The sequence below is a fragment of the Schistosoma haematobium genome, chromosome 6 (genome assembly GCF_000699445.3).
Source record: "Schistosoma haematobium chromosome 6, whole genome shotgun sequence".
NCBI classification, from domain to species: domain Eukaryota; kingdom Metazoa; phylum Platyhelminthes; class Trematoda; order Strigeidida; family Schistosomatidae; genus Schistosoma; species Schistosoma haematobium.
In genome coordinates this window covers 22,933,627-23,077,805 of record NC_067201.1, presented here as the reverse complement: position 1 = coordinate 23,077,805, position 144,179 = coordinate 22,933,627, and the positions used below count along the sequence as shown (strand labels likewise).

The 144,179-nt window shown below is 36.8% G+C and overlaps 7 protein-coding genes across 17 annotated transcripts in view; 3 read left to right on the top strand and 4 right to left on the bottom strand.

The window, feature by feature from the left end:
* USP51 (Ubiquitin carboxyl-terminal hydrolase 51) overlaps positions 1–29,502 on the top strand; it is a gene marked incomplete at its 3' end in the record, with an annotated part of 30,520 nt that extends 1,018 nt beyond the window's left edge. The window contains exons 2-11 of the mRNA XM_012942039.2: positions 732–903; positions 1,575–1,688; positions 4,638–4,736; positions 8,266–8,438; positions 11,207–11,381; positions 11,887–12,137; positions 16,245–16,502; positions 19,380–19,489; positions 21,863–22,046; positions 29,431–29,502. Coding sequence (XP_012797493.1) covers positions 732–903; positions 1,575–1,688; positions 4,638–4,736; positions 8,266–8,438; positions 11,207–11,381; positions 11,887–12,137; positions 16,245–16,502; positions 19,380–19,489; positions 21,863–22,046; positions 29,431–29,502 — 1,608 coding nt within the window. The remainder of the gene's footprint in view (positions 1–731; positions 904–1,574; positions 1,689–4,637; positions 4,737–8,265; positions 8,439–11,206; positions 11,382–11,886; positions 12,138–16,244; positions 16,503–19,379; positions 19,490–21,862; positions 22,047–29,430) is intronic.
* A 10,680-nt stretch (positions 29,503–40,182) lies between these two features.
* MS3_00008823 (uncharacterized protein) lies at positions 40,183–48,829 on the top strand. 2 transcript variants are annotated; one of them, XM_051217165.1, is made up of 7 exons: positions 40,183–40,266; positions 41,223–41,309; positions 41,351–41,415; positions 41,456–41,515; positions 43,672–43,762; positions 46,368–46,415; positions 48,496–48,829. In XM_051217165.1, the coding sequence occupies exons 2-7, from the start codon at positions 41,229–41,231 to the stop codon at positions 48,703–48,705; spliced, it is 555 nt and encodes a 184-aa protein (XP_051065815.1). In that variant the 5' UTR covers positions 40,183–40,266; positions 41,223–41,228; the 3' UTR covers positions 48,706–48,829. The 2 variants fall into 2 exon arrangements, with proteins under 2 accessions (XP_051065815.1, XP_051065814.1); XM_051217164.1 differs by lacking the exon at positions 46,368–46,415.
* A 1,687-nt stretch (positions 48,830–50,516) lies between these two features.
* ARS2_1 (Serrate RNA effector molecule) lies at positions 50,517–66,816 on the bottom strand. Of its 2 annotated transcripts, XM_051217162.1 has the most exons (11): positions 66,528–66,816; positions 65,939–66,412; positions 64,595–64,865; positions 63,901–64,201; positions 61,572–61,861; positions 59,903–60,416; positions 58,236–58,537; positions 55,816–55,964; positions 54,051–54,405; positions 52,515–52,789; positions 50,517–50,819 (listed from the first exon to the last, which is right to left on the bottom strand). In XM_051217162.1, exons 2-11 carry the CDS (start codon positions 66,403–66,405, stop codon positions 50,726–50,728), a joined length of 3,018 nt encoding a protein of 1,005 aa, XP_051065812.1. In that variant the 5' UTR covers positions 66,406–66,412; positions 66,528–66,816; the 3' UTR covers positions 50,517–50,725. The 2 variants fall into 2 exon arrangements, with proteins under 2 accessions (XP_051065812.1, XP_051065813.1); XM_051217163.1 differs by having other exon boundaries at positions 52,515–55,964; positions 66,675–66,816.
* A 13,707-nt stretch (positions 66,817–80,523) lies between these two features.
* MS3_00011076 (uncharacterized protein) lies at positions 80,524–83,283 on the top strand. The gene is made up of 4 exons (XM_012942042.3): positions 80,524–80,735; positions 80,768–80,885; positions 80,924–81,150; positions 82,804–83,283. The coding sequence occupies exons 1-4, from the start codon at positions 80,547–80,549 to the stop codon at positions 83,140–83,142; spliced, it is 873 nt and encodes a 290-aa protein (XP_012797496.1). The 5' UTR covers positions 80,524–80,546; the 3' UTR covers positions 83,143–83,283.
* A 10,075-nt stretch (positions 83,284–93,358) lies between these two features.
* On the bottom strand, positions 93,359–101,158 carry MS3_00011075 (uncharacterized protein). 3 transcript variants are annotated; one of them, XM_051219481.1, is made up of 6 exons: positions 100,966–101,157; positions 100,865–100,924; positions 98,116–98,206; positions 95,614–95,841; positions 94,358–94,405; positions 93,359–93,684 (listed from the first exon to the last, which is right to left on the bottom strand). In XM_051219481.1, exons 2-6 carry the CDS (start codon positions 100,894–100,896, stop codon positions 93,475–93,477), a joined length of 609 nt encoding a protein of 202 aa, XP_051065810.1. In that variant the 5' UTR covers positions 100,897–100,924; positions 100,966–101,157; the 3' UTR covers positions 93,359–93,474. The 3 variants fall into 3 exon arrangements, with proteins under 3 accessions (XP_051065810.1, XP_051065809.1, XP_051065811.1); XM_051219482.1 differs by lacking the exon at positions 94,358–94,405 and having other exon boundaries at positions 100,966–101,158; XM_051219483.1 differs by lacking the exons at positions 98,116–98,206; positions 100,865–100,924 and having other exon boundaries at positions 101,060–101,157.
* A 3,677-nt stretch (positions 101,159–104,835) lies between these two features.
* Positions 104,836–112,596, bottom strand: MS3_00011074 (uncharacterized protein). 5 transcript variants are annotated; one of them, XM_051219480.1, is made up of 8 exons: positions 112,397–112,437; positions 110,344–110,469; positions 110,238–110,302; positions 110,144–110,200; positions 108,782–108,872; positions 107,997–108,224; positions 105,793–105,843; positions 104,836–105,171 (listed from the first exon to the last, which is right to left on the bottom strand). In XM_051219480.1, exons 2-8 carry the CDS (start codon positions 110,419–110,421, stop codon positions 104,968–104,970), a joined length of 774 nt encoding a protein of 257 aa, XP_051065807.1. In that variant the 5' UTR covers positions 110,422–110,469; positions 112,397–112,437; the 3' UTR covers positions 104,836–104,967. The 5 variants fall into 5 exon arrangements, with proteins under 5 accessions (XP_051065807.1, XP_051065805.1, XP_051065804.1 ...); XM_051219479.1 differs by having other exon boundaries at positions 110,144–110,302; positions 112,397–112,596; XM_051219477.1 differs by lacking the exon at positions 110,144–110,200 and having other exon boundaries at positions 112,397–112,596.
* Positions 112,597–119,319: 6,723 nt separating this feature from the next.
* On the bottom strand, positions 119,320–132,734 carry MS3_00008818 (uncharacterized protein). 3 transcript variants are annotated; one of them, XM_051217159.1, is made up of 9 exons: positions 132,579–132,642; positions 131,415–131,543; positions 131,307–131,371; positions 131,198–131,257; positions 129,484–129,574; positions 129,396–129,430; positions 123,966–124,126; positions 122,075–122,122; positions 119,320–119,632 (listed from the first exon to the last, which is right to left on the bottom strand). In XM_051217159.1, the coding sequence occupies exons 2-7, from the start codon at positions 131,514–131,516 to the stop codon at positions 124,114–124,116; spliced, it is 366 nt and encodes a 121-aa protein (XP_051065802.1). In that variant the 5' UTR covers positions 131,517–131,543; positions 132,579–132,642; the 3' UTR covers positions 119,320–119,632; positions 122,075–122,122; positions 123,966–124,113. The 3 variants fall into 3 exon arrangements, with proteins under 3 accessions (XP_051065802.1, XP_051065801.1, XP_051065803.1); XM_051217158.1 differs by lacking the exon at positions 129,396–129,430 and having other exon boundaries at positions 123,966–124,193; positions 132,292–132,734; XM_051217160.1 differs by lacking the exon at positions 123,966–124,126 and having other exon boundaries at positions 129,396–129,574.
* Positions 132,735–144,179: the final 11,445 nt, after the last annotated feature.

Here is a 144,179-nt window from a genome sequence, read left to right as displayed (position 1 = left end):
GCCATTTATGATGCATATAATAGAGAGCTAAAACACTACCACCGCTAAATTATATTCTTAGTCACGTCTCAAGCCACTAGGTTGGATGACCTTTAGGTCTTTGATATCTATAAATGGAATTTGATGGTTCATAACTTTCTCTAAGAATAAGGCCATAAACTATCATGCAACTATTAAGTCAGTCTCGAACAGTACTATTTAATCTATCTGGTTTAATATATAGATGTGAAACTAATGCAAGGTGAATATCCGTGAGTTCATGCTCATCGGTTCTTAATGATGAGAATTATATATATGTTACAAATACCATGACAATGAATTGGTTCAATTAATTGAAATATACTAAAATGTAAATTCAGAGAAGACTGTTGATTTATAATTGACTTTCATGCTAAAATTCATCTTTTGAGTTCAAACTTTTACGCATTATCTTAGTTGTATATTATATTTAAAGATTTCTAGTTTTTCTAGAGGAACATATGTTTGTCAATCTTTGATTTCCAAACAAGCGTATATTTGTGTGTAATATTTCTTTCAAAGAACTTATCTAAACGTCACAAACATCCTTCTATAACTTGTAAACGATATACACATATTTTGTTTGGAATTCCTAAATAATTCGACAAAGATCTAAACATTTCAGTTCCAGTTACTTAAATTATACATTAAGTAGCAGTCAAAAAACTTTTAAAATACTACAGAAATTATCATCGTTTTTTGTTATTAATCAGGCTTCATTATATTGCGCTTTATGCAAAACACGAGGTGAAGATTTTGACGTTTGCAATAAAGATTTGATAAGACCTAGATGTTTGCTCGCATGTGCTCATTGTATTCATTTCGCTTGTTGGGATTATCGTCATATATATTTACACAGAGAAGACCATCCTGATCATTATCTTTGTAAGTCTATCGTGTTTTATGTGTAATTGTTGCTAACTGTAATTTTTTTTATTAGTTATCATGAGTAATGAAAAATTCAGATTGGATTATTTGTTGAAAACTGTTCATTACTCTGTAATCCGAAGCTTTTTTATTATATTACATGAGATTTTTCCAAAAATACAGGCTTTATGATATTGTATAATGTCATATAGCAGAATCATACTTCGGCTAAGAATCGACTAAATGATAAGTCATTTTGCAAGGTTGTGTGTAGGCGACCGACACATTGATAAAATTGGACTAAGGGGTTATTAGTCTTATGAATTTTCGGTAATTCATATAAATTAGAATATGCCGAACCCATAGGTTTTAATAAATTAAACTCATCCTATGGGTTCGGCATATCCTAATTTATATGGATTACCGAAAATTCATAAGCCTAATACACCCCTACGTCCAATTCTATAAATGATAAGTGTTTTGACTTATTTAAATGATCGTTTGTTAACTTATAGTTAAAGATTTCTAGCGAGGAATGATTATTAAACGAATTAAAATGAACTATTTTTTGCTTAGCAAATTAATTATAGAACTACATTTGATTTTAATCACTCACACACTCTCTGTACGTTTGTTTATTGTTCATGGAAAACTAATCACTCAGATCCTTTTTTGTTATATTCATAAAGCTGTTTGTACAGAACGTGGTGAATTATTTTGTACTGGTTGTGGTGATTTTGTTTACCATTCTGTGGCTGAAAGTTTTCATCAGTCTGCATGTCGCACTTATTTAGCTCAATTTGGTGAGTCTCATTCTTCACTAAATATTACCATGATATTTTGTTTTATTTATTTTAATATATAAACATAAGTGCAAGAAGGCATCAAATAGATATGCGCCACATAAGTCACTCGATTTTTGTGAGGGCTGGGATACTGCCCGGGTGCCCAAACCGAAGCAGGTGGTTTTCATAGGGGGCCACGCCCGGAGCCTTTGACCTAAACGTCTGATCCACATGGCAGTGGAGCATCGTGAGGAGATGCAATCCCATGGTAGCTGGTGACCAACGATTGGTTCATACACCATTTGTTCCTTTAAGATCCTGGAGCCAGCCTATGTGCACCATTGGTTTGGAATGAGAGTTGTCTAACTCCCCTAGGTAAACCCTCCGTGTTTACGAACCCGGTTAAAGCGTCGGACATTCGCTTTTCGCCCTCTCGACTTCGTAAACAACAGTTATGCCGCGAGAAGGCAGTGAGTATGACTTTTGTGTGGGAGCTGACTCTCCCCACTCTCGGCCGTACCAGGGCATTTTGGGGCCTGAAATGGGAACTATATTTTGATTATCCGTTAAACCAACAAATAGAGATCGTATGTTTACTCTGACTGAGGTCCGTTTGATTATCGTAACCAATGGTTAGACACTTTAGGTGACATGACTCAAAATCGTTCGCAATGACACAGGTGCTTCTCCTCCTTTGTCTTTTTCTAGGATTTGAGTCCTGAAATCTTATATTCTTTTTAATTTCCATACATACTCTGTTCTACTGGTGACACTGTTATTTCTCGTACTCTAGTATCTGTCTTGAAATAATTTTATCTCATTGTGGTAATTTGGTTTGGGAAATTGAACCAATTCACTTGTATCGGGTTCAATGTTGAGTGTGGAGTGACATATTTTTACTCTGTTAAAAGCAATTTGAACTATGTCACTGTTCAATTTTCTAGGTGGATAAGTAGTAGTAATGCTTGTATTAGCTGTTGTCGTTTTTTAGTTTTTACGACAACAACAATTTAGTAATGTTAGAAGAATTCACTAGTCATATTTTCTTTATTAAGAGAAAAAGTCTTCTTTTATGTCAAGAGCATCATGTTATTTGATTCGCCAAAACCTATTCAGAGGATTAAAACACTTGAAATTTGACTAGTTATTTTCTACGAATATATCCGTTAATTAGCTATATTTTTCTTATAAGGTCAGTCTCACACGTTAGATTATATCCAGAGTCATTCTGCCTAGCAGTAACAGTATTCATGGATAATTTAGACCTACATGAACAAAATCAAATAAGTAAAATTCGTTCAGCGCAGAATCCTCTCTTTGGCGTATTCATTTTTAAAGCGGTACAATCACAAATGTACACTTATTTTTCCAGACGATAACAATGACAATAATAGTGATAATAAAATTTTGCTCCACTGCCTTGTGGATCAAACTTTTAGGTCGAAGGTTCCGGGTGTGGCCCCCTAAGAAAACCAACTGCCTCGGTCTAAGCACCCGAGCAGTATCACAGTCCACACATAAATTAAGTGATTTGTTTGGCGCATTTGTATTCGGTGCCCTTTGTACCAATATTTATGTTTTCAAATGAAAAAACATATGAACAAAAAAGACATGAAATTGTTATTTTTATGAAGCGAACTGGTAATATTTATTTATTTATTTATTTATTTATTTCAACACATACATAATGGTAAGAAGAGGCACCAAATACATATGCGCCACACAAATCTCATTCGATATGTGTGAGGGCTGTGATACTGCCCGGGTGCCCAAACCGAAGCAGGTGGTTTTCTTAGGGGGCCACTCCCCGAGCCTTCGATCGAAAGGTTTGATCCACAAGGCAGTGGAGCATCATAAGGAGATGCAGTCCCATGGAAGCCGGTGACCAACAATTGGTTCATGCGCCATTTGTTCCCGCAGGATACTGGAGCCCATGTGCACCATTGATTTGGAATCCGGTTAGAGCGCCGGACATTGGCTTTTCGTCCTCTCAATTTCGTAAACAACAACACCACGCCACGAGAAGGCAGTGAGTAGGACTTCCCTGACAGAGGCTATATACGCGTGACCATGTGAGAGCATTTGGATAGGGAGAGCGGACTCTCCCCACTCTCGGCCGTACCAGGGCATTTGGGGGCTCGGTGGTAGAGCATTCGACTGCAGAACTGGTAATAAAGCTGTTGAGATTTTGAATATTCAAAATAAAGAAGTTATGATTCGAAAGGGAAGGATCAGTATGATCAGATAAAATGTTGAAATTGCACACTAGGATTTATTATTATTATTTTTATTTTAACACATAGATATTGGTACAAAGAGGCACCAAATACATATGCGCCACACAAATTTCATTAGATTTATGTGAGGGCTGTGATACTGCCCAGGTGCCCACACCGAAGCAGGTGGTTATCTTAGGGGGGCACTCCTCAGGCCTTCGACCGGAAGGTCTGATCCACAAGGCAGTGGAGCATCATAAGGAGATGCAGTCCCATGGAGGCCGGTGACCAACAATTGGTTCATGCGCCATTTGTTCCCGCAGGATACTGGAGCCCATGTGCACCATTGATTTGGAATCCGGTTAGAGCGCCGGACATTGGCTTTTCGTCCTCTCAATTTCGTAAACAACAACAGCCCCGCCACGAGAAGACAGTGAGTAGGACTTCCTTGACAGGGGCTATGTACGCGTAACCATGTGAGAGCATTTGGATAGGGAGAGCGGACTCTTTCCACTCTCGGTCATACCAGGGCATTTGGGGGCCGCATAGTCTTATGACATTGCTATATTCGTTCTCAACTAGGATGTTCTAAACTTCCGTATAGGAGTCAAAAAACAGTACATTGTATCAGCTTTTATCTCATTTTTTCTTTCAAACTTGCTTCAGAGGTTTCATTAGAATTAAGTTATATTCTTATCAGTAACTTCAGTAGTATTTAATATTCTCATTACTCTTATGATTAATTTTTCAGGTTTATCCAATCGTTATTGGAGACCATCGTTTAATGAATTACGCCTCATACCTCATATCACTCCAGTATTACCCTTAACTGTAAATGGCTGTTCTGGAGGTTTGTCTACTTAATGTTTTATTTTGACCTGCAATTTTTTGTGCACAGAATTTGTGAAGATTCTCATTCTATTAGGTTGATTAGTTATTTGTTGTTATTAGCATGTCCTGGTTGCTTAGTCCTTAGTGTCAGAGTTAGTTGTCTTGATTACTAAGTTACGATGAAGCTAATTTCAATTCGTGTTCCACATTTCACCATTTGTATCCTAAATTAAAGAACATTTGAGTGAACAATTGTTTTAAGTAACTTCACCATCGTCATCATCATCAGTGACTCTGCAGTTATAAATTTGTAGCTGTTTTATTACAAGACCAAAATAAGGCATACGTGAATAGAAAAATTAGACAATGTTATGTTAGACTAGTCGACTAGTTAGTCAGTCAAACACAATGTAGGTTTTGACAATTATGTACATCGGTACAAGTTACCATACCCGATAAGTGCACCAAGATGAAATTATCTAGACAAATATCAGAGTATTAGAGATAGTATTATCAGTATTAGCAGTTATAAAAACGGTTAAACATCAATGATACGACTTGAGACGAAAATGTAAATGAGTGAATCATAAAAAAAGCTTTTGAGGAATTAACAACTTAAAATCTAAAAGAATACAAAATGTGAATGAATCTGAGCCATTCCAAAGGATTCAAAGTCTCTAACCATTGGCCACAATAATCATCCGAATTTCAACCAATTTAACCATTATGTACTTACATGACTCAATCCAATAGTTAATGTTATTAGACTGGTGAATTTTGACATCGACAATTACTGTTCAACTAGATTTAAAATGTGTCATTTGTCAGTGTATGAAGCCATTTATAAAAGATGGAAAGTTAGTTGTTAAGCATTATGTTACAATCAATAAATCATGAGGATAAAATGCATACTAGGAGAGATTCTATGCCAGGTTAACTGAAATAACTAGTGTAGTAGCAGCCTCTGCAGCAGTAGGCCTCAACATACACAAAGGAAGAAGAAAGATCATCAAAAACAACACCGAGAACACCAACCCAATTGTACTTGATGACGAAACTCTAGAAGATGTGGAATCCTTCACATACCTGGGAAACATCATCGATGAACAAGGAGGATCAGATACAGACGTAAAGGCGAGGATTGGTAAAGCAAGGGCTGCATTACTACAATTGAAGAACATATGGAACTCAAAACAACTGTCTCTCAATCAATATCAAAGTGAGAATCTTCAATACGAACGTCAAGGCAGTTCTACTGTACGGAGCTGAAACTTGGAGAACAACAAGCATCATCAAGAAGGTACAAGTATTTATAAATGGTTGTCTACTCAAGATACTCAACATCGATTGTTCGGATGCCATCAGCAACAGTCTTCTGTGGGAGAGAACAAACCAGTTTCTAGCTGAAGAGGAAATTAGGGAAAGACTATAGAAATGGATGGGACATACATTACGGAAATCATGAAACTGCATCACGAGGCAATCCCTAACTTGGAATCCTGAAGGGAATCGGAAAAGAGGAAGGCCAAAGAACACATTAGATCGGGAAATAGAAGCAGATATGAAAAGGATGAGTATCAAATGGAAAGTATCGTCCAGGACAGTGTTGGATGGAGAGTGCTGGTGGACAGCTTATGTTCGTTCATGAGGATTAACACGCGTATGTAGTAATATTACGTAATAAGACAGGTTTTATGGGGGCAATTGTAATAAGAAATTCATATAAATTGAGAATGACGAGTGTGCAAATCGAAAATGTGATAGGACAAGGCGGAGATAAACATAAAATAAGATGGGAGTTAAAGGCTTGTAATACATAATTTATGTAAGAAGTGACCTAATCGTGTGTCACTATAAACAGAGAAGTTAAATATATCTTTTTCTTTGAATATATTAGTTTAGTTTTCTAGAAGTGATCCTGATCGCTTCAATTATGTAACGAAGCCATAATCATACTCATTAAATTAATTTTTTTCAGGATGTGATATGAAACAGAGAGCGTCTCACCTGATTTCAGTCACCTACAACGTAGGACCATCGATGGTTGGGCCACGTGTTACGTATGCCTGAACACCGATTACCACGACTCACAATGCCGACTAGTGTTAGGAGTGGTTGGAAGAAAGTTAGGGGCGGTCAAACCAAAACGTAGCATCAGTGCTTCAAGTCACTAACTTCTAGTATGAGCCATGCTGTTAGATGCAGACTACTTGGTTGGTGTCCACGTGACTATCGTAACCAATGGTTGTAGACTCTGGATGGCATGGCTCAGAATCAATCACAATTGCATAGGTGCATACACTCGTTGTCTTCCCTTAAACTATGAGATTAAAATTATTTCACATCTTTCTTTCTGTACTATATCCTGACATAAAACCTTTCCCTTATATATTACACCATTGAGTTAATTGCTTCTATGAATCGGTGTTCGTCTTGCTGTGCTAATGAGGTGTGGTAACTTGGGCCGATGCATTTATGTGCATGTCTGACTGACCTCATTAACACAACAAGATGAACACCAAATTCATAAAAGTAGTTACTTCAATGGTAGTAATATATAAAAGAAAGATTGCATCTGAGAATATAATACAGGGAGAAAGAATTAGTTCGTAAAACGCAAGTTATGAAGTAATTTTAATCTCATAGTATAAGAGAAGACAAAGAGTTTATACACCTACGCAATTGTGATCGATCCTGAGCCATGTCACCCGGAGTCTCCAACCATTGGTTACGATAGTCACGTGGACCCTAAATAAGTAGTAATGAGAAGTTTAAAAATGATACATTTTGAATGTTTTAAGTTGTTAACCGATACAAAGTTCACTTTCTGTTTTTAAAAAAAAATATGTAACACTGTCTAATTCGCTTATTTATATATACCTTATTTTGTCCTTTATAGTACAATAATTATGAACGTAGGGTACCTCATAATGATTTCTTTAAAATTCATTCATAGGTTAAATATTGAACTGACTTTACCTAGACAACCATTAAAACAGTTATTTTGTCCTGTCATGGGACACTTCGGGAATGCACACCTATGATGCCGCTGAGGAATTATACTCAGGGTTTTTTAGTTTCATAGGAAGCACGTTACTTTCAGATTCTTCAGCTCATACTATCCGATGGTTTACATTTCCAAGTTCAATAATTTCAGAGTATCATCTAATCATCATCGATAATACTTGTCTCACACTAGAAATGATTGAACTCCCATTAATTCTAGCTTCTCACTAGTACTTTAGGAATTCTCCTCTTGGATACTCACTGTTTAGTAGTTCCGTACTTAGACAAAACAACAATTCAGTTCAATTTAATTTTCAACGAGTATGTAGCTAAGTTAGATCATAGTTTAAAATCACAAATACAGGTCTTCACTAATAACCTCTAATATGAATATATTTATTCAAGAAAAAGTAAATAAATAACTTATCTGGTATTAAGTAATTAGACGTAGTTGACAATAAACGATCAGATAGACATAATAATGGTCACTACTCAAAGAATAATCAATGTAAATAGCCTTTTTTTCTGTACTTTTTCTGTAGCTATGCGTGGTCTTATCAATATGGGCAATACATGTTTCTTAAATGTTGTCATACAAGCGTTGACGCATACACCCGTTTTACGGGATTATTTATTGGCTGATTTACATAGGTGTTCAAGTCCAACTCGATCACGTAACTGTTTAGCTTGCGAAATGGTTCGTATTACACAAGAGGTATATATATGTATATTTACGCATATAATTCATTGTTTAAATAAATATCTTGTTTGACTATTTGAAACGCTTGATAAGAAGCACTGCTTAACATACTTTTTTTGTATAACATCAATTCCTAGACCAGTAATATTCTTTAAGGAATCCAAACTTAACATTACAGTCTAAGCAAAGATGGATAGTGTATTTTATTTTATTTAAACACATAAACGTTGGTACAAGGAAGCACCAAATAGATATGCGTCACGCTTCGTCACTCAATTTGTGTGTGGATTGGAATACTGCCCGGACGCCCAAACCAAAGCAGGTATTTTCATAGGGGGCCACAGCCGGAGCTTTTGACTTAAGGAGCTGATCCATAAGGCAGTGGAGCAACGTCAGGAGATGCAGTCCCATGGTAGCCGGTGACCAATAATTGGTTCATACTCCATTTGTTTCCTTAGGATCCTGGAGCTCATGTGTACCATTGATTCGGAATCAGGGTTTTCCAACTCTTTTAGGTGCACTCTTCGTGTCCACTAAGCCTGTCAAAGCGTCGGGCATTCACTTTTCGTCCTTTCAATTTCGTAAAAAACACCCCCGCCGCGAGAAGGCAGTGGTTGTATGCACGTGGCCACTTGAGAGCATTTGGAAAGGGGGAGCTGACTCTTTCCACTCTTGACCGTACCAGGGCATTTGGGGGCGGATGGATAGTGGCTTACAGTGGAATCCAGGACGCTGGTTTCGTTACATTTATAGATATTTAAAAATGAGGTATTTGCTCTACAACTTTTGCCATGTAGAATTGAAATGTTTGTACGCTAATTAAAATGACGTTTGATAGTAAAAAATGTCATTTTCTCTTTATAGTAGTTGTATATCACAGACTGACTTTAGTTAGGCAACTAGTGAAAGTCAAAAAGTATTGAATAGTTATTTAGTACGCGTACAGGATCTCTCAACAAGGACATCTACGACCCTACCAGATTTCGAAGTGTCGGGGTGAATGGTTAACCATTAGGCTGCCGAATTGGTGGTTTGCATTCCTAACTTCAGCCATTTCATGATATTACACGAGCATCGTGTTGCATAATCCTTAGTACTTGATTGAATTCTGTTAATCAAGTTGGTACTGTGGTTTGAATCAATGGGGGGCAAAGGGTGGGAATTGTTGTAACGGGTGAATTGCAGGGTTGATGCGCAGAGTTTATATCGATCGATAACAGTGACACGGAAAAAACGGAATAAACGACCTAGTGCCCTGATTGGTCCCGCTTCCCTATCTAGCCCAGCCAGTTGAGTCTAGAACGCAAGTCACAGCCTCTGAGTTATGAATCATTGTATTTCAGACATACTCTATTTACATACTAACCAAACAGACCACATCGTACCATAAAAATAGAAAACAACATTTGTACACTATTTAACGAATGAAATAAATAATGGCCAATAGGGAATGTCCATTTAAGGTCCAAGGACATCATTAGACTTAACATGATAATGATTGGTATATTATTCTGCATCCATAACAGGAATATCCACTTTCATCAAAGCATCAGATCTATCTTGTTTACTTATAATATCATTGTACACTTCCTTGTTGATTCATTCAGACAAGTGATCATATGGTAGCTTAGCCGACAAAATCCGTTTAATACAAAACTGTTCATCTCCTGTAGTTATTATGAATAAGGACATCTGGAAAGAAAAAGGAAAGGAGACTCTAACTTCATAGTTGTTTGTCCTTTAAACTTTGTTTGGTATAATGTTTTCAATTTGTACAGAGAGTAGATCAAGTTACTGGATTTTTATGAATATCATTTACTGCAGTGGTTTTGTGGAGACTATACAACATCAGGAACGATATCAACCAGAAAAACCACTGATAACTAAGGTATACTGGATAGTTGTTTTATCTCTGCTTGTAAACTCTTTGCATTTTCGGGTCGAACACACAAAGATCAATTTTTGGCATATTGAGTCAGTTATTATTGTTCATAGGTTTTCGAAGTATCCAGTTTTTTAAATTCAACTTGCTTTATATCATAACCCTCGTCCGAATGTCATCATTGAGAGTTACTTACCACATCACCTTATTTCTGACTTGACCTCTTTATATCTTAAGGTCTTCAGTTCTCAATGCTGTGTGTTATTGTAGAGGTGCGCATCATACAGACTTGAGCCTGTTACCTATCTTGAAGCATAGGTTCCTGACCAGGGATATCCAGTCAAATCCGCCATGAGCCCTTTCTTCCTAGTTGTTGCCAAGTGCTGTTCATCCTTCTGATGTCCCCCTGTTTTCCTTTTGTCTTGAAGATTCCAAGTCTACCTTTTCATTTCTGCCTCTATGTGAATGATCCTTCCGATCCCCCCACACTTCGTAGACATTCCTTATATTCATATCAATTGTTACTCTGGTTTTCAGGAGTATCGGCCTCGTGATTTCCGAAAAATCTCGGCTTTCACCATAAGGCGTTATAACTTTTATATGAAAATCCCCAGGCCAGATTTTAAATGGTCAAAATGATTTTTTTGGCTAGAATTTTTTTAAGCTAAGTTCTCTTTCATTAAACGTGGTTGCTAAACCCAACCCGAATCCTCCTCCTTTACAAGGACTTGGGATCGAAATTAACCCTAGGAGTGCTCCAGTCAGAGTTTTACGTTATACAGAGTATGTTTTCAAATGTAGGTTGGTGTTACTTCACGATAAGCACTGATTGTTAAATGTTTAATTCTTTTGTGTATATATATACATAATCGAAGTAATTTTTTATCTCTCGAATATATAGTTATATAAACCCGTTGTTACTCCATTTGTACCAAATAATCTGCTGTATGCAATTTGGTTACATGCAAGTCATTTAGCTGGTTATGAACAACGGGATGCTCATGAATTTCTTATAACATTGTTGACTTTAATACATGGTCATCTTGTTGGCGAGGAATCACCACACGATCATGAAGGTGAGTATATAGTTTTTTTTCCCAATTTACTCTTCATATTATGGATTGAGTTTGGTTAGATAACAATTTCAAACAAGGAGGGACTGAACAGCTACTTCGTCCTAGTGTCGAACTACGTTCCGGTTCGAACGTTCCGGCTTCCGAGTCTCATGATGAGCTTTTAACCTTTAGACCATTGAATTGACATGTATGTGAGAGACTCTAACAATTGGAGTTCAGCTATGTTGGTAATAATGCAGTTACTCACCAATGGTTGCGTAAATTTGCGAATACATTGAGACTAGACATGTAAACAATAGGTGCTGGTTCAGTGGTTTAAAAGCTCAGTGCCTACCTCGATACATGAAGGTTGCGAGTTCGATCTCTGTTAGGGTTAGGGATATAAATTATTGAGAAATCCTGTAATCTTATGACACAGGTATTTAATGCTTACTAATTTTTCATCCCGCGTTATTTTAATCATTAAAGTTGGTTATTACATGTAAAATACAATTTCTATTATTAGAGAATTGTACATTGACTGGACAAAAACTTATCAATGATCAACAATCACGCTCTTCTAATCCAGATCGTAATTTTATTAATACAAATCATAATTTACTACATCATCATCAGCATAATAGTAAAGTGATTAGAGAAACGCCGAAAATAATCAATTCAACTGAATGTATTCCACAACCGGATTCAAATTCACAAGCATCATCAGTATCGAGTTCTCGAGAAAGTTCCGATTCTTGTGATTGTATTGTTCATCAGGTAGGTAGACGAGAAAATTTTTTATCTATGCATATGTATATTTATGTAGTGAATGGTTGATTTACATTGAATCAGCTCTACTATTAACAGTACTAATACGATACAATGGGTTTTAACACTGTCAATTAACAGGCTAACATATATAAGCAATGGGTTAAACAAATGCTGAGTATAATTAGGCGAAGATCTTGTATTAGTTGGTAAAAATCATTTACTGATTAATAGGAGTTGCTTCATTAACTACGTATATATTTAAATATATATATATATATTGTGAGAAACCTCAGATTATTTATTATTTTTATTTATTTGAACACATGAATATTGACCAATATATATGCGCCACACAAAACAATGAGAATTCGAAGAGAAATAGAAAAAAAAAGCTAAGGAGCGCAAAAAAAAGAGAACAATAACGAGGAGATTGGTGTAAGGTAGTATGGTAGAAATGAGGGAACGGAAAGGTACAATCAGAAGAAATCTTTCAGGTAAGGGAGACACAACCACTTTTTATGAAGAAAGTAAAAGAAGGTTACAGCAGGATCGCCACTGGCTTCTATTCTGAGCCATATCTGATAACGTCTCTAGCCACTGTGTGGCACCATCTCTCAGACCCCAGCCAGGGAGTCGTGAAGGACCAACACAAGCCAGTCCTTTGCAGCTTTCTTTCATACCACGACACCATGTCATGCACTGACCACCTCTCCGCTTCTTCCAACCAGTCCCAGAGTCGGCAAATAATGCACGACGTGGAATTCTCTGGGACGACATTCGGAGAACATGTCCAAGCCACCGAAGTCGGTGTTTCAAGATGGTGACACCAATTGGGTTATCATCTCTGTGCCCGAACACACGATGCCGAACCTCTGCATTACTGACATGGTGTTGCCACTGAATGTCAGCAATCCTTCGGAGACAACGATGATCGAACACAGAGAGTCGTCTAACGTCCCCAACTCGGAGAGACCAGGTTTCACAAGCATAGAGCAAAACTGCTCTCACCGACGCGTTGTAGATCCGACCTTTTACAGCCAGACTAACATCACGAAGGCGCCAAAGGTGGCCCAGGTTGGCATAAGCCGCTCTGGCTTTCACTATACGTGCATTGATCTCATCACTCACACCCCCACCAGCACTTATGCAGCTACCCAGATACACGAACTTCTCGACTACGTCTATCTGCTCACCATCCAGGGTGAGTACAGGATTGGAATCCTGCCAGTCTTGTAGAAGTATTTTGCACTTCGAAGGTGCAAAGCACATACCATACCTATGGACACTGATTGCCAACTGATTAAGTGCGGATTGCATGCGTTGGGCATTATCGCACAGTAAGACAATATCGTCTGCATACTCAAGGTCGAGAAGTCTTTCTCCAGGCAACAGGTTCACACCACCATTACTTACATTCATCAGAGCTGTTTCTAGAATGTCATCGATGGCAAAGTTGAAGAGGAATGGTGAGATTAGGCAATCCTGCCTAACCCCACTGCTCGAATGGAACAATGGAGAGAGGTGGTTGTATGCCTTCACTCTGCCTGAGGTGTTTTTATATAGGGCTTTTAGGATGTTAATAAACTTCTCAGGCACACCCTTCTTCAATAGACAATCCCAGAGAACAGTTCTGTCCAACGAATCGAAGGCAGCCCTGATGTCAAGAAACACTACGATTGTTGGCCTTTGATAAGTATGGAGGTGTTCTAACATTTGGCGGAGGGTGAACATGTGATCAATACATCCTCGACCAGAACGAAACCCAGCCTGCTCCTCGCGAGTCAATCTTTCTCGGGTTTTGAACAACCTACGAAGTATGACGGAAGCCAATAGCTTGGACGCAATCGGAAGTAAACTTATCCCCCGATAGTTGTTACAGGAACGACGTGAACCCTTTTTAAAGATAGGGACAACTATCGACTCATTCCATGACGTTGGTACACTCTCTAGTTCCCAAACCTTTGTAAACAACGTCGTCAATTCCTTAGTCAAAAAGTCACCACCATCTTTAAAAAGAGCCGGAGGTAAGTCATCTGGGCCAGGTGATTTGTAACGTTTCAAGAGTTGGAGTTCCTTGCGGACTTCCTCCTCGTTTGGTGGATCAGTCGTCACCGGCCATGGAGGGTTTGAAATCGGTTGCAGGTCAATTATTTATGGTCCACTCAGGAACTGGCCTAAAATATTACATCCACCTGAGTTGTACTACACGAGTTCAGCATGGTGAAATGGAATCCAACAAAGACGATGAATAGAGGAGTTGGAATATTTGTAGTATTGATGATATTATGACCAAATAAAAAGAGAATATCACCTGAAAGGGAACAGAATAACGAAATGAATGCATATCTGCATTGATCCAATCGGTTTTGTATCATGGTACTGAAGATTAATAAGTATTAGTCATACAGATTCTAACCAGGCATTCAATAACTTCATGTACTGATACTATGATTTCGTTTATTTCTACCTGTTACGTCCTTGATCTATCTACCCGATAATATACAGAAGAGAACTTATCTCGATGTAGATTGATACGATAGGCTAACTGGTTCAACTTTGTGCTTAGAAATGTGTGAATTCAAATTGAGATTAACAATTTTGGGCAGAAAGTTGGAAACTGTTCTATCACCTGATTAGTTGGCAAGCTAGAAAGAAGACGAGTCAACTGGAACACTACTCGATTTATTCTTGATTTAGATTAATATAAAAAGATAGATGACTTACTCGACCACAATGCACAAACCATTAGAAAAATACAATTATGTTTAAACTAACCATTAGGGTAGAAGAATAAAGTTTAAATTACAATAGCTTTGGAACAATAGAGAGCATGCCAGTGAATCATGCATCACACACAAGCTTATTGTTTATGGAATAACCCAGGAACAAAAGTAAGTGTTAGTATTTTAAAAACTTTAAATTCAGTGAAATAATGTCCTCAAAAATGGCTTTCGTTGTTCGTCATGGCTTCTTTACCTATCTATTCACATCACTACCTTTAGCTTTCTTCCAGTGTACTTCCACTTCTGTCAACATTGCTCTTCTGAGGTAAAGGATAGTTAATGAAGTATAATCGTAACACATAGTCCTAATTACTCCATAGTCTTTGAAGACTTATCAACCGAGTTGGCATATCTTCCAAAGTGATCAGATTATTCATAGATGTGATTAAGTTTGTATTATTGTACTTTGAGGGATAAATATTCGCTATATCATATATTCAAACTAGCGAAACATTCAGTCAAATGATTTCGAGTTCTGTTAGAGATATCAAGGCGTTTACTACCTCCAGGTTGCATACACTATTGAGGGATAATTTTTCTTGTTAGACCTGAAAAGAAAACTGAGTTAGGAATGTTTTTGATGATCCGGAAAGGTGATCTCAGAGCCAAATGGATAACCGACTGAGGTCAGTCATACAGCGTTTTTGTTAGTAGTTTTCGATATGTTACCTCCATACTTTTAAGAACTTAACGTTGTCGATAGAAATCCGCGAGATCAGGTGGGGTATGTCACTTATGCATCAGCTCTATGTGACCCTCCTTTTATTGTGCGAAGGCATCATCACAAATCATGTTGATTTGAAAGAAACATCTTATGATTATCACATCTTAGTATGATTTTGGCCTCAAACCTTAAGTTAACCTCTCTTCAGCCAACTCACCTGACTTGGTAGAAGACGTAATGGACTGAGTAGTCCAGTCAATCTAACTTGACAGGCGACACTAACTACCACGGCATTGTTACAAATTCTGTTTATATCCAGCTTAGATCTATTTGTGGCATAGTGCAACCTTCACTTCTCCAATTATACGAATTGACAATGTATGCAGCTACACTTCAACCGTTTTTGATTGAATACATGTGCACTTAAGTATCGATGAAAGACAGGTCTCTCACAAGAGAATTCTTATTGTCATCTACAATAGACAATATTATTGTTCAGTTATTAGCTCTTGGAAAATAAATTGTAAACCTAAGCAGAAATTAAATTTTCATAGGATATCCTCAAAACTTCCTTCTATTATGTTTTGTTTTGAGTTGAATGTAAAATTGTTTCTTCCTGCATGTGTTGTCACTCTATTGTATGTATATATATACATATATATGTAGGTGTTTTTTGGTGATTTGGAATCTGTCATATCATATGAAGGTTGTGAGCATAGATCATCAACAGTAGATCCATTCTTAGATCTTTCATTAGATGTAATTCAACGTGGTTCTACTTCATTGCAAGCATGTCTTGGATCCTATTTTCGACCAGAATTAATTGATGGTTTAATATGGTGTTCACAATGTAATATTGGTCGACCGGCTGTTAAACAATTCAGTTTACTTCATTTACCTAATGTTTTATGCTTTTATCTCAAGGTATGTATCTAATAGATTAGTCTGTAAATATGATTTCTGTTGTGACTGAATAGTTCACTAAACACATTGGTTTTTGAAGCAGTAAATATACCGGGTTCAAGTCTTACTGTTTATTTATTTATTTATTTATTTTAACACATAGATATTGGTACAAGGAGGCACCAAATACATATGCGCCACACAAATTTCATTTGATATGTGTGAGGGCTGGGATACTGACCAGGTATTCAAACCGAAAAAGGTGGTTTTGTTAGTGGGTCACAGCCCGAGCCTTTAACCTAAAGGTCTAATCCATAAGACAATGGAGCAACCTCGGGAGATGCAGTCCCATGATAGCCGGTGACTAACAATAGATTCATACGCCATTTGTTCCCTCAGTATCCTGAAGTCCATATGCACCAATTGTTTGTAATGAGGGTTATCCGACTCCCCTAGGTGGACTGTCGGTGTTAGTCAACCCGGTTAAAGCACCGGATATTCGCTTTTCGTCCTCTCTATTTCGTAAAGAAAACCCTCGTCACGAGAAGGCAGTGAGTAGGACTTCCCTGGCAGAGGCTATATACGCGTGGCCATGTGAGAGCATTTCGAGAGGGAGAATGGACTCTTCCCACTCTCAGATGTACCAGAGCATTTGGGGGCAAGTCTTACTGTAAATATTAACAATACTAGTCTTATATGAGACAAAACGTACACTCTGTACTCTATTACTAGCCATTACACAGTATATAATTACTTGGTAGCCACATGAACTATTGAGACTCGCTCAAAGAGTCTATATATCGACAGAGTTTAATAAAATCCAACTTACAGCTCACTAGGTATATATTCATCTACTTGGCTTTGAGCTGCGCTCTTAATACATGAGAGTCAGTGGTGTTACCTGATTTCTCAAACTAAAGCAAGTGGGGCGGATTTCGAATTCGTGGCCTGATAACTGAAAGTCTAGTCCTTTAATCTTTGAACCACAGCTGCACTTGAAAATGATAACAATAATTGAATACCAACCCTTTAAGATTTATAGAGGTTAATATTATTTGAAACGTAATTGTGACGACGGACCACCGGTGAACTCGTGGAAGTTGTAAGAGGCTCAGAAGGAGTCGAAGATGTTCCATCCAATCACATTTCGGAAGAATATTCTAGAATTCCTACGTGCAGCTTCCCGATTGGATAATGCTAATAGCCCCCTGTATGCGGATTGGAGGACTGTAATGATGATTTCGTTCTTACTAAAAACTATAAATACCTGACAATTTTGTTCTATGATTGACACTGTTTGGAATAATATTCCTCTCATTAATCTTCTGTCTTCTTATTGAGACTTGGAAGGGTTTTGGTGTTCTAGTGTTCTGTTATACGCGGTATATCAAGAAATCAACATTCAAGATATAACAGTAATATTTCTTCCATGAATTAATGATTACTTCCAAGATACATTGATTGATCCATAAGTAATGATCAACATCATATTTATCTTGTCCTTAGTGTTAATTGAATTTGATCTATCAAGTTGCAACATGTCTATCATTCTAAGTAACTGGACATCATGTTCACTATGTTTCGATGTTAGGTGGTTAAACATTGTCAGGAGGAAACTTAGGATATAAATATCATGCTAGTTGGAACTCTCTAACACGGCGTACCTGAAATCTTGAAGGAACTAATGTTCTACTGAATTGAAATCTAAACCATTCAATCCCACAGTCTAATATGTTACTACTGGGCTATTCGGTCCGTTCAATGGTTACGTTCAACAATATGAAATTGAGTGACCCAGATTTGGATCTACTAGAGAACATTAGTTCCCTCGAGATTTCATGTGCACCGTGTTGACGAGCATGATACTGATATTCCGGGTTTCGTCCTGACTGCTATCAATGCGACGTTGCTAACTCAAAACCACGGTTTTATGAATTCAGCTTTACTGAGCATAATATTGATTGTATGAAGAGTAGTGATGCTATTATATAAATATTCAAACGGTCGTAAATGAAATGAGATTCAAACCCGTATTCTTATTAGTTGAAAGTCGAGTGAACTGAACTTATCCGCATTTGTTTGTAGTTATATATGTGCATTTTAGCACAACCAGACATAACATATTAAAAACATAATAATTTCAAGCTGGAAACTTAATCTCTAATCAACATTACACCAGAATATGTCAGCAGGTATTTTGTAATGATATGTAAGAAGCGGAAAACACAGAGTAATAAATAGTCAGGCTGCAGATATGACACATTAAGCTTGATACCACGTAGAAACACAGTCTCTTGTGACCCCTGAAAATCAAAGTATCAACGCCATTCATTAAACGTTTGCGGTTATAATCTCAATCATCAAATAGTACTTTAACCATTCTCAGTTAGTTAGTCATCTATAACGCAGGACCGGTCACATACATGCATCACTCTAAGTTGCCATACCTCATTAACACAACAAGGTGAACACCAAGTTCATAAAAGTAGTTACTTCAATGGTAGTAATATATAAAAGAAAGATTGCATATAAGAATATAATATAGAAAGAAAGAGTTAATTTGTAGAAAGGAGGGTATAAAGTGATTTTAATCTCACAGATTAAGAGAAGACAAAGAGTTTATACACCTACACCGTTGTGGTCGATTCTGAGCCATGTCACCCCGAGTCTCCAACCATTGGTTACGATAGTTACGCGGACTCCAACCAAGTAGTCTGCATCTACCAATATAGCTCAGACCAAAAGTTAGTGACGTCGAAGATTCATGCAACATCTTGGTTTGACTACCCCTAACTATTCTAACTTGTTGTTAATTATTTGGATTGTTTTCTCAACTTCATACCATGTATGTTCTTGATTTTCTACTCTTTTCAACTGTTATTTTATCATATCAACAAGCGTTGTCATCATGATACGAAAATCAATACATCGATCACATTCCCTGTTGAATTGGATATGGCTCCGTATTTACATCAAATTGTCGGCGACCAATCAGCTTGGTATGATAAGTAAGTTTGTTATTATGAATTTTAGTGATCAACAAGGGAATGATTTAGTTATTTGTTAGTAGTATAGTTATATTAGACAAATTTCTCAGGTGGTTCGGATATGTATTAAGTATGCCCAACACCTACGACCTGCCTCGTCGTGAAATGTTCGTTGAGATAATTATAATTTGAAGGTAAGATACGGTAGATAAATACTATCTGGTTGCAATATCACTCGATAACGTTGATCAGTGATTGAATACTTTTAATGATATGCCTCGAAATTGGTCACAATGGCCTAGATACATTCTCTGTTTACCTTCAGTTCCAATATTCTTTCCTATCTTCGCGAACCAGATTTTCAATGCTTCGTCTTTATCATTATGATTTGCTATTACAATGATTTCAGATCATTTGCTTTTCGTTCTGTTAGTTTCATCTTGTCGTTTTAATGTTGTATGGTAACTTTGATCACGCAAATTTATACGAGACTTTACATTGATTATAATTGACTATAAGTTAGAAACTTGAGGACAACTATTTCCAAACATCTAAACACATGAAGAGACTATGTACTTATAGATCGATTTCAACTTTCATAGATTAGTATCTGCATAGAGACAGTCCACTAAGGTTAAATTAAATTAAACTAGTGTAAGGTTTGAGTACGTTCCGGTTGATCGTTTGCTTGCAATTAACAAACTGAAAAAGTTTACATCGTTTATCTATTGAACAGACTACGTAAATGAATTTACATCATTAAGACTGATGTCGTCTAAAGTCTGCCTTGACAAATGACAACTGTTTCATCGAGCCTAACCAAAAAACATACACCAAGAGTTAATGACTTCAATTAAATTACCATTATATCTAAATCTTAGTATTAGTAAATGAATATATTATCTCACGTGTTTCAGGCTATACTCTTCTTTCTTCATATACTGACTTCCCAGTCTGAAATGTTGATGAGAAATAATTTTTAGATACTCAGGACCTATCAGTCTCACGCGCAGGCGCTTAACCCCTAGACCACTGAGCCGGCCGGCATCCATTGGTGTCAATGTCTACAATTGTATTCAGTGAGTTACTATCTCACAACAGACCCGGTTGAACTTCACTGGTCACTGTTTCTCACTAGAACTCCAGGAAATACCTCTTGAAGCCAGTCACTAGTGAACATATGTTGATTCATATCAGAACGTTTTTGTGGATATTATAGTCATTTCAGTGGTTGAGATCATGAGTCAATTGAAGCTAGACGATCATGGAAAAGCTGGAAGCACTGGACGGTCGTTTCGTTCCACCATGGAACTCGTGACAGTGCGCATCTACGATCCCGTTTCGCTTCCACATTTTCCACGGTGGTCTAGGTTCAATTGACTCATGATCTCAACCATTGAAATTACTATGATATCTACAAAAACCCTTCTGATACTCATACATGTTTCCCTGTGATTACTATAACCAACTTATTAATTTATTTAGACACATAAAACGTTGGTACAAGGAGGCACCAAATGTATATTTTCCACACTTCGTCACTCGATTTGTGTGTGGGCTAGAATACTAACGTCCATAAATTACAGTCTGTAAGATGATGTGTGGAGGTAGTCAACAGAGTACCGTGAAGTCAAGTTTCATGCTATTTAACACTGATCATCAAGGTATATTTGTGATCTAAAGAGAACGGATTTTCTCTAACAGATTTGATTCTGTGTCTTTCAGCGTCATAATCAGAAATGTTATCTGCTGAGTTATTCTGGCCTCGACTGACCTATTGTAGGACTGAAATATACTCATAACAAAGGATATGACATATATGACAGTAATTACTACTTAGTGATCAGTTAATTATGAATTATTTATTTAAAATTTATTTAAACACAGATATAGGTACAAGAAGGCACCAAATAGATATGCGCCACATAAATCATTCGATTCGTGTGAGGGCTAGGATACTGCCCGGGTGCCCGAACCGAAACAAGCGACTTTCTTAGAGGATCACTCCTCGAGCCTTTGATGTAAAGATCTAATGAATAAGGCAGTGGAGTAACTTTAAGAGATTCAGTTCCACAGTAGTCAGTGACCAACGATTGGTTCGTACTTCATTTGTTCCCTCAGTATCCTGGAGCCTATGTGCACCATTGGTTTGAAATCAGGGTTATCCAATTCCCTTTGGTAGATTTTTCTTATCCACCTTCCCTATGAAAGCCACAAACATTCGCTTTTCTTCCCAATTTCGTAAACTTCACCCCCGCTTCGAGAAGTTGGTGACTATACTCATTTCTAAAGAGAGAGCGAACTCTCTCCACCATCGACTGTACCAGGACATTTATATTAAAACATTCAAATAAATATTTTATAATTCTATTTTATTTTTTTTTTCAATTTTAGATATTCTCTATATGCTGTATTAAATCATAGTGGTCAAACTAATTCTGGTCATTATACAGCTTATATACGTGTTGGTCCTGGTGCTTGGTGTTTATGTGATGATCAAAAAGTTGTATCAGTTAATTTAAATGATGTTTTACATACAGATGCATATGTATTATTGTATCATAAGAATTTATTAGCTGTACGCATTTAAATTTATCTCTTCTTTTCCCTTGCCTTTCCTCTTTCTCTCTCCCCTCCCTATCTCTCTCTCTCTCTTGGATATTTCTCCAATTTATTCCCTCCCCCTGCTTTCTACCAAATTATGCACCCCCCCTCTCTCTCTCTCAGAAAAAGAAAACAACAACAACAAAAAAAGCAAATAGAAAATTGTATTTCTCTTTTTTTTTATAGTGAAAAATGTTTGTTTATTTTTTTTTACAAAGAAAAAAAGAAAAGAAAATGCACTGTCTATTGTTGTTATTGTTTGTTTTTTCTGTTTACTTTATTCTTTGCTTAATACTCGACTATTACTATGATTGTTGTGTTTTTATAACTAGAGGGTAATCATATTAGTAATAGTAATTTTTAACATCAACAACAACAACCAATTGTCTTTCATGGATTGATTCAAAAGCAGAAGAATAAAGTGGTTACCTCTTCAGTTGTTAACTATTCCACCATTTTAGTCTTTTCTTTTTTCTCAACCGGTGAAACTATCATTTATGAATGAACTAATCAGGGTTTAACAAAAAAAAGATAACAGATTTTAGATTTTTTTTGACACAAACGTCACTCACACATCTAATTTGGTTAAATAAAGTTTTGACATGATAGTTCGTGATGTAACCGCCTCCCAACTCCTCCCCCACCACCCCCCTCCTGAAAAAAAAGAGATCTAATTTCTAATGTTAACAATCCATTGTAAATCATCATTCAAATTCTTCATATTGGTTTATCAGGTTCATTTTGATCCTGATTATTAAATGGATACTATCAAGATCAATGTCACATCATTCAATGGTATATTCATAAATTATAGTCTTACTGAATAGATCTGTATATTTAGTATTTTTCACTATTTATATACACAAACTTTTCTTCAATTATGATTCTAGTTCTTCTTTGTTTTGTTTCTCAATGTATCTATGTTTGTCTATTTTACAAATGGTACAACATTATTTATATTGTATTATTGAAAGTTATAAGAAATATAGATGTTCATTTGGTTATGTGTGTATACACTGATTTCTATCATTTAAACATGATACATTAAAGAGAATATCCATTGTGATGATCTTACACAAGATGAAAGATACATTTTTGTCAGTTTTTGTGTAGTATATACAATAATTATTGATGATTGAATTGGGTATTGAAGTGTTTGCGATTCTATGGTTCTCAAATATAACACAGAGAACATCAACCTAATCACATTTGATGACGAAACTCTAGAAGATGTGGAATCCTTCACATACATGGGAAACAACATCGATGAACAAGGAGGATCAGATACAGGCGTAAAGGCGAGGATTAGTAAAGCAACGGCTGCATTCCTACAATTGAAGAACATATGGAACTCAAAACAACTGTCTCTCAATCAATATCCAAGTGAGAATCTTCAATACGAACGTCAAGGCAATTCTACTGTACGGAGCTGAAACTTGGAGAACTACAACAAGCACTATCAAGAAGGTACAAGTATTTATAAATGGTTGTCTACTCAAGATACTCAACATCGATTGTTCGGATGCCATCAGCAACAGTCTTCTGTGGGAGAGAACAAACCAGCTTCCAGGTGAAGAGGAAATTAGGGAAAGACGATGGAAATGGATGGGACATACATTACGGAAATCATGAAACTGCATCACGAGGCAATCCCTAACTTGGAATTTTGAAGGGAAGTGAAAAAGGGGAAGGCCAAAGAACAAATTAGATCGGGAAATAGAATCAGATATGATAAGGATGAATGACAGCTAGCAAGGATTGTCCAGGACAGTGTTAGATGGAGAGTACTAGTGGGCGGCCTATGCTCCTCCACGAGGAGTAACAGGTGTAAGTAAGCATTCGCGACTGTTTGGTAAGTACATACACAGTATAGCCGAACCTTATTTCTAGAATGGTAAATCTCTGATGTAAATCACACACTATCCATCCACTAAATAAATGGAAACAAAATAATTTTATTGGAAGTTTAAAATAAAAATGATATAGAAATACAAGAATTCAGCCATTTAATAGTCTACAAATAGCCGACAGTAGCGAGAGTTCGTCCCCCTTTTCGAAACGCTCTCACATAACCACTGTTAGGGACGTCCTACACACTACCTCATGGTGATAGTGTTCACGAAGTTTAGAGAGTGGATGGCGAATGTCCGGAGTTGAACTGCGCGTATGGTTACGGCGGGTCCACGTGGGGATGTTGAAAATGTCTGATTTCAAACCAATGGTGCACACACGTATGAACCCAATGTTGGTCACCGGTGGATTAGACCTCCAGTTCAAAGGCTCGAAGATTGACCTAAAAAGACCACATGCTTCGGTCTGGGCCTCCGGACAGTATCCCAGCCCATTTGTTTGTTTTATTTGAACACAAATATTAGTACGAGAAGGCACCAAATGAATATGCGCCACACAATAACGATTAGGCAAGTATCAAATAACTTTGGTTTTTGTGATGTCTCTGATGCTGCATGACTGCCCAGACCGAAGCAAGTGGTTTTCTTAGAGGGCCCCACCCGGAGCCTTCGACCTAAAGTTCTGATACACAAGGCAGTGGAGCGACGTCAGGAGGTGCAGTCTCATGGTAGTCGGTCACCAACAATAGGTTCATACACCATTTGTCCCATCAGGATACTGTAGCCTATGTGCACCTTTGGTTTGGAATGAGGGTTTTCTAACTCCAAGATGGATCCTCCATATCCACCAACCCGGTTAAACCTCCGGACATTCACCTTTTTTCCTCTCTATTTCGTAATCAACATTTATGCCGCGAGAAGGCAGTGAGTAGGACTTTTGTGTCAGTGGTTGTATGCATGTGGCCATGTGAGAGCGTTTGGAGTGGGAGGGCCGACTCTCGATCGTACCAGGGCATTTTGGGCTCCCAGCCCATACACAAATTTAATAACCTAAGTTTCATTTCAAATTTCATTTAAGTATTTATAAATTCAATTTGTGATTTGGAATATTTATCATGTAATCTTTACTTTCACAATAATTGACTATTACGGAATTTTCTGTAGTTTAAAACACGAAGTAATCTTATCTAAACCATCATTGAACAGCTGTTTCATCCTATTATGGGACTCCTCGGATGTCCATATCCATGATCCTGGGGTCCGCAAAATGTACTCAGGGCCATCGGTCTCGTATGCAGACCTTTAACTCCCTAGATCACTGAGCTTTGATCCAACGGTAATATCTAACTTTAATCAACTCATGATATTGTGCAATTCTCATCCATTGCTAAAGGGGGGTAATTGTTCAATGCTCCCATGTTTCAAATGGTGTTCTGGGTAAACTCAGTTTGCGTCTCAAACTATAAAAATTATGTACTGTTTATTCCGTTCCATAACAAATATGGTAATAATTTGTGTGTAAAGGATGATTTCTTATTTGGTCAGCTATCGACTGATTTGGTTCCACTTTCAGATACAAAGCTTCCAGGCTATTCTGATTTCGCAGTATTGTATAGCTGTATCGAACTGTCTCTACTTCAGACGTCGTTTCCGCGCTTGAATTCGACAAAATTTCATTTTGGAAATCGTCACTAATATATTAATTTAATTATTAATTATAAACAATGTCGAATGTAATGAAAGTATATACTGGTTCAAGTGTTCATAAATCATGCATCAGATTAGTCAGAAATTAGAAGAATAGAAAAAACTGCTTACTACATCCTGTTAGTCAGCTACTTGGCATGTAGCACGAGTCTTAATCATAGTCCACAGCTTGATTAATCGATTAAACACTTTCCCATATAGTGCTGTACACTATAATCTTACAGTTACTCAGTCAGTAATCAATAAGTCTAGACAGTTCTACTGTATGGGGTGGAAACGTGGAGAACTACGGAAGCCATCACCTTTACATATCTAGGCAACATCATTGATGAACACAATGAACCTGATTTAGATGTGAAGGCGCGAATCGGCATGGCAAGAGCAGCATACTTACAATTGAAGAACATTTGGAATTCAAAACAACTCAACCAACACCAAAGTCAGCATTTTTAATACAAATGTTAAGACTGTTCTACTGTATGTTGCGGAAAGTTAGAGAACTACCAAAGCTATCATCCAAAAGATACAAGTGTTTATGAACAATTGTCTAGGCAAAATACTTCGGATCCGTTGGCCAGACATTATCAGCAACAACCTACTGTGGGAGAGAACAAATCATATTGTAGCAGAGGAAGAAATCAAGAAGAAGCGCTGGAAGTGAATAGGACAAACATTGAGGAAAGCACCCAACTGTGTCACAAGGCAAGCCTCCACTTGGAATCCTGAAGAGGTAGATCAAAGAACACATTACTCCGAGAAATGGACATAGATATGAGAAGAATAAACAATAATTGAATAAAACTGAAAAGGAAAGCCTATGACAGAGTGGGTTGGAGAATGCTGATCGGTGACCTATACTCCATTGGGGGTAACAGACCTAAGTAAGTAATCTAATAATAAGTAAACAGTAGATCATACATACAAACATATATGTATACATTCTAACAATCCACATATTTCCACCATCTTTCATTATGTTATGTTTCATTAATTAACTAAATTTAATCAACTTGTCTGACGCTATAAACTATTTTTGACGCCTGTTCCTATCAGCATTCATATCACTAGGCTGTTTTTTTTTTGTATAAGGAGTTTTGAAGTTTTACACAATGTCTAATTACATATCCTTCATTTCTAAATGTATTAACTCTCTCCTATGTGTTTATCTGTACAAATACGCACCTATACACACACACACTTAGGTACGTATCCTGTAGTAAATAATTTCCGTTTGTTTTTAGAAATTAGTGATTACACATGATTAAATCTGTTGGTTAAAAAGTAGTAATTCAGTGGGTTAAAATAGTTAATTCTTAGTTTATTAAGGAACTGACACACATTACATTGCCCCCAAATGCCCTGGTATGGCCGAGAGTGGAAAGAGTCCGCTCTCCCTATCCAAATACTCGCACATGACCACGCGTATATAGCCTCTGCCAGGGAAGTCCTACTCACTGCCTTCTCGTGGCGGGGTGTTGTTGTTTACGAAAATGAGAGAATGAAAAGCGAATGTCCTGCACTTTAACCGGATTCCAAACCAATGGTGCACATGGGCTCCAGTATCCTGCGGGAACAAATGGCATATGAACCAATTGTTGGTCACCGGCCTCCATGGGACTGCATCTCCTTATGATGCTCCACTGCCTTGTGGATAAGACCTTCAGGTCGAAGGCTCGGGGTGTGGTCCCCTAAGAAAATCACCTGCTTCGGTGTGGGCACTCGGGCAGTATATCAGCCGTCACACATATCGAATGAGATTTGTGTGGCGCATATATATTTGGTGCCTCCTTGTACCAATATCTATGTGTTCAAATAAACAAATAAATAACACATTACATTGATCACCATCTAGTGGTCAATCAATTATTAATACATCACAATCGTACAGGAGGTCATTTGCGGTACGGATAACCCAGCGATGATCTCTGTGACTGTGAAGCTGGATGAAATAGGATCGAATTTGTCAGGGAGCATCAGTTCCCTCAAGATTACAGGTACACCTTACTGATGAGTGCCAAGTAGCACAAAACTTAGGTCCAGAGTTTCCTGTTGACTACGTCCAACCACTATCTTATCCTAACATGGTACACTCAATGTCAAGTCACCTAGACTAGTGGCCACATTGCAAATCGGTCAATCGGATTCGATCTTCACTAAGAACGATCTGATATACATGACATTGATCATCACTCAATGATCAATCCATTGTAAATTAAAATTCATTTTGGTTATATAACTGGCTAGATATAGTTAGTTTATTTTACATGCTGTATTCTTTATAATTGTTTCCTTTTGAAACAATCCAAAGAATGTACACATATGGTCCATTCAATTGGTGTTGTTTACTTGAATCTTCCCATTGTTATTTAGGACTGCAATTGACCAGTCTCTTGTTGACATATGTAAATCAGTAGTTAAGTGGATAAGGCGATGGTGTTTGAAGCGAACAGTACTGGGTTCGAGTCGCAGATTAAGCATCAACTCTGAGATGCAGGTAAATCCAGCTGACTAGTCCCAAATAGGACGAAACGCGCGTCAAACTGGATTCCACTGCTAGCCATTATCCATCTATACACTTATGGTGTTTATTTTTGCTTGTTGGAAAGAAATATAGTATCAACTACTGTTTATTTGTACTTTGTGGAGGTGAGATTAAGATTAGTTAAGGTTATCGTTGAAAACCAGGAAGCAATTGACTAGCTATTACGTCTTGGGATAGGACACTTCCTTCAGTGCACAATATAGATCCTACCATAGATTAATCCTTTTAACAACTTAATTCGAGCACAGTGGTCCTCATCTCTAACTTTTATCAGTTCATGTCATATATTCGAGAGAACATCTTGATCACTGTAATCAGAAATGACTGCCTTACTGCTGACTTGGTTAATTGCACAAATTACGAATAGATGGAGTGTGGTTAGCACTGGAATTCAAGACACACGTCTCGTCCCATTTGGGACTCGCTAGCTGGATATATCTACATTCACAAATTGATGTTGACTCCGGGATTTAAACTCAGTGCCGTTCACTTTGAATTCCATCGCGTTATCCACCCAGCTACTGAGTTCAAATAGTCACACTTTTATGCAACAGAGAGGATATTTAATCCAATTTGAAGCGTCAAGATGCGCATCCTGGCTTGCACTCCTAACCACATTCCATCTATTCTATATCAATTTGTGTCATAATGGCTATATGCATACAATCCTCACAAGAACTCATATCAATCAAGGCTTATCCAACTTCAGTCAAAATAACAACAATGGGATAATCCTAGCCATTTCAAATTGAATTATACAAATTACGGCTTCTTAACAAAATTTTATAAGGTCATAAAGGTACTTATACACGGGGGAATGAACATTTTATATTCATAGCTCATGTAATTAAATGGAGTCCGCGTGACTAATGGTTGGAGACTCTGGGTGATATATGGCTCAGAATCGGTCAAAATGACGTAGGTGCATACACTCATTGTCTTCCTTTAAACGATGAGATTAAAAAAATTGCTCCATCTCATTCTATGAACTTCCTTTCTTCCTGTGTCCTATCCTTATACATAATCTCTCATATATATTACTACCATTGAAGTTACTACTTCTATGAACTTGATGTTCACCTATTTGTGGCATCTTGGACCGATGCATATATGTGCCTGGTCCTATGTTGTAGCTGACTGTGGTCATGTAATACTTCTATAAATCAATTGCTGCATGCTGATTTTCTATATATCTTAATTTAAATGACTTACTAGGTTCTATACACCTTGGTTTATCATCTTTCGTTTAATTTCATCAGTGTGAAACAGAACCATATTTAAGTAAACAGTCGGCTAACAATCTAACTGATTACATTTTCCATATACAATAACTTTTCCCTATTACATAGTCTACTGTTTAAGACTACTGGTTAAGTATTTTCAGGTCTCCTTAACAGTTATAAATAGTATGTATCATCCACCAATCAAAAGTAAAATGCCTGGAAGCAGAAGGTTAAGAAGATCGTAGGGAAGAGAGAATGATTACTGTGGAAACGAAGGAATAGCAAAGTCTGAGACGAATGATTGACATTTTGCAAATGAAGTATTTACTGTATGGTTTTCAGATTTTACGAAGATATTCTGTAATTTTATATTCAAATGCATTTGGTTGTCCCCACTTGTATGTTCTCGTTCAATACATTACTACTTATCACTAGTATCTACAAGACATATTTTTTAGTCATACATAGAAAATAATAGGTAGTGTAACTATGTTGAGATAAGATGATGCTTTAAGGTAGTCAACATGGAACTCTGGACCTATGTTTTGTGCTACTTGGCACTCGTCAGCAATATGTATCTGTATTCTTGAGGGAACTGATGCTCCCTGACAAATTCGATCCTATGTCATCCAGCTTCACAGTCACAGAGATGTTATCACTGGGTTATCCCGACTACAACTGATTTCTTGTAAGATTGTGATGTATTAATAATTGATTGATCACTAGATTGTGATCAATATAATGTGTCAGGTCCTTCTTAATGCAGACCAAATCCTATCGGAATCAATACGATCGGTTAAGGTTTCGTCTGACTAATGCTTAGTTTCATCAGTAAGTACAATCTTACAACAGTTGCAATCGTTTAAATAGTTCAGTGTATACTAAAACAAACAACTGTTTAATGTATGATTTCTAATTATCCTAACGTTTCAATATTTATAAGTTCTTAATTGGAATAAACTTTTATCGTAGATTTACAATAGAATTGTATATTTGTCAAGATATAAAACTTACGCCTGTTAGCCTTCATGGAAGAGCATAGACCGCTCATCAGCATTCTCCATCCAATTATGATGATTTACAAAACAGTTTGATAAAATGACTTTATTTATTTAAACACATAAACATTGGTACAAGAAGGCACCAAATAGATATGCGCCACCTAAATCATTCGATTTGTGTGAAGGATGGGATACTAAACGAGTGTTCAAATTGAAAAAGATGATTTCCTTAGTGGGTCACACCCCGAGCCTGTAACCTAAAGGTCTAATCCGTAAGGCAATGGAGCAACGTCAGGAGATGCAGTCCCATAATAGCCAGTGACCAACAATAGGTTCATACACCATTTGTCCCCTCAGTGTCCTGGAGTCCATGTGCACCATTAATTTGTAATGAGGGTTTTCCAACTGTCCTAGGTGGACTGTCCGTGTAAGTCAACCCTGTTAAAGCACCGGACATTCGCTTTTCGTTCTCTCTATTTCATAAAGATCACCCTCGTCACGAGAAGGCAGTGAGTAGGAATTCCCTGTCAGTAGTTGTATGAATATGGCCATGTGAGAGCATTTGGAGAAGGAGATTTAACTCTCCCCACTCTCAGCCATACTAGGGCATTTGGGGGAGAATAAAATGTTCCTAATGTTGGATTCCACTAATGTACGTTCATTTGTAGTAATGATCATTAAATTAGTATCATGATCTTAAATATTTTGTAAGCCATATATGTTGTTAAGTATAAACCAATTGTTTGTATTCCTAACTATCATAGTTTGTGATCGTATTTTGACGATCTATATGATTGAAATCGATTACTTATCTATTGAGAATACAAATTTACTCAGTATTGTTATATCTGGACGAGAATTCGGAATGCAAACTGTTGTGATTCATTTATGGACCATTACTATACATATATTTTGATTGTATAATTGTTAAGCAACTAAACTATTCATATTCATGTTCCTTTAATTATAAGCTTCATTATGATTTATAAACTATTATTATACGATTTACCGTTGCTGAGTTCTGCCTAGTCTATGAATGACAGTCTCCCATATTTACAGTCACATTCGGTTAAATCTTGTAGAGATGTTTGTTTACTAATTCATGATGTGGTGTAATCTGTTTGGTTTGTATATCAACCGAGTATCACTGAGGCTGAGACTGGTGTTCTAGACTCAACAGGCAAACAGAACTAGAAAGGAAGAAGGACCGATAAGGACTCTAGACTGTTCGTACGGGTTTATACATTATTGGTTTGGTCGATAAGCTGCTGTTCTCTAAATGGTGATATCATTAGGCGATATATTGATAAGCTCGAAGCTCGACGTAGGAAGGAGGGTTGAGCTGAAAAGCACAAAACGCCAACCGGATTAAACAAGTAAGAACTTAAGATTCGTGCTGCTGTTTATTTATCGATCGGATATGTGTACTTGTAATCTTCAAACGAGCCAATTTTTTGAAATGTCACTGAGCCCTAGCCAAATCATCCGGCATTTGGGTCACTGAATATCGAGTCGATCGTCGATCGCTGTCAAGGTCAAGGATAACCAACGCATATCAGTTAATCGTACGCTATGTACTGACACATGCGACCGTGGTCTTACCTTCGCTTGTATCTACTTTAACTAATATATTTATGTAATAACGTCCTTTGTATTGTACAGTCTTCTAAGTATCTATACTACCTTGATACGTCAATGGGGTAATCCAAATAAAGTGCTGACAACGTGGTGTGACTTCGATGTTAGCTGGTTCGTCACACCATTCCCGTCTAACTCGATTAAGTCTCCAATCATTCTACATAGATCATCTACCCTGGTGAGCTCGATCATTATTCACATTTTGGATCATTTATTAGTTTCAATCAGAAATTTTAAGAAATTCCTTATTCCTTTCCAAATACACAAAGAACTCTGAATTCAAACTGAACTGCCCAGTTTTGGATATTTTTATTTATTTATTCATTATCAGTAATACAAATCAATACATTTATAAATGTTTTTAATGCCATAGCAACTAATATTACCTTTATATTATCCATAACGTTGTGGTCTCCAACCTCTTAATTTAAATATTTCATTATTTAATAATCGATCAATGACAATATCATGATCATTATTTATTTTACGTTTACCTTTAAGTAATTTAAATAAATCAGTTTGTAATGATAAAAATTGACGATTTTGATGATGACGTCGATGACGACGACGACGACGACGACGACGACGACGGTGGTGATGATGTTGATCATGATGATGTGAATATTTCCGTTTATTCATATAAGATTCATAATATCCTCTATAAGGATTCCTTGAATCAATTCCATTTATCCAATAGAATGTATGTAAATTTTGGAAAATAGAATTAGTCTTCTTTGATTTCAGTAATGATGATAACGATGATGATGATGGTGGTGGTGGGGATAGTGATGTTGGATATTCAGTATCCATATAGAATGGATCATCATATCCATATATAAAGATAATCATAGTAACTGTATATAACCAAATGTATAATAAATTTTGTTTAAACATAATCATATTTAATCTTTCAGTGAATTAAATGAAAACTCATTTTTACTTAACGTTTATTAATACTTTGGGAAGAGGGTAGGTGGGTGTTTGGTTGCTTGGTTGGTTGGGGGGGGGCAGGAAAGAGCGGTATTCATTTTTTTCCATTCTAATAATACTCTCACTAATATAGATATTGGGAAGAGTGGGGAGGGGAAGAGGTATTAATCTTTTTTTTTCCCATTCTATTATCGGTTCCTATAACCACCCACATATATTATAAATGAGTATATTTTGTAAATATAATCCATTATTATTTATTGAATAACCTCAATGATGTGTTTTACTTGTTCAATTTAATTGAAGTCAGTTATTTTGTTTGTTTGTTTGTTTTTTCTTCGTTCTTCTTTTAATTGGTTCATTCATTTACAGTTTGATCTCTCTCTCTCTCTCTCTCTGAAACAAATTAGGCCAGAAACTAGATTTAGCGACTAATTTTCACTAAGGGTATCATTATAGTATCATTATTATTACTACCACTATTATTAGTGATGTCACTGATAAGTCTTGCTAATTGAACGTTATATTCGGTTCCTAAACCCTTAAGCTAGAACTACCCAGCCATCAGAACACGAAAGAAAAGGCTCAAGATATACGAGAAGCACTTTACTCCAAAGGTTCGTTTGAATACAGAAAATATAGGGTTTTTATAGTATTTTAGATATCCTTGGGTTTCCTGAAGATTCTGGAATGCTACTTAACATGATAGCAGTATACATAATCATTCAATCAGAAATTCTACATGTAACTTTTCACTTTCTTGATGTTTTTGACTAAAACTTCAAGTTAACGCTGATTGGATGAAATGTTTCTTAGTGTTTCCTGAGCCTTTCTTGTCTTTTGCGAGAAGTTTTCTAGATCACTCCAACAGTCAGTATTACTATTACTATCGCTATTATTACTATTACTATTATTATGTGCCCCCAAATGCCTTCACATGGCCACATGCCTACAACCACTGCCTTCTCGCGGCATAAATGTTGTCTACGAAATTCAGAGGACGAAAAGCGAATGTCCGGTGCTTTAACAGGGTTGACTTACACGGACAGTCCACCTAGAACAGTTGGAAAACCCTCATTACAAATTAATGGTGCACATGGACTCCAGGACACTGAGGGGACAAATGGTGTATGAACCTATTGTTGGTCACTGGCTATTATGGGACTGCATCTCGTGATGTTGCTGCATTGTCTTATGGATTAGACCTTTAGGTTACAGGCTCGGGGTGTGACCCACTAAGGAAATCATCCTTTTCAATTTGAACACTCGTTTAGTATCCTAGCCCTCACACAAATCGAATGATTTATGTTGCGCATATCCATTTGGTGCCTTCTTGCACTTATGTTTATGTGTTTAAGTAAAAATAATGATTACTATTACTATTATTATCATCACTATTACTACTACCATCACTACGATTATTATTACTATCAATATCATTACTACCACTACTATTATTGCCATTACTACCATTACCATCAATATTATTACTATGATTATTGTTGCTAGTAATACTAATACTATTACTGTTATTATTACTATTGTTAACATTACTATTACCATTATCATTATTACCAAGTGTGGTCACCAAGTAATAAAAAAATACCGTTGAGTGACCTTAATTTTTCTGGTTGGCGTTTTTTTAGCGAGTTAGTTTTCTATGGGATGGGAACGCTAACCCCATAACTAACCCTCCTCCTTTATCCGGTCTTGGAACCGGCAGTAGCCCCCGGAGGGACTCTAGGCGGAGTTGACCTTGATTTAATCCAGTATAAAACAATGATTATTACCTCCTACTACTATTATTACTGTTACAATTACTATCATTCCTATTACTATTACCATTATTACTCTCACTGCCATTATTATTATTATTACTATTATTGTCATTCCTATTGCATTATAACTATTACTATCATTATTACCATCACTACTAGTATTATTACTATTACTATCATTACTATTATTATCGTTACTATTACATTATTACTATTGCCACCATTACTATTACTATTATTATTATTCCTAAATGTGGTTATCAAATAATAAAAACGTACCGTTCAAGTGACCTTGATTTTATTCAGGATAAAATGAATGATTGGGATAAGATAAATAATGAACGCTGACCTTGAATATTCAATTGTTCAATGTATTATTATCATTATTATTATTATCAACAATTTTGATGATGAGGATTTTTTGAAAAAGATGACATAATTCACATTGTATTATTATTATTATTAGGTCGAACATTAACATAGACATAGAGAGCAAGCGAGCGAGAATTAGGTCTGTTATCCATTAGATGGGAATTATTATTATTATTTTATAATAGGTAGTTCATAGGAAATCGTCAACTTTGGGAATGAGATAAAGAGTTCTTTTTTTTGGGGGGGGAGAGGGGATATTAGTTGAAAAGAACGTTTTTTGGAAAACTAGAAACTATCGAATTAGTAATAATTATCAGAATGGGTTTTGTGGAGATTTTTAGGAATTTCACAAGTTGAAATCATGAGCCAATTGAAGCTAGACCACCATGGGAAACCTGGAAGCACTGGACGGCCGTTTCGTCCTATTGTGGGACTCCTCAGCAGTGCTCATCCACGACCTCGCCCCCTGCGAGATTTGAACCCAGGACCTACTGGCTTCGCGCGCGAGCACTTAACCATTAGACCACTGAGCCGGCATCCGACGGTGTTAATGTCTAACTTCAACCAATCCACGAAGTTGCGCCACCGTACACCATTGTCTTCAATGAATTCCTATCTCACAACAGACCTGGTTGAACTCCACTGGTCACTACTTCTCAGTAGAACTCCAGGATATACCTCTTGAAGCCAGTCACTAGTGAGCAGGTGATTATTATTATCAGAATGGGTTAAGTGCTCGCGCGCGAAGCCAGTAGGTCCTGGGTTCGAATCCCGCTGGGGGGTGGGTTCGTGGATGCGCACTGCTGAAGAGTCCCATACTAGGACGAAACGGCCGTCCAGTGCTTCCAGGTTTTCTATGGTGGTCTAGCTTCAATTGGCTCATGATTTCAACTTGTGGGATTAGTAATTGTTTAATGTATAATTTGAATTGTCTTTCTTTTTCTCATCAGATCGGAACATATTAGAGGATATGGTACATGAGTAGAAAAGTCAAAGATGAATAAAATATTGGTAACATACAAGTTTTTACACTGAGTTATCAATTGTTGTAAGTTGTCACTTGAAGCAATGGTTTTCACTCCTTTAATTGACTCATTCAAGAGAAGACTAGACACTCATAGGAACATGCTAGAAAAGAAATAACATAGGCTATAGGTAGGTTTTCTGTTCTTACTACACATATCTGAATATGGATGTGTAAATGAAAAGCACAAAATCAAATGCAGAATTTTTTAAGTGATAAAAACAGGGTTCGTTTATGCATGAGGTGATATTGAGTGTTGTCTAGAGGTTTGGAGGAGTTACTATTTAATTGTAGTTCAGATGATGGAAGGATACATCTTTTCAAGATACTTGAAAAGAAACTGTATTAGAGCTGATCTTTATGATGAAATAAGGTGATTAGAAACTCCGCTTGTAGTTGTTCTAGAGTTACTGCTGGTCCCAAGCCCTGGTAAAGGAGGAGGGTTGGGCATGCAGTTAGCAACCCCATCCTGTAGAAAACTAACTAGCTAGGAAACGCTTACCAGAGAAAATAATTCAAACCATTGGACCAATAAACATTTACTCTCTTGGCATTTTACAAATCATCTTATCATTTACATTCATCAAGGATCTGTCCCATGGATCTTCATCGCTTTTTATTACAATAGCTGGTGAATGTGACATGAAAATGTTGTTCACATTAATGAAATCCAGTCTGGTTTGGCATTTTACACCTTAAAATGAAACATATTTCAGTGTGAGATTCTGGAGATTGTTACATATTTCACTGAGATCGTAATCTGATTGCTTCCAGACAACCATTGAAAACATGGAAGCATTAGACGGCCGTTCCGTCCTAGCATGTGGCTCCTCAACAGTGCGCGTCTTTGATGTCGTTCACAAGATTCCAACTCAAAACCTTCGGTCTCGCGAACAAACGCTTAACAACTAGACCAGTGAGCCGGAATCCAACGATGTCAGTGTCCACCTTTAATCAACCCACGAAATTGTGGGACCATCTTCCACTGTCTGTAGTTAGTAAATACCTCACTCCAATGGGTTCGAATCTCACTAGCCGGATCGTGAATGTACATTATTGAAGAGGACGTCACTAGGTCAAAACAGTTGTCCAATACATCCAGGATTTAAATGGTGGTCTAACACCAGTCGATTCATGATGTCAATGAATATCATAATAATCTCCACAAATCCATACTGGAAAATGTCTCCTTATTTTAATATATATTCAATAAAGATTGTTTCTTTGTTCAACCAACACTAGAAAAGGTATTCGTTATCAGGTTTCATCTAACTGTTTCACTTCATTTATTTTATAGATAACAATATTTATCAGTCAAATAACAGTTGGCAAATTACAATTACGTATCTTTTGTACAGAATATACTTTAGCTGCATTATTATTATATAATATGTTTACAACTACATATTTAACCACTACTGGTATGATTTGTAACATAGCCAGTACTTGTAATAGTTCAAATGCATCCATTTATCCATTCAACAATTTACCGGGTTATATAATTTGAACTTGAAAACTTATATATTACAAAACATAATCGGTTTTCATCTTTTTGTTTATTTATATCAAACTTTAAAACATCTAACCAACTTATAACATATTTGCTTGTTGAATAAAGTTACGAATATGTGCACTCTGTGAGGTTTGTCCCGATATTGCCTTAAGTTACAAGCAGTTCGAGCAAAGATTGGAATCCAGTTTGACGCGTGTTTTGTCCTATTTGGGAGACGTCAGATGAATGTACCTGAATCTCATAGTTGATGTTCACTTCGGCACTCGAACCCAGTACCGTTTACTTCAAACGCCATCGAGTTATCCACTAAGCTACTGAATTCTGATAGCCACATCATCTCTGAGATGCAAGTACATCCAGTTGACGAGTCTCAATTAGGATGGGATGCGCATCAGACTGAATTTCACTGCTAGCCACGATCCATCTTTGCGGTAAGACTATAATTTATGGAAGACCATTGAGCGACGGTGAGGTGACCTTGAGAGTGGGCAACTACTAATTGGGGCTAAATGAGGGTTATAAAGCAGTTGGAATTCCAATTTACAGTTGATGGTTAGGGTTAAAAATTAGATTGACGGTTTTTATCACGAACTCACATCAGTTACAATGTCAAAACTCTAACCAAATGCATGGAAGAATTTCGTGCCCGAATTCGTCACCCGTTGTCTTATATCTGATTGGTTCATCCATAAATTATAGTCTCGCTCATCTTTGCTTATAAAGCTAGTGACTTAAGGCGATATCGAGGCAGTTCGCACAGGATGTACATATGCCAATAAGAGAGAGATTGATTAACTGCGGTCCTAGTAAACAATCAGAACATTCAAGTAAACAACACCAAATGAATTAAATAATCTCTCAACAAGATTATAAATCCTTTGAACAGTACTGTTCATTTTACATGACTTCATTCTGAGACTTAGATTGACATTTCTTGATTCTTATTAACATTTCTACACTTTCATGCTTATTTACCAACTAACGCCTGTTACCCTCAATGGAGAATGGGCCGTCGACTAGCATTCTCCAACCCACTCTGTCCTCAGCCTTCCTTTCTAGTTCTATCCGATTGTTATTCATTCTTCTCATGTCTGTCTCCATTTCTCGGTGTAATGTGTTCTTTGGTCTCTTACTTCTCCTTTGGCACTGGGGATTCTAATTGATGGTTTAAACCCTCATTGATTGATAAGAATTATGAAGATTATGATTACCTTAGAACGAACTAGTCATCGTATCGACTAATTGGGCAGTAGATAGATAGACAAACTAATTTATACGTTGGCTAAAACGTCGTCTATATAATAAACTGAATGTCGTCATAGAAGACACATTAAAATCAACAAAGAATAATGTGTATTTTAGTTAGCATAATGAATATGGACTGAGAACAAGGAATTATGCTGACTATTGTACTGCCTGTTTCATACAAATGGATTGTACATGCTTCTATATCATTATGACTGTATTCATTTCATTCTAATCAAGCTTCTTTTAAGCTATCAATATTTTAATAGCTGAATTGATGAGTCGATCTGATCGATATTCAGTGATACAACTGCCGGATGATCTGTCTGGCCCTACACCGTCATCTACTGTATTCGTATATACAAATACAAACAGTAGACGACGAATATCTCGTTCACTGATCACACTGCTTCCTCAAGTGTACATTTATAAAATATTTTGAACAGTTTCTATTATGTAATCTAGATGGAATACGGTTAACAGTGGAATCGAGTACTTGGTGTTCTTTTGAGACTTGAAGCAAATATTAACATTGAGATACTAGTTCATCATGCTGATGTGTTCCATGTAGGAACTTTAATCAATTACATGAGGAAAATGATTTTGAGCTAGCTCCTACCGCATGAATACCATTATATGCTTTATTCTATACCTTAAACTTGTCAATTTATAAAAAACAACCAAGTAGCTCAAATACCTGAGACAAATTTATAAGTAAGGTGATCGTTCAAACGAAGTCAAAGGAAGTCGATACAAATTCAAATAAACCTAAAAATATCTTGCTGATGGTTGGCAAACTTATGGAGACTCGTCATCTGGATGTACCTGCATCTCAGAGTTGATGCTCACTCCGAAACTCGAACCCAGTACCGTTCGCTTCAAACACCATCGCATTATCTACTTTGCTACTGAGTTCATCCAGTAAATCCAGCCGACGAGTCCCAAATACGACGAGACGCGCGCCAAATCGGATTCAACTACTAATCACTATTCATCTTGTCTCAAAAAGCTTATGACTTACGACTATGTTGAGACAATTCGTACAGGATGCATATATGCCAACAAGAGATTGATTGATTGCAGTCGTAAAACAACAACAGAAAGATACAAGCAAACAAACAAAACTAAGAGAATTATATTGTTTTGTTAATCAATTTGCCGTTCATTTCAAAGAATTTGTTTATTTTTTTTAAAGATCAAACACAATGTCCTTTGTATTCAATCATGTTTGAGTGAACAGTTAGTTAAGAAAAACATCACAAGTAGTATTTTTTAAATTTGTTAATCATTCAAGTGTTTTAATGAAGTTAATATAAACAACATTTTGCATCATACACATAGTATTACACATAGACGTCTTACTAAACACAAGTGAGTTTATATTAAGATTATAAATGATCATTGAAAACCTGACAGCAATAGATGACCGTTCCATCTTACTATGGTACTCTTCAGTAGTGCGAATCCACAAACCTGCATGCGGGAATAGAACCTATGAACCTCGATTTCGAGCTTATTTCTTGACATTCTTGATTGTAGTTATGATGTCTAGTGTAAATTGATATTTGATTCAAAACTATTTCTGACAAATTTGCATTGTTACAATAAAGCTTTATGAAATGTGTAATCAGGATATCGATAGATTTTAATAGAAAACGACGAAATGACACTGGTTTGCATACGCTTTGCACTTACATATATAATAGTTGAGATCATGAGTCATTTGAAGTTAGACCACCATGGGAAAGCTGAAAGAGCTGGACGGCCGTCTCGTCCCAGTATGGGACTCCTCAGCAGTGAGTATTCACGATTCCGTCTCGCTAGATTCCAACCTAGGACCTATCAGTCACACGTACGAACGCTTAATCTCTAGACCACTGAGCCGGCCAGTGTTAATATCTAACTTCAACCAATCTCTGAAATTGCGCCACCGTTCCTCATTGTCTTCGTTGAGTTCCCATCTGACAACAGACCCGGTTGAACAACACTGGTAACTGCTATTCACTGGAACGCCAGGAAATGCCTTTTAAAGACCGTCACTATTGATCATATTTTGAATAATATCAGAAGGAGTTTTGTGGATATCATAGTAATTTAATGATTGAGTTCATGAGTCCATTTAAGCTAGACCATCATTCAAAAACTTGGAAGCACCAGCTTGAGTCCCGTGTGCGGTTACTTGGATACGCACTTCCTAGGAATCTCATAACAAGATGATACAGCTGTCTAATACTTCCAGATTTTCAATAGTCGCATAATTTAGACCGACTCATGACTTTAACTGTATCATACTACACAACTTGATTTATTTTATATTCTAATTCTAGATAAACATGTTTGGAATTGTTCAAATTATCCTATGGATTTACACTAGAAGAAGTAAACTTTCGAATATGTCGACATATACAAAAATAGTAGATTTATGGTTTTGAATTAAAGTTATTCATTATGACAGGTTTTCATAATTCTTACCATTCAACTACTTAATACACTATTCATCGTGATAATTTTCTCAACATCGTAAGTTAATGAATCAATTATTATCTTCATTCTTCTTTAGTTATGTAATTCGATCTCTGGGAGACTCAATGGTACGATCAATTGTTTTTAGTGTATTAGTGTACGTTTTCCCAACTTTATTTCTATATTATTTATAATCTCAATAGATGAGATCATCAGTCAATTGAAGTTAGACATCAAGAGGTATTTCATGAAGTTCCAGTGAGAAGCAGTGACCAGTGGAGTTCAACCAGGCTTGTTGTGAGATAGTAACTCACTGAAGACAATAATGGATGTATCGCTGAATTTCGTGAATTAATTTAAGTTAAACATGAACACCATTGGATGCTGGCTCAATGGTTTAGGTGTTAAGGGTTCGTGAGCGAGATCGTTACGTCATGGGTTTGGATCTCGTGAGGCATGATCGTGGAGGAGTTCCATATTAGAACGAAACGGTCTTCTAGTGCTTCAAGGTTTTCAATAGTGGTCTAACTCCAAGTGACTCATGATCTCAAATATTGAAATTACTATAATGTCCACAAAATCCCCTTCTCATATTTATAATCTGTTATTTTAATAATTTTAAACTAAATTTCAACCAATGAAATCAATCCACTGAGAGAACAACATTTTCTGGACGAACCAATCAGATATTTCATAACAACTTTGGGATTTTGGCGCGAAATTCATTGAACCATTTGGTTGGCATTTTAACTGATATCATAGTCTGTGATGAAAAACCTGAATTCTAATTCTTAATCTTAACCATCAACTGCAAATCATAATCCCTTTTCCTCAAACTGCTTCATAACTGTCATTTAACCAAAAAAATTAGGTAGGCACTCTCAAGAACATTTTGTCATCACTAAACTGTCGTACATTATAGTTTCAATTTTCTTAACTACGATGTTATTTACTCATTCTTATTTTGTGGAACAGAAGTGTTGAAAAGAAAAACACACATCAGAACACTACTTCAGTTAACTGTCCAAAGGAGGATATGAGTTAGTAGATAGGTCAGTGTTTGATTATATGATCAACATAAACCAGCATGACAATGATGTCAAGTGTGAGCAGTCAATGTAGTCTGTTCAATAGTTTTATTTTAAAAAATTGTAAACGTTAAAGAAGAATAATTATGATTTACATCCTTCTATTAATCAGTCCAACTGATATTTTGATTAGATTATTCATTGACCAAACTGTTCTCAATAGTTTATTCATTGAAATCATGAGATTTATGTAGACACTAGACTGTTAGAAATATCCAACTCTATTTATGAAGAATTTCATGAACCGATGTTAATATTTGACATTGTTTGAATGACTTCACTTCATTTGTGACAAATATCCTGACTGAGCGCATGAATTGGTTTCCTAAGCTCTTCTAATAAGTTGCAGGCTAAATCCACATGACAACATGAACACGAAAGGAAAGGTATGAAATGTAGAAAGAACGTTTATTTCAGCGTTAGCTTGTGTTCAGAAAGTCAACAGTATTTACAACATTTCACGTAACCATGTGCTTCTGAAAGTTTCCGGAACTCTTCTAAACATGGAATGAGGATGTGTAATCATCCAGTTAAAATATTAGACGCCCCAATTCACATTCTAAATGTTTCTTGGAAACGTCTATGCAGTGCTGATTAGATTTAGCATTTCCTAGAGTTTTCTGTGCCTTCTAAAGTTTTTCAGGGAATATCCTGGATCTCCCTAACAATCTGGTGAGCCACATGTTTTAAATAAACTTCCATAACTGAATTACTTACATCGTAGCAAAGTTAATTACACGTTTAGTAAGGAAACTGAAATATTAGGTCACATTTTGAATGATGAACAACTAAGTATTATGATAATAATGATTTATCAGATGAATTCATGACTCAATCAAAGCTTGACCACCATGTAAGACCTGGAATAATTGAACGACCGTTTTGTTCTGACATATGACTCCTCAACAGTGCGCATACACGATCCCACACTCGTGATCCAAACTTAGAATTTGTCGGTCTCACGCGCGAACGCTTCACCTCCAGAAAACTGAAACAGCATCCAACAGTGTTAATGTCTAACTTCAACAAACAATATTTCCTTAAAAATAATCTATGAACTGAAAAAACATCATTTCAAAATGACTTATCCAACTATCGTCTTTTCATCCGTAACCGTTGCCTTTTTACTGTGTTAGGATATTCAAATCTTATTACATTCATTTTTAGATTAGTAAGTAAATCCTCCACTGTGTTTAGATGTCCATTTTTTTTCTCTACTTTATAGCTTCATTGCAGTTGTGACAGCATTATTGATTGCATTTGTGAAGGAAATAAGTGATACATTCCCATTGAATGTTATTACTTTGTTTATTTATGTAAGAATATTGAATGTAATTGATGAGTTATGTTCTAATATAACTGAGCAACATGATTGTTCAATGTATTAAGCAAGTTTATATGGTTTACAGTAACTTGATGGATTAAATAATGAGCTTTTGTCAAAGATTGATCTATACAGCAATACACATCAAATGTTTGGTTGCTTTTTAGTACTGTCATACAAATATTGAAACTTTTTTGTGTATAATCCAATAAACTTGAATCTCTGAAAGACTCCTCGTGTCGGTTATTACGTTAAGCTCATTTACCTTATTCTATCCTCTCGATAATCCGTTTTGTCTTAGTATGGGACACCTCGTGTATGCGTATTGCTGAGAAGTCCCATACTAAGACGATACGGTCGTCCAGTGTTTTCAGATTTTTAGTGCTGGTCTAACATTGATAGATTCACGATCTCAATCAAAAAAGTATTACGTAACTTAAGATTATGCATTTCGCAGTGGATAGTTTGAAGACGTCTCAATCATAAATTTCATATTATTTTATACACTGAAAAACAATTGCATTGGAATTTGTCTACGTAAATTGCTGCATTATTCATCGAGTTTTCAGTTGGTATTTTTACGGAAGTTCTCTAGAACACTCAGTAGACCAACTTATATCAATCGGCCTTCATGTGGAAGCACAGTTCGCTCACCAACATCCTTCAGCCGAATCTGTACTGAGCAATTCTTTCCACTTCTTTCCAGTTGTTATTCATCTTAATCATGTCTGCTTCAAGTTCTCGTCGAAGTATATTCTTTGGCCTTCCTCTTTTCTGTCTTCCTTTAAAATTCCAAGTTAGCGCTTGCCTCATGATACAGTTCGATGATTTTCACTATGTGTATCCTATTCACTTCCAGCGTCATTTCCCGATATTCTGTTGATCCGCAAGTTGTTCTGTTTGCTCCCATAGAGGTCGGCTGTTACTGATGGTTTCCAGTCAACGAACATTAAGCACTTTGCGTAAACAATTGTTTAATAATACTTTAAGTAATGGTTAGACGGATAAATGTTTATTACCTTATTAGCAGTTTGACGAACAATCTGAATCGATTAACAATGGATTGATAAATATTATATCATCAAACTTCTGAATACATTGTTGTTTAAAGGTGTGCATCGTCCATTTCATAATTTCAGACGATAACCTTAGCTACAGCTATTGAAATATTAGATATATTGGTGGATGTGCGTGCTAAACTTGGTGCATTTGGAATCAGTCTAACATTATTTACATCGGCATTACTTATTGGTGCAGCTATCAAAACAAGATTAGGAGACTATTTAACGGCTATTGTAATACTGCTTATAATCGCTGCTATTTTAATTGCTGTAGCGAGTATTTTAATCACAATTTTTAAACACTCGGTATGTCAATAAACATAATTCATTCATTCACAAATTAAGTTATCTCGATTTTGCGGTATTCTCTGTGAGATACTCAGGTGTAGTTTACTGTTACTTTATACTATGTATATTTTTACAACAAATACATACTGGTGAAATACTATTTAGTATTTAGACACCTAACTGACGAGTGCCAAATAACACGAAACTCGAGTCCAGAGTTTCCTGTCGACTAAATCCAACCACCATCTTATCACAACATAATGCATACAATGTCGAGTCACCTAGACTAGTGACCACATTGCAACTTTGTCGATAGGATTCGATCTGCACTAAGAAGGACCTGATTCACATGACATTGATCACCATCCAGTGATCAATAAATTGTAGATACATCTCAGTCTAACAAGAGGTCAGTTGCGACCTGGATAGCTCAATGATAACGCTACTGAGATTTTTATGTTGGATCCGATGATATCATTCAGTCTTATAGTAATTTAGAAAATGAACTTGTATTTTTCATCAAATTTAGATAATTGGGATTCCGGAAAATATTTATGGTCATTCTTTCAAGTCAGTAACCAGAATCTTAGCCGACTGACCATAATTTATGGACGAATCAATGAGGTATGAAATTCAACAATCTCTCACTGACAGTTATCCTGTGCTTAGCAGTGACTAGCATTGAGAAGAAATTTCCGGGGCTCCAGTAGAACTAGTAGACATAATGCGTGTCGGGTGTAAGAAAGTAACTCATCGAAGATAATTGCGCAATGTCGTAGATTGATTGGAGTCAGATAATAATACTGTTGGATGCCAACACAGTTGTTTAGAGGTTCAGAATTCCAGAATGAGATTGAAGACCCTGGATTCGATGGGCAGAATATATGAATTATAATTGACAGAATGTAAGAAATGTATTACCAGCAGCAGGAATATTGATAATTTCAGTACGAAGTTGTAGACATTGAAGAATTCCATTTGTAAGCACTAGAATATCGTTACGTTCTAATAGGAAATGATTCATCGATGCGCATCTACGATCTTTACAACCGAGATTCGAGTCCATGGCCTTCAGTGTGACCCACGAATGCTTAACATCTTGACTCCAGTGTTCTAGACGCTGAGTATACGTGATCTCAGTAACATCATTTACCTCATTTAATCCAGTCATGTTTTCATAATATCCGATTTATACACAACTTCCGTTAGTTAAATACGAACTCATCAATATGTTTAATTCATTTTCAGCCATCAGCTATCATATTCTACATACTTACAGATATATTGCTATTTGCAGTGAGTTAAAGTCATCTGTATTTCATTTACTTAACGTAAATTTGTAGTGGCTGGTACTATTTCAAGCCCATCTAACTTATTTTAGCTCACGGACCTCAAGTGGTGTTCGTCAGGGGTGTCCACTTTCCCCATTCTTGTTCAACTTTGTCATTGACGTACTTTTAGAGATAACACTCTCCTCATCTAAATTTACAGGGGTTGAACTTCTACCAGGAGGTTCACTTGTTGACTTAGAATATGCTGATGACATAGTTTTATTTGGTGAAGACGCTGACAAAATGTAGAGTCTTCTGACCACTCTAAGCAACAATGCAGGCATGTTCGGGATGCGATTCTCTCCCTCGAAATGCAAAATGTTGCTTCAGGATTGGGTTGCATTGACACCCGAACTAATGATAGGGAGTGAAGTAATTGGGCGTGTCGATCGCTTCACTTATCTTGGAAGTCTCATCAGCCCTTGTGGTCTGGTGTGCGACGAAATCTCAGCACGGATACAGAAGGCTCGACTAGCTTTTGTCAACTTGCGTCATTTATGGCGTAGGCGAGATATCCGTCTATCAACCAAAGGACGTGTTTACTGCGCAGCAGTTTGTCCCGTCCTACTTTATGGCAGTGAAACATGGCCGGTAAGAGTAGAGGATATTCGTAGGTTACTAGTATTTGATCATAGGTGTCTTCGAAACATTGCTCGTATATCATGGGACCATCGAGTGAGTAACACAGTTGTTAGGAAACGAGTACTAGGTAAGGATGGCAAATCAATTGATGAAGTAGTGAAACTTCATCAGTTGAGATGGCTGGGACGTGTTACGTATGCCCAACGACCGACTACCTCGACGTGCTATGTTCAGTGGTATAGGAGTAGGTTGGAAGAAAGCTAGGGGCGGCCAGACCAAAACATAGCACAAGTCCATGAAGTCACTGACAAGTGGTCTGAGTCATGTCGGTAGGTGTAGACTACCTGGTTGGGGACCGCGAGATGATAGCAACCGATGGTTAGAGACCCTGAATGACATGGCTCAAAATCGTTTGCAATGACGCAGGTGCATCTACTCTTTGTGTTCTCCCAAATTTTGATCTCCTTATTCCTCCTTGTCTCTTTTTTTTCTCCTCTCAAATTTATTTCACTGTATTATACTCTTTAAGTAACATCTCCAAACACTAATCTTCCCGAATACTGCTTATACTCTTATTACCTCTACTACTACGGGATTTGAATCAACCACTGCATCTCTATGCTAATGTGGTGTGGCAACTCGAACTGATGTACATACGTACGAGGTTCTACGTTGTTACTGACTGACTGACACACGGACGGACCGATTTATTCATTCTTTCTGAGTCATATCATCTTATCAGTTACATTCATCAAGAATCTGTCCCATGGATCTTCATCGCCTTATTACAATAGCTGGTGAATGTGGCATGAAAATGTTGTTCACGTAAATGAAATCGAGTCTGGTTTGGCATTTTACACCTTAAAATGAAACATATTCCAGTGTGAGATTCTGGAGATTGTTACATATTTCACTGAGATCGTAATCTGATTGCTTTCAGACAACCATTGAAAACATGGAAGCATTAGACCGCCGTTCCGTCCTAGCATGTGGCTCCTCAACAGTGCGCGTCTTTGATGTCGTTCACAAGATTCCAACTCAAAACCTTCGGTCTCGCGAACAAACGCTTAACAACTAGACCAGTGAGCCGGCATCCAACGGTGTTAGTGTCCAACTTTAATCAACCCACGAAATTGTGGGACCATCTTCCATTGTCTGTGGTTAGTGAATACCTCACTCCAATGGGTTCGAATCTCACTAGCCGGATCGTGAATGTACATTATTGAAGAGGACGTCACTAGGTCAAAACAGTTGTCCAATACATCCAGGATTTAAATGGTGGTCTAACACCAGTCGATTCATGATGTCAATGAATATCATAATAATCTCCACAAATCCATACTGGAAAATGTCTCCTTATTTTAATATATATTCAATAAAGATTGTTTCTTTGTTCAACCAACACTAGAAAAGGTATTCGTTATCAGGTTTCATCTAACTGTTTCACTTCATTTATTTTATAGATAACAATATTTATCAGTCAAATAACAGTTGGCAAATTACAATTACGTATCTTTTGTACAGAATATACTTTAGCTGCATTATTATTATATAATATGTTTACAACTACATATTTAACCACTACTGGTATGATTTGTAACATAACCAGTACTTGTAATAGTTCAAATGCATCCATTTATCCATTCAACAATTTACCGGGTTATATAATTTGAACTTGAAAACTTATATATTACAAAACATAATCGGTTTTCATCGTTTGTTTATTTATATCAAACTTCAAAGCATCTAACCACCTTATGAGATGTTTTCTTGTTGAATAAAGTTACGAATTCTCTATGTTCATTTTGTTCAATGAAAACATCAAGGAATCCCTTTCAAATATTTAGTGCGTTTTGTGGAATTTGAGAAAACTAAGCTGTGAAATTTTGTACTGTTTGTTTGAATCTTCTCATTGTTTTCTGGGTCTGCAATTGATCAGTCTTTCTATTATTGGCATATGTGCACTCTGTGAGGTTTATCTCGATATTTTCTTAAGTTACAAGCGTTTTGAGCAAAGTTGGAGAACCATTAGTATTGGAATCCAGTTTGATGCGTGTTTTGTTCTATTTGAGGCTTGTCAGATGAATGTACCTGGATCAGAGTTGGTGTTCACTTCGGCACTCGAACCCAGTACCGTTCACTTCAAATACCATTGCGTTATCCACTTATATACTGATTTCTGATAGCCACATCATCTCTGAGATGCAAGTACATCCAATAGGCTGTCGACTAGCATTCTCCAATCCACTCTCTCCTCAGCCTTCCTTTCTATCTCTATCCAATTGTTATTCATTCTTCTCATGTCTGTCTCCATTTCTCAGTGTAATTTGTTCTTTCGTCTCTTACTTCTCCTTTGGCCATGAGGATTCCAATTGATGGTTTAAACCCTCATTGATTGATAAGAATTATGAGGATTATGATTACCTTAAAACGAACTAGTCATCGTATCGACTAATTAGGCAGTAGATAGATAGACAAACTAATTTATACTTTGTCTAAAACGGTGTCCATATAATAAACTGAATGTCTTCACAGAAGTCATATGAAAGTCAATGAAGATTAATATTTATTTTAGTTAGCATAATGAATATGGACTGAGAAAAAGAAATTATGTTGACTATTGTACTGCCTATGTCATACAAATGCATTGTACATGCTTCTATATCATTATGACTTTATTCATTTCATTCGTATCAAGCTTCTTTTAAGCTATCAATATTTTAATAGTTGAATTGATGAGTCGATTTAAGCTAGACCACCATTGAAAACCTGAAAGTAATGAACACTCATTTCGTCCTAATATGAGACTCCTCAACAGTGCTCATACCCGATCCCACACGCAGAACTCGAATCGAGGATATTTGGTCTCGTATGCAAACACTTAACCTCTAGATCAATATCTGTTGTTCTTAAATACATAAGTACATTAAGAATCTTGAGCATTTTCATTGAACTGACACACAGTGTACATTAACTTCCTTTACACATGACTCATTTGTGATTTCTGAGTATAAAATAAAATCTTACACAACGAAATATTGAGAACTAATGTCATCAGGATCTTTTGATAACATGTTGTTGGGGATTCTAGATTCTCAGATATCATTTGATAAGCCCTCATTTCAAACCAACGGTACACAAGGGCTCCAGGATCCTGAAAGCAAAAATAGCGGAGGAACAAATTGTTGATCACTGGCTACCATAGGATTGCATCTCCTGACGTTGTGCCACTGGCTTGTGGATCAAAACTTCAGGTCGAAGGCTCCGGGTGTGGCCTCCTAAGAAAACCATCTGCTTCGGTTTCGTCACCCAGGCAGTATCACAGCCCTCATACAAATCTAATGATTCATGTGGCGGATATCTATTTGGTGCCTACCCTTGTACCAATGTTTATGTGCTTAAATAAATAAATATTACTATCATCGACTTGATTATTATAATTTCTCACACAGTAACATCATATATAAAATAAGTAAATTGAGAAGTGTAATATAATTTTAATAGAACTTTTCTTATTGTAATTAATATAAGGAAGAAAGAATATGAAAATGCACAATGTTCAGATATACATGATATTCATTTAAATGTGTCAACGTGATAAACTTTAGAAACAAACAGAAAACAAGAACATAGAAAATAAAGCAGTTGTTGTAACAGTCGATGAAGATGATTAGATTAATTAGTTAATTCAATTTAAAGCACATCATTTCCAGGATCATCTAAATCATTATATGATATCATTGTTCGTTCACCGGTTGTAGTACCGCCACCACCACCAACTGGACGTCTAAAAGTTAAGAAAAGGCTAAGTATAGTCTTGCCAATAAATACGAGAAGTGATGTTAACAAAAATTTATTTAACAAAAACTTGTGGAACACTATTCTTATTCCAATTACAATTATATCACTCTCATTTATGATATAATATCCTAGTTCTACTTTCACTGAAACTCTGTTGAATTGAACGTTGTCTTTCCTTTAGCTGACTGGTCATTGTTTTATACTTAATTATCTATGCACGATAATGTTGTATTTCGAAAGCAAAATGATCCAAAAACTTAATGAAGGTGACCTGGTCAAGAAACTGAATGCTCACAGGATAGAAACTTGAGAACGATCACTACCGACCATGTAGGTGTATTGTTACACACATGTATTTGACAAACCGTATAAACATTTAAGGGAATTATGATTGTGATTAGTAGCTGAATAAATATTGGATACAAGCATCACACGAAATCAAATCGATAGCCATAACAAGGCTGATATTTTGTGTAATTATTCCTATAAATCTTAATTCGCGTACTGGACGGACAGAGCGAATTTAATTTGAGATTTCCAGATGTTAGCATATGAAACTGATTACTAAACAGCTGGTCAGTTATGAGCAACATAGAAAATGAAATATGTGTGTGTTGGTCCCATTTCCTGTATCACGTTAACACAGAGACACAAAATTGTCGAGATAAATTTCCAGAGTAGTACAAGTAGAAACAGTGTCAACAGTAGTAGTAAAGACTAGGTATAGGAAAAGAAAGAAAAAGGTGTACGGAGATTTCGGGACTCAATTTATAAGAGAAGTCAAAGAGTAAATGCACCGGTGCCATTGAGAACGATTTTGAGACATGCCACATAAGGTCTCCAACCATTAGTTACGACAATCACGCGGACCCTAACCATGTAGTTTACACTAATTTACACGGCTCAGTACAACTATCTATCAATTTAGGGACTGGTCCCACGTCTTTGACCGCCCATAGCTTTCTTCCAATCTAATCACCCCTAAGCCAGGTATCATCACCCATCGATGTACGCGGTCGAGCACATACCCTAACTACGTGAGCTGATGAATAGTCACCACAACATTATCAACTGATTTGCCATATTTACCTAGCATTCTATCCCTAAACCCGGGATTATTCATTCAATTGTCCTAAAATGCACGACCGATGCTTCGAGGATATCTATAATCAAGACTAATGCGATCCTAGAGTTAGATCCCGGACAACATGGTGTGGGCTGTATACTAGAGAAGAGCTCCACGGTAACAGGACCGACTGTTTTTTAACTGAGATTTTGTCCTCAATGAAAGCCCTCTACCAGTTTGAGATAATTCGCGAAACCTTCAATCTGATTAGACAGAGTACAGAATGAGGAAAGATCCCATTAAAAAACAATGTTCACTTTTACAACTGCTTAGACAAGATTTATTGAACAAGTTCTACTATGATTGATTTGTTCAGAATCACAGATCAATTAAGAATAGCACAATATGCAAAAAAAATCTGGGAAACGTGATAAATCCGGCAGAAAATACAAAGATGGAGAGATTCATACACAAAACTCATGATATACAATCAAATATTAACAAGATTTTATCGGAATCTACTGTTTAGTGTCCTACCAACCTTGCATCACCTACCGTCTGATAAGTGTATCAAGGGTTTAATATATACAAACATAAGTCATAACTGTAGCTTACCTATTTGTCGAATAGTTTGTAGGCTGTCTCCGGCGATTATCCAATGTACTACTACTACTATATGGTCGATGATTGAAATCATGAGATGGTGAAGAACCACGTTGACCACGCGACCTAGACATTCCAAGACCTGTGCGAGGTGCACCTGCCTGTGCAGCCAATGCATACAAATCAGCTGCTGTCGCAGCGTTTGGATATAAAGCGGCAGCAGCTGCTGCTGCTACAGCCGCCATAGCTTGGTGTTGTTGTTGTTGAGCTGCCACATCATAATAGTCCTGGACAAAGGGAAAAATAGTTGAGTAATGGAATTTACAAGACAGTCCAAAAAACTTTACTTAATAAATGACCTGTAACTCACAGAAGGATTTAAGAAGTTTTTTCCGCCTTATTTGGAACTGATTGGGTGGATATACCTGCATCCTAGTGTTGATGTTTCACAGATTGATACTCTGACCCATTGCCCTTCACTATTAAATTACAAGGCGTCGTTAACTGAGCTACTATTAGGTGTAGATAGCCACAAATTTGTTCAATAAGTATGATGTTTATATCATTATTAGTATTTGGGTTTGAATAATAATGAAATAATTCATAGTTATTAATGATGGTATAAACTTGAAAAGCTATTACAACGCTGGTACTGACATGAGTCATTTAGTTCGAGATGTACAACTTTTCTTAAACACTAAGATAATCAGTCAAAATGATTAGATAACAGTCGATTTTTTAGTTCATTATATCACCATTAAAACAATAGTGAAATTCAAGATATACCATCGACAAATTCAATTATGTTAAGTTTAAATGGAACAAAAAAGCACCCAGTAGTAGTAGTAGTATAGTTAGAAATCATTATTAACGCAAGCTTTGGTAAGAATCAGTGTCTATTCAAAGTTTCAAATATCAGTGAATTGAGAGGAGGGAAATTAACATGATGAGTATGAACGGACAGGAAACTATGCACCAAAATCGGTAAAAAAACATATATATAAACAAAGTATAAAAGAATACAAATGGAATAAATGTGGCCGAAGGATGGTAAATAAGTAGTGAAACTGAAGCCAAGACTAAAAGGAACATAGTGTATACAATTGTACGAATACTACCAGATTTGTGCCGTGGCGTCTAACATCTTTAACCATTAATTATTACTATTCTATTGGCTCTTAGTCCATCAGGAAGGTTTACATATAGCTTCATCTACCGATTTTCCGTTTTTCCCTAGTAGTACCTTACTACAATAAACAACCAGTAATTCGGGAAAACCTATGATCACATAATTCCGGTCTAAGCATGTCTTCTATAGAGTGTTTTTCAACCGTAGAGCAATACTTGAAGGATTGCTGGGCGGCAAACTTGCGTTAATAGTTGGTAGACGGACAGTATAGTAGAAGCTTAAGTTATCACATTTCATGTTATAAATTTTCTCAAGTCGCTCATAAGACACCTTTTTATCTCTGAATCCACAGAAATGAATAGTAAACAAAATATATCAACAATATCGAAACGAAAATAAGTTGTATGTATACAGCATACCTGAAAAGTTCCAGTACCCCGTACATAACTTGGTGCTGTTGAAAGAAGTGAATTATTCCTATATCCACGATAACTTCCACCCGTATTACCACGTCCAGAACCTCTACCTCTGTATGTATGATTATTACTATTTGAATTCGAACTCAAAGATGGATAATATTGATTTAACAAATGATAAGGAGCTTCCGGTAATGATGGACGTCTAGGATCTTTTAAATAGTTATTATAAAATATTGCATTGTCTTTTTTAGCTGCTTCTACCTTGTCCATGTGTTTATTGAAAATATGTTTACGAACAAAAATTGGTTCACGGAATTTCTTGTCGGATAATGGACATACCCATACAACTTTAAATCTAAAATAGTTTCGTTGCATGTGTGATTAGTTAATTTAATGAATTACTAAACAAAAAAACATCCTGTAAAACACTCATACTTCAACTATAATTATCCATTCAATCCAATTGTGTCATGTACTAACTCTTATGAAACTTCTGTGAAAAGTTATTAACAAGAATCATTGGGAAAGGAGCTCGTAGGAAAATATAACGTGACATATACATAGAAGGATCAAATCTCGATGATCGAGGTAGTTAGACTGTCTCTTACAATTATTTTTTTTATAAAACCGTGTGACTCAAGAAGGTCAGTGAAGTCAGAAAATTCAAAATGCAAACCTCAGAGTAGTGCACTTGTTAATTATGAACATGTATAAACACATTAACAGATTATTGTTCAGTATTCTCCATCTATATTCTTGTAACGTTGAAACGCAGCAACCTAAATAACCTTAGCTTAATTCTGTATGTTGAAATCGAACAATTTAGTGTACACTACCACTACTGGTGTTACAAGCCCTTTGACGAAACAATTATATCTACACTAACAAGTTATGTTAATGTGATATAGATTGGATTAAAGCATTTTCCGTGCAGGATTATGTTGAGGCACGCTAATTGGGCTACTTCTTAACCAATCAGAGCTTGCGGAGACTTGGAGAAGACTCTAGAATTTTATGTAAAAATTATAAATATACTAACGTTTTTCTTGTTGTGGTTTTTACTTCCATCGACTTTTGTTATTGAAATATCATTACATTCCTGCTCAACTGTGTTCTGATATGGGGATTTGTCGAGTGAAGTAATGTCCAAGAACATTAAGCAGGTTAATGAGTAGTTACACAAATTCCATATTAAATTTTACATTTATTGGTGGTGATCAAATCCTAATATTTGATTCTAATGTGTTAGTGGTGGTTAAAGTAAGCCATGATTAAGTGATGAGTGAAGATAAACATACCTAGCTACAGTCAATATAAAAGACCATTTTCTACGTAAAACGGATTTTATTGTGATTCAGTTCTGTTGATAACTGACACTTTGTCTCAAGATACTATTGCCCTGATCCCAATTATTGGTGTTCGGGTTCACGTGAACTAGTATAATGACGTATATAGTAATAATCTGATGCCAGTTTAGTCTTTGGTCCAATATCTAGTTACGATATTTAGTAGAGTTTACTGATCACGTTTCTACTACTCATCTCCTATTACAACAGATTCTGTCATAACTTCATTGTGAAACACAGAAATGTGAACTACTGCACAATCAAGTCATTCAGTCAGTAAATGAATACCATGAATACTCTTTAAGTTAGGTGATGTTTAACAGTAGTCCAACATTTCTATTTGTCTCTATCCATAAACATTCAAAACACTCATTTCTGATAACTTTTTTTTTAAAAAATAATAAAAGAACTACACTTACGGTTTTTTCTTGCCAGTTCTTTTTTGAATATTAGCTTCAACGAATTCTTCTGCAGCTTTTTCAGGATCTCGCATACCTAACTTTTTCATTTCCTCTTCAGTTAAATCTTTTGGTACCTCGATAAGAGTACGCAATTTTAAAGCGAAATTCTAAGATGAAAATGTTGAAATCAAGAAAAAAAAACCATATAGAAAAATATGTTAACATCATAAATAAATAATATATTTGTAATATCCCAATGAGTAGAAAATTAGATTTTCTGACGTTTCGTGACTTAGTGTAAGTCACTTCTTCAGTGAATAAATAACATCAGTTTACTAATTAAACGGATGTAAAATTCATCAAAACAATCAACCAATCAAAAGAGATAACAAATCTATTATTCAAATGTAATTTATATGTAATAATCGACAATCTTAACTACATAAAGTGTGGATCGGTTAAGCAAGCCATCACAAAAACAACAAAAATAAGGGGGTTACTGAACAGTATTGTATAGACTCAATTTCCCATTATCGAATTAAGAACTCAAAAAAGAAAAAACATAGTTTTCATGATAGTGACTTGACAACTTGAGTTGATGTAGTATTGTAGTGAACGAGAATGCAAATGGGGACAATCAAATGTATTTCAAAACAAAATTACAGAATCAATTAGTAAAATCTGAGAACCATACGGCAAACTCATTATTTGCAAAATATCTAGCAATTGTCTCATACTTGACTGATTCTTCTTTTCCACATCAATCAATGTCTGTCCTCGTTCTTGTCTCTTCGATCTTCTTGACCTTCTGCCTCCAGGCATTTCATTTTCGATTGGTGAGACATTTTAATTGTATCTGTCGACATCAGTATCACACAACAAAGCACTAATGGTCCGTTTACAAAATATTTGACTCGAAGTTTATCACAAAAGATGGAACGAGTTCAAAACGTGAGACATATTAATTAAAGATTAAGTACTGTAACCAAATTCCAAGCTACTGCTATACTTGGAATATGAACACCTTTAAATTTAGAGGAAAGAAGTAAAGTCAAACGTCCTTAGACATTACAATTGGTTAATATCACTGCTGGAAATAATGTTTTTTGTTAAATGAATTCCCAGGAATTGATCTCTTTCCAGGAAGTTCACTTATCGACTTGGAATACGCAGATGACATAGTCCTGTGTTGGCGAAGACACTGATAAAGTGCAGTCTTTTGGTAGCACTGAGCAACAACACCAGGATGTTTAGAATGCGATTCTCTCCATCCAAACGTAAATTGCTGCTTCAAGACTGGCATCAGACCTTGAAGTCACTAAATTCTAATCTGAGCCATGTTAGTAGATGCAGACTACTTGGTTGGGGCCCGCGTGACTATCGTAACCAATGGTTGGAGATTCTGGGTGACATGGGTCAGAATCCATCACAATGGCGTAGGCGTATAGACTCCTCGTCTTCCCTTAAACCGTGAGATCAAAATTACTTTATACCTTTCATTCTACGAATTAACTGTTCCTATATTATATCCTTATGTACAACCTTTATTTTATATATTACTACCATTGAAGTGACTACTTCTATGAATTTGGTGTTCATCTTGTTATGCTAATAAGACGTGGCAACTCGGACTGGTTTATATATGTGCTTGGTCCTACATTGCAACTGACTAACTAACTGATACCACTATATATGCACTAATGAAAACACAGCAGCATGTTAGAAAATTGCATTTACTTGTGCTATTAATTCAACTGGATCTTGTGGTCAACGATTTGGTTGAAATTTCTTATTATGACTGGTATTCTATACAAAGGATATACGATTTGTAATGACTGAACAACAAAAAACATAAATTCTGTAACGATGCAGTTATTAAAATATGGACTAATGCTAATCAAACCTAGTTTTTCCCCCATCTCTCGTGAGTATTAGTAGTCTTATGGGGTCGTGAGGTTCCTAGTAGAGTACACAGTGCTGAAAGATAAGATCAAAAACTAAAGAGTATCCTCATGTTTTAAAAGAAAAAGTTGTAAATATTATTTATGATCAACAGTAATCTAATCTGTGCAGTCAATCAGTCAGGTGCAATGTAGAACTTGGCACACGTGTACATAGGTTCAATTCACAGACCCAATTACTGCAGATAGCTGGAATTGTTAAGACAAATCCCTGAATAGTAGAATTCGTAACAGTATCAGTGGTAATATAAAAGACTAAGTATCGAAGATACGACTCTATAGGATATAAACTAGTGAAATAAAAAAATTGTGGAGAAATCAGCTTAGATATTTAGCCATTAACAAAGAATGAATGCATCTGGGTCAGTACAAGCGCTTTTAAGCCATGTCATTCAAGGTCTCTAACCACCGGTTATGATAAACACGCTTCAACTGTTATTTGATGTAAAATGTCATCGTTTATCTTTCTTATCATACCTGAAGGTGATCATTAATTTCTCTTTGAGTGAAAGCCAGACCACTAGGACGAGCACCAGGAACAGGATTTATTCCTCTGTCACCTCTTGCATGAAGAATTCCACATCGATGAGGCATGAGATCCTCCATGGGATAGATAGCTCCTGCATAGTAATCCATAGAATGGACAATACGTAAATAGAGTATTAACAAATCTAAAGTACGAGCCAAATTAGGGTCGGATTCCAATGTTACAGTGTGAACACGTCCAACTACAGTATTACTACTATTGTCACATCCTTCACCCTCTGCTTGAGTTTCCGCTGGATATTCCAAACGTTGGAGAAATTAAAATAATGAATATTGATAGGATAAATACAATTGAAACAATATTAAGGATTAGACAAAAACACTTACATAAATTGGTTGTAAAAATACAAGGAATTAGTCCAGGTTAAGTGCGTTTACATTGTCTTTATTCTCCTATTATTCAACTTATTGCCCCGTATTGCCTTACACTACTTGTTAATATTCAGTAGACAGTTCCATTCCTAATAACTTCTGAGCTCATGATGTAACGCACGTTTATTGGTCCTGTAATATCCTAAAGCATTTACACTAACTAATAACACTTACTGCATTTATCATTACAATTACATTCTCTCAACCCTTTTAGCCGTTATCCATAATTTCTGTCCATTCCTTGAATGGTTTTAAGAGCAACAGTTCCCATAGTTGTGTTCCCAGTCCTTACGTTGATTGATAGTAATTGTTGTCGACTTTTGACACAATTACAGACCCAATGACGGTATTTTATATCTTTCTCTTTCCAGGCACACAGACGCATTAACCGCCACAGAGGCCTCATGAGTTGAGATTTGTAACCAATCTATGTATATTTCTTAATAACAGAACTGTCCTTTAGACAAATCGTTGTTTGTTGGACTTCGACTTCATCCGAATCTCAGCTGTGTATAGTTGGACGCTTCGATAGAATTCACAATACGTTTGTTGCAGTAGAAAGCATAACAATCATTTGCAACTTTTTTTACTAGTGACCATTGGAAGATTTCATTTACGGGATGAAACAACATACAAATATGTACTCAGAGCTTAGAGCTACACTTAGGATGCGCGAGAGCTGATGAATACTACTAACCTGCTGGCCAAACCATTGTAAGCGATGAAGCAATGTTTCAAGCTGAGACCTGGCTTAAAGCCGAATTCGTTAACCACTAAGCTACATTGTTTTAAAAAACATGGCCATATGAGACAAGTGTTTTTATCAAAACATTGTCATGATAAGTACATTTTAAAATTACAATGTCGAAAGGCTGTTACAATGAAAAAGCTTCATAATAGGATATTGATGAGTCAAAATTTTTATTTGTGACAAAAATAGCACTTCCTAGAAAGCTTATGAAGGATACATCCATCGGCCTTACAATAATCATCAAAGTGAAAGGAAATAGCTTTTACAATGAATAATTGAGTACATTAATTGTCATGTAAGTGTCTAAAAGATATAAAAATCGTTAGTTGATAGTGAAGATAAAAGGTATGATTTATGAATAAGCATACAGGACATATTATTAAACCATTCGTCCATAACTAAATTCTACATAAGAATGGACAACACAACACAATTAATAAGCAATGAATAAACCTCGTTCAACTGTTAAACTAACCTATAAGTGCTTCTTCTTCACTTCCACCTTCATCAACAAGATAGTCTGTCAGATTTTTAAGTAATGGATTTTTACTCTTAATAGCCATTTCCAGAGCTGTATAATCACAAATATTCTTAAACTCCGAATCACCATTGATTTTGAGCTTACCAATCGTATTCAAATCATTTGTACTATCAGGAATTTCCAAATGACTCCATAGATTATGTTTAGCATCTAAACGTGCGACAAGTTGCGCAGCCAAGAGTAAATCTTGTCGCATAACTGGTTTATGACGTGTGAGAGGAGTAAGAGGACGAACTCTCTGGGCTAAATCACGATTAACCGTAGCACCTAATTCTCCGTTTGGCAGTTCAAGTTTTTCGCGTAATAAGGTACTGGTATTTAACGCCCAACATATCTTTTTGATGTTAACAGAAGGATCATATGTGGCCCATGCATGTCGCATAAATCGACGTTCAGGAACAGGTTCCCAAAGAGCCAATCTTATGAATCCAGGTTGAGAAGCGCAAAGCTGAAATAACAAACATAGTCACTAAAATATTGCTGTGTTGATTAACTGACAAAAATATTAATTATAATAATACACCTTACACAGAAAGATAACAAATTAGTATCAGAAAATACTTCTATAATAGTAAATCAAAACTAGTGTGCCGTAAATTTGCCATTACCACCACAAACTACCTAGTGTTATTGAGGACATTAGATTCAACTAAGTAGGCAGTTAAACGAGTCTAGAATATTTGATGAGACTATAATTTATGGACGACCTTTGAGCGACGCCAAAGTGACCTTGAGTATCTACCTACTTACTAGGGCTAAATGACGGTTATAAATCAGTTTGAAGAATAAGGATTATGACTCACAGTCGATGGTTAGGGTTAGGAATTAGATTTACGGTTTGTCATCACGAACTAACATAAGTTAAAATGCCAAGGCGCTATTTGGCCAAATAGGTGAATGTCGCGCCGACAGCCAAGACCTGTTATCCTAAATCCGATTGATTCATCCATAAATTATAGTCTCGCCAAATATTTTACTTCAGTAACTTTGTTTAGAAATATAAAAATCTAATTTCTTATTCCAGGATAGTGCGACAATTTACTATTCTTCCCGCATTATGCTAAACATTTATTTTGGTTTGGTATGAGACACGAAATGAACTAGTTGAGCTGCTTGAAGTAAAGTGACGTTTGTCGAATCTGATACTAACCAGTAGGATTAAAGTTGATTAGTTGACAGGGCATAAGACACTTGTAAGTTAAGTCAGTCAAACGCAACGTAGAACCTGAAACATATGTACATCAGTTGAATTTGTTATATCCTATTAGTATAGCAAGATGAAATTATCAGGTCGAATTTCAGAGTAGCACAAGTAGTGACAGTATGAATGATAACAGAAAAAGTTAGACACTGGAAAAACGATTCAATAAATTAATGTATAGTAAATACATCATGACAATTGATAAGGTAATTAGATGATTTTGTCAATTGTACAAAATCTCATCTCACGAGAAACCCATCTCACTGACAAAATTTTTATGGAAGCGAATCAATTTCACCCGATAACTATACGGATAGCATATGTCTAGACTCACAATATCATCCAAATAAGTTTAACGTTTTTCCGAAATATGAGAAACATGATTTATAAAGTAGAACAAACCTCTTTGAGTTCGCTTTCCATTATAGTTGGAGGTAACGCTCGGAAGAATATAGAGGCAGTTTTATGTAGCAGTCTTGGTGGATTTGCACACTTGGACTGAGGAGCGTTGGAAGGATCTCCAAAAATAGGATGTTTGACAGGTGTATCATTTACCGAGCCGATGATCATAGAAACAGAAGAGTCTTCATTTTTACATCCTCTTGGGGACTCGGCAGTTGTAGGAGTGGGTACATCGTCGTCATCTTCGTCAACTTCAGACCTTGCAACGTCATGAATATTACCGAGTTCATCTGTAAATTATAGAAAAATGTCATTTTCGCGATCATAACTAAATAATATTTAACAACTTGAAAAGACGACTACACATCAGAGTTTTACTATGGACAGGCACAAACGATAGAGGTCTATTTGAGAACAATGACATCCAACATGCTGGTAAATCCAATGTCAATTCAGCTAGGTTAACTCAATCACCAAGAACAAGATTTAGTACGGTAACTTGGGCTAACAGTTATTTGTGCTATGCTATACGTTGATTATGACTGACTGCTAAATACAGGTTTATCAAACAAAAAGTAGAAAATAATCCTTATTAAACAATTAGTTTTTTTCATAAATTTTAATAAAAACAGTCGGAAGATGGAATTGAACTGGAAATGTGGTGTATTTGTGTTGTATATTTGAACCATATGAACTCATCAAAGTACTTTATATGAAAATCAATATAAGACCAACTAACTAAAATTCCAAATAAATAAAGTGATTATTGTAAAAGGAAAGATAAAGATTTGGCATAATATGGAGAGAATAGTAAATTGTCGCTCCGGTAAACTTGGGAAGTAAAACACTATGTTCATCGGTAGCACGATATATAAAGGAAACAGGGCATAGAATTGACATGAAAACAGCTTTAAAAAGTTGTACAGAAATTCTCAGGGATGAATTTTTAGGTTTGCAGAAGCCTCGTCTATTCGCAAGTTCAAACCTCCTGTGTGTGTACAGCTTGTTATATATATATATATATATATATATATATATATATATATATATATATATTTCAACACATAAACATTGGTACAAAGTGACACCAAAACCTACATGCGCCACACACAGTAGTTATCATTCGATTTGTGTGAACCATCAGAGTCCCTAAACAGAAACAGATGGTTTTATTAGGGGACCACTAGTTTGTACAATTTGTCGTACCAATGAACTTTGCCCTGATAATCTTTAAGCCACTATATGGTCTAGGCTAGTGCGACAATTTACTATTCTTACCACATTATGCCAAACTTTTATTTTGGTTTGGTACGGAAGACACATTTTTACACAAAATGAACTATTTGAGCTGCTTGCGGTAAAGTGAACAAGTGACGTTAGTTGAGTCTGTTGCTGACCGATACTAACCAATATTAACAAACCCCCTTATATTTACACAACTTGAAGTAAAACATCAAAGACAATATTTGCTTGTTCAAAATGAAGCGAATTGGTCAAGTGATGAAAGCGTTTTTAAACAAGATAAAAATGCACAGGCGAATTGCACATATGTATCTAAATGAAACTAAGCTAATGGAAGGATTAGTCTGATTAACATGGTTTATAAGATTTATACCTCTATTACCACTAGACGGTTAACAGATCTAAAATAGTTTTCACGTTTGACTGGGTATAGACCAATTAGCAACACACCATTCGTTGAGGCTGAAACACAGACATACCTAATAATCAACATTTGCTCCAGACCATGTTTTTATTTATTTTAACACATAGATATTGGTACAAGGAGGCATCAAATAGATATGCGCCACATAAATCATTCGATTTGTGTGAGGGCTGTGATACTGCCCGGGTGCCTACACCGAAGCAGGTGGTTTTTTTAGGGGACCACACCCCGAGCCTTTGACCTAAAGGTCTAACCCACAAGGCAGTGGAATGTCGTGAGGAGATGCAGTCCCATGGTAGCCATAGACCAACGATTGGTTCATACGCCATTTGTTCCTTCAGGATACTGGAGCCCATGTGCACCATTGATTTGGAATCCGGTTAAAGCGCCGGACATTCGCTTTTCGTTCTCTCATTTTCGTAAACAACAACACCCCCGCCACGAGAAGGCAGTGAGTAGGACCTGCCTGGCAGAAGCTGTATACACTTGGCCGTGTAAGAGCATTTCGAGAGGGAGGGCGGGCCCACCCCACTCTCGACCCTACCAGGGCATTCGGGGGCCACAGACCATGCTACTAATGTCTCTTTGACTTAGTTCAAATATTATCGTTACTATTATCAAGTTTCCCAGCTTAAGAAAGCAAATAACCAGAGTTAAACTCACTACACTTCTGATCAACTTCAGCTTTAGGTTTGGCGCTTTCATCAGCTTCGTCATCGCTTGAAGAACCACTGTCACTATCGCTACTCTGGCTACTTTGTGAAGGAGCTGAGCTACCAGACTTGTTTGACTCAGTTCGTGCACGTCGGTTAGTTGTTCGACACTCCACAGTAGAACCTGGAGTGTGAAGAGGTTCTGGCATCACTTTTCTAGGAAGTTCTGTGTTAGGCTTCTCATGTTCGAAATCTTCATCAGATTCAGCCTCTCCTTCACTTTTATTTTCACAACAAATAGGTCCAGAAGACTAGAGACAATTGAGGGAAATTTAAAACAATTATTCACAGAATCATGAAACAAAATTTCATAGATTAAAGTTCGAAAACCACAAAATAGACTCGTTTCTCTAATTATCCAATGAAGTTTAACTTCTACAAAATTCGAAAAATGGGTGTGGAAAGTAAATACATGGAAATGATGAATCCCATGTAACTTAGCCACTGAAAGAACCATCAGACTTAAAATTTCATAATTTATAGAGATTTGGAGAATTCCGTTACAAAAGCTCTGTGAAATGAAACACTATAGCTAACAAGTCCTAAATATAAATATATCGTGTGCATGCAGAACTAATCACAAACCAAAAGTTATGTCATGAAATTCATCAACATATTGCGCATGGCAGTCCAAAGCAACCTACCTGAGACTGATGTACTACTTCTTCGTCTGAATATCTATTACGATCAGATTCTTCAAGTACCTTTAGGTCTTCATCAGAACCACCTTCAAGTTTGATAACAACAGCATCCATGAGTTTTATGAGATTCTCACTATTGTCCATCTGAACAGACTGATTTTCGAGAAAGCCTTTATGTAAAAGCTCCATGAAAACATCTAGACGATGCTTGGCTGCTGCGCTAAGAGCGGCTTTTCTTTCATTCATGTAATCGGGATGATAACGAAGACGAAGCCTATACAACAATATAAGTGTATAAATTTGCGTCACTATTAAGTTATTTCAGAGAATTTTAAAACCAAAACGGTAAACTTCATGTCTACTTAAGCTGGCTGCTAGATATTAACTAGATGAGGGAATGTATTCAGTAGAAAAGACTGCTTTTGATAACTACAAACTATGATGACTAAATATTCAGACAATCATGGCTGAAAAAACAGATGGCCTAAACTTCTGATTCAAGAAAATATATAATGTAACCTGATTACCAGATGTGAATGCCTGTACTCGGTTTTAAGCTAAAACTTAGGTACTTTGGAGATACCCTAAGGTCGAAAACCACCACTAACACATTATGAACGAAAACTTACCGACTCAGGTTCAGAATTGTTTTAGGTGCTTTAAACATGCCAAGTACGCAATCAAGTACACCAAGTTTGATATCGTATTAATTGAATCATCCAAAAGAGCTTCAAATCTTCAATCGGTTGCACTAGTCCGACCTATGATTTTGAACACCAAAGATTGCTACTTCGACTTAATATCGTTTATGACACTAATTAGTTAGAGAACCAAGTCTACCATCAAAATGAGAAGCATCAATACACTTATAGCTGGATTCGTCCGAAACCAATACCCCGGAGTCGACTACCTTAAGGGAATTGTCTTGACACACTCATGTACGAGACTTTAGATAGTTTTGAAAAGCAGTAACAGGTGTGTGAAATAATCCCACTGAAGCATCAGTTATAAGAGCAACCATTCCAGTGGGTTTTATCGATGACTAATGGGGATATCTATTCATTAGTGACCAATAAGTTTATCGAACTTTCTTTACATATCTAACATTGGCATTAGCGAAAACAAGTTACATTTACGACAGCTAGTGACCACCAACATTTTTGTTGGGTCGGAACGCAATGGGCCTCATCAACTCACTTCCTCAGCATGACTTAGCTATGACAGCAATACAAACACAATGGACTGCCACCTCAATTTAAAATAAACTGAAAGTTTGTTGACGTTATCTAGTAACAGTGACACGGTTTAGAAGATGGATTAAACATAAACCACTGTATACTGACTTACCATTCCTCATTTTTGTGTGCATCAAAGAACTCTTCGGTATGACGCTTCATATATCCTTCTTTGTATTCTTTGTATTTACTACACGCCTCTTCTTCAGTTATCAAGTCGTCCAAAGGATCAAGAAACCGTTTAAATGGTATTACTGGAGGCCTGTACATGCCATCGTATTCCGAGACACTTGAACTTTTGGTATCCTTTCGCTGGTATGAACTTGGTTTATTATCATCACTGTTATCTTTACGAGGTCTTTTGTAAGGAGGTTCTGCAGGTGATCGTCCACGGTCATTCCGACCTTCACCTGACAAACGATTATCTTCACGAGCCGGTGCAACACCTACAGTACCTGATCGGTCGTCGAATGGCTCTCGTTTATCACCAGGACGACGACGTCCATCGTGATCACTACGTTCACGGCGAAATTTGTCACGGCTACGACGGCGATCGGATTCTTCATCGGAATCTGCCATGTAAAATCTGAAAGATAGAAGAAACTCTTAAAAACTCTTCGAAACTTAATTCCCCTGTAACTACCAACAAGTACAGTCCGATGTTCAGTAAATTAAGCAAACGTATCGATAAGTTAACTCACCAAATAAGATGCAGGTGTAAACTGCATTAGCGCGATGCATGTTTATGATTATATGTGTGAACTAGTTAAAAACGACGTTGTTATGTATAAGAACTCGAAACTCGAGAGTAATAGAATCCTCTCCGACTGGATACACTGTTAACATACCTTACGAGGGACAACCCTCTGGTTGTTTATCTGAATTCCATCAGCAGATTTAAACAAAACCCAGTCTGAAGTTGGAAGAGATAAATAGAACACTTTCCTCAGGTAGTATCCCTGATACTGTAAAGACACTCGATTATCTGACAAGGGAACTCAACAATAGGTCGACTACCTTATTATATTCAAATGGTTCAAATGGTTCAAATGGTTGTGGACGGAATAGAAGAAGCTTTCGCTTAACAGGCTTCCGTGTCTAGTAGCAGGGGATCACCAAATCCTCCAGGCAGGAACCTAGGTATGTTAACAATAAAAGAGGAAAAGAAATTGGTAAATCATAGTGCGATGCTGTCCTTGGTCCTTAAGAATAGGTCAAGTTGCCTCTTGAAGGACTCCTGAGAAGTCGCTTGGACTAGCTCGGCCGGCAGCGAGTTCCAGCTTTTGACAACTCTTAAGGAGTAGAAGTTGTGTCTACATTCCGTCTTGCTATGTTGTGTTTCCAGTTTCTGGGTGTTACCCCTTAGGTTATTGTTCGAACTAAGCTTAAGTAGGTGTTTAAGAGGATGTCCAGAATTGTTAAGAATACTATAAGCCATTAATAAATCACCTCTAAGACGCCTATATTCTAGTGGGTAAAGGTCTAGTGAACGGAGGCGTTCTTCGTAAGGCTTGGATTTGAGTCCTCGAACTGATTTCGTGGCTCGCCGTTGGATACGCTCCAAAGTGACCTTATCCTTTTGGAGTGAGGGGGGGAGTACTATGTTTCCGTACTCTAAATGGGGACGGATGAAACTATTGAAGATTGTGTGGAAAGTTCTTCCGTCAAACTGGCCAAAAATGCGCCTCAACGTTACCAGTGCAAGGTTTGCTCGGAAGGCATTTTTGTCACAGTTAGCGTAAGACTTTAAGTCATGGGGCACCAGGACTCCTAAATCTTTTTCGACTTGGGATACTACTAGACAGGAGTTTCCTAAGTTGTAACTGTAGTTTGCGACATGTCGCAGATGGACTACTTTACACTTAGAAGTGTTAAAGGTAAGTCCGTTATCGTCTGCCCAACTTTGAAGTCGAGTCAGATCCTCTTGAAGTGCCTGTATATCGTCTTGGTTGCGTATCTCTCTCCAAAGTTTCACGTCGTCGGCAAAAAGTAATAAGTCTGACGTTACCTGTTGAGGAAGATCGTTTATGTAGATCAAGAAGAGAAGAGGCCCTAGTACTGAGCCCTGGGGGACCCCACTAGGACATTCCATAGCTTGAGATAAAGTGAAATTAACCCTAACCTTAAAGTGTCGATTTTTAGGTATGAAGTAAGCCAGTCGATTAGAGGTGGTTTGATACCTAGTCGTTTGAGCTTGTTGATAAGACACAAGTGGTTAACCTTATCAAAAGCTTTTGAGAAATCAAGGTAAATGACATCAACTTTTCCCTTGCGATCGAGGATGCTTGTCCATCTGTCCACCGCAGTCAACAGGTTGGTTATACAAGAGTAACCCTTCCTGAAACCATGCTGTTGGGGTGAGAAGAAATTTAAGGACAGTAGGTAGTCATTTAAACCGTCGCATATCAGGGACTCCATGAGTTTTGAAGGTAACGACAGAAGAGCTACCGGCCGGTAACTTGAAGGTTCATTGCGTCGACCACCTTTGAAAATTGGTGTGATGTGAGCCAACTTCCAATTTTCCGGTAGTTTGCCTCGGCTAAGCGAGTGTGAAAACATCACGCTAAGCGGCGTTGCCAGGATTGAGGCTGCCTCCCTCAGTATGGCAGGATGAACCATATCCGGGCCAGGAGAAGTGTCAAGTCTTAAGTGCTGCAGTTTCCGGAACACCAAGTCAGCGCTTAGGTCCACTTCAGAAAGTCCTGTGGAATTGCAGATGAAACTGTCGTCAATAAAGTTGATATCAGCCGGTTGAAATATTTGAGAGTAATGGGCCGCCAGAAGGTTAGCGGCGTCGCCATCGTTGTTGGTCGGGCCGTTAGGACCTAGCAGTTGAGAAACTCCTGTTTTGGCTTGACGAAGAGAGGCTGCATAACGGAATAGGCTTCTAGGGTTAGAGGCGAATTTGTCCATAAGCTTTGTTTGGTACTGAAGCCTGTCTTCTCTTATAGCCTTCGTGCATGTGTTCCTGATATGTTTGTATTGCCTATACGCTCCATCGTTATTAGTTCGTTTGTATTCCGCCCAACAGTGCCGTTTGCGGCTTAGCAGGCGAAGGGTACGGTTCTTGATTACTGTAGGTGGCTTGAAGCTTTTGGGAACCGTTTGAGGAACTGAATGGTCTGTAGCACATAAGAGCGTGTGCAGCAAGAAGTCCCAATGACCATCCACATCGATTTGAGGCTGAACATCCCAAACCACCTGTTGTAGATGGTCATGTAGAGCTCGCACATTCAGCCGTTTAAAATTCCATCGCAAATTATTGTTGGGATACCTTAGCTTAGTTTTGATGACAAAACTGAAGGCTATGACGGCATGATCGCTTTTTCCCAGAGGAGCCAGGATTGAGAGGTTGTCGACTAGGAATTCTTCGTTAGTGAATACACAGTCTAAGCGCGATGGTGTCTGACTGTTTCTCCAACGAGTTGCCGACCTCACATTTTCATATAAGCCCAAGTTATCGATGAGGTTGAAGAACCGAGCTTCAATTGAGTTGTCGCCTCCAGTGTACGTGTGTTCCGCGAAGTTGACTCTAGGGAGATTAAAGTCCCCTAGAATCAGGATGTGTGTGAAACCGAGACGGATAGAGCGGGATAGTCCTTCCAGCATACGACTATCGTACTCGGTGTCGGCAGTTGGCTTCCTGTAAATGACTCCGACTAGACACCTGGAAGTACTAGACAACCTTACAGAGCACCATATGGATTCCTCAAGATTGTTAAACTCGAGGTTGTGAACCTGGTGCACCTCCAAGCAAGAGCTTATGTATATGGCTACTCCGCCTCCAATTCCTATTTTTCTGTCGTTGCGGAACAAAGTCATCCCAGGCAATGCTAACTCTTGATCCGAGAACTGAGAAGATATCCAGGTTTCAGATATTCCTATCAGATGGGCCTTGTTAGCGTTGCTAAGTTCACGTAGTTCATCCAGTTTGTTTGGTAAACTCGCGGCGTTCATATATAAGCAGTTTATGCTTTCAATTTGGAACGCATGAGCTTCGTCCTGTTTTTCTGTATGAACCTTATGTGAATGGACAGGTAGCCCACCTATATGAGGTTTGCCGAGGTGGTAGGCCCTGTCCTTTACACGTTTTTTTATCGTTTAGACAGTCCACAAGTGGAATGGTCAGCTCCAACTTGCCTTTGTTCTTGGTCCTGACTTCGTATGGCCTATCCGGGTGCATGTGGATTCCAGGTGGCAATCGACGTCTATTAGCACGAAATGCTTCCAGAACTGCAGCCGCCATGTGGGAAGATGGGAAGGTTATCTTCATTAGACGGGGTCTAAGATCACCGTCCTTCTTGGCTAGTCTCGTCACATGCTGAGTCAGTATGTGTTTGAGCCTCAAGGACTGTTTGATGAATTTCCATTCCCTGATGTCAGAATTTGATTGAGTAGGGTCTGCATTTTCCGGTATACCTTGGACAATTATGTTTCTTCCGCGGAAGAACTTCTCGCGAGATTCTTTAGGGACGTTTCGTATGATATTGCGCTCAGAGTACGGTATGTCGGGCAATATTCTTACGTTACTATCTGATTTCAGTAAGTGACTTGCTAGCAAGACGTCCTCTACGTCGGTAGCATTCTTAAGTGTTACTCGGAGAAGCCTCGGGTGATTTAGATGCTTAGAATCCTTTCCTCGAGTGAGCCGGGTGACCGTCAAAGGCTCTATTCTAGGAAGTTCGAGCTTCTTGTTCAATTCACCCCACAGCATCCTGTCGTTTTTATCCTGCAGACTGAGAGGAAGGTCAGGATTGTCGACGAGGTTCATGATAATGAGAGAATCGTCACGAACTGTTGTTAATTTACCAGGTTTCACGATGGGTTCAGGTTTAATAACTTGTTTTTTGGAAGTCAGTGTGCGTTTATGAATCTTGGGCTCTTTATTGACCGGACGAACAGTCTTGGGGGTAGACTGTGCGACTAAATCACCAGTTATTTTCCGTGCAGCAGCACTTGGGTTGCTCGGCTTAGGCGGTGATGCCTGGTTCTTTTGGGCTCTCTTAACGTGGGTCGAATCGCCTGCAGGGTTTTTGGGAACCACTGTTGTGTTCAGCGACCCTGAGCTGGGAGACCCGAGTTTGCCTAGGAAGTCTAGTACCGTCGACGTAATGATGGTACTGAGCCTCGACACGTCGTCGTTAGTGTTGATGGATGCTCCATCGATGACATACCTATCGACATCCCTATTTTTGAGTCCGTTGCGCGCTCTTGTTTGTATATCGGTTTTTTTACTGTCGTATTCCAAGTTAACTGACAGCTTGTTTCGAAGACCTGTCAGTAGGACAATGATGTTACTCAGCAAGACTACTGCGTCCGTGTTGCACGTGACACATACCCACTTTTGGTCTGACTTGCTGAGTTTGTTGTAAGCAGTTGCTGTCAGATTTGTGCATGCTTCGTGAAACCAACCTTTGCAGTTGTCACACTGCATGCCAGTCGTGACAGCAAAACGGCATCCCGGACGTTTGCATGAGTTTTTCATGACGGTGTTGAAGCAAACTATGTTATAGATGCTTGCAAAAGCTTAAGACCTTATGAAAAAAAAACACTAAAATGCACACTGAAAACGGACAAAAATGGACAAAACGAGTGGTATAAACTGAAACTAGTCTATACGTGAAAAACAAAAGAAAACCGAATAGTAAGCTGAGGCAAAACCACAGGTAACTATTAAATATAGTGAAACTCAAAAAAAAGTAATCTACCGAACGTATAGCTCAGGATAGATTTTTTAGAACTGAAATGGTACTTTTGTTGCGTAAGAACACAGCAAAAGTTTGATATATGCAAATCACGTTAGGACTAAACTTCCCGTTCGAAAATCGCGACCAATATCTTGATTCAGTTTCGGCTTCAATTTGGGAGGGACAGGAGGCTTGATGGCCTGTGTTAGTCCTGGCAATGGTGGTCTCTCACTTGATCCAGCTTTCTTTTGAAAGAGTCGACGGATGGAGCCCCAACCACGTGCTGAGGTAATGAATCCCACTCGCTGGTGATTCGATGGGAAAGTCGATAGTCAGCTTACACGTAATTTGTTCTGGGCTTGTGAACTTTTTGGAGTGTCCTAGTAAATTCTCTGTTTTAGAAGACAAGAAAAGTGAGGGCGTATCAGGTGCAATTTGAAAAATGTAATCAAGTCGCCTCTATTTCTGCGATATGACAACGGGAAAAGGTTCAGCTTGGCCAGTCAAGCTTCATACGGAAGCTTCGCTATTCCGGGAATCAGCTTAGTTGCCGTTCTTTGAACCTTTTCCAGAAGTTCACTGTCTTTTTTTAGGCAGGTGCTGGCCGCTCGTATGAAGTACTCAAGTTTAGGACGTACGAACACTGTATACAAAGTCAAAAACGTCCTAGCGTCGACATGACTAGAAACCCTACGTATTGACCATAAGGTCCTAAAACCTTTGGCGGCTATTGCACGGCAGTGTGCAGTAGTCTTTAGGTCTTGGCTAACGATGACTCCTAAGTCATTATATGTCTGGACGACAGGTAGCTCAGTGTTATTCATCGTGTATGCATCTGTACCTTGATGACCGATATGCATCACAACACACTTGGAAGTGTGGGGGAGTGTTGTAAGACCAACGAAATGTCACTAAGCCCTAGCCAAATCATACGGCAGTTGGGTCATTGAATATCGAGCAAATCATCGATCCTCGTCGAGGTCAGGGACAACCAACGCACATCAATTGATCATATGCCATAGAATGGCCCATGCGGCAGTGGTCTTAATTTCGCTTGTATCTACTTTAACTAATATACTTCTGTAATATCGTCCTCTAAGGTGCACAGTCTCCAGAGCATCTATGGTACCTCGATACGTCAATGGGGTAGTCCACGTAAGGTGCTGACCACGAGGTGTGACTTCGATGCTAGCTAGTTTGTCACACCATTCACGTCTAACTCGAGTAGGCCTCATATCATTTTCGACATAAGATCATCTACGTTGGTGATCTACACTGGTGAGCCCGACGTGATCTGGTGCGGATGCATGACCGAGCGCCTTCAGCTAGGTGAGTCCATTAAAACATGTAGTACGCATCCAGTGTCGAAAACTTACAGAGCTAATTATTTTGGGGATTTATTTACCGCCACAGAAGTATTTATTGGCAACTGCTAGGTTTGAAACCATTCAGATAATTTCTTCAGGTCATTTGGAGTTCTAAGCTATCACCCTCACATCGTATCGCTCTGCAAATCTTGAAATCGTCAGCATATAGCAAGACCGATTATGATGGGAGACGAGGAAGGTCATTTACATACAACAGGAATAGCACTGGCCCCAAAATTGTACCCTGGGGCATGAGTCAGTCGAAGCTAGACCACCATGAAAAACCTGGAAGCACAAGACGGCCGTTTGATCCTGTCGTGGGGCTTCTCATCAGTGCGCATCCATGACCTCGCCCCCAGCGACATTCGAACCCAAGGACTAATGGTTTCGCGCGCTAGCACTTAACCACTAGACCACTGAGCCAATGGTTATATATATATATATTGTTATGGATTAAAGGGAGGGCTGTGAGACCTCCTCACTGACAAAAACTATACGCCAGAGCACAACCGATTAGGTTTCGTCGCGAGTTTCAACTCACCGAGGTGCAATGGTGAGCCTCCACCTGGGGTCAGAGCATTCCTGATCACCCTCGACCCGGAGACGCGTAACCATTAACTCTTAACCTCCAATCTTTTCTTACAGAATGTCAAATGAAGGAATAAAAGAACTTAAGGGTTAACAAATGCGTCGGCTTTTTCGAGAATGAAGACTATTTTCCAGTAAAAAATGAACTCTTGTACTATATAAATGCTAGATAAATCTTCGTTTATTCGAACAAAACAGTGAAGATTAAGAGCAATCTTCTGAAAAGGATTTGACAGACTCCAAATGCTTGATTTTTTAGTATTTTACTTCCGGAAGCATATAAGCCTATTATTATAAGAGTTCCCTTAATCCGTTGTCCAGTATATTAACACAGTCTATATTCCCAGAATTTTCGTAGTCGGAAGGTGGTTTCAGGGTCTTAACCCAATAGGGTAATATTTTTAAGGGACGAAAACCCTATGGTGATAGTGCATTTCGATAATATGATATTATCGGTAGGTAGGACAAGCCAAACAGCCTCGAATTCTAGGTTTACTGCCGGTCCCGAACACGAAGATGGGAACGGTGTTGGGTAAATGGTTAACCACCCCATCCCTTACAAAACAACCCTGCCAGGAAAGAGCTAACCGTGAAACGTTATTTAAAGCGTTTGAGCTTTGCCCTGGGAGTTGAATTATCTTCATATATAAGAATTATGACGCCCCATGGTGAAAGACTAGATTCTTCGGATGTCACGAGGCTAATCCCCATTCTAGCAATCAAACTAATAACTAAAGTAGATACACAGGATTTCCGGACAATGTGAGAGACTTGAGGAGCCATTTAAATAGCTACGTACATAGAGAGATATAACCTGGCAATGCTTGGAATAAGCATCCTACAAAGAAGAAGGATGGGATTACAGCTGATTTCGTCTTGTGTCATGACCTCCAAATTGACCAAAGGAGAGATAATGGTTGAATTTATGACTGAACTTAACCTATCCCAGGTGAGTGCTTGACTATTCATAAGGGAGACCTGAAAGTCAAGGTTGTGACGAACAGCATTGTGTAGGCAGATATCATTGAACGGCTTGGACTGGGAGAAAGGAACGAAGATTGTGAGAGATGTGCGAGTTTATGTGCTCACAGGTGGTAAGAAATTCCCTTACAAGCACGCACAGAGGGCTACGTGAGTTTCATCGGACCAAATTACAGGTAACCAGATTGATTACATCAGCAAAAACAAAAAGTTTGGAAGGTCTGTGGTGGTATTGATTGTTAAACACATGACCTTTGAAGATGAATACATGATTAATGAGAAGATTTAGACTTGGCTCTCAACACTTATGGAAGGTAAAAACTGGTGAACTCAGAGACTCGATCGATATGGTGTGGCCCAACCATGCGGGCGTGGTTACTGTATTTAACCTCTTGCTTTTTGTATCAAATGCATTACTCGCTTCCCAGCCCGACTGTGTTCTTCTGAAGTGCTAGGTGTCAGATTGCTAACTGTTACGGTAAGACGAGTCGGTATAGACTATGATGTGACTCTCATGTAAGATTTTATAAGTTAGGTAGTTACATCGTGAGAAATCTAAAATATTGGGATTAAGTCCATTTGTATGGTAGAAAAGATCAATGTACATAACACTGACGTAAACATAAGGCTCTCTAGGCTCTGTTCATCCTTAAAACACATGCTAAGTTCTGTGCCTAGGTATTTGTCATACCACAGTGCCCTTTTTATACACAAGTTGCACATGTTCAAATTAAATAAGACTTTAGATTAACTATTTGGCAGACGTACTGTTATTTAGATTGGTAAAATCCGCATTTATTTGCATATATTCATGCTGGTTGAAGTGAGTATATATGATAGGATCCATATGCTTCTCCCTTCAAACTTGTTTCCCCCGACCAGCTTAGACACCGATTTCTTAAAGAATTCAGTAGTTCATACATTGTTAACTTCATCTTGGTAAATCCCTCTGTCAAAATATAAGTAAATCCCTTCATGCATGTTTTGCATTGCGGCTATTTACTTGTTATCACGTATCGTTTGTTCTATTGCTCTTCATGTTTTAGTATATTCATTCCTAATTTTGTTCGCATATAATCACTATTGCAACATTTATTACAAATTTAGGATTGTAACTGACTTCCTAATGTCGTTGAGTCATTTAATAACTGTTCATTTCTCTTTTACATTATACATTCTTTCCGCGGTTTCCATACTACTTTTAGATGTGACTGTGTGAACTGATTGCTACTGTTCTCCGTCATTGATATAGGGGCACATTCCCCGTACAGTTTAGGAAAGTTTGCAGTTGAAAATTGAGAGTGATTCCAAGTCAATCATTAAAGGCACGAAGTTCAGCGAAGGGATCCCTTTTCAACGAACTTATTATCAAGCCCTATAGTCTTATATATGAAAATCTTTGGTTAAAGTACTAGTTACGTGAGGACATATGAACAAGGAACAACCATGATGATAAAAACTAAAGATTATAATACTAGATTACGTAGTGTGAATAATAACAATAGATTTAATAAGTTAGTAATGAACTATAACTTGAATGAAGTAAGATGATTAAGATGTCTTTGCTACAACATTTAAAAATAATTAATGGTAATAGAGCCGTGAAACAAATGAATTGATATCATGAGCAATTATGGATAAAATAATGAGAATATGAGACAGAGATAGCGGGAACAGGCCAAGGTAACGACAACGATAGGAAGTAATTATTTCGTACTCATCATTCTGGCTTCAGTTCATGGATGGTGAGAGCTTCCGCTATTTTTAGAAGTTGGATAGCATTTAATAGCGTCAATACAGTTAACTGCATGACGTCTGAGTGTTTTTCCATTGAATGAACTTGGTTTCACCATAGTGCCTTCCAGAAACGCTTAAGATAACCATTACTGTTTATACAGCTTTCAAAATATTGCGTATACGATTCGTTCAAATCTACCTGTATGATATATCTGAAATGTTTTAGGTGTTCCGTACAATCAGTTTACACTCCTGAAATCAGATATACCAGCGAGATATTACCGGTCACATAAATATTAGGAACAGCACAACCAATCAAGTGTTGTAATATAACAGAGTCCTTGGCATACGGATATTACTATTCTGTCCTGTAGGATACTTCACTTTAATACACTCAGCCGGACAGTTAAAACTGTAAGGTTACGGGTAGACAAAAGGTTAATAATGGTTACTCGTCAAGAAAAAGATGTGTCTTCCGCTAACCTTAGAAGTACCTTAAAGCAAAAAATAACAATTCACATTAACTAGATCAAGCAATCACAACTAAAGAGCGGTGACTTCATGTGACAGAAACATCACTCGAAAGTCAAGAGAAACAAAATGTCTAACAACTGGAATTCATCAAGAAGAATGGGAGAAACTGTTGAATTATGGTCAAGGTAGTTAGTAACACTGCCATAATAATAGACCTAATTCTAAATTTGTAGATTTGTCATGGTATGAAAACCTAATCCATAAGACCTTGCGTGGAGATCACATTATTCTCTATTCCGACTCGACGCATCATAATAATCAGGAATATGATGTTTGACGTTTCTAAAGAACATATTTAAACTGAAGTTAGAATAATAATATAATAAATTTTTGTTCTCTGGGCTGGACGGTTTGCTAGCGGAATTTTTGTCGTTCTTCTGAACGACATCACCGACACGAACTTCAGGTATTATAAGATCCATTCTGAAGGTTTCTTGTGTGAAAATCCCTCCATGTATACTCATGTTACTTGCCCCAGTTTATTTCTTCAGTTGTACATGGTGTCAGTCTTTTTGGTTCCATTTGAGATGGTAATATTCGTATTTTATTATTACTATTTTCATTCTTTCGCCTTTTCTTTGGTTCCATGTTTCTTCCTGCAATGCATTTATGCTGTTTTACTTGATACTTAGTCTTGGCGGCAGCCATGTTGGTTTGTTCTCCCTTTGATTGTGTTGCTTACATTAACTGTAATTGTGTATATTTGATTGTGAATTGAAGAACTCTAGAATTAGAAACGCTTTTATAAAGCAACCAAATATTATCTTTCGAATGAACCTGTAAGTGATCTATCCAGAAAGGATAGGATAACATTTATTTGTTACACTTAGTTATTTTTTTACATCCTCTGTCAACTTATTTATTTGTTGTAATTTACATCTGCTCACTGGTTGAACAATTTTTGGTTGAAAAACTGGGTGGTGATATTTGTTTACGTAATAATGTATATTTACATTAAACATGAAATCTAGGACCGCCATTTATCCAATCACGTTGTTTTGGTTTCAGCTTATAAAACACCTGAATTACTGCTTGAAAACTTAATTAGGTAATGACCTGGTAAGCCACATGAACCTGAACGTTATAAAGCAGTGTGCAGACACCCTGTGCAAACTAATACGTTATCAGATCTAACATACACGTTACTTTCGCAAAGAACCACATAGAGCTGCTACGTTGAAATCTGGTCACCATATTATTATTATTATTATTATTATTCACAAACATTTTACGGGTACATAAGTGTTGTGGAGAAACCATTTCGGGATTCTTCAAAAATGCAATAACACAGGTTTAACTAATGTTGGCACTATATTTGTCATATATGAAAACGAGAGAAAAAGGTGATAATGATAATAGAATAATACTAATGCCAATTCAGGTTATGCACAATTGAGAAGAATATATATTTGACTTTAAAGAAGCGAGAAAATAAGGGAATAGAAATAAAAGAGACCGGAAACACGTAAATAGTTTGACAAGCGTGTTTGTAAACACAGGAGAAGAATAAACGACCATGTATGTATCGCCAAATGAGTAGCAAAAATAAAATAAAACAAAATAAGTAAATAAGAAGAGAGCTTATTATCGCAGTAAGATATGACGTCATAATAAGTGTTTGTGCAGTCATAGTTTGGAGTCATGCTACAAACGTTTCAATTAAGTGCAAAGGATAACCAAATATAAATATGAATGAGTCACATATACACAGCGAAGAGAAAACGAGTCTAAGAAGTTAATTTAAGTGTAACTCAAGTTATTGACTTAATTAAAAACTTCGGAATCTCAAGAATAATATTTTAAGAAGAGAAAAGGAGAGAGAAAACAAATGAACAACTAGTGAAAGGATTCAACTCTGATAGTAAGAGTGCAGTGAATATCGACCTCTGAAGCAAACCATAAATTTTGTTCGTTTCCTAGTGCACTCGTATGAACATGTAGTGTGACGTCGAGTCGCGGTTGACTATGATAACCACTACAGAAAGACTACGTGCCAGTTAACCGATAAGATCCCCCGTAAGCCAAATATCGGAAGGCAGTTGATGGCTGTGGTCGAGGTGTATTTGTTGAGGATCTCGTGGTATCGAAAGAATACCGAGATCGTGCCAGGTTACAAGTGTGGTTAATGAGCGTAACCGAAATCGTGCAAGGTCACAAGCAAGAATGTATGTGTTTTGGTACAGTTAAACAAACAAGTACGGTAAAATAATCACTGGTACAAGTAGTGATAATAATTGTTTCCATCAAACCAATAGCTTTCTCTTGATAAAAGTAGGTCACTACAAACTTAATAAAAATATAAACTTTTGTGCAATAATAATTTAGAATGATGCTATGAAAGTCACAATAAATTGCAATGGAGAACCAAATTGAAATTCTGTTGTTCTCTGCTATCGCGAAGACCATGGGAAATGTTGGAAATGAATCACTCTGGGCTATCTCCCTGAAACTCAGTCTTATTCCGTACATATATTTCATTCAGGTATACCATGTAACAATGTATGTCGATAGTTCAGGATCTTACATTTTCAATGGAGTATAACAGTTCTGTCTACATAGATCCATTAGATTACTATGAAACAATGGGTATTAATGAAATTTAGTGGCCTTTCTATATGTGAAAACTTGAAAGTTGAGTGAAAATGCAGGGATTCATAAATGCCTATCATCTCCAACGAAAATAAAATAAGTGTTCTAGGTATCAGAAACATGCTTCCCCTTAATCCGGTAAATATAAAATACCAATGGTGAGAAATAGTGATACATTCAAACTTTACTTTCTGGGTGATCTCGGTGTTACACTATCCAACGTGAAAAAGATCTTGACATGTATCTGGTATGCATCTCTCTTGATCGATATCATGCAGATAATAGGGTAAACCCCGTTACAGTGTTTCTTTACTTAACTTTCAGCAGTTTAACCCACGAACTGATCAAAGCCAGGCAACGTTTATTCAGACCTAGGCAACGCTATCGTCCCAATACTCCTCTTGAACAAGCACTTCAAAGCCAGTGAGACCAGAGGGTCGGAACGAAGAGATGCGACGACAAAGTTGGATAACGATCGTCGTGTCGAGATGAGTGCAATCTAGGCTAACTGATTGTCTCAAGCAATGAGCAGCACGGATTACTGAACATGACCTGGTACGAATCCCTGTCCGAGTTCTTTCAGACAAGTATGTATCTAGAAAAAATAACCCGGTCAAAATCAAAAACTTACAAAACTGTTTATTTTGACCCTTTTGTTTTCCACCTTAACCGTTTTCGGCGGTTACTTAAGATGTAAGAATGATTTCCCTGACATGGATCGACTTTAAAAATTAATAGCCAGAAAGTCGTTTGACATAAAAAACCCATCCTAGTTCATCTGTTGGTGCTGAACTTTTAATCCTTACAGTACTAATAATAAAGGAAGAATGGTCGTGATACAACATATCACCCAGAATACGTTTCATCCCAACAGATTATAAATATTAACTAAAAAAAGAAAAAAAAACATTTCGTGGTGTAATAGAAAGTGACATAAGTGAAAACACAACGTAATTCCTACGTGGCAGAACAATGTGACCCGTGAAATCCACCATTAGTGACAGTGGCAATGACTCGCAAAATCATGACCTAAGTGTGAATTCTCAATTAACCTGACAGTCCCAACTATGGACTGACAGTTATTGATTAGTATCAATGTATGAGGGTGAAAAATTATACTCTTACACTAGCTTGTCAAAAATATCTTAGATATGATTCGTGATATAAGATGTGTTTTACACAATCAACTTTATTTACCCACTCAGTTGTCCTTCAAAGCTTGGTAACTGCGTTTGAAATGGTTAGGATTGTAGTCAAGAGGGGGGACCAGGTTTTTTTTATGATTGACCGCCTGTCAAGCACTCCTGTTGAAGAATTGATAACCGAAATTTGTGAAATATACAATGGCATCCTTAAAATTCATCGGATATGTGGAGAAATGGAAGAGTTAGCAAAACATGGTGTTACTCTACCACCAAATATGCAAGTAATCGTGTTGATAAGTTTTATATACGTCAGGGTCTTACAGAGGAACAAATTTGCGACTTAAAACTTGAAGACGAATGGGGAAAGAAGTGTATTCCTAGTGGTGGTTACGTTGAGTGCAAGGACGAAATAGGTAGGAGAAATGGTGTCGGTAAGTTGTTTCCACATCAGAATAATGTTCATAAACAGCACCGACCGAGAAAATGGTGGAAGTGTTAAAAAGAACAATTGATGAATCCAAGCAGCTGATTTCTCGAGATCTCGTTAAGAAAGATATCAGTATCGAGAAGAGTGTTGTTCGAGAAGCATTGATGATGCTTATTGGTGCAGTAACCATCGTTTATCCTATGGGTCTCCCTCCATATGATCCTATTAAATTGGAGTTTGACAATGAGGAAGATTTAAGTGGAACATATGTAAGTACCTAGCCTTCGGATACTATTTGACCTACTACTATCCGATGTTAATAGTAGTCAGTCAGTCAGCCACAACATAGGACCAGGTACATATATGTATAATATATAAAATAAAGGTTGCGTATAAGGATATAGTATAGGAAGGAAGACTTAGTTAATTAACTCGAATTCGTAGAAAGAGAGATATGAAGTAATATTAATCTCACGGTTTAAGAGAAGAAAAGGAGTTTATACATCTACGCCATTGTGGTCGATTCTTAGCCATATATCACCCAGAGTCTCCAACCATTGGTTACGATGGTCGCGCGTGTTAACTGTAGGTCAAATAATGTTACTAATTGTCTTTGAAGATACAGCTTCTTTAGTTTTATAATGCCTGATAATGTTTTGGGTCAAAGTGTTTTGGCCTTCAGCTTCCAGTTGTGTTAACAAATTATTTTCCGAAAATTATAATTGGCCCGAGTTCAACTTACGCGAGCTCCCAATTTTGGGGAAATTTAGGGGAAATGGCACAAAACCCCCAAAATTTCCCCAGACCTGGGGAAATTCCCTAATATTTCCCCAAAGTTTCCGAAAATTTCCCCAAACATTGGTGAAGGTCATTTGACTTCGGGATTTTCCCCAAAATACCCCAAAATTGGTAGCTCAGGTACTGGCAGTATAATTTCATACACACATTTTTTTGAAGTATTGGTCTTTGAAGGAATTCGAGAGTTATGTAATTTTGGAGAATATAACTTTTTCAATTATTTTTTTCCCAGGTAAGCAGCCAAGTAAAATCATTACCACCCCTACTCACAAAATTGTAACTCAAGGTTTAGTACATGAACCTGTACTGTTTAAATGAATCAGACTATGCTACTAAATGGACTTATTATTTCCAGCAAAAAAAAATGAAATTACAACTGATAAATTACTACCCTTCCTGGTCGGTCTTTAGTAAAGTCGTTATTAATCAGTAGCTCACGGTAATTTTGTTCAGTTAGTCGATTTGGGTTTTTGATGTTTATCTAGATTCTATATCTGAACATATCTGTGAATAAAAGGATTCTGTTGTTATCGATCTCATCTTGTGTATTACTGAAATCATGTAGGCAGAACTTAGGGAAATTGTGTATTGGGCAATATATTACCTTAAGAATCTTGACTACTATTGTTAAAAAATAGGATACAAGAGTCAGTTGATCATACTAGACATATAAAAAAATGAAGATAAGAGTCAGCATTTTATTGGGATAACAATTTCGTTGTTTTTAGATGGTTAACAACATATATATACAAAGCATTTCACTTGGCCCGTCAGTCTTAAGCAATGTAGTACTTAACAAGTACGCTCATTGTTTCATTTTGTCACACCACTTTTAAAACACAATGAAACAATTACAAGTTTTCTTTGGTGAATAAGGAACCATTTAGAGATAATACTAGCAGTTTTGCTAAGAAAACGATATCATTTAACATTTTTGGATAGTACAGAAATCAACATACCACTTTCGATTTGCAAACGATAGATTTTTCTCATAATATCCTAGACGTATATGTAAACACTTAAAGTTTTACGATTTTATGCGAATAAAAATATTCAATTGTCCATTATGACCACTCAAACTATAAAATCTATCAATGAATATTCTTTTTTAATCATTACTCAAGGCATCACAAGAAGTAATCACAGCAGATAATGCTAGTTTATGGTTTTCAGGAAAAGAAATGCATCGTGAAAAAATTCTATCAGATTATGTTGGACGTAATGATAAAACTAAAATTATTGCTAAATTATCAAAACGTGGCACTGGTGCACCAGCACGTGAACCTATTGTAAATGAAGAACAACAACGTGCTATGATGGCATATTATTATAAAAGACAAGAAGAATGGAAAAAACTTGAAGCTGATGATGATGATTGTTATTTAAATTCAGCTTGGGCTGAACCTAATCAATTAAAACGACAATTTCATGGATTAACTAATATTAAATGGGGTCCAAAATAATGTATAGAACGTGAATATCTATTCATTGTTTCAATAGTTTTTCACTGAATGACCGTTTGTTTAGATGTAAATACTTCATTTATAAATTTATTTCACACTTATTAGTTCAGAATTGTACCTTGTGGTATATTTATCACTGAACTGAATGTTTTTGTTGTACTTATTTACGGGGGTCATATAATTAAATTTTAAATGATCATCTTCAGAGATTGTTTGGGTCATAATAGGATTCAATCTAAGTATAGTATCATCATGTCATTGGGCGGTATAACCAAACAGTTGTGTGGTCATGCCCCTCTGACTGTGACATCGTAGCTTGCTCTACTCTGGTAATACTATTAGTTGTAGCTAGGGTCCAATTTATGTAGTTAAAGTTTCTGTAGAAGATCAGTGTCATTATTTTATTGATCCTAATAAGTTAATCATAGTCAACACCGGATCTAATACGAACAAAATTACTATAGTGAATACCAAAATAGTAGTATCAATGATAGTAAACAAATATAAGACATGCAAAGTATGATTCGAGACGAAAGAATGAACCTAAGAAATAAAATAATTTCGAAAATTAGGATCCAAAGGAAGATAAAGGGTGAACGTCTCTATGCCACTCCAACCGATCTTTAGCCACTCCACCAACGCTCGATTACGATAGTCTTTCAGATTCCAACCAGGTAGTTTTTACCTATTAAAATGGCCCAGATTAAACAATTAATACCTTTGAGTTAATGGCAGTTTTTGGTTAGGCCTCTTTCTTGCACCTTACCCCTACGTCATTTAATGTCGCATGATAAAGTAGGTGGTGGTTGAGGATAGAGAATACATCTCAACCACCTCACTCGAAGATTCTCAACTGATTTATCTACTACGATATGGCCAACCTCAAGATTACTCGATAGTTCCACTAGTTATTCGTCGCAGACATATGACTACAGACCTCAGGCCTACGCATGTCTCACAGCTACTGAGTTGACTAGTCGACGAGATCAACTACTTTACTTGTCATTAGTTTAGGTGTTGCAGACCAATCTTTGGAGCAAAATTTTACATGTAGAGGAGGAGAAACGCTTCTCAAATATACGAACCAGAGGTAACCACCTACTGTTCCTTTTTAATAATTGAATGGAATTCATTTCCGTCTCAATGTATTATCCTTTTAGGAAATAAGACGTTAAAAACATTCTATCAGCAACCGTTGGTTACAACACTTTCAAAGTTTACATTCCGACAATGGCATATTATTTGGTGAGATCCCTTTTCATCAACTGAAGGAGTTAGAAGCTAACATATTAAAAGTATGACTTCAATTAATTTTAATTTCAATGGGTCTACTGAAAATTAACTAGATATAAACCATGTAATCTGAGATGAATAAATATTCCAATACTCACCTAAATTAACTGAAGGATGTATTTAAACAGTTGAATTCAATTGATTAGTGTATTCTAGAGGGAATGATAAACACTGTCGTTTATAACGAACAAGTTTTCTTCATGTATACAGTTATTGCTCTTACGGTTGCGGTTTATTACTATTGTAAAATACAACTAATTATTTTCATCAGAGAGGGGTTTTGTGGATATTATAGTAATTTAATAGTTGAATTCTTAATTCATTTGAAGCTAGACCACCATGGATAACCTGGAAGCACTGAGCTGGCAGGCATTCAATGGTGTTAATGTGTAACTTCAACTAATCCACAAAGTTGCGCCACCGTCTAGAGGTTAAGGGCTAGTGCGTGAAACTGATGGGTCCTCGGTTCGGATCCCGCGAGGCGGGATCGTGGATGCGCGTTGCTTAGGAGTCCCATACTAGGATGGAACTGCCATTAAGTGATTCCAGGTTTTCCATGGTGGTCTAGGTCCAATCGACTCATGAATTCAACTATTAAATTACTAATTATTTGTCAGTAGTTTCTGTGTTTAAATGAAAAGTATTGCCTACCTCATTTGATTTTTTCCCATTCAAATTGTTCTTTTCATTGGGAATTTTTTCACACAGTAATTCATACCTCAACAAATTTATAAAACTACTTTAGCCAACTTGTAAGTTAAATTAAAATAATTCATCCAACAGAAATAACAGCTATTTGAACAGAATAACATGAAAGCTCATTTTATTATATTAGGTTCCTATCAGTTAAAAATGAATAGCATTATGATAAATTATAAACGGTTATCATATAAAGAAGAAATTGAATGATTTGTCTTTTTTGAACAAATAGCTCAAAAGAAACTATCATTAATAATTGCCCCCAATAGCCCTGGTATGGCTGACAGTAGGGAGAGTCAACTCTCCCTCTCGAAGTGCTCTCACATGGCCATACACATACTGCCCTCTCGTGGGGGGGGGTGTTGTTTACGGGATTAAGAGGACGAAAAGCGAATGTCCGACGCCCTAACAGGGTAGGTGGATAAGGAGAGTCCACTTGGGAGAGTTAGACAACCCTCATTCCAAACCAATGTTGCACACGGACAACAGGATCTTAAGGAAACAAATGGCGTATGAACCAGTCGTTGGTCACCGGCTACCATGAGACTGCATCTCCTGACTTTGCTCCACTGTCTTGTTGATTAGACCTTTAGATCGAACGCTCAGGATGTGGCCCTCTAAGAAAACCACCTACTTCGGTTCGGGCACTCGGGTAGCATCAGAGTCCTCACACAAATCGAATGATTTATGTGGCGCATATCTATTTGGTGCCTTCTTGTACCTATATCTGTGTTTAAATAAATTTTAAATTATAAATAATTCATAATTAATTGATCACTAAGTAGTAACCAATGTCATATATGTCACGTCCTTTGTTATGAGTATATCTCAGTCCTACAATAGGTCAGTCGAGGCTAGAATAACTCAGCAGACAACATTTCTGATTATGACGCTGAAAGACGCAGAATAAAATCTGTTAGAGAAAATCCGTTCTCTTTAGATCACAAATATACCTTGATGGTCAGTGTTAAATAGCATGAAACTTGACTTCATGGTACTCTGTTGACTACCTCCACACATCATCTTACAGACTGTAATTTATGGCCGTTAGCAAACATACAACAGTTAACAAATCAAAAGGAAAAATCTAACATAGATCACACTTATTAATATAATTCAGCTATAGTTTATTACATACTCATAATAATCATAGAATAATGAGAAGACGGACTTGATCTGAAAAATGTGATCTATTCGCGCTGTACATTTTCATATACAATCCATTGACAAGTGTATATGTAACCAGATTGTTCGAATTATATAGTGTTAATACATCATATTTTTCAGATCAACTCCATCTTCTCATTGTTCTATCAAAATTTACAAGAGGGACTAATTACTTTCAATAATACTAATACCTAATTTTTGATAGAGTTTTGTTCTCTAAGCTGGATGGTTTGGTCATACGAGGACATTCTGCCATACATTTGTAGCATGAAATAATAAAGAAAAATACCTGAAGACCATCTTTTAAAAGAACAACTACTCAAACAACTTACACGCCCAAAGCATCCAGTTCAAAGAACAAAACTTGATCAAAATCATCCACTTAAGTTACAAATCTTTCCCACTAATACCTAACCACGTTCTATATACCCTTTTCCTAAGCTGTCGTTTCACAAATCTGTTGAACAAATAATGACTATCATAACTTGTTAATCTGCTGGACACATTTCAAGTATTTAAACTAATAGGTCACAATTGATTGATCACTGGGTGGTGATCAATGTCATGCATGTCTAGTCCTGGGTTTCCTGTTGACTACCTCCAACCACCATCTAAATCTCAATACATAGTGCCCGCAGTGTCGAGTCAACTAGACTGGTGGCCACATTGCAACATGATCGATAGCATTCGATCTGCACTAATAAGGACTAGACAAGCATGACATTGATCACCACCCAGTGATCAATCAATTGTGATTACATCTCAGTCCTACAGGAGGTTAGTCACGGCTCGGATAGCTCAGTGGTAACGTCTCTGACTGTGAAGCTGGGTGACACGAGATCGAATCCGCCAGGGAGCATCAGTTCCCTCAAGATTACAGGTACACCTTGCTGACGAGTGCCAAGTAGCACGAAACCCGGGTCCAGGGTTTCCTGTTGACTACCTCCAACCACCATCTAAACTAATGGGTACTCAGTTTGAGTAACATCATGAACATTTACACTGAAGTTCATCGGATTGATATGTCTTCCAAAACATGAAACTCTTCGGTTCTTTGTTATAGTGCAGTGAAAGAGAACATAAGTAGGGATAATCGAATGCATTTGAACACAAAATTACAGAACAACTTAGTAAAATATGACAACCATATAGTAAATACTTAAGTTGCAAAATGTCGATCAATTGTCTTAAACTTGACTGTCCCTTTTGTAAATATCAGTCAATCATCTCAGACTTCAATGTTCCTGCATTTCCGTATCAATTGCTTTGTGTTCCCTTTCTTTCTTGCTTGATCTTCTTCACCTTCTGCTGACAGACATTCTATTGCTGACTAGCATTACACACTACTTATATCGATATAAGTAGAACACACCACGATAGCACTAACGACTATCTAAAGTATAATTAATCATAGGGAATTCAGTGATTTGAGTTCCGTTTTCCTAACGGAACTTTTGTGTTATAAACTAGCAGTTTTTTCTATAAATGTAAAACATAGCCTAGGAAAGTAGAAGACGTAAATAGAGTATACCTGACTGCTTTGTTGTACATTGTTCGATTTTAATACTGATACACAAAATTCTAGAGCCTAGCGGACTACATGAGTGAAGAGGCCTTTATTGACCTATATATATCTATTCGTCCCTAAAAAAATTTAAGCCTCACTTTCGCACCAATCTTACATGTCTCATGCATTGGAAACAAAAGTCATATCTTGGTCAGTCGTGTGTGCTCAATATTTGCCCGATATTTAATTGGTTTACTTTATCAGCATTCCACCAGATGTTCTCGGAACTCCTTTCTTGAGTGTAGTGAATTCATTTAATACATATTACTAAGATTAAGAATAGGATACTTGGTAAAAAAAGACGAGTTTCTTGATGAAACTTAAAATCTTCATCGACTATGTTGATCAGGATTTGTCTTAGATTAATCTACCTACCAACTGCCACGAAATCCATCACTAACTACCACGAAAGTAGTTTGGAAAAAAACAGATAAGAGTGGAGAGATCAAGACGTGATATCAATTTGTGAAGTCAATGATTGTTTACTTGAACCATTTTAGTGGATATATACTTCTTGTCTGGGATCTTGATTATTATTGTGGTCACTGATCAGAGATACTGTTTGACATAACCTAAGATCAGTTGTGATAAATGATTAAATCTACTGTAGTAATCTGTTCATTTTCATTGTCTAACTAGTATGGATTTTCTCCAAAGAAATACTTAAACTGGCTATTTTGTAACAACTAAATTAGGTTACATCTGTAGTGAACAAGAACAACAACGGGGATAACCAATTCTATTTGAATGTAACATTACAGAAAATCTTAGTAAAATCTGAGAACCATACAGTAAAATCTTCATTTACAAAATGTCAATTAATTGTATTAAACTTCATTGTTCCGTCGTTTCCACCACAATCATTCTTTGTTTTTGTCCTCTTCTCTTCGATCTTCTTAACGTTCTACCGTCAGACATTTCACTTTCGATTGGTGATCATATATACTACTTATATCTATCGATATCAGCAACACTAGCCACACTACTAGTATGCAATTTAAATTAGGCCAACACAATCAATGAATTAGATATCTGTAGGACATAAAATAATTTCAATTATCAGACAATCGAATAATTCAACATTCACTAGGAGGAAAAAAGTCCGTTGAATTGAACAACTAATCATATCTTAAGAAGTATAAAATGATCTGTTGTGGAACTTGTTAAGAAAATAAAAAGCAAATAAATTCACTTGGTGTTGTTATACTTGTATCTTCCGATTGTTATTTAGGAATTCAATTGATCAGTCTCCTGTTGACATATGTACATCCTGAGCAGGTTGCCTCGATATAGCCTTAAGTCACAAGCTGTTTAAGCAAAGACGGATCAAAGATGATCACCAAAACCATAGAAGTTATAAACTTCTGATTAAAACTATATGCTTTTCAAGTAAAGATGGATAGTGCCTAGCAGTAGTATCCGGGACGCATGTTTCATCCTATTTATGTCTCGTCAGCTGGATGTACCCGGATTCCAGAATTGACATTTTCTCCGGGACTCGAACCCAATGACCGCGTCGAACGCCATCGCATTATTCACTTAGCTACTGAGTCCTGATAGCCACTTGCTTGTGCACTGGGGTGAAGTTAAATTCACTTGGTGTTGTTTGCTTGTATCTTCTCATCGTTATAGGACGAAACGCGCGTCCTGGATTCCAGTGATAGGCACTATCCATCTTTACTTGAAAAGCATATTGTTTTAATCAGAAGTTTATAACTTCTATGATTTTGGTGATCATCTTGTTGTGCTTATGAAGTATGGCAACTTGGACTGATGCATATATATGCCTGGTTCTACGTTGGAGCTAACTGACTGAGAAGTTTATCATAAAAAAATAATCTCAGTTTGAAGATATTTAACTATACTTATCAGTATAGAGTTGTAGAGATTATCAAGTTTTTGATTGAGATCGTGAACCGATTGATGTTAGTCAACCATTGAAAACCTGGAATCACTGGACGGCCGTTTCTTTCTATTGTGAGACTCTTCAGCAATGCGCATCCACAACCTATCAGTTAATCTAATCAGGATGTTCATACAGTAACAGCGAGACAGGTATGTACCTCAGTGCAATAGATGGTCACGCAATTATGTGAATTGGTTGATGTCAGACATTATCATAGTTGGGTGACGGGTCTGTGGTTTAGAGTTTAAGAGTTCGCTGGCGAAACCGAAGGTCGTGGGTTCGAATACAGAGGACGGGATCATGGATATGCACTGCTGAGGAGTTCCATACCAGGACGAAACAGCCGTCCAGTGGTTCTAGGTTTTCAGTGATGGTCTTACATCAATCGGTTCGTGGTCTCAATCAAAAATATTTAATTAGAGTTGTTATCAACTTATGAGAACATTATTGATATTTTAAACAATGTTAGCATAAGTTACATATATTAACTAAATTAAATTTAGAATGTGAATTCCAGCACAAAAGTTGTTTAAAGTTCTAGTTCAGTCAGTCAGTGAATCATTCACGATCAACACATAGACGAGTACAAATCTTCTTCAGTTCAAGTTCCTACACAGTATAAACATGGTGAGATTACCAAGATGAATAGTGAAGAAATCGAAATAATGTGGTAATAGAATGAAAAGTTGCGTTTGAAGGGATATTTAAACTCAAACCCTAGAGTTAAAAACGGTTCAAAGCTATGTCATCTCAACCTGGTAGTCCATATTCACCAGTATGACTAAGATTAACAGTTTCTGACTTCATGAACTGATGCCGTTGGGCTTTCTAATCACCTTACTTACTTACTCCTGTTACTCCTCGTGAAGGAGCATTCTACATCAAACCCTGTCCTGGGAAATCCTTTCCAGCTCTTTCCAGTTGTTATTCATCCTTTTCATATCTGATTCTATTTCCCGACGTAATGTGTTCTTTGGCCTTCCACATTTTCACTTCCCTCCAAAATTCCAAGTTAGGGATTGCCTCGTGATGCAGTCAGATGATTTCCGGAATGTATGTCTAATCCATTCTCATCGTCTCTTCCTAATTTCCTCTTCACCTGGAAGCTGGTTTGTTCCCCCCACAGAAGACTGTTGCTGATGGTATCCGAATAATCAATGTTGGGTATCTCGTGCAGACAACTGGTTATAAATACTTGTATCTTCTTGATGGTGGTTGTAGTAGTTCTCTAAGTTTCAGCTCCATACAGTAGAACTGCCTTGACGTTCTTGTTGAACATTGTGACTTTGATATTGATTGAGAGACAGTTGTTTTGAGTTCCATATGTTCTTCAATTGAAGGAATGCGGCCCTTGCTTAGCCAATCCTCGCCTTTACGTCTGCATCTGATCCTTCTTGTTCATCGATGATGCTTCCCAGGCATGTGAAGGATTCTACATCTTCCAGAGTTTCGCCATCAAGAGTGATTGGATTGCTGTTCTCCGCTTTGAATTTGAGGACATTGGTTTTCCTTTTGTGTATACTGAGGCCTACTGATCCAAAGACTGATGCTACACTGGCTGTCTTTATCTGCATTTGTTCGTGTGTACGCGATAGGAGGGCTAGGTGATCTGCGAAGTCCAAATCGTCTAATTGATTCTGAGCTGTCCATTGTATTCCGTGTTTTCCCTCAGATGTTGAGGTCTTCATAATCCAGTCGACCACCAGAAGAAAGAGGAAGGGGGAGAGTAGACACCCTTGTCTGACTCCGGTCCTTACTTGAAATGTATCTGTCAGCTGTCCTCCATGCACGACCTTGCACTGTAGTCCGTCGTATGAGTTCCGGAAAATGTTGACAATCTTCTCAGGAACTCCGTAGTGTCGAAGAAGTTTCCATAACGTTCCCCTGTCTACACTGCCAACTGCCTTTTAATAATCAATAAAGTTGATGTACAGTGACGAGTTCCACTCAACTGATTGTTCAACGATGATGCGTAGTGTCGCGACTTGGTCCGTGCACGACCGTTCCCTACGGAATCCAGCTTGTTGGTCTCGAAGTTGGGCGTCTACTGCGTCTTTAATCCGGTTCAGTAGCACTCTGTTAAAGACTTTCCATGGTACTGACAGTAGTGTAATTCGTCTGTAGTTTTCGCATTTGCTCAGGTCTCCTTTCTTTGGAATCTTGATGAGGTATTCTTCTTTCCAGTCCATCGTCACTTGTTCCTCCTCCCAAGTCTTCTCGAATACAAGGTGAAACATGTTTGTATTTACTTCTATGTCTGAATTCAGTGCTTCAGCTGGTATGTTGTTGGATCCTGCTGCCTTTCCGCTCTTGATTTTTCAGATGGCCGATCTGATTTCTTCCGTCGTTGGTGGATTGACATGTTTAGGAAGATCTGTGTGTGCTACTTCGACGTCCGGTGGATTCATTGGAGCCGGCCTATTCATGAGATCCTCGAAGTATTCTACCCATCTATTCTTCTGTTGTTGAATTTCAGTGATTGGCCTGCCTTCTTTGTCTCTGATCGGTCTCTCTAGTTTACTATATTTCCCTGCTAGTTTCTTCCTTGCATCGTAAAGCTGTTTCATATTTCCTTCTCTGGAAACTTTTTCCGCCGCCGTCGCTAGTTCTTCCAATCAACTAAGGTTTACATTATCAAACACGTAAAGTAATTTTAAAACTGATATGTTAAAGTTAATGCTTCTTTGATCCCCTTCCAGTTGTCCTCCATAGTAGTTTCTTCTTCCTTCACATTGTCCGAACACTCCATGTTCCTATACAAATTGTTGTTGTGGTTTTCAGAAGTGCCATTGGCCTCGTAAGTTTCAAAGAATCTCGGCTTTCATGATGAAGAGTTATAATTCGGACATTGAGTTTATTATGAAGACACCGTTTTAGGCAACATATAAATTAGTTTGTCTATCTATCTACTGCCCAATTAGCCGATACGATGACTATTTTGTTTTAAGGTAATCATAATCCTCATAGTTCTTATCAATCAATGAGTGTTTAAACCCTAAATTAGAATCCCCAGGGCCAAAGGAGAAGTAAGAGACCAAAGAACACATTACACTGAGAAATGGAGACAGACATGAGAAGAATGAATAACAATTGGATAGAGATAGAAAGGAAGGCTGAGGAGAGAGTGGGTCGCAGAATGCTGGTCGACGGCCTATTGGATGTACTTGCATCTCAGAGATGATGTGGCTATCAGAAATCAGTATATGAGTGGATAACGCGATGGTATTTGAAGTGAGTGGTACTGGGTTTGAGTGCCGAAGTGAACACCAACTCTGATTCAGGTACATTCATCTGACAAGCCTCAAATAGAACAAAACACGCATCAAACTGGATTCCAATACTAACCGTTGTCCATCTTTGCTCAAAACGCTTGTAACGTAAGGATATATCAAGATAAACCTCACAGAGTGCACATATGCTGATAACAGAAAGACTGATCAATTGCAGTCCTAGAAAACAATGAGAAGATTCAAACAAACAGTACAAAATTTCACAGCTTAGTTTTCTCAAATTTCACAAAACGCACTAAATATTTGAAAGGGATTCCTTGATGTTTTCACTGAACAAAATGAACATAGAGAATTCGTAACTTTATTCAACAAGAAAACATCTCATAAGGTGGTTAGATGCTTTGAAGTTTGATATAAATAAACAAAAAGATGAAAACCGATTATGTTTTGTAATATGTAAGTTTTCAAGTTCAAATTATATAACCCGGTAAATTGTTGAATGGATAAATGGATGCATTTGAACTATTACAAGTACTGGTTATGTTACAAATCATACCAGTAGTGGTTAAATATGTAGTTGAAAACATATTATATAATAATAATGCAGCTAAAGTATATTCTGTAAAAAAGATACGTAATTGTAATTTGCCAACTGTTATTTGACTGATAAATATTGTTATCTATAAAATAAATGAAGTGAAACAGTTAGATTAAACCTGATAACGAATACCTTTTTAAGTGTTGGTTAAATGAACACACAATCTCAATTGAATACATATTAAAATAATGATCATGAATCGATTGATGTTAGACTATCAGTGAAAACCTAGGAGCAATGGACGGCCGTGTCGTTCTAGTTTAGGACCACTAAGCAGTGGACATCCACGATCCAGCCCGAGCGATTCGAACCTATTGGAGTGAGGCATTTACTAACTGCACACAGTATAAGATCGTTTCACAATTCCGTGGATCGATTGAATTTGGACGCTGACACCGTTGGATGCCGGCTCACTGGTCTAGTTGTGAAACGTTAGTGAATAAGGGAATTAAAATAAGTCAAATACGAGAATGAAGTTTTGAATATGTATATTTGTACAATTGTCGATCGAATATTGAAGCGAAACAAAATGATATGCAATAAAGAAGTCGAGTGAGACAACTCACTCAGCGAGTCAAGGCAAAGAGCTGAGCAAGGCAAGGCGAAGTGAGTAATGACCAAGGTTCAAAATATGACTCAGGAAGAATGAATAAATAGGTCGGTCCGTGAGCTAGAATAAGTTGAGTGGGATTGACATAATGCCAGACACTACAAATTTACTTTAAATAAATGAAATATAGATGACTTTAACTCACAACAAATAGCAATATATCTGTAATTATGTAGAATATGATCGCTGCTGACTGAAAATGAATTAAAAATATTGATGAGTTCGTATTTAACTAACGGAAGTTGTATATAAATCGAATATTATGAAAACATGACTGGATTTAATGAGGTAAACGATGTTATTGAGATCACGTATACTAAACCTCTAGAACACTCAAGTCAAGATGTTGAGCATTCGTGCGTCACACTGAAGGCTCTGAACTCGAATCTCGGTTGTAAATGTCGTAGATGCACATTGCTGCACATCATTTCCTATTAGAACGAAACGATAGTCTGGTGCTTACAAATGGAATTCTACAATCTCCACAATTTCATACTGAAAATAAACAATATTCCTACTGCTGGTAATACATTTCTTACATTCTTTCAATTATAATTCATATATTCTGCCAATCGAATCCAGAGTCCTCAATTTCATTCTGGAATTCTGAAGTACGAAACCACTGTGTTGGCATCCAACAGTTTTGATATCTAAATACAATCAATCTACGACATCGCGCAATTATCTTTGATAGGTTACTTTCTTACTCTCGACACGTATTATATCTACTGGCCTTTCTAGAGCCCTGGAAATTTTTTCTCAAAGCTGGTCACTGCTGAGATTGTTGAATTTCATACCTCATTGATTCGTCCATAAATTATGTTCGGTCGGCTTAGATTCTGGTTACTGATGTGAAAGAACGACGATAAATATTTTCCGGAATTCCAATTATCTAAATCTGATGAAAAATACAAGTTCATTTTTAATTACTATGAGACTGAATAATATCATCGGATCCAACATAAAAATCTCAGTAGCGTTATCATTGAGCTATCCAGGTCGCAACTGATCTATTGTTGGACTGCGATGTATCTACAATTTATTGATCACTAGGTGGTGATCAATGTCATGTGAATCAGGTCGTTCTTAGTGCAGATCGAATCCTATCGACAAAGTTGCAATGTGGTCACTAGTCTAGGTGACTGGACATTGTGTGCATTATGTTGTGATAAGATGGTGGTTGGAGTTAGTCGACAGGAAACTCTGGACTCGAGTTTCGTGCTACTTGGCACTCGTCAGTTAGGTGTCTAAATACTAAATAGTATCTCACCAGTATGTATTTATTGTGAAAATATACATAGTATAAAGTAACAGTGAAGTACACCTGAGTATCTCACAGAGAATACCGCAAAATCGAGATAACCTAATTTGTAAATGAATTAATTATGTTTATTGACATACCGGATGTTTAAAAATTGTGATTAGAAAACTTGCTACAGCAATTAAAATGGCAGTGATTATAAGCAGTATTACAATCGCCGTTAAATAATCTGCTAATCTTGTTTTGATAGCTGCACCAATAAGTAATGCCGATGTAAATAATGTTAGACTGATTCCAAAAGCATCAAGTTTAGCACCCATATCCACCAATATATCCAATATTTCAATAGCTGTAGCTAAGGTTATCGTCTGAAATTATGAGATGGACGATGGACACGATTAAACAAAAATGTATTTAAAGGTTTGATTATATAATGTTTATCAATCCATGATTTAATCGATTCAGATGGTTCGTCAAACTTCTAATAAGATAATAAACGTTTGTCCTTCTAACCATTACTTCGAGTATTGATAAACAATTGTTCACACAAAATACTCAATGTCCGTTCACCGGAAAGCATCAGTAACAGCCGCCTTCTGTGGGAGGAAACAAAACAGCTTGTTGCTCAAAAGGATATTGGGGAAAGAATTTGGATGAAGACAGGAAATACATAGTGAAAATCATCGAACTGTATCATGAGGCAAGCACTAACTTGGATTTCCAAGCGGAAACAGAAAAGAGGAAGGCCAAAGAACATACTTCGACGAGAACTTGTAGGAGATATGAGTAGGATGAATAACAACTAGAAACAACTGGAAAGAATTGCTCAGGACAGATTTTGTTGAAGAATGTTGGTAAGCGACTTGTGCTTCAACATGAAGGTCAAATGACATAAGTCGGTTCATTGATATTTCTGGAGAACTTCCTTAAAATATCAACTGAAGAGTCGACGAACAATGCAGGAATTTACGTAGATAAATTCCAATGCAAATGTTTTTCAGTGTATAGAGTGCTATGGGATTTATGATTGAAACGTCTTCGAACTATCTGCTGCAAAATTGCTTTCTTTACTTACGACTGTTACTCCTAATGGAGCATGCATTCTCAAACCTACTCTGTCCTGGGCCTCCTATTCTAGTTCCATCCAATTCTTGTTCATTTTACTCATGTCTATTTCCATTTCCTGGCGTAATGTGTTCTTTGGCCTTCCTCTTTTCCTCTGGCCTTCAGGATTCCATGTGAGGGCTTGTCTTGTGACACAGTTGGGTGCTTTCCTCAATGTGTGTCCTATCCACTTCCAGCACTTTTTCCTAGTTTCTTCCCCCGCTACAATCTGGTTTGTTCTCTCTCACAGCACGTTGTTGCTAATAGTGTCCGGCCAACGGATCCGAAGTATTTTGCGTAGACAACTGTTAATAAACACCTGTATTTTCTGGATGATTGCTTTCGTAGATCTCCAGGTTTCTGCCCCATATAGTAGAACTGTCTTGACATTTGTATTGAAAATCCTGACCTTGGTGTTGGTTGACAGTTGCTTTGAGTTCCAGATGTTCCTCAGTTGTAAATATACTGCTCTTGCTTTACTGATCCGCGCCTTCACATCTGCATCAGATCCACCCTTTTTCATCAATGATGCTGCCCAAATACGTAAAGGTTTTTACATCTTCCAAATCTTCTCCGTCAATTGTGATTGGATTGGTGCATTCTGTGTTGTATCGGAGAATCTTCCTTTTTCCTTTGTGTATATTGAGACCTACTACTGCTGTACTGGTCGTCTTCTCCTGCATCTGTTGTTGCGTTTGGGATAGAAGGGCCAGATCGTCTGCGAAGTCTAGATCATCCAACTGCATCTTAGATGTCCATTGTATCCCGCGCTTTCCTTCAGACGTTGACGTCTTCATGATCCAGTCGATCACCAGGAGAAAGAGAAAGGGTGAGAGTAAGCAACCTTGCCTAACACCGGTCTTCACTTTGAACGACTTTGTCAACTGTCCTCCATGCACGATTTTGCAGTGTAATCCATCATATGAGTTCTGTATGATATTGACTATCTTCTGAGGCACGCCGTAGTGTCGAAGAAGTTTCCATAGTGTTGTTCTGTCCACGCTATCAAATGCCTTTTCGTAGTCAATGAAGTTGATGTAGAGTGATGAATTCCATTCAATTGATTGTATCTACTGCAAAATGCATAATCTTAGGTTATGTAATACGTTTTTGATTGAGATCGTGAGTCTATCAATATTAGACCAGCACTGAAAACCTGAAAACACTGGACGACCGTTTCGTTCAAATATGGGACTTCTCAGCAATACACATACACGCCGTGTCCCATACTAAGACGAAACGTACTATCCAGAGGCGAGCATAGGGTAAATGAGCTTAACGTAATAACCGACACGAGGAGTCTTTCAGAGATTCAAGTTTATTGGATTATACACAAAAAAGTTTCAATATTTGTATGACAGTACTAAAAAGCAACCAAACATTTGATGTGTATTGCTGTATAGATCAATCTTTGACAAAAGCTCATTATTTAATCCATCAAGTTACTGTAAACCATATAAACTTGCTTAATACATTGAACAATCATGTTGCTCAGTTATATTAGAACATAACTCATCAATTACATTCAATATTCTTACATAAATAAACAAAGTAATAACATTCAATGGGAATGTATCACTTATTTCCTTCACAAATGCAATCAATAATGCTGTCACAACTGCAATGAAGCTATAAAGTAGAGAAAAAAAATGGACATCTAAACACAGTGGAGGATTTACTTACTAATCTAAAAATGAATGTAATAAGATTTGAATATCCTAACACAGTAAAAAGGCAACGGTTACGGATGAAAAGACGATAGTTGGATAAGTCATTTTGAAATGATGTTTTTTCAGTTCATAGATTATTTTTAAGGAAATATTGTTTGTTGAAGTTAGACATTAACACTGTTGGATGCTGTTTCAGTGTTCTGGAGGTGAAGCGTTCGCGCGTGAGACCGACAAGTTCTAAGTTTGGATCACGAGTGTGGGATCGTGTATGCGCACTGTTGAGGACTCATATGCCAGAACAAAACGGTCGTTCAATTATTCCAGGTCTTACATAGTGGTCCAGCTTTCATTGAGTCATGAATTCATCTGATAAATCATTATTATCATAATACTTAGTTGTTCATCATTCAAAATGTGACCTAATATTTCAGTTTCCTTACTAAGCGTGTAATTAACTTTGCTACGATGTAAGTAATTCAGTTATGGAAGTTTATTTAAAACATGTGGCTCACCAGATTGTTAGGGAGATCCAGGATATTCCCTGAAAACTTTAGAAGGCACAGAAAACTCTAGGAAATGCTAAATCTAATCAGCACTGCATAAACGTTTCCAAGATACATCGAGAATGTGGAGATCAGCGTCTAATATTTTAACTGGATGATTATTCATTCTCATTCCATGTTTAGAAGAGTTCCATGAACTTTCAGAAGCACATGGTTACGTGAAATGTTGTAAATAGTGTTGACTTTCTGAACACAAGCTAACGCTGAAATAAACGTTCTTTCTACATTTCATACCTTTCCTTTCGTGTTCATGTTGTCATGTGGATTTAGCCTGTGACTTATTAGAAGAGCTTAGGAAACCAATTCATACGCTCAGTCAGGATATTTGTCACAAATGAAGTGAAGTCATTCAAACAATGTCAAATATAAACATCGGTTCATGAAATGCTTTATAAATAGAGTTGGATATTTCTAACAGTCTAGTGTCTAAATAAATGTCATCATTTCAATTAATAAGCTATTGAGAACAGTTTGGTCAGTGATTAATCTAATCAAAATATCAGTTGGACTGATTAATAGAAGGGTGTATATCATAATATTCTTCCTCAATGTTCACAATTATTTTATTAAAACTATTGAGCAGACTACATTAACTGCTCACACTTGCCATCATTGTGATGCTGGTTTACGTTAATCATATATTCAAACCCTGACATATCAACCGACTCATATCCTCTTTTGAACAGTTAACTGAAGTAGTGTTCTGACATGTGTTTGTCGTTTCGACAGGATCTGTTCCACAAAGATAAGTGAGTAAATGACATCGTAGTGAAGAAAAATGGTGGAGTTATAATATATGTACGACATTATAGTGATACCCAAGTGTTCTTGAGAGTGTCTACCTACTTTTTCTTTTGGGTTAAATGACAGTTATGAAGCAGTTTAAGGAATAAGGATTATGATTTACAGTTGATGATTAATAATTATAATTCAGGTTTTTCATCATGGACTATGACATTAGTTAAAATGCCAACGAAATGGTTGAATGAATTTCGCGCCAAAATCCAAAACTTGTTATGAAATATCTGATTGGTTCGTCCAGAAAATTCTCTTCTCTCAATAGATTGATTTCATTGGTTGGAAATTAGTATAAAATTATTAAAACTAACGGTTTATAAATATGAGAAGGGGATTTTGTGGATATTATAGTAATTTCAATATTTGAGATCATGAGTCAAATAAAATTAAGCCACCGTTAAAAACCTGGAAAACTGCACGATCATTTCATCGTGGTATGGGACACTTCAACAGTGCGTAACCACGATTCCACCTAGCGAGATTTGAATCCAACCCCTATCGGCCTCACTCACAAACACTTAGCCTCTAGACTACTGAGCCGGTCGACATCCAACAGTGTTAATGTCTTAACTTCAATTAATCCACGAAATTGAGCCACACATCCACCATTATTTTCAGTGAGTTACTATCTCACAACAGGCCTGGTTGAACTCCACTGGTCGTTGCTTCTCATTTGAACTCCGGGAAGTACCTCTTTGTTAAATCCCGATAAACATAATAAATGGTAACTTTGGGATCCATTTATGGATCAATACTAAACGTACATTTTAATCGTACAATTATTAAATAACTAAACTATTCATATTCATGTTTCTCGTGTTATAAGCTTTAATTTAGCCCATAGACTATTACTATACGTTTTATCATTCTTGAATTATGCCCTGTCTATTAGTCACTGTCTCCCACATTCACAGCCATATTTAGCCAAATCTTGTATAAATGTTGTTTCATATTTTATGTTACCTTGTGATCTGTTTGATTGGTATATAAACTCAGTATGTTTGAAATATAATGATTTATGTCACAGAGGCTCGGATTGCTGTTCTGGATTTAACTGACTGGGCTAGGTGGAAAGCAGAGCCAATCGAAACTCTAGGCTGCTTATACGGGTTTACGTATCATTGATTCGATCGATAAGTCACTAGTTTCTAATCAGCGGTCACAAGTTATAACACTCTTTAAGTCTAAGTTCAATTGATTCATGATCTCAACTATTGAGATTATAAATAACATAGAAATAAAGTTGAATAACGTACACTAATACACTGGAAACAATTGATCGTATCATAAAACTTTCTACAGATCGTTTTACATAACTAAAAATAGAATTAAGATTGTTATTGATTCATTAACTTACGGTAGCAAGAAAAGTATCCTTATAAATAGTGTAATAAGTAGTTGAATGTTAAGAATTATGAAAACCTGTTATTAATTCTAAACCTCAAATTTACTTTTCTTGCATAAGTCGATATATTTGGAACTTTACTTCTTATAATGTAAATGCATGGAATAATTTGAACGATTCCCAACATGTTTATAAAGATGATCTAGAATTAGAATATAACATAAATTGAATTATATAATTGGATACAGTTAAATTTATGTGTCTATCTAAATTAGATCACTATTGAAGAATTGGAAGTATCAAAAAGCTGTTTCGTTCTGGTATAAGATTCTTAAAAAGTGGGTATCCACAAAACTGCATATGGAAATCGAACTATTGCTTCAAGGTTTTCCATGTATTCAACTATTGGATTACTGTAACATCCGAAAAACCCAATATGGATTATAATCATCATATGCTCACCAGTAACTGGTTCCAAAAAGTATTCCCCGGAGTTCTAGTGAGTAGCAGTGACCAGTATAGTTCAACCTGGGTCTGTTGTAAGGTAGTAACACGATGAAGACAATGTTGGATGTGTCACTCAATTTCGTGAATTAGTTGAATTTAGGCATTAACACCGCTGGTCTATAGATTGAGGATTCGCCTGCGAGACTTATAGGTAACGGGTTCAGATCTCGCAAGGCGAGACTTTGCGTGAATACAGTTGAGGAGTCTCATACCAGAACGAGACGACCATCCAGTGTTTTCAAGTTTCGCATGGTGGTCTAGCTTCAATTAACCCACAAATTCAACTGTTAAATATGTAAATGTAAACTGTACGCAAACCAGTATTGTTTTTATAATAACAAATTGATATTTTGGTTACGTATTACATAGGGTTTTATTGGGACAATTCAGATTTATCAGAATTGGTTTTGAATCAAATATCAATTTACAATAGATATCATAACTACAATGAACAATGTGAAAAATAAGCTTGACACTGAATTTCTTGGGTTTGAGTCCCGCATGAAGGAGTCCTACGGTACTGGAATGGAACAGTCGTCCATTGCTAACAGGTTTTCAATGATAGTTTAACATGAATCGCATTATAATATTAATAATAGCGTACCTGTGTTTCGTATGAATTCAATGTATAATATAATGTACCTGATGCAAAATGTTGTTTATATTAACTTCATTAAAACACTTGAGTGATTAAAAAAAAACACTACTTGTGGAGTTTTGCTTAACTAACTGTCTACTCAGACATGAATGAATCCAAAGGACATTGTATTTGATATTAAAAACAAACAAACAAGCAAACAAACAAATCCTTTGAAATGAACGACAATTTGATTAAGAAACCAATATATTTCTCTCTAGATGTTGTTTGAGACTGCAACTGATGAGTCTCTTGTTGATATATATGTGTTATAACTTGTGAACCTGTGTGCTCTGTTTATTGTATAACGCAACTATACCGCTAATCAGAGAGCAGCGAACTATTATCCGAACCAGTGACGCATAAAACACGTGCGAGTAGCCTAGAGTCCTGATCGGTTCTGCTTTCCGCTTAACCCAGCCAGTTGAGTCCAGAACACCAATCTCAGCCTCTGCAATATGAATCGTTTGTTTCAAACATACTCGGTTTATATATCAATCAGACAAATCACAAGGTAACATAAAATATGAAACAACATTTGTACAAGATTTGGCTAAATGTGGCTGTAAATGTGGGAGACAGTGACTAATAGACAGGGCATAATTCAAGAATGATAGAACGTATAGTAATAGTCTATGAGCCAAATAAAAGCTTATAACACGAGCAACATGAATATGAATAGTTTAGTTACATAACAATTATACGATAAAAATATACTCAAGTATTGACCCATAAATGGATCCCAAAATTTATCATTCATTATTCTTATCGGGATATAACAATATGTGCATCCTGTATGGATTGCATCGATATAGCCTTAAGATGGCTAGCAGCGGAACACAGTTTCAAGCAAACACTTAACCTCTAGATCAGTGAGCCGACTGGAATCCAGTTGTGATAATGTCTAACTAATGTCAAATTGATTGACTTACTATGTTTGATTTCTGTTTAGTAAACGGTTTCAGGGAATTCATTTTCTTGAAAGTACATTAGTTCATCTTTACTATTTTTTTTAGTCTATCTGAAAGCATAGAATTGAGGTGTATGCTACTTACGTTGTCAGATGTACTTAGAGTGTAATACCAATCAGAAATGGAATGTCTGACAGTAGAAGACTGAGAAGTTCAAAGTGAAGAAGAGAGATAGGAAACAGATAGGAATTGGAATAAAAGTAGAGTTGGAAGAATCATGAAGCATATAAAGGACAACTGATAGAATATGTGTAAAGAATGTATTGAATGTATGATTTTCATATTTTACCAAGATATTCTGTGATTCTGCGTTAAACTATATGATATGTCATGTTGTTTGAATGTTAGATTCGGCTCCTAGGATCTCATAGCAACCTTAAAAAATGACGACGACCAGATTCAGAGAACACTGAAGCTGTCAGAACTGTGCCTAGATCTAGGGACATTCCTACCCTACGATCGTTCTTCGGATTGGTCAGCCATTATGGTACCTTCCTCCCTGATCTCCATCGTCTACGTGCTCCACTAAACCACCTACTAGAAAAGAATACAAGAATATCGTATATCATGCAGAATAAAATATCAGACGAGAGAACAACTACCACACTGAATAATCATCACATTGAATCAAAACGCAAGTAATGTTGAACAAGACTGATAATGATTAACTCAATCGAATTTTGACTTTTTTCCCGTCACATCACTATAAATTGGGCATATCCACCTAATTTCTCATTCAATACATTTGCTGTCTCTGCCAAAGAACATGCGGAAAGAGGGAAGTTCTGTGGATGCTTTTGTTGGGCTGGGAGAGAAGGATTCTGTTGGGGCGGTCTAGTGCAGGGATAATGTCGAGTGTAGTGCTCAGGTGGTGTGGCCTCTAAACACTCATTCAATATAGTTCTACAATCGTTAGAGTAAATTTTAATGCACTTTAATAACTCTATTAGTTCACATACTTCCTTTAATGTTATTGAACAACAATTAGCGTCCGCACATTCAATTCTGTTATCTATGAGATGAAGTATTAACTACATCTACATTAGCTCCACCTATAGCTTTTCCAGATATGTTGTTAGTTTGATGCCCAGATAAAGTAGAAGAGTTAGGCATAGGATCGGCAACCTTGTCCTGTAGAAAACAACCTTGTTAAAATGTCGATTGCTTAAATATCACTCGATAATTCATCGTCCTCTTTATGTATATATGTACTCACGTCTTATCATTAGTCCTAGCCTTGCCTTGCCTTTCTTCTGCCTTTATGCAATTTTACCATCAATGTGTCTATGAAACCGTTAACTTATGCTTAGTCGCCTCCCAGCTTTAAGTACCCTCGATGTGCTTGTAGTTTTGTGATCTCAAAATAAACCACTACAGTTGCTGATTCTCTTCGCCTGCAAGACTATAATTTATGGACGAACCAATCAGGTTTACGATAACCGATCTTAAGTTTTGGCGCGAAATTAATTCATTCATTTAACTAAATAGAGTTTGGGCATTCTAGTTGATGTTATTTCATTGTGAAAACATATATCTGATTCTTAACCCTAGCTATCAACTATAAATATTAATCCCTATTCCTCACACATCGGTTTATAACCATCATTTAACGACATTATGTAGGTGGACATTCTCAAACTCTCTTTAGTTTCGCTCAAGGGTCGTCTCACCTCTTTCAAACACTATTGAGGTCTATATAGTTACGATTACAAGAGTGATTGATTGACGAAGCAAAGCCACTACACACAAATCAGAATATTCGAGACTACAAATTATATCTTCATCTTTATTCTCAAAGTCTTTGGTCTTATACAATAGCTTCACTTGAATAATATGTATTATCATATATTTAAGACATTCAATATGGAACCAAGTTTTATAGTCTGTAATGAAGTGAAACTATAAGGTTGTATCATTATAAAGTGAAAATCCAGTTGAATTTGTTACATTCCAATTATTCCTCATGGTATAAACCAGATCATCAGTGATTGGTAAAGCTGTTGAAAACATAATATATAATAATAATGCTGCCAAAGTATAATTTGGATAAAATAATCGATATCGTGATTTTCCAACGGTGAAATGACTGTAAAATATTGTCATCTATAAAATTAAAGAGAATTATTATTATATGGTTATAATGGTTATAAGAATGAAATGAACTAACTGATGGCACTGATGACCAGAGTTTCATACCTAAGTATGAAATGATTGAACAAGAAGCCTTGAAAGCAAAGATAGATAGTGGTTATTAGTGAAATCAAGGACGTTCGTTTAGTTCCTATTTAAAACTTGTCAAGTGGATGTATTTGTATTTCAGAAGTGATGTTCACTCTTGCAGTTGAACTCAGTACAATCCAGTTCAAACGCTATCACTTTATCTGCATGGTTACTGAGTGCTAAGAGCCACTTGCTTGTGCAGTGAGGTGAAGCTTCAATTCACTTGATATTGTTTACTTGAATCTTCTAATTATTCGTTAGGACTGGGTTTGAGTGCCGGAGTGAACATGCACAAATTTCAATAAGAAACTAATCAATTGTAGTCTTAAACACAATACAATGACTAATGATTCAAATCTGTCTGATGTTTTACCTCCTGATTCATCTGTCTTAAGTACCGATTGGATAGTGTGTAATTTTTGAAATCTGAATAATAAAACAGATCACATTTACTAGAAAGTAATTCTACTCTAAATAAGTGAAGTGTAAGTGTATTCAACTTACAATAAATAGTAATATTTCTGTACATATGAACAGAAATATCACTACCTTTACCTGTAAAGAAATTAAAAGTGAGAATAAATTAATATTTGAACAATTGGCAAACATGAATGTATAGCATAATTTATCAGTGTACTTGTTGGAGAGATCCTGAATATTCTTTGGAAAAGGCTTAGAGGAGCCCTGTCAACTCTCGAAAACAATTTGTCCAATCAACATTCCATACACATGTCTCAGAAACATCTACAAAGTGAAGAGTCATGTGTCACATTTCCGAATGAATAGTTACCTATCCTGATAATATGTTTAGTTGGGCTGCAAAACCTTCCAGAAATCCAAGGTCATCTGAACTTCTACTAATACCTTCAATTTTCTGTACACAAACTAACCTTGAAGTAAAGCGTTCTTTCTATATTCGTCGCCTTTTATTTCGTGTTCAAGTTGTGTCGTGTAGATTTAGCCTTAGGCTTATGAGAAGAGCTTATTTATTTATTATTTATTGGAACACATCAATGGTAGAGCAAAGGGGCACCAAATACATATGTGCCACACAAGTCACTTGATTTGCGTGTGGTCTGTGATACTGCTTGTGTGCTTAAGCCGAAGCAAGTGGTTTACTTAGGGGCCACACCCGGAGCCTTTGATCTAAAGGCCCACAAATGCCCTGGTACGGCCGTGATTGGGAAGAGTCAGCTCTCTCTTTCGAAATGCTCTCTCATGGCCACGTGCATACAACCACTGCCAAGGAAGTCCTACTCACTGCTTTCTCGTGGCGTTACTGTTGTTTGCGAATTTGAGAGGTGGAAGAGCGAATGTCCGGAAGGGGGTTAAGTCGAGTTGGTGACAGGAAGAGTTCACCTAGGGCGGCTGGAAATTCTGATTCCAAACCAATGGTTCACATGGGCTGCAGTACCCGGAGGGAACAAATAGCGTATGAACCTTTTGTTGATCACCGGCTACCATGAGACTGCATCTCGTTACGATGCTCCAATACCTTGTGGATCAGACATTTGGGTAGAGGGCTCCGGGTGCGGCTGCTCAAGGGAACCACCTGTTTCGGTTTGGGAACCCGGTCGGTATCACAGCCTTCATAAAAATCAAATGAGATTTGTGTGGTGCATATGTATCTGTTGGCCCCAGAGGAGCAATGCCAAAAGATACAGTCCCGTGGTAGTCAGTGACCGACGACTGGTTCATGTGTCATTAATACCTTCAGGATCCTGAATGCCATGTTCACCATCGGTTCGGATTGAGGGTTTTCGAACTCCACTAGGTGGATCCTCCATATCCCCCAACCCGGTTGAGGTGCCAGATATTCGATTTCCGTCTTCTCAATTTCCTAAACAACACCCCCGCCGTGGGAGCTTACGAAATTGCTTCAAGCGTCTAATCAGAAGATTTATCAGTACCTAATAACCGTTGAATTTAATAATGCGTTAAAACTATTTCTGATGAGTCATCTATTTTGAAAAAAATGAACAAAATCTTTCTCTCCCATCTTAATGATCAAGTACTTAAGCATGTCATACAAAACTTCCGATACTATTGAAGTGAACGGAGATTTGGCAAGGATAACTAGTTTATTACTGAGTACCAATTCTAAAATATGAAAACCAAGCATTAAGTATTTCATTTGTACGTCTTCCATCAACTGTCTCTTATAAAATTCATCGTTCCTTCATTCCTATTGTTATTATAATGGTGGTTGTAGGTAGTCAACAAGAAACAATGGACCCCGGAAAGTGACCACCATCCAGTTGTCAATCAATTGTAAATACATCTCACTCCTACAGAAGGTCAGTCGTGGCCCGGATAACCTACTTGCAACGTCTCTGACTTTGAAGCTGGGTGACATAGGATCGAATCTGTCAGGGAGCATCAGTTCCCTCAAGATTACAGGTACACCTTACTGATGAGTGCCAAATAGCACGAAATCTGAGCCCAGGGTTTCCTGTTGACTAACTCCAACCACCATCTTATCTTAACATAGTGCATACAATGTCGAGTCACTTAGACTAGTGGCCACATTGCAAATTGGTGGATAGCGTTCGATCTGCAGTAAGAAGGATCTGATATACATGACAATGAACACCACTCAATGATCAATCAATTGTGAATGTCAGCCTTTTTAGATTTTCTTGATATAGAACTTTATTCAAGGATTTCGGAACAAATCTAAATCCAATAAATGTAACTTATTTATATACATTTTGTTGAAACAAATAGACGATAACCATAGCTGAAATGATTATAGCTGAAATAACTGAAAGGATTATCAATAGAACTTTGAAAGAATCCATTAAACTTGTTTCAATTAATGCCCCAATTAATAAAGCGGATGTAAAGATTGTCAAATCAAGTACACAAGCAACAAGCTGAATAGTAATAGCTACGTCGAGATTCCAAAGCCCAATCGCTGTAGCAACGCATATTGACTAAATGAAAACAAAATAAATCAATGTAAGTTATTAAGGAGGTAGAATGTATTTGTAACATTTCATTGAATGAATCTGATGTAAATTCAACGTTTTGCTTAGCGATTTGATTGAAGATTATTCAAGGAAATATAATTAAAAGTATTGAATGTAAATAGTGGAGTTCAACAGTGTTAGATGTGAGACAGTTAACCACTTCAGACAATGGCAGATGATCGCGCAATATCGTGGATTGGTTGAAATTGGACGTTAATATCTCTGAAAACAGGCTCATAAGTCTAAAATTTAGACGTTTTAGCCCGAAACCGAAGGTGCTAGGTCCTATTCCTGCGTGTGGGATCGTGAATGTGAACTGTTGGAGAGTTCCATTCTAAGACGAAACGGCTGTCCAATGGTTCCAAGTTTTCAATGGTGATCAAACAGTGATCGGTCCATGTTATCATTCTAAACATAATAACCTCCACAACCATATAACGACAACATAAATTCATCTCATTAATGAAAATTTAATGAAAGATTATTAATCTATAAGTAAAATGATTTATAACACTTCTTACATAAATTATTGCAAGGCCGACATTCAATGGATATTTCTCATATATCTTCTTAACAAAAGCAATCAACAATGCTATTGCCGAAGCGATAACTCTACAAAACACATCAAGAATAAACAATATCATAAGGGGTTTTGCGGATATTATATTAATTTCAATGGTGAAGATCATGAGTCAGTTGGAGTTAGACCACCATGAAAACCCTGTAATCATTGGACGGCCGTTTTGTCTCAGCGTAGGTCTTCGCAGCAGAGCGCATCCATGATTCTGCCTCACGACACTCGAATGCAGGACCTACCAGTCTCGCGCACGAACACTTCGCCTCTACACCACTGAGTCCGCCGGCATTCAACGGTGTTAATGCCTAACTTCAACCAGTCCACGAAATTGAATGACACATCCACCATTGTTTTCAGTGAGTTACTATCTCACAACAGAACCGGCTGAACTCCTTTGATCACTGCTTCTCACTAGGACATCAGGAAATATCTCTTGTAGACTGTTACTAGTAAGCATATGCTGATTAATATCAGAAGGGGTTTTGTGGATATCATAGTAATTTTAATAGTTAAGATAATGAGCTATGAAATTTATTAGTACCTATTAAGTATCGTTTTCCACTGTTATCCATTATCCAACATTTATCAATGATTTTTCTTCAGCGTTATGGATGTTTGTATTAAAATAAATGATGAATAACCTTTATCTTAACAATTTGAATTTATAAGCATTTCTATGTTGATTGTTATGAAAGCACAAATCTTACACACATTTCCTAAGTTGTTAACGATTTTGATAGTTTTTTTCTCTGAGGTGGATGGTTTTATTGTGGGGCTTTCATTGGTCCTCTATAGGATATTATCATCAGCACAAACTTCAGGTAGAAATGAAGTGTTCGAATTTCCCAGCATATGGTTCGCAGCTGTAGACCTGTAGAGGTCGATGTTGATTGGTTCTTGTTAACTTTGAGTCGATCCAATTTATCAACTAATCAGGAGAACTTTGAACAAACGTAGGACCACAAATTAAAGTGATGGAGATGACACCAAAATAAAGAAGTAAACAATGACAGATTTAAGATTAAGAAGAACCGATAAACATCGAGGTCCACAAGAATAGCTGTGAACCATATGTGGAGAAATTCGAACCCTTTACCCCTATCCGACGTTTGTGCCGATGTTGACGTCATTTAGAAGAACGATAAACGCCTCATGAATATCCAACTAAAAGAACAAAACTTCATAAAAATCATTCACATGATATTCAAATCTTCTCCACCATATTAACATGTCTACTTATAACTCGTATTTGATTCAGGTTATGAAAAGATTATATGTAACATAAAAGGAATTCCAGTCAACATACAGCAGTATATCGACAAAAATGGAGTAGTATGTAGCGAACGTTGTCATTAATAGTGTTCTGAAAGATTGATATTATTATTCAACAAGTTGCTTACAATTGCCATGATATGACTATGACAAGTAACATAACTCCTATTAGTACCGCAACAAGTATCAATACCTGTAATATAAACCGTTTATAAATGAAAATAAATCACATACTGTTCTTGTATATGTTGATATAATCAATAAATGATCATATTTCAGTATATTGATCATTTCATTTGTTGAAGTATCCATCGTTATAGAACAGTTCAAGGAATAACCGTCTATTTCTGTTAGAATTCTCTATAATAAAGATAATGGTTAAATATATGTGGTTAGTTGTGGGATTATTTTGTGTGGAACAGTGGTTATGAGTATAGAATTTGGGGTGTTCTTTTAACTGGCAATTACTTTTAAATGAAATGATAGTAATAATAATAATAATTTTGAAGAATATCCTTAAACCATTATTGGAATCCTGGAAGAAATAGATGACCGTTTTGTACTAGTATGAGATTTCTCAGCTGTGCGTATCCACGACCACACATGTGGAACTTCAATCCAGAACTTACGATATTGTGCGTCAACATTTGACATTTAGACCATAGAGCCGCTATCAAACAGTGTTAATATCTGACTTCGATCGATCAATGATCTTTCCCAACTCTTCATCTATTGTCTGAGGTGGATGACTGTCTCACACCCTCCATAAGTGGATTAGACTCCAATGGTCATGGATTCTCACTAGAACACCATGAAATGTATCTTGAAACTAGTCACTAATGAGCATATGATAATTAGTGTAAGAGTCTTTTAGTAGCACTCAGAAACAATGCAACGATGTTTGGGATGCTTTTCTCTCCCTCTAAATGCAAGTTGTTGCTTCCGGACTGGTCTAAATCAACACCTGAACTAAGGATAGGGAGTGAAGAAGTCGAACGCATCGACCACTTTACTTGGAAGTCTGGTCAGCCGAAATGAATTGGTGTCTGACGAAATCTCTGCATGGACTCAGAAATCTCATTTGGCTTTTGTCAACTTACGCAACATAGGGCGAAGACGAGATATTCGTCTCTCAATTAAGGGACGAGTATACTGTGCAACAGTTCGTTTTGTTCTTATTTTTGTCTGTGAAACATGGGCATCAAGAGCAGGATATATTCGCAAGCTACTAGTAATTGACCACAGATGTCTCATAAATATTGCTCGCATCTGCTGGGTAAGTAATAATGAGGTAAGACACTAGTTATTAAGAAATGATGGTCAATCAGTTGATGATATTGTGAATCTTCACTGACTGGGGTGGCTGGGCCACGTGTAATTTATGCCTAAACACCGATTACCACGACGCACAATGCTGACTAGTGTTGGAGATAGTTGGGAGAGATTTAGCGGAGGCCAAACCAAAACGTAGCATCAAACCTTGAAGCCACTAACTTCTAATTTGAGTCATGTCGGTATATGCAGACAACTTCGTTGGGGTCTATGTGATTATCGTAACCAATGATTGGAGACTCTTGGTGATATATGGCCTAGAATCGACCACAATGGCGTAGATGTACAAACTCTGGGGCGGATGAATATATATGTGCCCGGTCCAACGTTGTAGCTAACTGACTGAGGTTCTAGATATAACAATTTTTAATTACACTCTATTCACTAGTAAGCATGTGATAATTAAAATAAGAATGAGGTTGTATAGAGACTGTTGTGATTGTAATAACAGTTAAATTTCCGTATACATGGTCATTCAGAATTAATTGAAATGTTATATCTTTTATAGTAAATATAAATCAAAGATTGGTAAACAAGAGACTGATCAATAGCAGTCTTAAATAACAATGGGAGGATACAGGTAAAACAGAAGCAACTGAATTTAAACTTTACCCCATCACACAAGCAGGTGACTATTAGGACTCAGTAGCTAAGCAAATAACGAGAAGGTGTTTGTATCGGACACTACTTGGTTCGAGTCCCAGAGTGAACACCAACTCAGATTCAGGTGCATCCAGGTGACGAGTCCCAAATATGACAAAACACGCGTTAAACAGGATTCCTTTACTAGTCGCTATCCATCGTTTTTTATAAAGCTTGTGACTTAAGGCAATATCAATGCAATCCTCACAGATTGCACGTATGCCAACAAGAGACTTATCAATTACAGTCCTAAAACAGTAATGAGAATATACAAGTAAAACAACACCAACTGGATGTTATTAAATAGACTCACTTATTTGTTTATATTCAATTATCTCCTTACTATAAAATAATAAGTTCCGTTTGTTTTAAGTGATTTAATGTTCAGTCACATATTTTGTTTTAATAATCTCAAAGTGTAAAGATCATTTATTTATTACTAACCAATATGTAATGAATACTGACTTGTCTAAAAGAACTTTACTATCAATACAGTAATAATAAAAGAAGTCTTGATTAGACTGACTAAAGTGTATTCATTATTCGTAACAAGTTTGTTATGTAATTTAATGGTTGAATTTGTGAGACAATTGAAGCCAGATCATCAGGGAAAACCAAAAAGCACTAGATTATCGTTAAGTCCTAGATTCGAACCCAAGACGTATCAGTTTCGAACAACGGAATTCAACGGTGTTAATATTTAACTCCAACTAATCCACGAAATTGAACGACACATCCACCTTTCGCTTCACTGAGTTACTATCTCACAACAGACCTGGTTGAACTCCACTGGTCACAACCTCTCACTAGGATTTCAGGAAATACCTATTGGAGAGTGACGCATTATCGTGGATGTGCACGGCTCGGGAGTCCCATACTAGATGGAAACGGCCGTTCAGTGGTTCCAGGTTTTCCATGGTGTTCTAGCTTCAATCGACTCAAAAATTTAAGTATTAAAATTCTAATATGAACAAATAATTGAAGTTTTAGTTTTTATTAGTAAACAGCTATATTCTATATGAATATATTATTTTTTGAACTAAGGCAGCAATGAAGTAGATTGTATTAAATACACTTGATAGTGATGTTTACTTGAATCTTCTCATTGATGTATCGGACTGTGATGGATCAGTTTCTCTCTTATTGGCATGTGTATATCCTGTACGATTTACCCCTATATTGCCTTAAGTTACGGGGATTATGAGTAAAGATGGATAGTAGCTAGTGGTAGAACCCAGGACATGCTTTTCATCCTATTTGAGACTCGTCGACCGGATGTTCTTAAATCTCAGAGTTGATGTTCGCTCTGGGACTCAAATATGTGTAAGATCCGTTTTGAATATTTGGTGTGTGTGTGTGAAAATCCCTCAATGTATATAGTTGCACTTTGTTCCTATTGATCCCCTTAGTTGTACATTGTTAGTTTTTTGATTACATTTGAATTGTTAATATTTGTATTTTTTTTATCATAGTTTTTATTTTTATTACGCCTTCACTACGTTTTCATGTTTGTTCCCGAACTGCATCGATGTTGTTTTACTTGACATTTGTTAATGGCGGCAGCCATATTGATTTGCTCCTCCTTTTGTGTGTGTTCTATCCAGTCAAGATAGAATAGCGTTCATTTGTTGTGGCTGGTAATTTTTCCGCATCTTTTATCAACTTCTTTATTTATTGTAATTTAGATTTAATTGATTGAACAATTATTGGTTGAATAGCCGGGTGGTTATATTTGTTTAGGTAACGATTTACATTTAAATTTATGAATTATTGAACCGCTATTTACTCGATTACTTGTTTTGATATTGACGGGCAAGGGCGCGTGTCTAACGTACCTAGAAGGCTATTCAGCAGTCCAAACCGTGGTTTGGATTCTACAATCTACTACCGTTCACTTCAAACGCCATCGCATTATCCTCTTACACACTGAGTCCTGATAGTCACTAGCTAGTACAACGAGGTGAAATTTCGATTCACTTGTCACTGTTTACTTGAATCTTTCCATTGTTATTTGGGACTGTAATTGCTTCGTTTCTCTATTATTGGCATATATGCATATTGTGCGCAACATTAACTCTGTGATGCAGGTAAGTTCAGTGTACAAACAGAAAAAATACTTCGACATCATGTGCCCTAAAACGTTCTTTTCATCTAATTATGGTACATTTATGAATAAAACATTTGCTGAACTTCAGTGTACTTAAAGAAGGTCAGCAGGATCAATATGCCAAACTATCGATCAAATATAACAAGCGGTTATTACATGCAAACTATAAATGAGACCACAATACTGAGGTACTGAGAGAGAAATCATTGCACAAATGTTCTCGTGACATCATCACACGTTCCACAAACATGAGCTACTAACTATGTATACAGATTTTTAAGGTCTAACGAATGACTGACTTTATCCCTGAGCACTCTGAGGACTTACACTTCATGTACTAAATCATTCTATGAAATGTCACATCTCAGTTTGTGGCATTTGCGAATTGTCCAATGATCATATCGTAATTCAGTCATGAAACTGCACTTTATGTAACCTGTAGTAAACATCTCATATATGTCAAATCATCTTAGTAGTGAAATAAACACTTAGAATTTCTGATATAGTGTCTGTATGAAATAGAAATCTTCTGTCAGGATTACACCAAAATGTGGTTAACGATTATTTTTGGAATAAACTTTTATTTCAGAGCTCAAACAGAAGCTTATAAGCTGTCGGTAATAGCAAAACGTCTACAAGTGTGCGTATTGGACAGTTCTAATTAGTAACACATGAGACAACAACTCTATTACTTCTACTTGACACAGACTTCTGTTGTGCGAATACATCAACGGTAAAACACGGCATCACCTTTCGTATAAACACTGAATTTCTGCTTCTGTCTTTGTCAGTGAAGCATAATTCACTGGTTATTGTAGTACAATACACCAACAGAACTTTCCTGAACTGACCTAAGATTTCATTGACGTACATATGATTATTGGTTTTAAATATAGTGAGACTGTACATGGCATGAATTTGACTCTCTTTAAGTTTGAAACCATCGTAGAAATTTGATCCTAATCTTTTTAATATTACTATGTAATGTACTCATGTTACAATTACGTTCTTTAATGGTACTGGGAAGAATGGTTGCATCTTATGCCATTTGTTTGAACAAGAAGTGGAAAAACATTCACAGAGCATTGTGTAATATCTGCATATTCCGTGTAATCTCAACTGTTGGTGTTTAGTTTGTTCATTGTAACAAATACCTATATGTACTACAGGATGAGATACGACATGGTAGACGAGGATTTTGAAAAGAATAGACTTCATAAAATGTCACTCGACGCAATCCCAGTGTCTGGATATTGTTCGAAATGTTATAAGGGATAAATACAAAGATGATGGACGACGATGACGACTTAGAATCAAGTGGGATATCAGACAATACGATCGTCAGTATTCGCAAACATCGTGTGTTGGTTCTGTTATGTAGTACTATGGTTTACTATTATCGTTAATAACAGAGGATAGGTATGATTATTCTGTACCCTTTTATTCTTCTTATACTTGATCTACATAATTTACGTGAATTTCATTAAGTTAGGAGTTCAAAAGGAAACGTGTTATTTGAATGACTAAACTTATTATGAAACAATTCTTTCCATAGATTCCCTTAGTTTTGTTTAACTTGTATATTCTCATTATTGTTTTAGGACTGTAATTGATCAGTCTCTTGTTGGACTATGTGCATCCTGTGCGGATCGCCTCGATAGGGCCTTAAGTCACAAGCTACTTGAGCAAAATTGAATAGTGGCTAGTAGTGGAACTCGGTTTGACGCGTGTTTCGTCCCACTTGAAACTGTTCGGCTGGATGTACCTTCATCTTAGAGTCAGTATTCACTCCTTAACTGTAATCAGTACGTATAAATATGCAAACAAAGCAACATCAATTGAATTTAAACTTCACCCGATTGCACAAGCAATTGGCTATCAGCACTCAGTAGCTAAGTGGTTAACGCAATGGAGTTTGAAAAGAACGGTACTGGTATTCGAGTCACAGAATGAACATCAACTCTGGGATTGAGATACATTTAGTGGATGAGTCCCAGATCGGAGAAAATACGCGTCAACCTGAGTTTCACTACTAGCCAATAACTACGCTTAAATTTTTTTTTAAATTTCGCAACAAGCAGTAACTACAGAACATGCAACGTAAGTGGCATGCTCAAGGTGAAACATTTATTCATCATATGTCACTTTCGATTGTATTTATCAAATTATATGTAAAGAAAGTAGAAACATGTATATCATAAGAACAGCTAGATGGGCTTTATACTCATATTAATGAATGTACTGTTATAACTCATGGATTCGTGCTTCCATTAATATATAACGTCATGAAACCGTCAATTAAAGAATAGTGATTTATCGACCGTACCAATGACGCATAAACCGGTACGAGCAGTCTAGAGTACTTATCGGTCCTGCTTCCTGCCTACTACTGCCTGTCTGTTAATTTCAGAACACAAATCTCAACCTTCGTGATATAAATCATGTAGCTCAAAAATACAGAGTTTATACACAAACCAAACAGACCACATCGTGTCATAAGATAGGAAACAGCATTCGTACAAGATTTAGCCAAAAGTGGCTGTGAATGTGGTAGACTGTAATAAATTGACAGGGCATAACTCGAGAATGGTAAATGGTACAATAATAAATCATAGGTCAAAATAAAGCTTATAATAATGACTCTCAGATTGTATGATAGTAACAACTACCTAAATTAATGGTTGCTTTGGTTTTCAGAACAAGCATCAGCCCCTTGAATTCCGAAATAATTCGGCTTTCATCATGAGACATCATAACTCTTCTAAATAAAGATTTTCTAACTCCCAGGGCAGAGTTTAAATGGTTTGAATTATTTTTTCTGATTGGCGTTTTTTAGCGATTTAGTTTCCTACAGGATGTGGTCGCTAACTCCATACCCAACCCTCTTCCTTTATCCGGACTTCGGACCGGCAGTAGCTCTAGAGGGGCTCCAGAAGAATTCATAATAAGAGGAACATGAATATACATAATCTAGTCACCCAACAATTATACAATGAAAATGTATGTATTTTATTGATCCATAAATGGATCCCAACAGTTACTATCCACTTTTCTCATCAGGATATAACATTTACCTTTGGCAACAATGAATTGACAAACTATGACCAATAAACAGTTTAACGCTTGTTACTTGTTGATCGTAACAAAAACATTTATGAACTCTGAACAAAGATCAAGTTCAACATTTCCATTAAGTAGAATATTCATTATTTATAATTGGAAATTTTTAAAGCTCAAAGGTACTTTTCTATGTTCTGTATCTGAGTAATATGACTGTGAACCTCTTAGTTACATCTGATCTCTTTTGAAATATAGACAATTGATTATTCTTTCTTACCACATGACACCTTTTACCCATCGTAGAGGAGAATAGGCCGCTCAACAGCATTCTCCATCTAGTTTCGTCCCAAGCAATTCTTTCTTGTTGTTTGCAGTTACTATTCATCCTTTTCATGTCTGATTCTGATTACCTAACCTGGTGTGTACTGCGGCCTTACTATTCGCATTTTCCCTTAAGCATTGCAAGTTAGTGCTTGCCTCGTGATTCAGTTTGATGATTTCCAAAATGTGTATCCTATCCACTTTCAACGTGTTTTCTTAATTTCCTCTTCAGTTGGTAGCTGATTTGTTCCCCCCCCCACAGCAGGCAGTTGTTGCTGGTAGTATCCGGTCAACGGATATTGAGTATCTTGTGTAGACAATTGTTTTGAATACTTGTATTTTTTACGATGGTTGTGGTAGTTCTCGAAGTTTTAGCTCCATACGGTAGAACTATCTTAGCGTCCGTATTCTCACTTTGATGTTGGCTTGCGAACAGTCATTTTGGATACCATATATTCTTCAACTGTGGAAATGCTGCTATTGTTTTGCTAATTCTTGCCTTTATATCTGCATTACATCCTTCACGTTTGCCGACGATGCTGCCGAAATACATAAATGTGATTACGTTGGTGTTCTCCGTGCTGTATTTTGGGATCTTGCTATTTTTCTTGTGTATGTTGATGCCTACTGATACAGGAACTGTTGCTATACTAGTTGTCTTTATCGGCATCTGTTGATGTGTATGGGATAGAGAGGCCAGGTCATCTACGAAATCCAAATCTTCTAATCGGTTCGGAGTTGACCATTGTATTCCATGCCTTCCTCTTACATATCGAGGTTATCATAATTTAGTCGAACACCAGAAAAAAGAGAAAGATGAAGAGTGAACAGCTCTGTCTGACTCCGCTTGTTACTTGAAAAATATCTATTCCAAGTAATTAATCTGTGATTAAATACGTTTTAATGTTATTCCTATAATGTTATAGCTCAGCTACAGTCAGGCGTAATTTCTTGAAACTACGCAAGTTTATAATGTAGTCATTTACTAGTGACTGACTTTCATTTCTGGATTTCTAGTAGGAACTTGTTCCCGAATTCCCTGGCACGGCTGAGGGTGTAGAGAGTCAGCTCACCTTCTCACAGCCTCTGTCAGAGAAGTTATACTCTCTGCCTTCTCATGGCAGGGGTGTTATTTACGAAATTGAGAGGATGAAAAGCGAATATCCGGCGATTTACCCAAGTTAGTGAACACGGAGAGTCTAGCTAGGGAGATTGAAAAATTCTCATTTCAAAATTCTAAGCAAACGAGTGTTGTACGAATTAATCGCCTCGTAGATTAGATCTTTAGGCCGAAAAACCCAGGTGTTTCCCCCCAAGAAAAATACTTGCTACGGTCTGGAAAGTTAGACAGTATCGCAGTCTACACACAAATCAACTGATTTGTGTGACGCCTGTGTATTTGGTTCGCCATTGTACCAATATTTATGTGTTGAAATAAATAAATAAGTGAAAACATGTGGACAGTGGAATTCAACCATGTTTGTTTTCAAGGCAGGTACTCACTGACGACAATAGTGAACGGTCGTGTAATATCGTGGATTATTGAAGTTAAACATTAACACCGTTGTATACCATCTCGATGATCTACAGTTTAAGAGTCTGCCTACGAGTCCGAACGTCCTAGGTTCGAGCTCCACATGCGAGATTATGTATATGTATACTACTCCGAGTCACATACTACTTTAATTTGATGCTAAACATTTACAATCACAACTGAAACCGTGAAACAATTTGCAAGAAATTTTTAACTCCCAAATCAATTTCATTTATCTAAAAGTTTATCAAAAAGAAAGTTCAATGTAACAATGTAACCAACAAACTGACGAATAGTTTCTCTTTTTTTTTCTCAATGTTTTTCTCTTTTTTTGTTTTTTGTTTTTTCTTATCGATTTAAAATGGAAAATTAAATAGTAGTCGAGAGCAAATATTAATTATATCAATCATAGTTGCTAAGGTATTAAAGAATACAGTATATAATAATATAGATGCTAATGAATAATTAGGATAAAAGATAAGACATCTTAATTTGCCAATAGTTATATAACTGATAAATATTGTGATCTGTAAAATAAAAGAAACATGAATCATTATGAAGATGATAGTAATTTGGATAGTTGAATTGACGAGTTGATTTGAATTAGATGCATCACTGAAATTCTAAAAGCATAATATGAAAATCTTCAACAGTGCACATTTATGATTATGTTAGATCAGTTGTCTAGAGGTTAAACATTTGTATGTAAGATGGAAGGTCCTGGGATCGAGTACTGTTGAAGAGTCTCATAATAGGGTGAAACAGCCATTCAGTGCTTCCATGTTTACAATGGTGATCTAGTTTAGATTCATCCATGAATTTAACTGTTTTAAACACTAATAAGTCTAGATTTCTTATTTTTATAATGGATGCATAAATAGACGAGTCTACTGAAACTCCTTTTTAGTAAACGTGATTCGATGATACTTCTTGTGTAATTTTATGAAGGAAATGTTACCGGAAATGAAATTAATAGAGTTTCTCAACTGAAGTTATGAGTAAAGTTTACTTGAATTCTTCCGTTGATGTTGATCTGTCTCTCTCTTATTAACATATGTCCATTGTGTGAAGAGTGCCTCGATATTGTCTTAGGTCACATGCATTATAAGCAAAGATGGATAGTGATTAGTAATGGAACCCAGGACTCTCGTTTTTGTTCCATTTGGGACTCGTCAACTGCATGTACCTGAATCTCCGAGTTGATGTTCATTCTGTGACTCGAACCCAGTAGTATTCACTTCAAAGGTCATCGTGTTATCAACTTAGCTACAGAGTCATGATTGCCAGTTGCTTGTGAAATAGGTTGAAGTTTGAATTCTTTTGATAGTGTTTACTTGGATCTTTCCATTGATGTTTACGGCTACAGTTGACCAGACTCTAATCGACATATGTAAATCTATGGGAAGATCAAGTAAGCAATAACAGATGAATTTAAACTTCACCCCATTGCACAAGCAACTGGCTATCAGAACTCAGTAGCTAAGTAGATAACATGATGGTGTTTGAAACAAATGGTACTGGTATTCGAGTCACAGGATGAGCATCAATTCTGAGATTCAGGTACATCTATTTGATGGGTCTCAAATATGACAAAACGCGCATCAAACTGTATTCAACTGCTAGCCACTATCCATCTTGATTTATGAAATTACAAGTGTTCATTAATCTAATGATTTGAATGTATTACATTATTAAGTTTGGATGTAGTAATAGATATTATGATTTTTCAACAGTCAGATGATTGAACAATATCACTATGTGTAAAATACGTTACAAGGTCCACAGCCTAAGGCTTGTACGAGGACAGTACATCGAAACACTTTTCTTAATTCAAATAATAGATATTTTATCCTCAAAACTCATACTTAAGATATTTTTACTGTATGGAGCTGAAACGAAAAGAACTACCACAACCATTATCAAAAAAGTACGAATATTTATAAACGATTGTCTACACTAGATACTCGATATCCTTTGGCCGAATACCATCAGCAAAAGCCGCCTACTTTCGGAGAAGACAAACTAACTTCCAGCTGAAGATGAAATTAACAAAAAGATGTTGGAAGTGGATAGGATGTACATTTCGGAAATTATCAAACTGAATCACAAGGCAAAGCTTAGTTGGAAAAGTAAGAGAGGTAAACGAAGGTACACATTGCGTCGGAAATTGCAAGTAGACATGAAATGGATGGATAACAACCGGAACATTATGGATAATAACAATTGCATTGTTCTGTAATTCTAACAATTTTTAAATTTATCATTGTAGAGTTACAGTGTTTATCGAGCTATAAGCGATATCACGAATCAATCAATGTTTGGCCACCATTGAAAACCTGGAAGCATTAGACGGTAGTCTCGTCATAGCATGGGACTTCTCAGAAGTCCGCATCCACGATCCCGTATGCGGGACTCAAACCAAGTGCCTTCAACCTCGCGAGCGAACACTTAACCTCTAGGCCATTCATCTGGCATCCAACTATGTTGAATTTCAACCAACCTACCAAATTGCGCGACCGTCTTCGATTTTCTTCGGCGGGTAACTGCGTCAAATTCGATACGGTTGAACTACAGTGATCATAGTTTCTCACTAGAACTCCAAGAATCACATCTGGAAGATAGTTGCAAGTAAGCACATGATAATTATCAATATTTGATTGTGGAGATTTTGATACAGTGCTTGCAGGTTTTGAATGGTGGTCTAACGTTGATGGGTCCATGAAAAAACGTCATTACTTAGCAACATGGCAATTCGAACTGATATACGTAGGTACAAAGTTCGACGTAGTTATTGACTGACTGACTGACTGACTGACTGACTGACTGACTGACTGACTGACTGACTGACTGACTGACAGACTGACATATCCAATTTACATGCACTATAGAAATACGAAAGATCAATAGATTATGTTTCCTATAAGCCAATTATTACGTACCCATGTAAACTATAAATAAATGTAACTTACAATGAATGAAAATGTTACTGCAGCTATATAGAAAGCCAGAGCTATTACCTACAAAACAAAATTAAACTATTAGCGAAATTCACATTCAACTAATTAACAAATTTTCAATGTTGAATTGACGAGCTGATCTTAGCTAGACTGCCATTTGAAAACCTGGGATTACTGGACCGCCGTTTCATCTCAGTATGGGTTTACTCAACATTATACAAGGAAAATCCGCATGTGAGATTCGAAGAACTGACTAGTGATTTAGTGTTTAATTACATTCAATTGTCACCAATGATGCTCTCGTCCATTACAGAACTACAGAAATGTTCGAAAATGTTTTTAAATAATCAACATTTCTAATATATAGCTGGAATATCTACAAGTTAATTCAAACACATACTTTCTGTGTTTATTTGTCCAAGTAATAACTTGATGCACGAAGTATACTTACTCATTTACTTACTTACTTACACCTGTTACTCCTCGTGGAGTAACACAACTCCACTTGTAGCTCTTCCAGAGTTACTTCCGGTCTCAAGCCCGGATAAAGAAAGAGGGTTGAGTATGGGATTGGCAGCCCCATCCCATTGAAAACATGTTGCGGGAAGTATGGTTAATTATGTATTCCTAACTTACGATTGTACTCACAGTTTGATTGCTAAAGTTCATTGAAGTTTAGTAGTCGGTTATGAATTACCTGACTAATGGTATATATTTTAATAGTCCCAATGAATCAATCAATGATTATAAATATTGTGAGACTACTCAGCAGTGCGTATTCAAGATCCCGCATCGCAAGATTCGAACCCAGAACCCACCAGTTTCACGCTCGAGTGCTAAACCACTAGATTATTAAATCAGCCGGCATACAGTGGTGTTAATGGTTAACTTCAAACAATCCACGAAATTGAGCGATCCATCCACCATTGTCTCCAGTGAGTCCAGTGCTTACAGGTTTTCCATGGTGGCCTAGCTCATGATCTCAATCCTTAAACTTAGTATAATATCCACAAAAACCTCGGTGAGACTTTAATTTATGGGCGAGGTAATCAGAAGCGTTCGAGAGATTTCAAAGTCACGGCGCTAAATTCAGTGCTTAATGCTAACATACGATCAGTTCACAGGGAACTTTGTGGAAAACGTGATAATTGAGGGGCTGTATCAAATAAAAAAAGCTAGACTATAATTTCTGGACAAATCAATCAGGTATAGGACAACAGATCTCGGAGTTTCGCGCAAAAGTCTTCCATGCATTTGGCTGAATAGGTTTCTGGCATTATAGCTGGTGTCAGTTCGTGATGAAAACCCTTTATATATAATTAGTAACTGAGGCAAATTATGACAACTATTGAGAACTGGATAATAAAGACACCAGGAACACTGGATGCCGCCAGGTAGCACAATACATATGGATGATTGAAGAGCGTACAGATTCCTACATATGCTTAGTTACGTGCATCGTGTCGTCATCCACAAGTGGCCTTTTGTGTAGCCAACAATCGGAGTGCACACAAACAATATTGAAGCTGTGCGGTCGAGGTTGATAGACTTTTTGAGACTTTATTATGGCTCCAGAGGCCGAATGTTATGGAGCTATATGGATGATTCCCTCTACTGCATGCATTACGATTTTAGAACCTCTGAACACTTTTCCAACCACGTGTAAGAAGTGTATATACTTTATTTCTTTGGTTTTGTATAATATATTTTACTCTATAATTTCTGTTTGCTGATTGGTTAATATTTATCAAGGTCACTTAAGATTCGTTCAAAGGTCGTTCACAAATCATAGTCTCGCTAAAAACTCTTCTGAAATGGATTATGAATGAGTTCAATTTTTCGTTTAAAAGAAAACTGGATTCAACCACAATTACGTAGTTTATGCATCGAATAATTAGGATACCTTGATTCCTGAAAAGATGAATGCGATTGCAGCTATTATAAACGTAATAAATATCGATGTAATAGATATTAGAACACTTTTTATTTGGTCCGCCAAATTTGTTTTAATCGCTGCACCAATCAACACTGCACATATAAATAACACCAGACTAATTCCAAAAGCTGCAATTTTTAGAAGAACATATAATTGCATATACCAAATTCCTAATGCTAACGCCATACAACCAGACTGTAAATGAGAATGAATATTATGGTGTAGACGAAATACGTTCATTCATATATGCTGCGGAACACTTTGTTAAGAATAAGAGTACAGTTTATAAATAGGAATAGACAATATTTAGGAAAAGATGTATAGTGGCTAGTACTGGAATCTAGGACACGCGTTTTGTTCTATTCAGCACTGGTCATCTGGACGTATCTCCATCTCAGAGTTGATGTTCACCCCGTTACTTAAACTCAGTATCGTTGTCTTCAAACATTATCGCGTTATCCACTTATCTACTGAGTCCTGATAGTCAATTGCTTGTACAATGAGGTGAAGTTTTAATTCACATGTTATAGTTTTACTTGAATCTTCCAGTTGATATTTACGACCTTAATTGATCATCATCTCTCTTATTGGAAATCCGCCTGTAGCTCTTCTAGAGTTACTGGCGGTTCCAAGCCCGGGTAAAGGAGGAGAGTTGGGCATGGGGTTAACGTCCCCATCCCGTAGAAAACTAACTCGCTAAAAAAACGCTTACCGGAAAAAATAATTCAAACCATTTTAACTCTGCCCTGCGAGTTAGGTCTTCATTTGGAAGAATTATGACGCTTCATGGTGAAAGCCGGGTTCCTTCGAAAGCCACGATGCCGATACCCATTCTAACAACTAGAGTAACAATTTTTATAGGTACATGGAACGTTCGAACAATGTGAGAGACCGGGAAGATCAGTCAAATAGTAACAGAAATGAGGAGATACGACTTGGCAGTACTTGGGATCAGCGAAACCCACTGGACGCAAGCTGGACAGAAAAGGCTAGCTATGGGAGCGATGCTGCTATACTCCGGTCACGAAGAGGAAAATGCTCCATAAACTCAGGGAGTCGCTCTAATGCTGTCCAAAGTAGCACGAAATGCACTTATAGGATGCGAGTCTCACGGATCCAGAATCATCAAAGCATCATTCAAAACAAAGAAGGAGGGGATCTTAATGAATATTATCCAATGTTATGCACCCATCAATGACAGCAACGACAACATTAAAGATCAATTCTATGAGAGGTTGCAACCAATCATAGAGAAGTTCCTTAGACAGGACCTCATCATTCTGATGGGAGATCTAAACGTCAAAGTCGGAATAGACAACACCGAATATGAAGATATCATGGGACGACACGGACTGGGAGAGAGAAACGAAAATGGTGAACGATTTGCAAATCCGTGTGCATTCAACAAATCGGTCATAGGAGGCACAAACGTATACACAAATCTACATGGATTTCACCGAATCACCCCACAGAGAACCAGATAGATCATACTTGCATCAATTAAAAGTTCAGAAGGACAATAGATGTGAGAACCAGGAGAGAAGCTGACAAAGCTTCAAATCACCACCTAATTGTGGCCAATTTAAAAATGAAGCTAAAGAACAACTGGACAACCAGAACTACAAAAGTTCGATACAGCCTTCCTCCGAGATACGGACAAACTCAATAAATTCAAGATAGCTCTCAACAACAGGTTCCAAGCATGATTGGATATACTGAAGGAAGAAGAAACTACTAAGGAGGACAACTGGAAAGGTATCAAAGAAGCATTAGCTTCAGTGTGTCAAGAGGTTCTGGGCCTCAAGAAGCAGCATCATAAGGAATGGATCTCTACAGAAACACTGGAGAAGATCAAAGATAGGAAGAACAAGAAGGCAGCAATAAACAACAGCCGAACACGAGCAGAGAAAGTCCAAGCACAAGCTGAATACATGGAAGCATACAAGCAAGTGAAGAAAAGCATTAGAGCCGACAAGAAGAAATACGTGGAAGAATTAGCAAAGACGGCAGAAAAAGCTGCTAGAGAAGGAAATATGAAACAGCTTTACGATGCGACGAAGAAACTATCAGGGAAATACAGTAAACCAGAGAGACCGGTCAAAGACAAAGAAGGCAAGCCAATCACTGAAATTCAACAACAGAAGAACAGGTGGGTAGAATACTTCGAGAAACTCCTGAATAGGCCGGCTCCAATGAATCCATTGGACATCGAAGCAGCACACACAGAACTTCCCATAAACGTCAACCCACCAACGAAGAAAGAAATCAGAATGGTCATCAGACAAATCAAGAACGGAATAGCAGCACGACCCGACAACATACCAGCTGAAGCACTGAAGTCAGACATAGAATTAACTACAAACATGCCTCACCTTCTATTCAGGAAGATTTGGGAGGAGGAACAAATGCCGATGGACTGGAAAGAAGGACACCTCATCAAGATTCCAAAGAAAGGAGATCTGAGCAAATGTGAAAATCACAGAGTCATTACACTACTGTCAGTACCAGGGAAATTATTTAACAAAGTGTTGCTGAACCGGATGAAAGATGCAGTAGACGCCCAACTTCGAGATCAACAAGCTGGATTCCGTAAGGATTGGTCGTGCACAGACCAAATTGCAACACTACGGATCATCGTTGAACAATCAGTTGAGTGGAACTCGTCACTGCAAATCAACTTTATTGATAATTAAAAGGCATTTGACAGTGTAGATAGGAGGACGTTATAGAAACCTCTTCAACACTACGGAGTTCCTGAGAAGATTGTCAACATTTTCCGGAACTCATACGACGGACTACAATGCAAAGTTGTGCATGGAGGACAGCCGACAGTTGCATTCCAAGTAAGGATCAGAGTCAGACAAGGCTGTTTACTCTCCCCCTTCCTCTTTCTTCTGGTGGTCGACTGGATTATGAAGACCTCGACATCTGAGGGAAAACACGGCATACAATCGACAGCTCACAACCAATTAGACGATTTCGACTTTGCAGGTGGCCTGGCTTTCTTATCGCATACACACAAACAGATGCAGATAAAGACAGCCAGTGTAGCAGCAGTCTCTGCATCAGTAGGCCTCAGCATACACAAAGGGAAAACCAAGGTCCTCAAATACAACACGGAGAACAGCAATCCAATCACTCTTGATGGCGAAACTCTGGAAGATGTAGAATCCTTCACATACCTGGGAAGCATCATCGATGAAAAGGAGGATCAGATGCAGACGTAAAGGCGAGGATCGGCAAAGCATGGGCCGCATTCCTTCAATTAAAGAACATATGGAACTCAAAACAACTTTCAACCAATATCAAAGTAAGAATCTTCAACACGAACGTCAAGGCAGTTCTACTGTATGGAGCTGAAACTTGGAGAACTACCACCGTCAAGAAGGTACAAGTATTTATAAATTTTTGTCTACGCAAGATACTCAACATCCATTGGCCGGATGCCATCAGCAACAGCCTTTTGTGGGGGAGAACAAATCAGCTTCCAGCTGAAGAAGAAATTAGGAAAAGACGATGGAAATGGACAGGACATACATTACGCAAATACTCAAACTGCATCATGAGACAAGCCCTAACTTTGTATTCTGAAGGGAAGCGGAAAAGAGGAAGGCCAAAGAACACATTACGTTGGATAATAAGAGCATATATGAAAAGGATGAATAACAACTGGAAGGAGCTGGAGAGGATTGCCCAGGACAGGGTTGGATGGAGAATGCTGGTGAGCGGCCTATGCTCCTTCACGAGGAGTAACAGGCGTAAGTAAGTAAGTAAGTAAGTAGGTAAGTAAGTAAGTCTCTTATTGGTAAATGTGCATACTCTGAGATACAGGTGGACTTGGATGAATTCTATAAACAAGCATATAATCATCATGTTAATCATTAGAGTGACCAAGATCGATTATTTGTTCAATGGTAGAAACCTATAGTTTGTTTCCTATCACCTTTGTAGAACAATAATTTAGTAAATTGTCAAATCACCGCTGTAAATAATCTCTAGTTATGGCCTGTTTATCTTGTTACACAACAGCTGATGAATTGGTAGATTTATGTAGATGTGTCTTGACGATAAAGTTTAACATTCACAGACTTTTGATTAAGATCACGAATAAGTAAATGTTAGACCCTCATTGAGAAACTAGATGGCCATTTCGTCTTAGTATGAGACTCCTCAATAGCGAACATCCGTGATCCCGCATGTTGGATTCGAAACAAGGATCTTCGATCTCTCTCGGAAACGTGAGGTTTTCAACTGTGATCAAACATTGATTCATTCATGATCTCAATCAAAACTCAACAGTCTCCACGACCATATACTAATAATTAACAGATTAGCCTCATGGAATATGGTTTTAATAACTGTTGATAACAGATGACTTGTTAGCTTTAAATTACAGATTTTAAAAAAAGAGTACTTCCTACAACTAAAATGAAATAACAAGCAAGCATAATTTCTCGTTCACTTCCATAAAATCCAATTATAGAGATTGTTTAACTGGTCGTTTCATTGTTCACTTTCAATAAATCGAACTCATTAGACATCCATTACTCATTCTTATCACACCAACATAAAAAATCGGACAGAATGACACAATTTTTTTACAGTGACATCCATAGATGGATTTCAACTAGTGAAATGATGCAGCATCTCATATCCTGATCATATTTTAAAGAAAAACATATTGATAACCAAACTGGGCCAACTACCTTTCATCTCAAAAACGGAACCCATCGACTAGAATCGGAGAAAACCAACATCTGAATACGACTCTGTCCTTGCTCTCTCTCTTTCTGTAGACTTTCATGTACATGCGAACTTCAACATAGCAATAGTTATTTAAAAGGGTTCAGTCAGGAAGCTGTCATCTATATCATTACACATCGTAATATGGATCAATATGTAGCAAATAGTTTGAGTAAATGGTACGCTAGTACAGTCGACTAGGATTATTATCAAGTTGGAACGTGAATTTTCTGTGAGCATCAACATAGATAATACCATTAATAAAGTGGAAAGTATGATGAAGAGAATATATAGAAGTTATGGAATCTTTTATCAATATTCGTCACACTAAATAATCTACTTATTGCATCATCATGATTATTTGTTAGTTATTGTTTTACACGAGATTACTATTACTACTACTACAACTACTATTATACAACTGTTACTACTACCATACTACTTCGACTACTACCACTATACTACTACTTCTGCTACGACTATTACTACTACTATTATTACTACTAATACTGCCATACTACTACTACTACACTACTACTACCACTACTAGTGATAGACTGTAGTTGTCTTCATTTTGTGTGTTATCAACTAAAGACTTCAAACGGTCGCGTGAACATCGAATTTTCTGCAAAACTGGTGTTCTCATCGACTTACTTTAAATTAATTTTTCTTGTATTATGTAGGTGAACCTGAATAAATGTTCATTTATTATGAAAAAGAAAAGATTCTTAGCAATTCTTACATAAGCAATAGCAAGAGTGACATTCTCTGGAAATGTCTCATTTATCTTCTTTACAAAACAAATTAATAATGCGATCACAAGTGCGATCAACCTGCGAAATAGAACAGAAATAAAGAAAAGTGATGTATATGATGAGAAAAGGGTTTTTATAGATATTACAGTAATTTATTCCTTGAATTCATAAGTCGATTGAAGCTAGATCGCCATGGAAATACATGGAAGTAATGGGCGGTCGTTTCAATTTAGTGTAGGACTCCTTGGTAGGGCGCATTCAAGATCACACCTCTCAAGATCCGAATCAACGACCTATCGGTCTTGCACGTGAACGCTTAACCTATAGACCATTGAACCGGCCGGCATCCAACGATGATAATGTCTAACTTCAACTAATCCACGAAATTGCATCACTGTACACCATTGTCTTCAGCGATTTACTATCTCACCCTATAGATCCTGGGTTTGAATCTTGCGAGTTGGGATCGTGTATGCGCACTGCTGGGAATTTTCACACTAGGTCAAAACGGTCATCTAGTGCCTCAAATGACTCATTATCTCAATCACTGAAATGACTATAATATCCACAAAATAGTCCTTCTGATATTAATCTTTCTTTTTGTTATACTGTTGGCCATTCATTATTAGTATAAGTGGATTCTAAGCAGATCGTACTACTAGTAAGTTACAGATTTATTGTAAATGATAAGAAAACGTTAGCAGTTTGATGTAAAGAGTACACAATGGTTTTCATTCATAGAATGGAATGTAGTACTTATGACTGCTGGACACAATGCGATCTTAATGGTGAGACTATAATTTATGGATGAACCAATCAGACATAAGATAAAAGATTTTGGATTTTGACGCGAAATTCATTCATCTATCTGACCAAATAGAGTTTCGGTATTATAACTGATATCAGTTCGTAACGAAAACCCTAAATTTAATTCAATATATTGGTTTATAACTCACATTCATTCTTAGTTATTAGGTGGATAGTCTCAAGACCCTTTACATATATGGGTAACATCATTGATGAACATGGTGGATCTGATGCAGATGTGAAGTCGCGGATCGGCAAAGCAAGAGCAGCATACTTACAACTGAAGAACATCTCGAACTCAATATAACATTAAGATAGTTCTACTGTATGGGGTGGAAACTTGGAGAACGACGAAAGTCCCTACAAAACACTTCGGATCCGTTTGCCAGACACTATTAACAACAACCTAATGTAGGAGAGAACAAACCGTATTCCGGAGAAGGAAGAAATCAGGAAGAAGTGCTAGAAGTGGATTGAATGCCCATTGAGGAAAGCATCTAACTGCATCGGAAGACTAGCTCTCACGTGGAATCTTTAACATCAAGTGAGGAGAGGAAGAACAAATAACAGATCACGCCGAAAAATGGAGTCGGACATGAGAAGAATGAACAACCATTGAATAAAACAAGGAAGAAAACTTCATGACAGATTGGGTTAAAGAGTGCTGGTCGGTAACAGGCTAAAGTAAGTAGGTAAGTATACATTCAATATTCCTAAGGTCACTCTAGAGGCAATCTAAGTCAATATTCAAACCCTAAGTGTCTTATAATGATCACTTGGCAATTATACAATATGTATAATGTAGTAACAATATATAAAAATATATATTCAATAAAATCAATAAATGTGATCACCATGATTGTGTCATCAAAAAACTTTACGTATATTACATACACAAATAAACCACTAGCCGTTGTCTGTATCAATGATGCAATTGAAAAATTTGATTGATAACTATGGAAACAAAACAAAAAAGAGAACATTTATTGATCAAACTATTTACGATAATGACATGAATAATATGACAATCAATGTGAATAAAATTTGTGCTATAAGAATCATTAACACCTATAAATGGGAATGATTTTATGATTGATGAAGGATAATCTACCATTAGGGCATATGTGGATACAATTAGTAAACGATTAACATGTTCCATCTGATTCATCATGTTGACTTCATCAATGGAATTCCATTCAAGATTTTCAATCATGGCAAGTATTACTTCCAAATTTGTTTCCTAGAATAAACAATAAATTATCATATGAAAGTTTCATCATAAATGTGATGGATGACTAAATGTATTGTAATGAATGAGAAAACAGGCGTATACAACTAAATGCTTTAAAAGGATATGGGTGAGGGTAGTGTGTGGTACTGATGTCTACAGATATAAGTAGTCTGTGCCAGTAACCGGAAGTAAAATATCTGGGGGCGGATGGTTAAGAAAATAAGAGATAAAGAACAGAGAATGACTGGTATGCAAACGAAAGCACAATAATGACTAAATACAGTGCATAAAATCACAAAAACAGCGAGATTATCATTTATGGACGAATCAATTAGATTTAGGACAACGGGTCTTGCATTTAAGCGTGGAATTCATACATCCACTTGTCTGAATACCGTTTTCACATGTTAACTGATGTTAGTATTGATGAAAACCCCAAATCTACATCCTGACAGTAAATCAACTCTAAATCATTAGTCTCACTCATCATACTGAGGTAATAATCCTCATTTAGTCTTTGAATAATAGATGGATATACTTAATGTCAATTCCCATGTAGTAACGTTGACAAGAGCATGTAAAGATGTTATACCTCCACATATATGACATAAATCATGACTAACAGTTTGGAAGCTACAATGGATCGTTCAATGGAATATTCATTCAATGATGGTAGTTGAGAACTTGAAGTACTCTTCGGCGAGACTACAATCTACAGATGACCTTTAAGGGAAGCTGAAGTGACCTTGAGACTTACCACTCAATAACTAGAACGAAGTGAAGATTGTAAACCAGTGTGAGTAAATGGAATTTTGATTTCTATTTGATGGTCAAGGTTGAGGATTGGATTTAGGTTTTTCATCACGAAGTGATATCAGCTGTAATGCGAAAACCATATTTTGCCAAGTAGGTAAGTGAATTTCGCGCCAAAATCCGAGATCTGTTATCTCATACGTGATTGGTTCGTCCATAAATTATAGTCTCGCTGTACGTTTCAATTGTGAATGATGTAAATGATTATTATCATTACAAATATGCTTTTACTTGTGTTTAGAATAGGATAATTTATGTATGACGTTTCTACTCGACGGAATCAAATGACAAATGTACTTGTACTTAATCTGCAGTAATCTGAGAAGCTTGTTGAATTCGATTGTTGATTAGATTCTGTATGTTTGTTTATTCATTTCAATAGACTACCAATAATTATGATTTATGTGATTCACTTAATTGACACTATTCGCTGTGTAATCTAATTGGATAGATAGACATGTTGTACAAGGAGTTTGATCTCTACAAACAGTTCACGCAATGTAGTCATAGAGTACAAATGCGATTTGACAGAAAACCGTTTTTATTATTATTATTTATTGGAAAACATAAATATCAGTAGAAGGAGGAATCAAATAGATATGCGCCATACAACTCAATCGATTTGTGTGCGGGCTAGGGTACAGCGCTGGTGCCCAAATCGAAGCACGTGATTTTCTTACGGAGCCACACCCGGAGCGCCGCACATTCATTTCGATCTCGCAGTTTTGTAAATAACATTCCACTGGCAAGAAAGCAGTGAATAGAGTATATGAGACTTTCGAGAGGGGAAGCTAACTGTCCCAATCCTCGGCCATACCAGGGTATTTCGCGGAGATTATTGATGAATGATGAATGATACAGAAATGTTCCATTTAATATAGCCTATAAACCCAGATCATGAAATGAATTGTTTGTGTAAGTTGATCATATACTAGTAGAATCATGAATGAGAATGATGTACTCGCTGGAAGCAAACTTCGTTTTCTACTCCTGGATGCCAGCTTAGTGGCCTGGAGAATAAGCGTTCGCATGAGAGACAGAGTGGTTCTGCGTTCGAATCTCACGAGGCGGGATGGTGGATGCGTCTTGCTGAAGAATATCACACTAGGACGAAACGGTCCTCTAATGCATCGAGGTATTCCATACTGGTCTAGCTTCAACTGACTCATGCATTCAACTGTCAAATAGATGTAAGTTGATGATTAATCACCGAAAATTTCCAACAAAATTTCAAAGTAACTCCGGTACTGTAATGTTCGTGTGATTCTAGTATAAGCTGTATCTGATTCAGAACGAAATCATCTACTGTTCTATGATGTGTCAAGTAAAAAATTATAGTTAGTCACAAAAGCATATTGAAGAAGGATAAAAAGGACAAACCACACGATTGAATAATCACAACGTAGTAGTGTGCTACAATATGCTCTGACGTAACACCTCACATACTAGAACAATGGTTATATACATCAAACGTTTCTCTCAATATTCCATCTGGAATTAATATGTACATATTCAGTATGAAGTTCTTCGATTCTTAGTAGATGGCAGATATTAAGCAGGCTGTGTAAGATCATTCATAAATATTATGTGAATGTACATGAAACTTCGTTCACGTACACACGTAAAAGTATCACTCTTGATCCATTCAGCTGTACATTATATCGACCTTCAGATTCCAGATGCGACGTTTCTTCCGAATTTTCATGATTGGTGTGAACTAGGTCAATGTCGTATTTCTCGATGTTTATGTTATAACAAATGTCATGTTGGTTCTTTTCCTATTTGAAAGAATAGTTGCACGATATTTGGGCATCAAGTTAATGGAAGGCATTAAAGAAGTAGAATTCAATCGATGAGAGTTCACAAATATGTATATCACCTCCTTGATATGTAATGTTTACTTGTTCATTGAAACATACTTCCACATCTGGAGAAACTCATTATAGTGATAAATTGAAATATCACATTTTGAACAAACTGAATATCAAGTATCTTGAAAATATGTGATAATATTGGAAATGGCTCACTTGCATTTTCTACTCCTCTCCTCTCCTGTTCATATCGCTTAACCACTTCTCATCCTAAATCTCTGTCTCGATAAACGATTGATTGAGACAAATCCCTACAACGTAACCTAAGTTTGGCTTCTTATTACCAATGTCACACATGTGGGGTTAGCTCTATCTCCCTCCCCATAAGTTCTCACATGGCCATGCGTTTACAGAAACTGCATGGTAGGTCCTGATCACCGACTTCTCACACCACGGGTGTTGTTTACAAAACTGAGAGGACGAGAAGAGAATATCTAGTGCTTTAACCGGGTTGGTGGATGTAGAGGAAGTCGGAAAACCCTCAAACCAAGCAAATGGTGAGCACTGATTCTAGGATTTTGTGAGAAAAAAGCGCGTATAAATCAACAGTTCTTCTCCAGCTACCAAAGGGATACATCTCCTGACACTGCTTCACTGACTTGTGTACCTCATCATTAGATCAAATGCTCCTGATGTGTCCCCCTAAGAAAACAACCTGCTTCGATCTGGGCACCTGGATAGTATTGTAGTGAACAGGAAAAAAATGGTGGCATTCTAATGCATATGAACACGAAATTACGGAATATCTCATCAAAATCTGAGAATAATACATTAAATAATTTATTTTCAAAATATGAATCTGTTGTCTAAACTTGTTTTTTTCATTGAAATTATCAGTCCATCGTCTCAGATATCATTGCTCCTGGATTTTCATATCAATCGCATTCGGCTCCTGTTCTTTCCTTCTAGTTTTTACACTGAACTACATTCTATTCCTGACAGTCGTTATGCACTGTACTATTTCAACTTGTGCTAATTCTATTACGGTTATTTGTTTGCTCTAAAGAGACGGCTCAAAGCAACGAAACATAAGAAGTACAATTTTCTACTCATTGGCATATAACAAAACAATACATAAAATAAACTGGTTACGATGTACATCAGGATTTTGTATTTCAATAATTATTATTCTTGTTATGAAAGCGATACAATTGACTTTAACGGAATGCTTTGATTGTTGTGTGTGCGAATAAAACGGCCAACTATCATCCTCAGATTGTTATTTTTCGGCATGTTGTGAACTGCTTACTTATATATGTACATAGCAAGGTTGATTCGTACGAGATGGAGTTGTCGACACTACTCCCAATCCTTCTCTTTTACCCGGATTTGAGACCGACAGCAGCCCTAGAAGAGTTACAGTCGGAGCTAAACAAGTAATGCTCAATAGTTATTTCTGTTTTCTATTGTAGTTTGATTGCACTTGTGATATTCTTATTGATTGCCGTCGTGAAGAAGATAGATGAAAATTATCTACTTAATCTCGCGCTTGTAATTGTTTACGTAAGAACTTCTGATATTTTTTTCACATTTACTTTGTTAGTCTGTTTAATATAATCCAAAATAATCCAAGGTATGTAAGTGAGAGTAAGAGTACTGCTTGTAAATAATGATCAGATGTGACTGAAGAGGTTTTGAAAAGCGAGATCCTGACTGATTTAAATCTTCGGTCTGTTGAGATAGACATATCAGGGGTTTCATTCATAGGCATTGTTACGGGAGAAACGAGGACATTTTACTGAGTAAAACTTTTTATTGTATATTAATAAATTTACTGTGTTTTGGGGTGTATTTGTTTTAATTTCAACAGTTGAGATCATGAATCGATTGAAGCTAGACCACCATGGAAAACCTGGAAGCACTGGACGGTTGGTTCCTCCTACCACGGGACCCCACAGCAGCGCGCATCCATGACTTCACCTCGCGGGATTCAAACCCAGGACCAATCAGTCTCGCGCCAGGCCCTTAACCAACTAGACCACTGAGCCGCCCAGCAGTCCCAGGTTTTCGATGGTGGTCTTGCTTCAAATGACTCATAAACTTAACTGTTGAAATTACTACAATCTCCACAAATCCTCTTCTGGTATTTGTTTTACTTAACTTTTGAACTCGTTTGTTTATGTCGTTATTTTCGGACATTTTGATCCCTCTTTGTCATGGGTATGGTATTTTGCTCCGTGAACTTACAAAATTGAAGGTTTGTTTTGTAATTGTTATATTTATTGTTGTTAGAACGACATTTGGGTCGGCTATTTGTAAATTGCGAATGAGCTTTGGCATCTGAATTGGAATTTGGTGTTATTGTTAATTTGGGTTCGTAAATTGCAAATAGATCGATATACCGTGCTTCACTAAAGGGAACGAGCGAAGACTTGTACATGACAGGCGTAGTACCTCTGTAAGTTATGTAATGAAGAATAACTTGCATACCAAGGTAACCTGACTTTGAATGTGAGAAAAGGAATCACATCTAGTCAGTTTCACCTTCCTGATCGAAGTTAAATTTATGTAAAGTGAAACAAAGTGAACACTAGATTCTGACTAGTGATTTGATGTTGGTTGTCACCGGTTCTAGTGTTTTGTTTCATGTCTAAAGTAGAAGAGAGTTGATTCAGCTCGGTTATCACTCTACGATGCTGGAGCATTTATTTGTGGATGTAAGTGCAGAAGGAGAATTGTGTCATTCTGTCTGATTTCTCGATGTGAGTGTGATGAGAATGAGTAATGAATGTCTTATGAATTAGATTTACTAAAAGCAAACGAAGAGACGATCACATAAAATTTTCTTTAATTGGATTTCAATGAGTTGAACGGGAAATCTCGTTCGCTTCTTATGTTATTGAGATTTGAGTTACTGAAGGTATTCACCTTCTTTAAATCACAGAATCTTGCACCATACAGCGAATAAACCCTGATTGACTGTGTCGCATCTTTAAAGACCCACTATTATTACTGCTGTAATTCCATTTTTAATCCAGTGATTTTGAATTCTATAAAATCTCTCTCCCTTTTTAATTACTCATCACTTCTCCATGATTTTATTCATAAAGTCTTCCGATATTAATTGATTACACTAAGGCATCCAAAGGCCTTATAGGAGCCTAAGAGATTCCATATAATCAGTATAGGATGAAGCTATTTATAATATCAACGTGGCATGCTAGTATTGGACAGTATCATTATATGCGTCTTCAAGAATTGGCTGAACTAATATGTTCATATAACAAATGCTAATATCTATAAATATCCATGACGTTTCCTATATTTTGGTTCTCACTCAACAAATGCTTCTCCAGCTTTCTTCTGTCTTGTGATTTGAGACTGTGAAGGTTCTATACTTCCTAGTTTCTTAGTTGTATACTGCATTCTGCGTTAATCGAGTAGCGATCATAACACTCATCTCCTCACTCACACCTTAAATCATTCTGTCAGCGATTCTCAACATTCACACGATTATTCGGTTGTAAATTGTTCATCCTACAAGTCATTATATTTACGCTCATCCCGTACAAGTTGCATAACATTTTGTGGCTATCTTATATGCTATATCACTTAGTATTATAATCTTCTTATCAAATCGTCATGCCTAACACATCATTCACACTTTCTCACAGAATTATGTGAATACGTATCTAATCTTGGTGATCAATCCATTGCAGAATTAAGAGATCTGTTAATTGAGGTTCATTTTCTCAATTTCTAAATTAGAGTTGTGATTGTGGAGATTATTACGTATTTGATTGGCCTCATGAACCAATTGATCTTAGACCACAATTGAAATCCTGGAAACACTGAACGGCAATTTAATTGTACTGTGAGACTCCACAACAGTGCTCATACTCGATACCCCTCGCATGGTTCGAGCAAAGGCACTATCGGTATCGTGCACGAACGCTTAACCTCTAGAACACTGAGCCGCTGTTTAACAGTGTTAAAGTCTAACCGCAAGTGCTTTCAAAGAATAAATTTTCGATACATCAGAAATCTAATTGTTTTAAACTTGAAGTGGTCATTTTCAGAAAAAGAACTCATACCTTCAGTAACCGTTATTATCAGCAATTATATACAATGCAAGCACAGATACATGAATATATTTTCCATTAAAACTATGATATTCTTTCTCATTTTCAGTCTGTTTGCATGTCAACAGCATTAGGAGTTTTGACTACACAGTTAAATCCTCTAGTCAAACTTGCAGTCTTTGGAAACAGTTTGGTGTTATTCGCATGTGCATTACTGTTTGGTGCAGCGATTAAGACAGATTTATTTGATCACTTAATGAGTATTCTAATATTCTTTTTGGTTATATCCATTGTAATTGTGATAGTGGCGGTTTTGCTTAGTGTTTTCAATCAGTGCAAGGTATTATTTTGAGCTGAATTATTTGATCCTTAAATTACATCATCCTGACTGAATCTAGTTTTATTTCATAACAATTACAAATGTTCACCATCATATTATATGGTAGTTCCAAACTCCAATCTGTTCACTCTCATCTAGTTAGTAAGGAACCAACATCTCTAAACATTTAAATTCCGAGTAAAATTGATCAAAAGTTCAAAGTGTCATGACAGCTGAACTTGTAAACTTAGATGATATGCAGGGTATTCTGTTGGTATGATTGATATCATGTAACGATGTGGTCATGTGCTTGAGATAGGAGACCTGTCAACTGGGTTGCGATGTCGAACAGATTATCAGAAGGAGAAGGTCATGTCGACAAAGGAAAATAACCATAAATATTGATATCGTATAACAGTCTAGAGATCAAATCCACAGATCATTCTGTTCACATGTGACACAAGATAAGCCCTCACATGGAATCCTCAAGGTCAAAGATAAAGAGTAGGACTAGAGAATATATAACGCCAGGAAATGGAGATAGACGTGAGAAAAATTAACAAGAATTAGATGGAATTAGAAAAGAAGGCTCAAGATAGAGTGGGTTGGAGAATGATGGTCTGCGACCTATATTCTATTAGGAGTAACAGGCGTGACCAAGTAAGTAATAATTTAGGCTGATATAGGACGAACCCTGGCATCAATATATGCAGATATGTCCCACCCTCCACGAGGTAACATAAAGAGAGGTGAACTGGGTTTGCCTAATCCGATATAAGATAAACGCGACTGAATTGGCTCATCTTACAGAAGTACACACTAAATAAATCCAACCTAGTCATGTTTTAATAATGTAAACTTAATGTCAAATTGTGAAAATGAATTCACTGAATCATCCTTTTTCAGCATGGAGCGATGGGTGTTTACATAGGTGCACAAATATCATTGTTCATTGTGAGTTAAATTTATGTACATTTTTATTGATATAATGATCACTTTGAAGTAGCAGTGAACCATTTATTAAATGAATTCGACAATACCTTACTGAGGACTCTACTGAAAATGACTTACACATGATATGGTCCCATGTAAACAGACATTGATATTCTGAGTGACAAATCATTCTGATGAGAAACAGTGATGACAAATAGAGTCCAATTCTTGTCGGTTAGACACAGGTATCTACTTTAGAAAATGGATGAAGGGTTGTGCAACCAATCATGGATCGATAGAATTCAGGCATTTACGTCGTTCGATGCCAATTCAGCAGACTAAAGGTTAAGCGCTCGCGAGCAATTGCAAAGGTCCTCGGTTTCAATGCCACGTGTGTTATTGTGTATGTAAACTGTCGAGGAGTCCTATGACTGAACTAAACGACTGTCCAGTGAAACCAGATTTTCAGTGGTGGTCTACCATCAATCGCTTCATGATCTCGGTCGAAATGCATAGGGCAAATATATCACATTTTTCAGATCAACTCCGCATTATCGTTACCCCGTCAAAACGTATATAAAAGTGACTAATTGTATTTACATTTCAACATCATTCAATAACACATTTCCATTCTACATGAATAAAGACAGGAATATTTTTACATTCGAAATTCGCTGACACAAAACGAACTATTTGAACAAGAAACTTCACGCTGATCAAGTTGCAATGGTTATTATTTATTTGTTTATTTGAACACAAATATTTGTACAGCAGGGTACCGAATACATATGACCCACAAAAGTCGCTTGATCTGTGTGAGCAGAGTGATACAACTCTGGTGCCCGGACGGTAGCAGGTATTTTTCTTTGCGGGCAACACTCGGAGCTTTCGACCTTATGGTCTGATGCACAAGGCAGTGGAGCAACGTCAAGAGATAGAGTAGCATGGCAGCCTGTGACAATGATTGGTTCATATACCACTAGTTCCTTCTGGATAATGGAGCCTATGTGCACTATTGGTTTGAAATAAGCGTTTTCTAATCCTCCACCAAGCCGGTTAAAGCACCTGATGTTCGTTTTTTGTCCTCTCAATTTCGTAAACAATACGATCGATAAGAGAAGACAGTGAGTAGCACTTTCCTGACAGTGGTTTTATATACGTGGTCATATAAGAGCATTTGAAGTGTGTGAGAGAGAGAGAAATAGCTAACTCTCGCTAGCCTGGGCCATAGATTAGGGTATTTGGGGGCGCAATCCCTCTTAATATTATGTTTTCCAATAGTCACTTTGCAAACTGATGCATCTTTTATTTATTGATTTTACAGATAACAGTATTTATAAGTTATTTAACTGTTGGCAAATCAAGATATCTTCTCTTTTATCCAAATTATTCACTGGCAGCCATATTATTGTATGTCATGTTCTTTTTAAATTTATCAATCAACACGAATATAAAAACGATATCAACAAGACTGAAAGTTGTATATTCCAATTCCAGTTTCAACATTACATAAATGGTTAGATAGAAATCACAAAGTCCGTTTCTCGTTTGTTTGTTCGTTTGTATTTTCTTCGTTACTTTATGAAGTTGAACTCTGGACCGAAAGGAACAATTTTGGCTTTGTGTTTATTGTTATTTAAGTATCGATTCAATTAAAAATGTGTTTGTGTGTGTGTAAACTAACTACATGCCTGTATTTTGTTCTAATGGATTACAATGTCAAGTGTAATATGATAGTTTTGAAAATGGTGATGTGATTTTCGTGATGTCATCCATCTTCAATTTAGATTACTCTACTTAGGTAAGGATTATATGAAAATAATGATTGTCATTAGAATAATTATTATACATGAGGCGAATTTCCTGGAGTTGTGACGAGAAGCCCTGATCATTGGAGTTCAATCAATGTGAGACAGTTATTCCACTCAGACAATGAATGAGGACGAGACCAATTATCCTAAGTTCGGGTTCGGCGTCTGAATTCGTGGATGCGCACTTCTGAATATCTCATACTTTGACTGGTGCTGCTCTTCTATGCTTCCAGATTTTCAATCGTGATGTAGTTAATATGCGCTCTTAAATTCGACTGTTAAAATATACAGAATATTATTATGATCCTTGTAGACGACAATACTTCATAAGAAATTTATATATATGTTAAAAGATATTTGCTTTGAAAACGTATATAGTCATGATCAAAATTATAATAATTTATTCTCAAATAACGGTTTGCTACATGAAGCACGCCAGTTTACAGGCAAGAAGAAATTGTTACAGAAGATGCGACTTTCACTGTAGTAAATTACTCAGTTGGGTTAATATTTTATAAGATATGAATATAGATGATTTTAGTAAGCATTGTATTTTCAATACAACAGTTGGCGCGCTCAATGAAGGTTGCTTATCGACGTGCAACTGATGGTCGGGAATAGATCCATGTGAAGGGATTGCCGTTTAATGCTTCCAGACTTCACATAGTAGTGTGGTTATCATTCTCTCTCAAATTCAACTGTTAAAATTCAGGTATCCAATAGCGTTAATGTCTATCTTATATCGATCGATGGTCTTTCTGAACCCTCAATCCATTGTCTGAGGTAGACAACACAGATTGGACTACTCTAGTAACGGTTTCTCACTATAACTGCATGAACTACAACTTGAAGCTGGTTATATAATCGTTCTTAAATGTTCATGTTAAATTCTTGTTTCATCACATTTCTAATACCAGAAAATATTATAATTGACCCTAATTTATAAAATTATGATCGGTATTACTAATAGAATTTCAGCAAGTTTCCGGTTCTTATGTTTTCATCGATTCTAACAATCTCCATTTAAATATCAGCAGTTACAAGTGAAACACGTTACGTGTTGAGACATCTTGATTGCTGGAATGGGTAACCACGATATTCAAGAAAAACATCTCTATTAACTTATTCATTGGATAGTATGGTGTTCAACACAATGATTGAATAGAAATATGTTGAAATGAGAATAACATTTATGTCACAAAATGTAAAGGTAATAGAACATCAGTAATTACAACAGAATTCTAGAATACAATAGGTAGAATTTAAGGTGCGGTTGAATGATAACACTTAATGGATTATATTTCAAACAAGAACATCCGAAATTGATTCTTTCAAACCAATCAAACCACTGAAGTTTAAATTCTCATGGTTATTCGTAGTTGATTTGATTGTTCTATGTTTATTGAAACCTTACCGGACACTTGTTTAAAAATGTATAAACGGTAGTTGGTTTGTAGTGTTTAAGTCCTTTCATAAGGAGTTGATTTGCGAATTCTCTATTAATTGTCCTTGACATCTTTCGTAATTCATCTTTTTCTCAATCCCTTTATGCATCCATATCTGTTCTGTTCAGTTCATTATTATCAACATTCTGTCGTCAGACATTCCATTTCTGGTCGTTGTTTCATATTACTGATACGGACAAACAAAAGTAGCATAAAACATAGGTCATGGGATCGAGTCACGCGAGACTGGATTGTCGATAAGAAACGCTGAGTAGTCGAACAGTAAAATGAAATGGCCGTTGAGTGCTTCCACGTTTCCATCATGGACTAGCTTGAATTGGTTCATGATCTCAACTATTAAACTTACTATCATATACACAAAAACCCACTCTGATATACTTTTTCAGTTTGTTTAGTGCAAACCATTTGTCATTTAAGTATTCGAGTATTCAATACTTCGAAATCATTTCTTAACTATATTTCTGATTTTGAAGAGTTCAGCTGATCCAATGTCATAATCATTGTATGGTTTTACACGAAGTGATACGATTTTAATGGTTCCTTGTCTGTCTACAGTCTGATCGTACAAAGATGTTATAATATAAACGTTCCATTTAACTCGGTATATTATTTAGATAAGTCCTGTTCGTGTGACGGTGATAACAAGAAGCAAAACTACGAATACATTGTGAGAATTTGTCTGGAGCAGTCGCTTATCCACACAGACATTTAGAACGAAAAATGAGAAAGCAAAGTGGAGAGGAGTGTAGAGAAGACGGCAAGCGATCCTGCTCAAATTCTATCACATATTTTGTCACGACAATGGGAATTTCCAGTTGTGAAAGTATGTTTCAACGAACAATCAAACATTACACATTAGGGTGGTAGTATACAAATTCTTAAGATGTCAAATAATTCCTCCCTCGTTAATGGCTCCCACTAACTTGACACCCAAATATTGCAAAAATATTCGTTGAAATATCAACTATAGAATCTCAGAGATCGATGTAATGTACAGCTGAATGGATAAAGATGGATACGTTTGCGTTAACGAGTAAACCAACAAGGTACATAACGATGTTTTTACGTGAATGAAGTTTCATATGCATTTACACAAAATCTATGAATGATCTCACACTGCCTAATTAATATTGGCCATCTACTTAGAATCGAGGAATTTTAGATTGAATATCTACTTCACCATATTCAAGACGAATTAAAAATGAGATACGTAATACTGAACAATTCAGTCTTCGGGTTTGTTGACAATATCTGTACTAACATTATTACTATTATACATGATATATTACGGTAACGAATAACGTCTAATGTATATCATCCTGTAATATGTTTAGAGCGATTACGAGTTCACCTAGACTGCAAGTGGAACAAAGACTCTGTGATCAAAAGTAAAAAAGCTGGCTATTCTGA

What these genes read in the sequence shown, in the direction of transcription:
- MS3_00008823 (XM_051217165.1), top strand. Translation starts at nt 41,229, where the DNA reads ATGTTTGGAATTGTTCAAATTATCCTATGGATTTACACTAGAAGAAGT. An exon ending in ATTGTTTTTAGTGTATTAGT is followed by an intron (nt 41,516 to 43,671) that starts GTACGTTTTCCC and finishes TCTACTTTATAG; the next exon opens with CTTCATTGCAGTTGTGACAG. An exon ending in TTATTACTTTGTTTATTTAT is followed by an intron (nt 43,763 to 46,367) that starts GTAAGAATATTG and finishes ATTCATTTTCAG; the next exon opens with CCATCAGCTATCATATTCTA.
- ARS2_1 (XM_051217162.1), bottom strand. Translation starts at nt 66,405, where the DNA reads ATGGCAGATTCCGATGAAGAATCCGATCGCCGTCGTAGCCGTGACAAA. An exon ending in AAGTAGTACATCAGTCTCAG is followed by an intron (nt 64,202 to 64,594) that starts GTAGGTTGCTTT and finishes AATTGTCTCTAG; the next exon opens with TCTTCTGGACCTATTTGTTG. An exon ending in TGGAAAGCGAACTCAAAGAG is followed by an intron (nt 60,417 to 61,571) that starts GTTTGTTCTACT and finishes TTGTTATTTCAG; the next exon opens with CTTTGCGCTTCTCAACCTGG.
- MS3_00011076 (XM_012942042.3), top strand. Translation starts at nt 80,547, where the DNA reads ATGGTTAGGATTGTAGTCAAGAGGGGGGACCAGGTTTTTTTTATGATT. An exon ending in AGGTAGGAGAAATGGTGTCG is followed by an intron (nt 80,886 to 80,923) that starts GTAAGTTGTTTC and finishes GTTCATAAACAG; the next exon opens with CACCGACCGAGAAAATGGTG. An exon ending in AAGATTTAAGTGGAACATAT is followed by an intron (nt 81,151 to 82,803) that starts GTAAGTACCTAG and finishes TCATTACTCAAG; the next exon opens with GCATCACAAGAAGTAATCAC.
- MS3_00011075 (XM_051219481.1), bottom strand. Translation starts at nt 100,896, where the DNA reads ATGATACGATCAATTGTTTCCAGTGTATTAGT. An exon ending in TTATTACTTTGTTTATTTAT is followed by an intron (nt 95,842 to 98,115) that starts GTAAGAATATTG and finishes TCATAATTTCAG; the next exon opens with ACGATAACCTTAGCTACAGC. An exon ending in CAGATATATTGCTATTTGTT is followed by an intron (nt 93,685 to 94,357) that starts GTGAGTTAAAGT and finishes TTTATTTTATAG; the next exon opens with ATAACAATATTTATCAGTCA.
- MS3_00011074 (XM_051219480.1), bottom strand. Translation starts at nt 110,421, where the DNA reads ATGGATACTTCAACAAATGAAATGATCAATATACTGAAATATGATCAT. An exon ending in TCGGCCTTGCAATAATTTAT is followed by an intron (nt 108,225 to 108,781) that starts GTAAGAAGTGTT and finishes GTTTTCATTTAG; the next exon opens with TCAATATGCGTTGCTACAGC. An exon ending in TCTATTTGTTTCAACAAAAT is followed by an intron (nt 105,844 to 107,996) that starts GTATATAAATAA and finishes ATTTCTTTACAG; the next exon opens with GTAAAGGTAGTGATATTTCT.
- MS3_00008818 (XM_051217158.1), bottom strand. Translation starts at nt 131,516, where the DNA reads ATGATTGAAAATCTTGAATGGAATTCCATTGATGAAGTCAACATGATG. An exon ending in TATCCACATATGCCCTAATG is followed by an intron (nt 131,372 to 131,414) that starts GTAGATTATCCT and finishes TCCCATTTATAG; the next exon opens with GTGTTAATGATTCTTATAGC. An exon ending in CAGTAACATTTTCATTCATT is followed by an intron (nt 119,633 to 122,074) that starts GTAAGTTACATT and finishes TTTATTTTACAG; the next exon opens with ATCACAATATTTATCAGTTA.